This window comes from Poecile atricapillus, chromosome 36 (genome assembly GCF_030490865.1).
Source record: "Poecile atricapillus isolate bPoeAtr1 chromosome 36, bPoeAtr1.hap1, whole genome shotgun sequence".
Lineage (NCBI taxonomy): Eukaryota > Metazoa > Chordata > Aves > Passeriformes > Paridae > Poecile > Poecile atricapillus.
Genome location: NC_081284.1, coordinates 639,373 through 780,009, shown reverse-complemented (window position 1 = coordinate 780,009; position 140,637 = coordinate 639,373). Strand labels below are relative to the sequence as shown.

Sequence of the window (140,637 nt, the reverse complement as noted above, 5' to 3'; positions counted from 1 at the left end):
TGTCGCTTCTTTTGTATCTGCCAGCTCTTATCCTGTCCCGGGCTGCGGTTCCTCTCATCCTCTGCTCCCCCTCCACTTCTCTTATCTTCTATCTGAATTACTATGTTCAGTTTCTGTGAGTTACTCTCTGCCTCCCTTTCGCATGTCTCATTATCATTCTTCTCGCTGTATCTCAATTTAGGGACGTCGCCTCCCGGTGAATTGCTTTTATCCCCAGTCCTTGGTGTACTGGTTTCCATTCTACAGACGCCTCCATTTCTGGAGGTGTTGCTATCTCCATATGGACTGAGCTTGGGTATGCTATGTGTCTCCCTTCGGCTCTCTGCTTCTGACCCACTGCCTTCCTCCCCCTCAACTTCCAATCTGGGTGGGCTGTCAGCATCCATGTAGCTCCCTGACCCCTGTGGACTATCTAGTCCCTGAGGGCTGTTTTTCCTCTCGTCAATCTCTGATTTTAATGGGCTGCCCTCCTTCCAACTGTTGTCTAGCCTCTGGGGGCTGTGCCCAAACTTAGATTTCCACCATCGTTCTAGTTCCTTTAATGGGGTAGGATCCCCTTGTTCCTCTTTTGGCCTGGGGAGGGGCCCTTCTCGTCCTGGGGCAAATGGATGGTATTCTCACAGGCTTATTTCGCTCTCCTTTCCACTGTCCCTTCTGGTTAACTTAAGACATTGTTGCCCAATGCTACATGCATCGCAGCAACGTTCTTTGGGCTTTGAACCTTTCTTATCTTTTTCCAGGGCTAGTACTAGAGGATCCTGAGGGGCTACATTAATTCCGCACTCTTTTTGCCACTCAGGTTTATTCCTCAAGGTGAAAAACATGTCTGCGTACATCACCTCATCCCACTTATTGAGCCGGCGGAGGAAGAGCATTAGTTGTAAAATGGTATTATAATTAATTGTTCTCTCGGGCGGCCATTTCTCATTATCATCTAACTTATACAATGGCCACCACTGCGTACAATATTTGAGAAGTGTCTTTTTACTTATGTTTCCCCCCGGAATCCCTCCCAGGTCTTTCCAATGCTTTAGGATGCACCCTAAGGGGGTTTTCATATTTACGTCCTTACTCTGTTGACCTCCCATGACTATCCCCTGTATCTGCGTTTTCTGTTAACCGAAACAGTCCCTCTCTCGCAACCACGATATGCTGATATATTTTAACACTTCATGCACACAATCTCAATCGCTTCGTCCGTTTCCGACCTGGCTTCTCGCGAAGAACAGGAAATGCGGAGCAGGACTCCCTCTCGCTTCACAGCTACGCTGCGTCTCACTCACCCTCACATACAACACACACTTATAAAATAAAATTGTTTTACCAGGTTTGGTCACAAAAAAAGTCGCCCACAAACTGTGAGGTACCGGCTTCCCAAATTCAAGGCACGTAGACAGCACAATGCGCGTTTCAATCTATTACATAAAGAGTGACAAGATGTCTCCTATAAAACTTTGCAACAAACACATAAAACGAACACACAAAACACATACAAACACTAATGGTACCAAAACCTATGATGTCCGAGATATCGAACACAAATGGCACCAATTAGGGACAAACACCAATGGTACCAAAACCTATGATGTCCGAGATATCGAACACAAATGGTACCAATTAGGGATTTTTACCAGGGCATCCCCTGGTTTACCCTTCGGTGGTCACGTCTGACCCCCGTGTCCCAATAAAGCGCTTTAAACCAAAACCAATAAACAATTAAAAATACCTCTTAATTGGAGCAGGAGATGCAGGGAATCCTTCCTCTGCCGAAGAGCGCTGGTCCGGGAGGGGAGTCTCTTCTGACAAAAATCCGTCAGGGGCCCCAGAGGGTCCCGGCCCCGGACCGGCTCTTCGGAGGGAACCCCTCAAAGTCTGGGTCTCCTGTTTGGTCCCATCTGGGTCGCCAGAACTGATGCCGAATTTTGCCCCAAAAGGCGATAAAATAACTGTCTAAGAGACTCAGTTTAAGTCAGATAGACAGGAGGTATTTTATTAGCAACGTGCACGTTGGGGAAATCTCTAAAAGGGATTTTTCCAAAGTCTTACAGCAAAAGCATGCCTTTTATACAGTTTTAGGTTTGGGATTACATCATATCCATGCATATTCATATGGGGCGTGCCGTAGGCGGAGCGTGGGCGGAAACTTCTGTTTTGAGGATCTTTTCGGGGGTCGTTCCGGTCGGCCTTCATCGTGGGCGAGGGTCTCTGAGGAGTCTTCCTCTTTAAACTTTTGAACTTCTCTCCAAATTTGGTCCATTCCCGGTGTAGTTGGCTGAGTTCCTAAGCTTTGGCCAGGCTCCTAGGGTCAACTTGACATATTGGCATTAGACATGCTTTAGCTTTGGCTCGAAGTATGCTTTGTCCGGTGGTTTTCATCCTTATCTTCCTCTCCTGTCATTGTGTTCCTAGTCCTAGCCAATTTATTGCTCCGGGTGTTTCCTATATGCTTCACATTCTATGTTTTAACCCATTATTTCTCGAAGGCTATCTTATGGCTTCAGAATCATTAAAGCAGATAATTTGGGCCATGATTGCACAAACTTCTCAGAGATTCAGTGTGGGAAGGAAAAAGGAAAGTGCCTTAAGAACCTGAAGTACCTTGAAGCATTAATGAGCCCCACTGAGTGTTGTTACTGACAAAGCCTCTCAAGGGACTAATTACAGCACATAATTGCCGATCATGATTGCACAAACCTCTCAGAGACTCCAAGGCAAAAGCAAAAGCCAAAGTCCTTTGAAAACACTGCAGTCCCTGGGAGCATGAAGGAGTCCCCAGGGCCATTCCTGAGCAAGGCTCCCCAGGGACTCCTTCCAGCAGATCCCTGAGGCCACTGGCATGTGGGCTAGGGGGGATGCTGAGGGCAGGCCAAGGGGGTGACAGTGGCCAGCCTTGCTGGGGCTGTGCCAGGAGGCCCCAGGGCCTCAGGACAAGGTGTCTCCTCACAGCCCTTGCTGGCACAGAGGCTGCTGTGGCCCAGGGCACCAAGACTTGGCTTCTCTTTGTCCCCACCTGTCATCAGTGCCTCCTGTTCTCTGCCCTGCCTGGAGCCTGGGGACACTTTCTCAGTGCTGTCCCTCATTTGGACCCATTAAAAGTAAAAGAAACTTTGGAGTTGGATTCCGACTTGGAGTTCTTGAGCAGTTTCTTCCCCTCCCTCTCAGGGACTGATGTTCAGGGCCTCAGCACAAAGCCCCAAGAGGGTCATTAAAGTCCTGCTGCTGTGTCTGTGCTGCAGAGCTGGACCAGACTCCTGGCACAGAGGATGATCCTGAAATCTAGGAAAAGCTTCAAAAGCACATTTCTTTTGCTCAGCAGCTCCTCTCCCAGCCCAGCAGAACTGGGGCACTGCCTGCAGCCACCCCGGGCACAGCCCAGAGGCACAGAGAGCTTCAATCAGTCAGGGCTGGGAAGGTGCTGAGAAGTGCCTGGGGCACAATCCCTCCCAGCCCTTGACACAGGAAGCCTCTGGCTGCAGAACAATGCAGCTGCAGCTCCTGGAGCCATCTCCTAAAGCTGGAACATGCCAGTGCCTACAGACCCTGTGAGTACAACTCTGAGTATTTGTGGTGTAGGGAAGGTGAAGGCTCATGAAGCTCTGACATGCTGAGGGCTTCTGATCAGTCATAGAATACTTCCAAGACAAGGATTTTGATAAAAATGAGGACATTTCCTAAGACTTTGTATTTAGTTTCCTACCATCGGAGAAAGGCAGGGAGGTGGGGGACAAATAATAAAGGTATTATGAATTTTGACAAGTGCCTGAGACATCCAAACTGTTACTTTTAGTGATCAATAGGCTCATGGGAGATTCACAATATGCATTGAGCCACTCTGCCCATGGACAGCACCAGCATCACCTTTGCTGGACCCATCAGCCTTAGTCTGAGCTGTCCTTTCTCCAAGCTGCAAACAGAACCTGCCCCCAGCCAGAGCCCTGCAAACAGGCAGGGTTCTGTCAGGCCAAGGAGAGTGCACAGAGATTTGGGATCTGTGGGTGCTGGCAGGGAGAGATCAGCCACAGGGAAACACCTGCAGGAGGAAAATCTCCAGGAAGCAGAGAGAAGATCAGGGAAGGAGAGTAAATAAAAGCCCAGCAATCCTGTGGCAGAGAGAGTTTAGAGATGTCCATAGGAGCCCCTGCAGTGCAGCCCCTCCCTCTGAACAAGGCTCCTCCCTTCTGTCCCCCCAGAACAGCTTCTGCCCTCAGGGCCGGGCTCCCAGGTCTGAAGCCCCTCCTGTGCAGGCAGAGCTGCAGCCCCTCCATGTCCTTCATAAATTGGGGGCTCAAAAATGGACACAGCACTCGAGATGGAGCTCAACCAGTGCCATGCACAGGGGAAGAATCCCTGGCCTGGTCCTGCTGGCCACACTGTTCCTGATCCAGGCCAGGTGCCATTGGCCTCCTTGGCCAGCTGGGCTCACTGATGGCTCATGCCCAGCCTGCTGTCCATCAGTGCCCCAGGTCCCTTTCTGCCTGCCTGCTGTCCAGCCACTCTGTCCCCAGCCTGGAGCACTGCAGGGGTTGTTGTGGCCAAAGTGCAGGACCCAGCACTTGAACTTGTTAAACCTCACCTTGTTGGGTTTGGCCCCTGGATCCAGCCTGTCCAGGTCCCTGTGCAGAGCCCTCCTACCCTGCAGCACATCAACACTCCCAGCCAACTTGGTGTCACCACGGTTCCATGGGGCCCTAGAGTGTCACAATGGTCTCCATGATTCCATGAGGCCTCCCAGGGTCACAACGTTCCTTTGGTTTCATGGGACCCCTTGGTGTCACAAAGTCCTTTGGTTCCATGGAGCCCTAGAGTGTCTCCATGATTCCATCAGGCTTCCCATCCATCCATCTTTGGATTATACTGGGAGTGACAGGACTCATACTGGGAGTATCTGAGAGTGACTGGCAACATACCCTGCACATCATCCCATACTGGGGGTAACTGGGAGCAACTGGGAGCACGCTAGGGGCAAATGGCATCATACTGGGACTGACTGGGTTGATCTAGCCAGAGGAAACTGGGACCATCCTGGGAGTGCTGGCATGTGACAAGGATCATCCTGGAGCTTACTGGGCTCATATTGGTGTTGAAAGGGAACAACTGGGATCTCTGAACACCACAGGTTCCTTTCCCACTCACTGAAGAAGGAGCTTTGCAGTATCCATGTGTGAGGTGACCTTCACCTGAACCAGACGCTGTTAGGAGAAAAAGCTGCCTGTGCTGGAAACTCCCACACAACAAGTCAATGCCAAGAGAGCATTTTGCTTTCACAACTTCCCTCCTGGAGCCACAGTCCTTTTGGATCACACAGCAGGCAAGAGAACAGCACAAAATACTTGGCTGTGTCCAGTTTTTGGCTGGACCAGCAAATGGAGGGAGTGCCAGTGTCCACTGCCACAGACTCTCCTCTTGGGGAACAGAACCCCCCCAGGCTCCATTCCAAATGCTGTGCACACCCTGCTGGCTACAAACAACCCCTTTATTAAGAAGCTGTTGGCAGGAACTCTCCCAAAGAAATGGCATCTTAATGGCAATTTTCTTTCAAAATCACCTCCATTCCAAAGGAAGAATGGAAAGCCCACAGCAATCCCAAAGGCACATATGGTGCACCTGGGGAAATCCTCAACTTAGGGGCTGAGTGGGTTAAAAAATACCCATAAGAAGCCCCAGTGTCCAGAGTGCAAACTGCAGCAACCACTTGCTGGATCATTTTGGCTGTGCTGCACATGTCTGCAGACTGTCTGTCCCCCTGCCAGGACAGAAGGACACCTGTCAGGGGCTGGGCTGGCTGCTGAGAATGCCTCAGGCAGGAGGATCCTCAGGCAATGAGCAGGCACCCAGAGCCGCTCTGACACTGAGGCCTCTGTGCCCCACAGCAACGGGAACACCACAAGGACACGGCAACGTTCCTGTGACATCACAGCAGCAGCTCCCCCAAAAACCTCCTGGAAGGTTCTCCTGGGTCACCAAGGAGCAGAAAGGATCCTCAGAGGGCACAACCTATTGCCCTCCAAAGGATCCAAGAGGAACTCAGAAAATGCAGCAAATCAGGACACCCCACAACCCAGCCTGAACACTCAGAAGGAACAAAGATGCAACCAAAGAAAAGGAAACACAATTTTGTTCACTGATGCTTCTGATTAAAACCAGCAAGGCTTGTTCCCTCGGGGATCTTTGTTCTAGTTCTAAAAACAAACAAGGTTCTCTGCTGTAAATGTACAGAAAGCAGGAACTTGAGGGAAAGAAGGCTGAGAGTGCCAAAGCCTTGTGTGACTTCTTGGACATCCTGTGGCTGAGGGTGTCCAAGGCAATGGACTCGCAAGCGGGGTCCCTGCCCTCCCAACTGACAGCTGCCATCTCTCCTTCAGCCCCACACGTGTCTCAAACAACCTCCTGTCAAGGGCCTCCATCCACACATTCCATCACCAGCCAGAGATGCTCATCAACGAGGTCACCCAGCATCCCTGAGGCCACAGCAGGGAGTGCTCCTGGCATCTGGTAGAGCACTGTGGCTTTCCTGGGATCCTTCTGGTGTCTGTGGCTGAGAGGAGTGGGGTGGATGGAACCAGGATGGGTCACAGATCAGCAGCCCCACTGCAAGCAGTGCTTCCTCCTGCTGTGTGGGGACCATGTGGTGACTGATATTGGGACTGCTCTGGCTTTGGCTCCTGCAGAGCACACAGTGGGTCAGACACTGGGCTGAGGGAAGGGGTGCCATGGAAACCCAGCACAGGCATTTCTCTTTGGAGAGGGGGTTCTGCAGGGAGAAAGGAGAAGAAGAGACTTTCCTGTCTCCTGAGATTCCCTCTCCTCCTTCAGCAGCCATACTGCAATCCATCAGTACAAGAATTGACAGGATCACTTCCATGCCATAGAACACAAGGCACTCAAAACTGAACCCTGACAGAGCCCAGCCCTGCCTGCCCATTTGGAGGGTGTCGGGGAATGGAATCCAGCTGGAGTTGACCCTCAATGATACTTTGCCACTTGTGGGTTTCTCACAGCCTTAGAAGGGGTTTGAGATCTCTGTCCCCAACACCTGCTCACCCTTCAAGTGCACTCACCTGCCTGGGGGCAATTCAGGTTCCCTGGAGTGGTGGCTGCTTCCCTTTGAAACAGGAGCTGTTTCCTTTTCTGGTATGCTTAACTCCCTTCTAACTATTAGAAAGTGGGTGAGTAAAGGAAATGTCCCTGAAGGAAAGGGACCAGAACCTTGGGAAAAAAATGAAAGAAGTCAGAATTATAAATGAAATCTCTTTCATTTATTTGTATATTGCTAATCTGTTACTACAGACAAGAGCATATTACTGAGCAGGGTGCTGGGATTTGGGGCTTTATTTCTTGTTATTGTATTTCTTAATATTTAATAGTATACCTATTCATTTTTAGACTTTTAAATCTTCGACATTAATAAGAATGGCAGGATGTCACTCACTGGGAAAATTCCTTTGCTCTTCCCACCAGGATTAAACTGTACACTTGACTCCCAGTTGCCAGTGGATTCTCAAGATGGAAAATCCTGTTAATGCTGGGTTTGGTGTGGTTTGGAGCTGGGGAAGGGTCTCATCCCCTCCCAGAGGTTCCCCAAGCCCGCTCTGCTGCCACGTCTGCACTCACAGCCCCTCACGGCTGCCCTGCCCTGGGGACATGGTGGGACCCCCTCCTGCCAGGGCTGAGGCTCCTCATGGCCCCTCACAGCCCCTCACAGCTCCATGGAACTTCTCATGGCCCTGTAGAACCTCTCATAGCCCCTCACAGCCCTTCATTTCCCCTCACAGCCCTTCATTTCCCCTCACAGCCCCTCACAGCCCCAGGCGCGGGGCTCCTCCCAAAGGAGAAGGGGTCGGGCCCTGCTTGTTCTCCTTTTATTTCCGTCCCTTCACAGCGCCGAGTAAAGAAAGGCTGAATGGAGCCTTTCCCCAGCGTTTCCCTCGGGGTTCACTGCGGGCTGAAGCTCTGTGCTGGCGCTGGCCCGAGCACCACCATCCCTGCAGCCCCCAAGGCCTTTGCTGTCCCCCCGTGTCCATTCCCTGTCCCCGAGTCCCGCCCGGCTCTGGCAGCAGCAGCAGCCGCAGCGCAGCGGGCGCCGGCCCGGCCCGGCCGGGGCTCCCGGCCAGGAGCAGCAGCAGCGCCGGCCCTTCCCACCTGCTCCTGCCTCGGCTTCCCAGGGCTTTTTCCAGGGCAATTCTGGACTACAGCAACAATCCCCCACAAACAGCCCTCAGGCTTCCTCAGGGCCCGCCTCTGCTGCCCTGAGCCAGCCCTCAGAGGAAGAAAGGATCGGGTTCCAGCGCTGTTTTCAGCTCTGTTTTACTCACCCTGAGGTGACAGCAGGAGGCTCTTGGTGCCTTGGCCTTGGACATTGTAGATCTCGGCTGCTCTTGCCCCTCTTCTGCTTGCCACCTGAATTTTAGCAGTACAACTGCAATTGCCTCTTTCAATCAGTGCTGCCCAGAGTCCTCTTGTGATGGGGAACTCAGGATTTTTGTTTCAGGCATCATGATCAGTAGAGATCAGAATGCTCCCAAGGCCCTGAGCACTAAGTCGAGGGGAATGAAAGCCACACAGCGGACATTTGCAGTGCTCAAACACAGCCCTGTTGCTGCTGCTGCTGAAATAGAATCAACTGACAGAGGCCATCACACAAATTGCCTCTGCAGTGGCAAATAAAATGAAAAAATACACCAGGAGAAAGGAAAACCAGAACTTGTCGCTTCATTGCTTCTTCTCCTGAGCAACAGCAGAAAGTGGAGATGCCCAGAGGTATTTCCAGCTGCTGCTGATCCCAGCTGGAGCCCAGCCTGCTGCCCAGTCCCAGTGGGAACCTGAGCCCAGCCCGGGCAGCTCCCGCAGTGTCGGGAGCTCAGCGCACGCGGGGCAGGCCCAGAGCCCCGGGCACGGCCGCCCATTGCGGGGCAGCGGCACAGACGGAATGTCCTGGGGCCCAAACCTCCTGCTCCTCACACACAGCTCCCATCTTCCTCCCCCTCCTCCTCTCCTGGCATGGCACAAATTCCAGCTCGGAGGAGGCTTCCCAAGAGAGGCCTCAGGCTCCTGTTTCAGCCTGAGTGTCCCTGCAGAGGAACAGGGCACCTTTCAGGCACTTCCACAAGCTCCAGGTTCTCATTTCCTGGGGATTCTGCCATGCAAATAGCCTTGCTAAAAAGGACAAAAGCAAAGGGAATGAATTGGGAATTATTAGGAAAAAATGACCCTTCTTAACAGACAAACTTCACCAAGTCATTCCCTGCATTTGTCCTTTTCACATTCTTTCTCTCATCTACTGAGAGGTCCAACTTACCATGTTCTGGTTCTTATCATCCACTGATTGTGCTCTTGATTTCTCCCAGTGCAAGAGATGTAGAATCATCTCAACTGAACACACAAACAAACTCCCTCTGTCATCCCATTTTCATGTTCCAGATCACTTTCAAGATGTCCATGGCGCTATTGGAATGATGAGCTCTCCACTGCTGGCTGCAGGCTCTGGAGATTCTTTCTCCACATTCAACCAGGCTTGTATTCCCTAACAATTCCTGGCAGCTCATCATGTTTCCTTAGGGTAGAAGAGTAACAATGAAAACCGTACCAATGGCACAACTCCCCAGTCCACAAAGAAAAGCAAGAACAAGTTGTCAAGTTCTTCAAATATTTGTCCTGCTTTGCTGCAAGAGTTGTGCTGCACACACAGTGTGGGAAGCCAAGTGTCGTGGTTTTAAACCAGTAATTAACAAAAAGGGGAAAAAAGGAATTATTTATTTTTTTGTTGTGAGATATGGATTAAAATAAGAGCAAACCAGGCATAAAACTTAAAAGGAATAAAGAAGAGTTTATTGACAAACTACAAGAATAAGAACACCAGAATAAACTTTTAGAAAAACCTTTTCATTTCTCACTGCTCACTATTCTTTTGTTTACATGACAACAGAGATAAAAACTGTATAATTTTGATGGTTTAAACAGTTCTAATTCTTTCCATAGTCTTTTCCTCAGTTTCTGTAGAGAAACAGAAGTTCCTTTCTGTTAATTTATGGAGTTTGTCACAAGAAAACTATTTTTGTTATAGTTTCTCGTTTCTCTGATATCAGCTGTTCAGAGCTACTGTTATTAAAGCCCACCCCTCTCATTCCACATCACTCTGAAAATGTGTTATGGGTCATGAGTTTGAAGATAGCATTTTTAAGGATAAGTTAGTCAAAGGCAAAAAAGTATTCTTCATCTGCTTCTGTGAGCTTCACTAAGAAACAGTTTTTCTCATTGCCTCTCAAGGCTTCAAATTTCTCAGCACTTCACTATACCACAATTACTTCACTTATTACTTAAATTTACACTTTGAACACTTTATTCCTCTCCATACTCTATTATGAATTAAAGGGGTTTTTCTCAAGACTTCATTGTCCATTTCCATAGTTTTAACAGAAAGATATTTCAGCTTAATTAAAGCATCTCCTTAATTCTCTACCTTTCTTGAAGTCTCTTTTCTTTCTTGCCACTAGTAGTTTATAAAGTCTCTTTTTATGTTGATCACTCTCTTTTTCTCTTTCTGGATGAAAAGATTAATCCGCAAGTCTCATCTGGATAAGAAAGAGTTAAAATCTTGCCCAAGCTTTTGTAGATGGTTCGGTGATCTCTGCTGAACAGGAGCTAGAGCCGTCTGCGCTGGAAAGTTCTTCATAGCTGCTTTTAGAGAGCGTGGTCTCTGTCTTTGCTTGCTGCAAGTTCAGAGTTCCTTTCCTCTTTCACTCAGCAGTTTTTTAGTGAATGTAGTTACAGCAAAACCTCCAGCTGAACCAGAGATCGGGCCGAGCCCGGCCCAGCCCGACCTAGCTCGGGGCAAGCCTCATCTCCCGGCCGGGAGACGAGAGACGCGGCGGGTCCGGCTCGGCCCCGGCCCGGCCCCTGCCCGGCCACATGGCTTGGGCAGGGAACCGGAGGCCAGCCGGAGCTCCGCCACGCTTCACAGTCAGGAAAAAACAAAGAGCACCACAGACTTCTGGGTGTACACTTTAAGGTGGGGTTCATGAGTTGATTCTACTTTTTAATGGCTAAAACTGCTGCCAATTCTCAACAATGACCGATAATTGGTCAAGAGAAAAGACTCTCAGGAGACCCCAGCAACTTTAACTTTCTTAAAGGTAAAGGAACTTTATGACATTCCACCCCTTCAACTTGTGAACTCTCACCTAAAAAATTATCAATTATATTTAATATACAACTTAACACAATAAATTGACAGAAAAGAAGAAACAGAACATTCACTATTTTCCACCCCTAGACTTTTATTATTACTGCTATATATAAACTTAAGACAATTATGTTTTGCTCTTAATTAACTTTTTATCTCACAGTAACACTATTAATGTAGTGGTCTAGATTTGCTAATTTTGATTGCCCGCATTCTCCACCAAGAAATGTCGTGGTTTTAAACCAGTAATTAACAAAAAGGGGAAAAAAGGAATTATTTATTTTTTTGTTGTGAGATATGGATTAAAATAAGAGCAAACCAGGCATAAAACTTAAAAGGAATAAAGAAGAGTTTATTGACAAACTACAAGAATAAGAACACCAGAATAAACTTTTAGAAAAACCTTTTCATTTCTCACTGCTCACTATTCTTTTGTTTACATGACAACAGAGATAAAAACTGTATAATTTTGATGGTTTAAACAGTTCTAATTCTTTCCATAGTCTTTTCCTCAGTTTCTGTAGAGAAACAGAAGTTCCTTTCTGTTAATTTATGGAGTTTGTCACAAGAAAACTATTTTTGTTATAGTTTCTCGTTTCTCTGATATCAGCTGTTCAGAGCTACTGTTATTAAAGCCCACCCCTCTCATTCCACATCACTCTGAAAATGTGTTATGGGTCATGAGTTTGAAGATAGCATTTTTAAGGATAAGTTAGTCAAAGGCAAAAAAGTATTCTTCATCTGCTTCTGTGAGCTTCACTAAGAAACAGTTTTTCTCATTGCCTCTCAAGGCTTCAAATTTCTCAGCACTTCACTATACCACAATTACTTCACTTATTACTTAAATTTACACTTTGAACACTTTATTCCTCTCCATACTCTATTATGAATTAAAGGGGTTTTTCTCAAGACTTCATTGTCCATTTCCATAGTTTTAACAGAAAGATATTTCAGCTTAATTAAAGCATCTCCTTAATTCTCTACCTTTCTTGAAGTCTCTTTTCTTTCTTGCCACTAGTAGTTTATAAAGTCTCTTTTTATGTTGATCACTCTCTTTTTCTCTTTCTGGATGAAAAGATTAATCCGCAAGTCTCATCTGGATAAGAAAGAGTTAAAATCTTGCCCAAGCTTTTGTAGATGGTTCGGTGATCTCTGCTGAACAGGAGCTAGAGCCGTCTGCGCTGGAAAGTTCTTCATAGCTGCTTTTAGAGAGCGTGGTCTCTGTCTTTGCTTGCTGCAAGTTCAGAGTTCCTTTCCTCTTTCACTCAGCAGTTTTTTAGTGAATGTAGTTACAGCAAAACCTCCAGCTGAACCAGAGATCGGGCCGAGCCCGGCCCAGCCCGACCTAGCTCGGGGCAAGCCTCATCTCCCGGCCGGGAGACGAGAGACGCGGCGGGTCCGGCTCGGCCCCGGCCCGGCCCCTGCCCGGCCACATGGCTTGGGCAGGGAACCGGAGGCCAGCCGGAGCTCCGCCACGCTTCACAGTCAGGAAAAAACAAAGAGCACCACAGACTTCTGGGTGTACACTTTAAGGTGGGGTTCATGAGTTGATTCTACTTTTTAATGGCTAAAACTGCTGCCAATTCTCAACAATGACCGATAATTGGTCAAGAGAAAAGACTCTCAGGAGACCCCAGCAACTTTAACTTTCTTAAAGGTAAAGGAACTTTATGACATTCCACCCCTTCAACTTGTGAACTCTCACCTAAAAAATTATCAATTATATTTAATATACAACTTAACACAATAAATTGACAGAAAAGAAGAAACAGAACATTCACTATTTTCCACCCCTAGACTTTTATTATTACTGCTATATATAAACTTAAGACAATTATGTTTTGCTCTTAATTAACTTTTTATCTCACAGTAACACTATTAATGTAGTGGTCTAGATTTGCTAATTTTGATTGCCCGCATTCTCCACCAAGAAATGTCGTGGTTTTAAACCAGTAATTAACAAAAAGGGGAAAAAAGGAATTATTTATTTTTTTGTTGTGAGATATGGATTAAAATAAGAGCAAACCAGGCATAAAACTTAAAAGGAATAAAGAAGAGTTTATTGACAAACTACAAGAATAAGAACACCAGAATAAACTTTTAGAAAAACCTTTTCATTTCTCACTGCTCACTATTCTTTTGTTTACATGACAACAGAGATAAAAACTGTATAATTTTGATGGTTTAAACAGTTCTAATTCTTTCCATAGTCTTTTCCTCAGTTTCTGTAGAGAAACAGAAGTTCCTTTCTGTTAATTTATGGAGTTTGTCACAAGAAAACTATTTTTGTTATAGTTTCTCGTTTCTCTGATATCAGCTGTTCAGAGCTACTGTTATTAAAGCCCACCCCTCTCATTCCACATCACTCTGAAAATGTGTTATGGGTCATGAGTTTGAAGATAGCATTTTTAAGGATAAGTTAGTCAAAGGCAAAAAAGTATTCTTCATCTGCTTCTGTGAGCTTCACTAAGAAACAGTTTTTCTCATTGCCTCTCAAGGCTTCAAATTTCTCAGCACTTCACTATACCACAATTACTTCACTTATTACTTAAATTTACACTTTGAACACTTTATTCCTCTCCATACTCTATTATGAATTAAAGGGGTTTTTCTCAAGACTTCATTGTCCATTTCCATAGTTTTAACAGAAAGATATTTCAGCTTAATTAAAGCATCTCCTTAATTCTCTACCTTTCTTGAAGTCTCTTTTCTTTCTTGCCACTAGTAGTTTATAAAGTCTCTTTTTATGTTGATCACTCTCTTTTTCTCTTTCTGGATGAAAAGATTAATCCGCAAGTCTCATCTGGATAAGAAAGAGTTAAAATCTTGCCCAAGCTTTTGTAGATGGTTCGGTGATCTCTGCTGAACAGGAGCTAGAGCCGTCTGCGCTGGAAAGTTCTTCATAGCTGCTTTTAGAGAGCGTGGTCTCTGTCTTTGCTTGCTGCAAGTTCAGAGTTCCTTTCCTCTTTCACTCAGCAGTTTTTTAGTGAATGTAGTTACAGCAAAACCTCCAGCTGAACCAGAGATCGGGCCGAGCCCGGCCCAGCCCGACCTAGCTCGGGGCAAGCCTCATCTCCCGGCCGGGAGACGAGAGACGCGGCGGGTCCGGCTCGGCCCCGGCCCGGCCCCTGCCCGGCCACATGGCTTGGGCAGGGAACCGGAGGCCAGCCGGAGCTCCGCCACGCTTCACAGTCAGGAAAAAACAAAGAGCACCACAGACTTCTGGGTGTACACTTTAAGGTGGGGTTCACGAGTTGATTCTACTTTTTAATGGCTAAAACTGCTGCCAATTCTCAGCAATGACCGATAATTGGTCAAGAGAAAAGACTCTCAGGAGACCCCAGCAACTTTAACTTTCTTAAAGGTAAAGGAACTTTATGACACCAAGAGAAGCTGCAGCTGGGGGCACATCTTGGGACAGGAGCTGCACGTCGTTCTCCAGGACAGGTTTTTGGAAAGAACAGACAGGACTGTGGAGAAGATTTTGGGAAAATTGAAACAGCTTTTTTAAGAAATGAAAATAAAACCAAAAGAAACGACCAGCATGTTTTTCTCTATTTATTTTTATGTTTCCCTTTTCCATCTTGCACTAGCTCTCCATCCCATTCATTCCAAATGGATCTCACCTCTAAGATCTGAGACTTGACAAGTTTTAGACACTGTAAAATGCCATGAGCTACACCCAGTTTGCCTTCCCCTGTTCTTCTTGGAAAGCAATGCTGGAGACACAAGTGCAGTGCTTGGGTCAGGTACAAATTCTGCATTCAGGGAATGTGCTCAGACAGTGTTTGATACTCAGCAGGGACAAGGCACAGCAGCAGCCAAGGGCATTGCTGTGCCCCTGTGCAGGAATCAAGACTCTGGCTCTTGGCTCAACACGGCAAAGTTCCCGTGTTTGGCCAGGCTCAAGGGCTGCCCGGGGAGCGCGGGGCTCGGGGCAGGGCCGAGCGGGCAACGGACAAACGGCCCCGGGGACAAACGGCCCCGGTGCTTCAGTTGCAGCGGCAGCAGAGGCAGCGGCAGCAGCGGCAGCAGCAGCAGCGGCAGCGGCAGCAGCGGCAGCAGTGGAAAAAGACAAAGCAGCGAAAGAAGTCACGTTTCCGACCCTCCCTATCTTCTCTTCTCCCTCTCCCGCTGTTCCACCCTCTCTTCCTCGGTCCCTCACCCACTCCCGATCTCCCTTTCTCTGTGTTCCCCTCTTCTCCCAGTTCCCCTCTCCCCTTGCCCGCCCGGGACATGCCCCCAGCCCGCCCCTGGCCCCGGCCCCGGCCCCGGCCGCGGCGCCGGCGCCGGCCCCGGGCGTCCCGCCTCTCTCTTGCCTTAGCCCGGCTCCGGCCGAGCTGGCGCTGGCGCTTCTGGGCGGGCCTCAGTGCCTGGGGCTGGGGCGGTATCACCGCCCTTTGGCTCCGCCTGCTCCGAGCCCTGCCCCGGCCCTGGTCCCAGCCCTTGCCCCGGCTCCTCCCGGGGCCCGCGGAGGACACAGGCGGTGCAGCCGTTGCCGCCGCCTCCGCTGCGGCTTCCCCGGCCCGAGCTCCGCCGCTCGGCAGCGCGGCCGCTGGCCCCGAGCCGCCGCTGTCGCGTTGCAAGGAGCGGACGCCTGCGGATGCTCGGCCCGGGGAGGTCGGGGAGCGCTCGGGGGCCGTTCCTGGCCCCGGGCCGAGCGCTGACGGCCGAGTCTCGCCCCCAGGGAATGCGCACAAGGGCCCCAAGGAGCGGTACCGAGTGGGTTCGTTGCTGGGGCGCGGCGGATTCGGCAGCGTCTTTGCAGCCACGAGGCTCTCGGACGGTGCCCCGGTGAGCAGCGGGGCCGGCGGCGGGCGGAGAAGGAGGAGTTGGATGGGGCGGAGGAGAAGGCGGGGCCGCTGCGGGCGGGCATCGAGCTCAACCTTCTGCTGCCCCTTGCTCGCAGGTGGCCATCAAAAAGGTGCCGCGGGAGCGCATCCGGCGCTGGGGCGAGCTGGTGAGTGAGCGGGGCCAGCGGCAGAAGCCGGGGCGTGCCGGGCGGGGATGAGCCGGGGCCCGGCAGGGTGGGAGCCGCCGGGAGCCCTGCGGGGAGAGCGGGCGTGGGGCCAGCGGGGCGTGCAGAGCATCCCGGGCTGGCTGAGGGGTCACAGAGCCTTGGCCCGGGCTCAGCCCCACTGACGGCACCGTGCTTCTCCCCCAGCCCGACGGTACACGTGCGCCCCTGGAGATTGTGCTGATGGACAGGGTGTCCTCTGGGTGTGCTGCAGTGATTCAGCTCCTGGAGTGGCTTGAGCTGCCGGACAGCTTCTTGTTGGTGCTGGAGCGTCCGCAGCGGTGCCAGGACCTCTCGCATTTGCTGGCAGAGCGGAGGTTCCTGCCGGAGGAGGAGGCGCGGGGGCTGTTTTGCCAGGTGCTGGAGGCCGTGCAGCACTGCACCAGCTGCGGGGTCCTGCACAGGGACATCAAGCCCGAAAACATCCTGCTGGACCTGGCCACAGGGCAAGTGAAAGTGATTGACTTTGGCTGTGGCACCTTCCTCCAAGACACAGCCTACACCCGATTTGCAGGTGAGCCCTCGCAGGGGATGCTCCTGGGCATCTCTTGGCCCAGCGTGGGTGTGGCACCGGGGCTTCCCCCTGTTGCTGCAGGGATGGGATTAATACTTGAGCCAAGTTGATTTGGGTAGGGGTTGTGAGAGGGGCCAGCTCCCAGCCCTGCTGACAGCCTTCAGCACCCACTGTGCCCTGGGCTGGGGCTGGGGCAGGCAGCCTGACAAAAACCCCCATGGGGGTAGCAGAGATGGGAGTGTCTGACCCCGTTTGGCGTGCCAGCGAGGAAGGGCTTGAACTCCTCTGCTCCCCAAATTTGCCCTGGCTTATTAACAATTTTTTGGAGGCCATGCAGGCAGGGAGGAGAGTGGGTTTTCTCTACCACTGGGTGGATTTTCCATTTGTGGGTCATGGTTGGGCCTCCCCAGTGCTTCTGCTGCCCTCTTCCAGCAGCAGTGGCTTCATTTGCAAGCCCAGGTTTGTACACAAGTGCCAGGTGCTGGTGAGAGGGCAGCAGGTCACCCCATGTGCCTCTGGGGCAGCCCCCACATGCCCAGGGATGCTGGGGTGAGTCTCTGGGAGCAGCAGCATCCCCCTGATGAGCTCTGTCTGTGTTCCACAGGAACCCTCTCCTACAGCCCACCAGAGTGGTTCTACCAGCGGTGCTACCACGGCCAGGCAGCAACCATCTGGTCCATGGGGCTCCTGCTGTACCAGCTGGTGACAGGGAAGCACCCATTCAGGAAGGGCCAGCAGATCGTCTGGGGGCAGATCATCTTCCCGCGATGGCTCTCCCAAGGTGGATCCTCATCTCTGGGCACGGGGGGAACACCAGTGTTGGGAGACAGCAGTGGGCTCATGAGCATCCCCCTCTGGCAACTGCTGAGGAGGTGGCACATGTCCTGCTCTCCTGCAAACAGGGAATCCATGGGGAAGTTTAGGCCCAGCTCTGGGCACACCCAGCATGGCCTGGGCACAGGAACGGGGGTCAACTTCTCCAAGTGACCGGTGATTCGTGGTTTCTCTCTTTAGAGTGCCAAGATGTAATTAAGAGATGTTTGTCCATGCAACCCTTGGACAGGCCATCCTTAGAAGATCTCTGCCAAGATCCTTGGATTCAGGGTGTTCATCTGCCCTAGAAGATGTGAGAGATCCATGTGCACAGTTGGATCCAGGGGCCTGGCAGGTAACAACTCCACCCATCTCTTGGCAATCAGTGGCAGAGCAAAGCAGACTGTTTTTGTCCTGCCTGTAGCTCTGAGCAGGGGTCATTAGAAGGGAACACGCAGCTCTTAGGCTGGAGCTGAGCTGGAGACCTGGTGTGGCAAGCACTGGTGGCCACCATCCTCCCTGGTTTTGCTTGTCTTGTTTACTGATGGCTGGGGCCCTGGGCAGAGCACTGACAGCCTGGTCTGGCCCCTAGGGAAGGAGAAGGAGCCCCTGGAGAAGCTGTACCAGGTGGGGCTGCTGCGGGAGACACCAAAGACAACCGCAAGGATGACAATGTCTTCATCCACGTGGCCAGCTGAAGATGATCAACTTTGATTCTGGCACCTTCTTCAAAGACACACTCCATGCCCAATTTGCAGGTGAGTCCACAGCCAGGGGATGCTCCCAGATCTGGGCATGGCACAGCTTGGCCAGCTCCCCCCTTTGCTGAGGTTGATGCAACCAATTCTTCAGTCGGCTGCCAGTCTGCTTTGTGTCTCTGGGCAGCTGCTGAGGGGCTGGATCTGCCGTGGCTGGCTGCAGGCTGGGCACATGTCCTGCCCTCCTGCTCTGCTCCCAAAGGCAGCAGTGATGGGCAGCTTTGGGCCCAGCTCTGAGCACAGCCAGCATGGCCTGGGCACCGTGGGTGGCTGGGACAAGGGGACAGGAGCCTTAGCTGACGGGCGGTTTCTGATTTCTCTCCTTGCAGCCGGGCTCTGCGGATGCTGAGGCTGCTCTGGGCTCTGCCAGGGCTCTGCTGGGCTCAGCCCCAGGCACAGCTGGGCTCGCTCTGCCCTCACATTGCTCTGACAGCTTTGCATCAGCCGAGCCCGTTCCCAGCACACCGCCTGAGCTTTCTGCTTTTGCAGGTGAGTGAGACTCTCGTGCAGGCCAAGAGATTGCAGTTAGGGACACACATCCAATTGGCAAGAAGCCAAACTCTCCCCAGTCCCAGCTGAATGCCTGGATCTGCACAGGATGTTTTCTGTGTCCCACTCTTCCTTTCTTTTTGGCTGGAATTGTGCAATTGCACTTTCTTCCTCCTTTAGAATGCCACCGCTGTGTTCCTGAGGCAGTGCAGTCTGGAGCTGATGGATGAAGAATTGCCCTTCTGCAGTTCAAACCAGGGCAAAAAGCTGTAAGTGGGACTTTGCATCTTTAAGAAACCTTGAAGGTTTGAAAGGGAATGTGCAGTTCATTCACAGGGTGAGAAGGAAGGGCATCTTGTAGAGAATTTGGGGTTTGACAGAGTTTAGATTCCCAGTGCTGCTTGGAGCTGGCAAGGCGCAAAACATTTTCGTATTCCTTCACACCAATTTCACCACAATTTAAAATAACAATAATGGAATCAAACCCCAAAAGCTTTTTAAGAATGGTTACTGAGGCCAGTAAGATGCATCATGCCAACAGCACATTTACAAAGTAAATAACTGAGTTTTATGTTTCAAAAGACCAATTACCACTTAATTCAAAGTTATAGAAGATTTTTCACTGCACACTTGGGTTCTGTTTTTATCTTTCATATTTTACAGTAGTTTTTTTTTTCTATTTCCTCTCTTTTCTTCTTTAAAACAGAAAACATGCTGTAAAAAAGGCATGCCCTTTGCTCTGGGTTCCCGTGTGGAGCAGCTCCCTTCCCGCTGGCTGAGCTGCTCAGGCAGAGCCCGGCAGCTCCCCGCCCTGCAGGGCTGAGGCTTTTCCCCGTTGCTGGGCACAGACTGATGGAGCAGCAGTGCTGAACACGGGCACACGCAGAGGGACCAGAGCAGCTGCCTTTATCCACCTGAAGCTCCAAGGCCAAAGTCTGAGCAGGCAGGGCTGGAAGAGACTCGCAGGCTCCCTGTTGGCTCTGCTGCCCCACTTGTGCCCGGCCCAGCTCTGTGTGAGGCAGAGGGAGAACAAGGGGCAGCTCCCTCCCAGCCCCAGCCCCGAGACCCCTCCAGCCCCGGGCCTTGGGGCACTGTCAGCACCTGCTGCTCCAGCCACGGCTTCTGCTGGCACAGCCAGCAACAACCAAACTGGAGCTGGTCCCGAGGGAGCAGCAGCAGTGCCTGGATCTGATCCCTCAGTCTGGGGCAGGGCTGGACAAATGATTGCAGCATCAGCACCAGGACCAGCAGCAACAGCACCAGCAGCACCGGAGCACCAGCACCAGCAGCAGAACCAGCAGAACCAGCAGTACCAGCACCACCACCAGCAGCAGCAGCAGCAGCAGAACAGCAGCACCAGCAGCAGAACCACCAGTACCAGCACCACCACCAGCAGCGGCAGCACCAGCTGCACCAGCAGTACCAGCAGCAGCAGCAGCAGCAGCGCCACGAGCAGCACCAGAAGTATCAGCAGCAGCAGCACCAGCAGCAGCAGCACCACCAGCATCACCACCAGCAGAACCAGCAATACCAGCACCAGCACCACCACCGCCAGCAGCAGCAGCAGTAGCAGCAGAAGCTGCACCAGCACCAGCAGCAGAACCAGCAGTACCAGCAGCAGAACCAGCAGTACCAGCACCAGCACCGCCACCACCAGCAGCAGCAGCAGAGCACCAGCACCAGCAGCAGAACCAGCAGTACCAGCACCAGCACCAGCACCAGCACCACCACCGCCAGCAGCAGCAGCAGCAGCAGAACAGCAGCACCAGCAGCAGAATCACCAGTACCAGCACCGCCACCAGCAGCGGCAGCACCAGCTGCACCAGCAGCACCAGCAGCAGCAGCAGCATCGCCACCAGCAGAACCAGCAATACCAGCACCACCACCGCCAGCAAGAGCAGCAGCAGCAGCAGCAGCAGAAGCTGCACCAGCACCAGCAGCAGAACCAGCAGTAGCAGCAGCAGCACCACCACCAGCAGCACCAGCAGCACCAGCACCAGCAGCAGCAGAGCACCAGCACCACCAGCAGTACCAGCAGTACCAGCAGCAGCTGCATCACCAGCAGAGGCACCACCAGCACCAGCAACACCACCAGCACCAGCAGCACCAACAGCAGCACATGGAACTGACTTTCAGCACAGCCCCTGCCACTCTTCCCTCCCTGTGCAGTGGTGTCACAGCAGCCTGAGGCACCTGAGAGGCCTCTATGCCAGCAGGGACTTGAGATGGCAGCCCTGGACTCCTGCAAGTTGTGGCAAGAACAGAACTGGGGACTCCTTCTCCATGTGGAGCTTCCAGATGGAAGAGGCTGCTGTGACCAGGCAGCTCCAAGGGCACAGAAAGGAGGGGCTCGACCCCTTGATCTGTGCCAGTCCCACAGTCCTGGGCAGCAGCCACCGAGCCCTGGGGGAACAGAGAGCACAGCAAGAGGGACAAAACCAGGCAAGGTCAGAGACTGGGAAGAGGCAGAGCTGGGAGCAGGAGCAGCTGCTTCATTGCACTCTTGGAGAAAGCTCTTGTGTGGTTCAAAGTGCTGAAAGATGTGGAGGGCAGAGAGGAGGCCACACCAAACAATGCTCCTGTTTTTACACCTCCCCTCTCCTTGTTCCAGAAGGAATTGGATGAAATGTATTCTTCACTCTGAGTGGTCTCGTTCAGCATGAGCAGCTGAGCACCAGGAGCTGAAGGATCTGACGCCTCAAGCCACAAGAGCTGAGCAAGAGGGGACTTTTGGACCAAAGTAATGCTTCTAACGTGGACCTAGGTGAATGCAGCATATGGAATCCTGGAATTCCAGAATCCATTCTGCTGGAAAAGACCTCTGAGCTCATCCAGTCCAGCCAGTCACCCAGCAGTGTCAAGCCCAGCACTAAACCTCGTCCCTGAAGTGCAAAGGTCTGAACAACAGGCCCTGAGTGAGGCCTGAACAACAGGCCCTGAGCCAAAGGTGACCTCTGGATGAACCTTCCAGCCAAAGGTTATCTGTGTATTTGCTCATTACTGAACTATGCATGGTCATTAGCAGTGGGATAGATGTATCCACTCATTAGTGAAGCATGGATTGAGGTTTCTATGTTTAGAAGTCAGACAAGGCCATGAAGTCCACCATCTGGCCTTGTTTGGGGCTGTATGGTCAGAGTCAACTCCCTTGGTTCCTCCTTGAGGCCTGGTCAGGCTTTGACGGGGACCCAAGAGGAGGATGAAACCAGATGTTCCCACACCAGAAGTGCTGTCAGTTTATTTATTCAGCACTATCAGGGCTGGGCCCTCTCACAGCAGGGTTGGAGGCTCAGCTGTGGCTGGAGGCTCCTGCAGGAATTCCCAGTGTCCAGGAGTGGCTCTCCAGCCCTTGGCTGTGACAGCTTCTCCAGCTGATGTGTGGATGTGGTGATGGCAGAGTCTGAGGGGAACTGGTGCTGGATCTTTGTTAATCACTGCAGGCAATCTTTGGCAGTGATGATTGGGTGCATTGCCGAGCTGCTCCTTTTGTGATCCTTTGCTGCTTGGGGCTGCAGTAAATGACACTAATTCCTTCAGGTGGTGTTTGTGTTTTTGGGGCTGACCCTGCCACTGGTCGAAGTCTGACCAGAGCACAACAAAATGTCACTTTTTAAATGTGAATGTAAGGAATCAGTCCTGTCTGTAATTCTCAGATGGGAAGCCCTTCCCTAGAGTTTGCTGGCTCTGGAGTGGGCTGAGGTCAGAGCACCGTGCGAGCAGTGGGGCAGTGGGTTAAAAGAGGCTGAATTGCCGGATGTCTTAAAATGCATCCAAAAATTGCATATGGAAAAGGGCTTGTGGGTTTGGGAAGACGAGGATGGATTTTGTTAATGGCACATTGGAAACAGCACCAACAGAAGGAACAATTGTTTTTGGAATGCTCCCACATGAAGGTCCAGAAGAAGGTTTTAGTCTTGAGCTCAGGTTTGTTAGTTTAAGCGAAAAAATACTAATAATAGTAATAGTAATAATAAAATACAACATTATAATGTTATAATATAACACAATAATATGTATTTAAAAATATAACTGAAAATCAATAATGTGAAATAATACTGACAATACCAATTTGTTAGCTTTGGCTGCCCACTGTAACATTAAATACCCTACAAAAAAGAACTGGCCAAGACCCAAATGTCAGTGGTAAACTTTGTGAATTGTATACAAGGAATAAAGGAAGAAGGGATGAAATTGGCTGTTTTTATAGGGTTTGGTGATACTAGGATGTGGAATGCTTTGTCTGTTCCTGTGAAAAACACAGTGATTAAGATTGCTGGGTTTTTCATGTACCAGACTATCCACGAGCTGCAGGATTGGTTGAACAGGTGAATGGGCTGTGAAGAAAGAAGTTAAAAAAATGAGGAGATGGGAACCTGTCCTGGTGAGAACCCATCTCCCAGATGTGCTCCATGCCCTTAACAATGGGCCCACTGGGAAATGGAAACCCCTGGGTGTGCATGGCTGCACCCAATTTGCAAACACAGCCATGGACAGTGAGACTTGGAGTGCCTGGGAAATTGTTCTGGGTGTGATGGCCCCTGCCAGGGCCACCCCAGAGGCTGCAGGGCTGGACCTTCATGCACTGGAATTCATTAGGGTAAATCAGAAGCAAATGAGAGTTAACAATACTGAAACAGGAATTCAGATTCCTCCTGGACACTTTGGTTTGGTAACTGCTCACTGGAGCTTGGCCTTGCAAAGTGTTCATGTCATAGGAGGAGGAGTTGATGCAGATTATCAAGGAGAAATTGAAGTAATTCTGTTAAAAATTTACAAACAAGATTGGATTATTCAATCCCATGACAGGGTAGCACAAATATTGGTATTGCAGTTTAAAAACGATTGAGAAGAAAAGAGATCCACTTCCAATCAGCACTGTTAGTGGAGATAAAAGGTTTGGATGCACCAGTCCTAATAATTGGGCCAGAGTGTGAGTCCAGAGGTCAAATGGCCCTCCTGAGCCAGCCTCCTGAACAGCTCAGGGCAAAGACAACACCATTTGAATCCTGAAACCTGGGCAGGAACAATGGGGATATGTCCCTGCAGCCAAGTGTTCTCTGCCAGAACAAGTTGATGGTATGGGATATTGTTTTACGGATGCTGCCAGACCAAATCTCCCTGTTTGCCCCAACGGCCCCTTTGGAAAATGCTCTGATCCACGGGGCTCCATGTGAAGGCTGATGTGACACTGAGGGATTTCCACACCAATTCCAGCCAGGAGCCTGGGTGCCCCTCAGGGACTGGGACCTGGCTCCTCTTCAGCCAAAGGGAAAAGGACCCCAGCAAGCCTTGTTAGCCACAGACAGCGCTGTAAAGCTGAACAGCAAAGGACCTTGGGGGCATTATTCTGGAATTCAAAAGGCGCCAGCTCCATGGACAACAGAATTATTGTTCCTAACCTGAATGAGGTTGAGGAAAAGGAATGAGTAAGCTTGTGAGGGTAAAACACAGAAATGCTTTCACATTGTGGCCTCCAACTAGAACAGGGTTTGGTTTCTCCTGAAGGGAGATCTCAGTGAATCCTGTAAAAGTGATAATTGCATTCCTGTGTTCCACAGCACAGTTCTCTCTAAGTGTCCCTGCACTGGCTCCGTTCTGAGTCAGAGCCCATTGACAGAGTTCTGGTCACCCCACAGGGTGGGCCCTCCAAGGGAGCCCCATTCCTCCCAACATTGGTTGAGCACATACCCAGCAATTTGTTACATTGAGTAGTTTGGCTACTTTGATCTTTAAATTTTCAAAATAGTTTTGATGACTAATGCCTTGATAAATCTCTAGAGGTGTTTCTGGTGAACAAAGATTCTGGCTGTCTCTCAAGATACAACTTACAGACATCAGTAGTGCTTTAGTGACAAGGTTACTTATTCTTGATAATCTGCATCAATTCCTCCTCCCATGACATGAACACTTTGCAAGGCCAAGCTCCAGTGAGCAGTTACCAAACCAAAGTGTCCAGGAGGAATCTGAATTCCTGTTTCAGTATTGTTAACTCTCATTTGCTTCTGATTTACACTAATGAATTCCAGTGCATGAAGGTCCAGCCCTGCAGCCTCTGGGGTGGCCCTGGCAGGGGCCATCACACCCAGAACAATTTCCCAGACAGTCCAAATCTCACTGTCCATGGCTGTGTTTGCAAATTGGGTGCAGCCATGCACACCCAGGGGTTTCCATTTCCCAGTGGGCCCATTGTTAAGGGCATGGAGCACATCTGGGAGATGGGTTTTCCACTGGGACAGCTTCCCAACTCTCCTCATTTTTTCAACTTCTTTCTTCACAGCCCCTTCACCCATTCAACCAATCCTGCAGCTCCTGGATAGTCTGGTACATGAAAAACCCATCAGTCTTAATCACTGTGTTTTTCACAGAAACAGACAAAGCATTCCGCATCATAGTGTCACCAAACCCTATAAAAACAGCCAATTTCATCCCTTCCTCCTTTATTTCTTGTATACAATTCACAAAGTTTACCACTGACATTTGGGTCTTGGCCAGTTCTTTTTTGTAGGGTATTTAGTGTTACAGTGAGCAGACGAAGCTAACAACTTGGTATTGTCAGCATTATTTCACATTATCAATTTTTAATTATGGATCTAAATATATATTATTGTGTTATATATTCATTGTTATTGTTGTTGTTCTTGTTTCCCTTCCACAAATAAACCTGAGCTCAAGACTAAAACCTTCTTCTGTACCTTCATGTGGGAGCATTCCAAAAACAACTGTTCCTTCTGTTGGTGCTGTTTCCAGTGGGCTGTTAACAAAATCCATCCTCATCTTCTCAAACCCACAAGTTCTTTTCCTTTCTCCACATGCAATTTTTGGATGCATTTTAAGATTGAGTTTCTAACATATGGATATGATCTAGTATCAATATCCAACAGAGACAGACAAAGACTCTTTATCTGCTTTAGGCTTAAAAAGTGTATGTTTATTAGCAGCGCTGGGCTGATGTGTCGGGTCACCACTTAATACACATGACCCCAACTAGAGGTGAATACAGGCTTTTTATTTACAGAAGTATTGAATACAAATACATATTCATAACCCAGTTACCACCCACTTTTCACTTCCTATGCTACTTAGGAACAAAGCAATTAAGCATGCATAGGTTGATTCTTGAAATGGGTCACTGGTCTTTTTATGAGAAGGGGTCACAGAGGGGAGGAAGGGATATGGCTCTTCCTCGTTCTGACCTTTCTACCTTTTCAATGTAAAGTGACAAATGGACCCTTGGCTGGGCTCCTAGTTTCATATCTTCAATGAGTTTCTGATGTGCAACTGTGTTCTGCTCTTGAAGTTCTTTACCAGATACTTTGTTTCTCATTGTAAACCCAGGTGAACAAGCATAAAGTTGTCAGAGAATTAGTTATTAGCAAATGATTAAGCTCTAATTTAAGCAAAGACTCTATATCTACGTTTAATTTTAGCAAGGCCCATCTATTTATTTTAATTAGATTTAGCAAGGCTTCTTTTTAATTAAGGCCTCAGCTTCTCTAAAATCTTAAATTCTTCAAAGTTTGTGTCTGACCACACCCCTCTGCTTTTTGTGTGTTTTGTTGTAAAAAGCCAGAATTTGCTGATTTCAGTCCTGAAGCCAATTCTGCAGCTCCTACCTTGTGGGGAACCCCCCACCAGTCTGTGGTCTCTTGTGGAGAGCTGGAATTGGCAGGTTCTAATCCTGAGGCCAATTCTGGAGCTGCTGCTGCCTTGTGGGGCTGGTGTTGTCCCTATGCAGGCCTAGGTATTTCTCATGCAGCTTTCTCTTTGGAGGCTATAGGAAAACTTTAGGGGAAAGTATTTTTTTATCTTTCCTTGGTTAATTTGTTAGTCACTTCCCTACACCTAAGATGGACTTGATGTGAAAAATAGGGACAGGGAGTAATTGGTTACTAGAAAAAAAATGTGATTGGCTTTAGGCAGTGGCATTGCTTGCCACTGAACTGGATCATGTTTGAAAGGAAAATGACTGGAACAAAAGGAGGGAAAATGGTACAACAACAATTGACATGGACAGTCCTCCTGCAGGGATATACAGAGTCCCTGGTTTTGTTTGGGCAAGCTTTGCAGAAAATATTAAGGGTGTTTACTCCAGCCTCAGGAGTTAGGTTGTTGCAGGATGTGGATGATTTGCTTTTGTCAGGGGAACAGGAGAAGGTGGTTGAAGAGGCTACTGCAAAGCTGCTTAATTTTTTTGCTAAAAGACGACTTAGAGCATCTGAATAGGCCAGTTGGTTGAAAACAAAGAAAAAAGTCAAATCTTGAGCACACATTCTAACTGGAGAGTTATGGTATATTGATTCAGAAGGAATGCAGGGGATTTTACAAGTACCATTACCCCAGACAAAAAAAGAGTTACAGCAATTTTAGGATTGGTAAGGTACTGCAGAGTATGGATTGAAGATTTTTCTGTGGTGGCCAGACCTTTATATGACATTTTAAGTGAAGAGAATCCTAATGTCTATACTATATGTGGATGTTAAACAGGGTCATGCTAAAGGAGTTTTGGTGCAAGAGCATGGGGGAACACGGAGGCCTGTTGCCAGTTTTTCTAAAATGTTAGAGCCGGTGGCCAGAGGCTGGCCCCATTGTCTGCAGAACTGTGCAGCCACAGCTCTGATGGTGGCTGAGGCCTGAAAGCTGACAAGGGGAAGGAATCTGATTGTTGAAGTTTCACATCAGATTAAAGCTTTGTTGACTGAGAGAGCCTCTAAGTGGATGACCAGTGCTAGGTTATTCCAGTATGAATTTTGTTTAATGGAGCAAGAGGATGTAGAATTTAAAAGTGCGGGAAAATGGTTTACAAGAGATGGTAAACAGTGGATACCAAAAGCTCTGTCCTTACTGTTGCTAAAACAACTTCATGAAAGAAGTCATTGGGGCTCCCAGGGACTGGGAAGAAACTTCCTCAAAATGTGTGCTGCAGTGGGTCTTTTTTTATTCTGGCATAGCGAGCTATTGAGGGTTGTTTGATTTGTGCTAAAACCAATAACAGAGTTACAAAGAAACTTGTCAGGGGAGGGAGGCCTTGGGCTGTATGTCCCTTCCAGAGATGCCAGGTAGATTTTAGTGAAATGCCTCAAGTGGCAAGATTTAAAATTTTCTGCTGATAGTGATAGTAAAAGATTTTAAAATCATAGAAATTCAGGGATTTAGAAAGCAAGTTAGGCTTGGCAAGCCTTGAGAAAAGTAGGCCCTGGGAAATGTTAGGCCTTGTGCTTGCTAAGACCAGGTGAAACTGCACCTGTGTAATCAGTATGTGATAAATGATATAATTGTTAGATGTTATTAGATATAATTATTATTTAAAGAACATGAGGAACAATGTTTGGGGGTTGAGAGGGGATCACGAAAAATCCATGTTTGAGTGAAAACAATACATACAATAGAACAATGTAAGTTTAATAATTAATATGTAAGTTATATAACGATAGAGTATAAAAACATGTTCAGCTCAAAACCAAGTCGGGTCAGATTTGGGTATGTGTACCCCTGACCCCCAGAGCTCTTAATAAAGCACCTTCATAGAATCATTCTGTGATAATGTGTTCCTGAACGCTAACAATAGTATATCAGTTAACAGGGTGGCCAGAAGCATTTCCATCCCTTTCAGCAACTACAGAGTCAGTTATTAAAGTATTTTTGGAACTAATAATTCCAAGATATGAGATTGTGGAAGCAATAGACTCAGACAGGGGAACTCATTTTACAGAAAAGATTTTCAAAGGAGTCATGACTGTTTTAAGGGTCCAATGGAACCTTTATACCCCCTGGCACCCCCAGAGTTCAGGCCGGATTGAAAGGATAAATGGAGAAATAAAGAAACACCTTCTGAAGCTAGTAATAAAAACTAAGATGCTGTCAGTATGGCTCTTGCCACTGGCTTTAGCAAAAATAAGGGCCAGACCCAGGGAGGATACTCAATTATCTCCCTTTGAATTGATGTTTAGAATTCCTTATCCTTGTAATTCTCAGCCTTGTGGGCAGGTAGAGATAAGTGATATATATTGGAAACTGTTTGTAGCCTGGATACTATCTCTTGTGAAATCTCTTTGAGAAGAAGCTCAGCGAGCACAGACCCTGCCTTTAGACTTTGCTGTTCACAACATCCAGCCAGGAGATTGAATCCTAGTGAAGGAGTAGAAAGAAGCACCACCAGCAGCAAAGTAGCGCAGACCTGTGCAAGTGTTGCTGAGCACAGAAACAGCCGTCAAGAGAGCTGAACACGGGCAGACCCATCACACTCGAGTCAAGGTCTCTAAGGCCCCAGAAATTCAGACATCTCAGCTAGAGGAGAAGCTCAGCAGGCTGCCACTGATGCTCCACAAGAGGGGACTGGAGCAGTAGCCAGGACGTCAACATTGGGGGAAGCCCCGTGTGCCTCCCACCAACTGGCTGCTGAAATAGTTTGTGTGGGCATCACTTCTCCCAAATCTCCAGTCATTAGAGGCCAATCCTTGCTGTCATTGTTTTCTTCATGTTAGGATCTTTCTGTGCCTTCACTCACCACAGGTAGTGCAGAAGACAACGTGAAAGTAAAAATTAAGTTAGGAAATTAAATGTCACCATTAAAATGTTTGCCTTAATAATCTTAGCTTTATATTGTCAGCCAGTTGAAGTTGAAGCCAAAAGTGAAAAAGTAATTTTTAACCTTAAGAGAAGAAGTAGGAAAACCTTTAACCTTATAAATTGTGAAGTCTGTGGAAGGCCAGGAAGATCTGAAAACCGGCTGTGGGTGGCCAGCCCAGTCAAAGCTAAACAGTGAGTTAGGTCCATAATAAACAAGATTTTGAGATGAAGAAGGAAATCCATGGTGGCTTCATTCTTCTGAAAAAAGCATTTCTTGTCTAAATAGAACAAGAAGCATATACGTGGGAAAAAATGTTTGTGACTAGACTGTAGGTTTAGATTGTTAGACCCCCAAGTGCCCTCCTTATAATTGTTTCAGATATCACGGCAAATAGAATCAAACACATGTTAAGCTCACTAATAGTAGCTAAGCAAGGTGTTCCTTCCATAATTACCAAAAAGATTTTGAGGGCTGTGAAGCAGTGGGGAAAGAGAAGGCATTTTGGACCCCTTATTTCTAAGCTGCCCTCAAAACAATTCCACAAAGAGGACACACATTTTCCATGACTATCAGTGGAAGTAGTAACACCGAAACGAAACTCGAACTCTTTGTAATAGGCTCTGGTCCAGATCTAACAAAACAGATCTAAAATGTAACTGCAGGTAGAAATGTCATGTGACAGCTAAGAAATGCAAATGCTATCAGCAGAAGAAGGGAGAGTGTGTGGCAAATTAAATGATAGATAAAAGGTGGTGAAACAAATTAAAAAGCAATAAGTAAGTTAATTCATGTGCCAGTCCAAACATGGAAAGAACGAGAATAAGATGTGTTTTGGTAGTTACCTAATAAACTATGGGTTTAACAAATGCTTTTTCTTGTGCTGTAGCAACTCTAATCTTTTTAGCATGCATGATCCCTTGCTTAGTACAACTTATTCAACATGTGATGAAAAGGATGCCGGTAGTAGCCATCCCTACTAATGCAGGAATAGCTACAAAAGGGCAGAAATTGATGTCACTGCAAATAATTGCAAAACTAAAAAAAAACCCCAGGAACAGGAAATTAACTCAATGAGTTAATGACAACTAATGTTTGTAAAGACAATTATTAAAGAAATTAAAAAACATTGAGAGGAACGAGAGATTTGTCTTTACAGACAAGCTGTGGGTCTGCTGATAGATAAAACTAGCACTGAGATATAAAAGAAACAATGGGAAAGATTCCAGTAATTGATGAATGGAAAAAAGATATTTGCCTATACATACAAACTGTAGGTTTGCTGATAAATGAAACTGGATACTGAAATACAAAAGAAACAATGGGGAAACAGCATAAGTTTCTGAGAATTAAAAATTAAGAGGGAGGGTTATACATTAGAGTTGAATGTTAGGTATCAGGCACTCCGGGAAGTCTGTACCTCTGAAGTACTTCAGCCAGTGGGGAAAGAGAGAGGGACATGTGGCCGGGAAATTAGGATAAAAAGGAGGCTGCGTCCTCCAAAAATTTGAGAGACCCCAGGGGAATGCCCCATGGCCTCTCCCTTTATTCTAATAAAGTGAAAGGACTCTTCTGTCTCTTTTTAGACATCAACCTCTGGTGTTTGTGGATTAATTTTCCTGAGACCTTCATGTCCCCGGCGAGCAGGGGATGGCTCTGGGCAGGGTCCCTGGCCAGGAGCGGGCCCCAGAGCGCCTCTGCCTTTCAAGGGCAATCTCGTCTCTGCTCTTTCTCCTGCCCACCTTGCTTTGCCTCTGCCCGCTGCTCCTGGGGCTGCTCTTGGCCAGGCAGCCTCAGTGGGAGCCAGCACTGGCTGCAGCCCCAGCGGGCTCCCCAGGACAAGGCCCAGCAATTCAGAGGCCAGTGAAAGCCCTGAGCAGCAGCAGAACTCTCAGCAGAGTGATTTGGGCAACCAAGGACTAGCCACAAGTGCACAGCAGCCTCACTGGGAATGTTTCCTGACTGTGAGCAGCTTTTCAAGAAGCTGTTTGAGGCCAAGATCAGCAAAACACTCACCCTTTTCTCTTCCAGCAATACCAGATTCCAGCATAGCACATCATCAGGAAAAGTGCTCCACCAGCCACAATGGCCATTAACTTAATCAAACACTGTGTTCCCCAGCAGAAAACTCTTCTCATGCTTCTCCAGATATTGTTAGCTTGTCTGGTGGTGCTGGCTGCATCTGTGGGTACTATGGGCAGTGTGAGCCCGTGCTGTGCTCCACTGCTGAGCTGGCAGCACGCTGGATACGGCCAGGATGGTCTCTGTTTCCCCAGAGCTGGGGCCTGCAGGCACCTTGCCACCCCTTGGCACAGGCTGTGCCACCCAACAGAGCCCAGAAGGCTGAGAGCAGAGCCCAGGGTCAGCGCAGCTGCTTGGGCAGTGGCTCCTTCCAGGGACCTGGGCCAAACCCATCCCTGAGCAGCCACTGCCACCCCCGACCCGACCTGCCCTGTGACAGCTCCCACAGCACAAGGAGAAAAAAAAAACTGTCAAAAAGTTCCTTTGTTTATTCCCACTGCCTGGAGTGTCTTGTATATAGTAATGGTCTTGAGAATCTGATTATTTTCAAATTTTTTTTTGTTTTGTTTTCTTTGTTTTTCTCTGAGACATGAGACAGTGTTACCGGTTTTAGATTTGGTAGGTTTGTTTTTTCTCTTAGTATTTTTGTTTTCTTATAAATCCACATGTAAACTTATTTGAAGTTAGGTATTTTTGTTTCCCAAGCAGTTATTTTGACAATCTGTTGTTCACTTCTTAGTTAATCTTCCATTTATAAACAATTTTGACTCTGTTTTCATAGGAATAAAAAGATCTCAGATAGCTGTATTTTTAATTTTGTTGACATTCTCTCTCCCTGCTCCCAGCTTTTACTATGATACTTTTGGAAACATCCCTGAGGAGAGGTAGAGTTATTTGGGAATTGCTTGGCTTAACCTGGGAAATGGATTATTATTTTTGCTGCTCTAAACCTACATTGCTTCAAGCTTCTCAGCCACAGTCCTGATATGTTGCTCACTTCATGGATGCCTGTGTGAATTGAAATAATGTTTGTGAGGCAGCTGAAGAGTTCAGACTCCAGGGATTAAAATTCCTGGGAGGAAGAGGAGGAAGAAAGCAGAATCCTGTTTCAAAGCTTGTTTTTTTGTTTCTAGTATGCCAGAAGTATGGTAGGCTACAGCTGTCTTCAAATGTCATTGAATTAGAATAAAACTCTCTCCAGGGAAATTATGCAACACTTTGCCTCACAATCCATCAGCCTTAATTACACAGAGAGGTAGATGTTAATTACAATCAGATTAGAGCAAATCAACATTGTGTGAATGGCAAGGAGAATTTGCTTGTCAACAGATGAATATGTCCCACTGAAGAATGAACAAAATCTGCCTTTACTTGGAAGAAAGTAGACATGGAGCAATGCAGTATTTGGGTTTTATCCAATGATAAATGGGGCAAGAGGCTGTAACAACTCACCTGTTTTACAGAACACAAGTACTGATAGAGCCAAGAGTGCACCCACCTTGAAGAGATTTGCAGGACATTCCTTTATTTCTTAACAAGGAATGGGCAGCAAAATGCTGGCATTTATGTGAACTGGAAACCATGTTCCTCTCCTGTTTCTCCATGAGTACCTTGTTCTTTGAAGACTTCACTGTGCAGCCCATCAATCCTCTCTTGGCCAACAGCTAAATGGCATCACTACCAAAACACAGGTGCCAGCATCATCACCCCAGCATTATTCCAGCACTGCTCTGCTGGTGCACAGCAGCACAGAATGGCTTGGCTTGGAAGGGACATTTAAAGGCCATCGAGTCCAATGCCCTGCAGAGAGCAGGGACACCTTTGGATCAGGTTGCTCAGAGCATGAGCTTGAATGTCAGCAGGGATGGATGCCCACCTCTCTGGGCAACCTGTGCCAGGGTTTCAAAACCCACAGTGTAAAAAATGTCTTTCTTCTGTCTATTCTGAATCTCCCATCTTTTAGATTGCAAACATTCCCCCTCAGTCTTGTCACAACAGGCCCTACTAAAAATTCTGTCCCATCTTTTTTACAAGCCCCCTTAAAGTACTGAAAGGTAGCAATCAGGTCTGCATGGAGCCTTCTCCCTTCCCGGCTGAACACCCCCAGCTATCCCAGCCTGTCTCCAAAGCAGAGGGGCTCCAGCCCTCAGAGCATTCTGTCCCTCCTCTGGACTAGCTCCAACAGGACCATGTCCTTCCTGGGTTGGGCACCCAGAGGTGGATGCAATACTCCAAGTGGGCTCACACCAGAGTAGAGGAGTGGTGGAATCACCTCCTTCAAGCTGCTGGGCACCCTCCTTTGGAGGCACATGGCTGGCTCATGTCCAGCCTCTCACCTTGCAGCAGCCACAAGTCCTTCTCAGCAGGGCTGCTCTCCATCCCTTCATCCCCCAGCCTGTGGGATCAGCTGGGCTGGGACCGTGTCACAGCCCTTGGACAGAGCTGCAGGGCAGGATGAACTCCCTAGTGAACAAGGCAGATCCCACTCCCCACACAATTCCACGCTGGCCATGAGGTCACAGCAGGCTCTGAGGTCACAGAGGTCCCAGATCCCCATGGTTGCACAGCACCACAAGGACAGATCTGTCAGTCCTTGACCACGACTGTTGCAGCAGCGGTGGCGGCAGCAGCGGTGCTGACATTGGGACAGCGGTGTCAGGACAGTGGTGACAGCAAGAGATGTGGGACTGGCAGAGGGCAAGGCACCATGGCCTTTGCTCTGCACCTCCTCCTCCTGCTCCTCCTGGCAGTGGCCCTGCCTGACAGGGCTGCCCAGGCTGCTCCGTGGCGAGCATGGCGAGCAGGTTAGCCGGTGGCCTGGCTCCCCTTCCTTGGGACAGTGCTCCCTTCTCCCTGGGAAGTGCTGGGGATGGTTTTCCCCAGGGCTTTAGAGAGGGTTTCCTCTGTGGGAGGGAGAGAGGCCCCAGGGACCGTGGGCTGGTCCTGCCACCCCTCCAGGGATGTTGCACAGGGTCTGCAAAGAGGATGGAGAATGACCAGAGCCAGCCCAGAGCTCTCCAGGCCCCTCTGCAGCTTTGGCCATGTCCATTGACATCTGGCTCCCATGGCCTTCCCCCAACCCCCTTGCAGTGCCCAGTCCCCTAAGGCAGAAGGGGATCCCAGCACACCATGGAATGGTTCTGATCTGTGCTCCTTTCCTGATGAAGGTGGTAGGAAGGCTTCTCCAGCAGCTTGGCTTCATGAAGATTTTCAGGTACTGGAGCCCCATGCAGGTGTGTTTTCACTGTCCGAACAAGGAATAATCATTGACAACCTGGCAGGAACCAGGTGACAGAAGCTGCTGTGGCTGTTGACTTACAGGTGTGTCTGCAGCGAGGACTTTCCCAGCTCCTTTGCTGGTTGCTGCACACAAGCCCAGCTCCCATCACAGGGGTGAGTGGTGTGTCCCTGTTGATCCCACAGGCTGAGCCCTGGTTTTGTGGGATCCATTCATCTGAAATGGAAATACTTTGTGTTAAAGTCCTTCTAGAGGGAGGAACAAACCTACAGGAGACAAGAGGATGAGTGGTCTGGAGAGATGCCGTGGTGGGTCCATGTCTCTCAGCCTTCTCCTGAGACTCAGCAGCTGGGGGCTTTCTCTGCACATCTGGACACGCCATGCCCAGCACAGAGGGAAGGGATCCATGGCAGCCTCTCTGCCCCACTGCAGCTTTCAGGCCTTGCAGGGCTGTTTCCCAGCCTGGCCTGGCTGCAGCTTCTCCCCAGCCTCTGCAGGAAGGCATTTGGCATCAGCTGACAGGGATCCCAAACTGCAGCACAGGCCATGAACCCCCTGAGATCCCCTGCAATTTCCCAGTCTTGGCGTAGATCTGGAATGGCAGCTCTTTGGAGGAGGGAAGGCCCTGTCCTGGCTCCAAATCTTGGATGACTTCCTGAACCTCATCCATGACTTTGACAAGTATTGCCTCCTGAAGATGCCACCTTCCTGTTGGGGAACAGCCCCACCTGATCCATGTGTCCCTCTTCCTTTCTCCAGAGATGGAAGGAGAGGCTGTGCTGAAGGTGGCATTTCCCAGAGGAAACAGTGGCTCATGGGCAGCCTCTGCTGCAGGAAGGGAGGCCATGCCTGGCACAGTCCCAGGAAGTAAGTTTGCAGAGGGAAATCAAGGCAAAGCCATGGTTTGTTAGGACTTGCTCGATCCTAATGAGCCCCATGGTGCATTTGGGGCAGAGCCCTTGAACCTCAGTGCCTGAGGGGAGATTGCACAAACCTTTCCAGGAGTCCAAGTCCGAAAAAAACCCAAAGTATCTCATTTCATTAATGGGTCCCACTGAGGTCCATCCCCAACACAGGCTCCTCATAGACTTCTTGGAGGAGAAAATTAGAGGCCAAGATTGCATAAAAACCTCTCAGAGAGACTCAGTGTGGAAAGGAAAATCCAAAGTAGCCGAAGAAACCCTGAGTGTCTCAAAGTCTTGATGAGCCCCACTGAGTGTCAATGCAAAGCTCCCAAGGGACTCATTAAAGCAAATAATTTGGGCCATGATTGCACAAACTTCTCAGAGATTCAGTGTGGGAAGGAAAAAGGAAAGTGCCTTAAGAACCTGAAGTACCTTGAAGCATTAATGAGCCCCACTGAGTGTTGTTACTGACAAAGCCTCTCAATGGACTAATTACAGCAGATAATTGGAGATCATGATTGCACAAACCTCTCAGAGACTCCAAGGCAAAAGCAAAAGCCAAAGTGCTTTGAAAAAGCTGCAGTCCCTGGGAGCATGAAGGAGCCCCCAGGGCCATTCCTGAGCAAGGCTCCCCAGGGACTCCTTCCAGCAGATCCCTGAGGCCACTGGCATGTGGGCTAGGGGGGATGCTGAGGGCAGGCCAAGGGGGTGACAGTGGCCAGCCTTGCTGGGGCTGTGCCAGGAGGCCCCAGGGCCTCAGGACAAGGTGTCTCCTCACAGCCCTTGGTGGCACAGAGGCTGCTGTGGCCCAGGGCACCAAGACTTGGCTTCTTGTCCCCACCTGTCATCAGTGCCTCCTGTTCTCTGCCCTGCCTGGGGACTGGGGACACTTTCTCAGTCACATCCCTCAGTGGGACCCATTAAAAGGAAAAGAAACTTTGGAGTTGGATTCTAACTCAGAGTTCTTGAGAGGTTTCTTCCCCTCCCTCTCAGGGACTGATGTTCAGGGCCTCAGCACAAAGCCCCAAGAGGGTCATTAAAGTCCTGCTGCTGTGTCTGTGCTGCAGAGCTGGACCAGACTCCTGGCACAGAGGGTGATCCTGAAAACTAGGAAAAGCTTCAAAAGCACATTTCTCTTGCTCAGCAGCTCCTCTCCCAGCCCAGCAGAACTGGGGCACTGCCTGCAGCCACCCCGGGCACAGCCCAGAGGCACAGAGAGCTTCAATCAGTCAGGGCTGGGAAGGTGCTGAGAAGTGCCTGGGGCACAATCCCTCCCAGCCCTTGACACAGGAAGCCTCTGGCTGCAGAACAATGCAGCTGCAGCTCCTGGAGCCATCTCCTAAAGCTGGAACATGCCAGTGCCTACAGACCCTGTGAGTACAACTCTGAGTATTTGTGGTGTAGGGGAGGTGAATGCTCCTGAAGCTCTGACATGCTGAGGGCTTCTGATCAGTCATAGAATATTTCCAAGACAAGGATTTTGATAAAAATGAGGACATTTCCTAAGACTTTGTATTCAGTTTCCTACCATCGGAGAAAGGCAGGGAGGTGGGGGACAAATAATAAAGGTATTATGAATCTTGACAAGTGCCTGAGACATCCAAACTGTTACTTTTAGTGATCAATAGGCTCATGGGAGATTCCTAATGTGCATTGAGCCACTCTGCCCATGGACAGCACCAGCATCACCTTTGCTGGATCCATCAGGCTTAATCTGAGCTGTCCTTTCTCCAAGCTGCAAACAGAACCTGCCCCCAGCCAGAGCCCTGCAAACAGGGTTCTGTCAGGGCAAGGAGAGTGCACAGAGATTTGGGATCTGTGGGTGCTGGCAGGGAGAGATCAGCCACAGGGAAACACCTGCAGGAGGAAAATTTCCAGGAAGCAGAGAGAAGATCAGGGAAGGAGAGTAAACAAAAGCCCAGCAATCCTGTGGCAGAGAGAGTTTAGAGATGTCCATAGGAGCCCCTGCAGTGCAGTCCCTCCCTCTGAACAAGCCCCCTCTTTCCTGTCCCCCCAGCACAGCTTCTGCCCTCAGGGCCGGGCTCCCAGGTCTGAAGCCCCTCCTGTGCAGGCAGAGCTGCAGCCCCTCCATGTCCTTCCTATATTGGGGGCTCAAAAATGGACACAGCACTCGAGATGAAGCTCAACCAGTGCCATGCACATGGGAAGAATCCCTGCTCTAGTCCTGCTGGCATACTGTTATACTGTTCCTTATCCAGAACAGGAGCCATTGGCCTCCTTGGCCACCTGGGCTCACTGATGGCTCATGCCCAGCCTGCTGTCCATCAGTGCCCCAGGTCCCTTTCTGCCTGCCTGCTGTCCAGCCACTCTGTCCCCAGCCTGGAGCACTGCAGGGGTTGTTGTGGCCAAAGTGCAGAACCCAGCACTTGAACTTGTTAAACCTCATCTTGTTGGGTTTGGGCCCTGGATCCAGCCTGTCCAGGTCCCTGTGCAGAGCCCTCCTACCCTGCAGCACATCAACACTCCCAGCCAACTTGGTGTCACCACGGTTCCATGGGGCCCTAGAGTGTCACAATGGTCTCCATGATTCCATGAGGCCTCCCATCCATCCATCTTTGGATTATACTGGGAGTGACTGGACTCGTACTGCGAGTATCTGAGTGACTGGCAACATACCTTGCACATCATCCCCCATACTGGGGGTAACTGGGAGCAACTGGGAACACGCTAGGGGCAAATGGCATCATACTGGGACTGACTGGGTTCATCTAGCCAGAGGCAACTGGGACCATCCTGGGAGTGCTGGCATGTGACAAGGATCATCCTGGAGCTTACTGGGCTCATACTGGTGTTGAAAGGGAGCAACTGGGATCTCTGAACACCACAGGTTCCTTTCCCACTCACTGAAGAAGGAGCTTCACAGTATCCATGTGTGAGGTGACCTTCACCTGAACCAGACGCTGTTAGGAGAAAAAGCTGCCTGTGCTGGAAACTCCCACACAACAAGTCAATGCCAAGAGAGCATTTTCCTTTCACAACTTCCCTCCTGGAGCCACAGTCCTTTTGGATCACACAGCAGGCAGGAGAACAACACAAAATATTAGGCTGTGTCCAGTTTTTGGCTGGACCAGCAAATGGAGGGAGTGCCAGGGTCCGCTGCCACAGACTCTTCTCCTGGGGAACAGAACCCCCCCAGGCTCCATTCCAAATGCTGTGCACACCCTGCTGGCTAGAGACAAACCGTTCTTTAGGAAGCTGTTGAAAGGAGCTCTCCCAAATGAATGGAATCTAAATGGCAATTTTCATTCAAAATCACCTCCATTCCAAAGGAAGAACAGAAAGCCCACAGCAATCCCAAAGGCACATATGGTGCACCTGGGGAAATCCTCGACTTAGGGGCCGAGTGGGTTACAAAATACCCATAAGAAGCTCCAGTGTCCAGAGTGCAAACTGCAGCAACCACTTGCTGGATCATTTTGGCTGTGCTGCACATGTCTGCAGACTGTCTGTCCCCCTGCCAGGACAGAAGGACACCCGTCAGGGGCTGGGCTGGGCTGGCTGCTGAGAATGCCTCAGGCAGGAGGATCCTCAGGCAATGAGCAGGCATCCAGAGCCGCTCTGACACTGAGGCCTCTGTGCCCCACAGCAACGGGAACACCACAAGGACACGGCAACGTTCCTGTGACATCACAGCAGCAGCTCCCCCAAAAACCACCTGGAAGGTTCTCCTGGGTCACCAAGGAGCACAAAGGATCCTCAGAGGGCACAACCTATTGCCCTCCAAAGGATCCAAGAGGAACTCAGAAAATGCAGCAAATGAGGACACCCCACAATGAAATGCAAGTTTTGGTCACTGATGCTTCTGATTAAAACCAGCAAGGCTTGTTCCCTCTGGGATCTTTGTTCTAGTTCTAAAAACAATAAAGATTCTCTACTGCAAATGTACAGAAAGCAGGAACTTGGGGAAAAGAAGGCCAAGAGTGCCAAAGCCTTGTGTGACTTCTTGGATGTCCTGGGGCTGAGGGTGTCCAAGGCAATGGACTCACAAGTGGGGTCCCTGCCCTCCCAACTGACAGCTGCCATCTCTCCTTCAGCCCCACACGTGTCTCAAACAACCTCCTGTCAAGGGCCTCCATCCACACATTCCATCACCAGCCAGAGATGCTCATCAACGAGGTCACCCAGCATCCCTGAGGCCACAGCAGGGAGTGCCCCTGGCATCTGGTAGAGCACTGTGGCTTTCCTGGGATCCTTCTGGTGTCTGTGGCTGAGAGGAGTGGGGTGGATGGAACCAGGATGGGTCACAGATCAGCAGCCCCACTGCAAGCAGTGCTTTCTCCTGCTGTGTGGGGACCGTGTGGTGACTGATATTGGGACTGCTCTGGCTTTGGCTCCTGCAGAGCACACAGTGGGTCAGACACTGGGCTGAGGGAAGGGGTGCCATGGAAACCCAGCACAGGCATTTCTCTTTGGAGAGGGGGTTCTGCAGGGAGAAAGGAGAAGAAGAGACTTTCCTGTCTCCTGAGATTCCCCCTCCTCCTTCAGCAGCCATACTGCAATCCATCAGTACAAGAGTTGATAGGATCACTTCCATGCCATGGAACACAAGGCACTCAAAACTGAACCCTGCCAGAGCCCAGCCCTGCCTGCCCATTTGGAGGGTGTCGGGGAATGGAATCCAGCTGGAGTTGACCCTCAATGATACTTTGCCAGTTGTGGGTTTCTCACAGCCTTAGAAGGGGTTTGAGATCTCTGTCCCCAACACCTGCTCACCCTTCAAGTGCACTCACGTGCCTGGGGGCAATTCAGGTTTCCTGGAGTGGTGGCTGCTTCCCTTTGAAACAGGAGCTGTTGCCTTTTCTGGTATGCTTAACTCCCTTCTAACTATGAGAAAGTGGGTGAGTAAAGGAAATGTCCCTGGAGGAAAGGGACCAGAACCTTGGGAAAAAAATGAAAGAACACTGAATTATAAATGAAATCTGTTTCATTTATTTATATATTACTAATCTGTTTCTACAGACAAGAGCATATTACTGAGCAGGGTGCTGGGATTTGGGGCTTTATTTCTTGTTATTGTATTTCTTAATATTTAATAGTATACCTATTCATTTTTAGACTTTTAAATCTTCAACATTAATAAGAATGGCAGGATGTCACTCACTGGGAAAATTCCTTTGCTCTTCCCACCAGGATTAAACTGTACACTTGACTCCCAGTTGCCAGTGGATTCTCAAGATGGAAAATCCTGTTAATGCTGGGTTTGGTGTGGTTTGGAGATGGGAAAGGGTCTCATCCCCTCCCAGAGCTGCCCCAAGCCCGCTCTGCTGCCACGTCTGCACTCACAGCCCCTCACGGCTGCCCTGCCCTGGGGACATGGTGGGACCCCCTCCTGCCAGGGCTGAGGCTCCTCATGGCCCCTCACAGCCCCTCACGGCTCCATGGAACTTCTCATGGCCCTGTAGAACCTCTCATAGCCCCTCACAGCCCTTCATTTCCCCTCACAGCCCCTCACAGCCCCAGGCGCGGGGCTCCTCCCAAAGGAGAAGGGGTCGGGCCCTGCTTGTTCTCCTTTTATTTCCGTCCCTTCACAGCGCCGAGTAAAGAAAGGCTGAATGGAGCCTTTCGCCAGCGTTTCCCTCGGGGTTCATTGCGGGCTGAAGCTCTGTGCTGGCGCTGGCCCGAGCACCACCATCCCTGCAGCCCCCAAGGCCTTTGCTGTCCCCCCGTGTCCATTCCCTGTCCCCGAGTCCCGCCCGGCTCTGGCAGCAGCAGCAGCCGCAGCGCAGCGGGCGCCGGCCCGGCCCGGCCGGGGCTCCCGGCCAGGAGCAGCAGCAGCGCCGGCCCTTCCCACCTGCTCCTGCCTCGGCTTCCCAGGGCTTTTTCCAGGGCAATTCTGGACTACAGCAACAATCCCCCACAAACAGCCCTCAGGCTTCCTCAGGGCCCGCCTCTGCTGCCCTGAGCCAGCCCTCAGAGGAAGAAAGGATCGGGTTCCAGCGCTGTTTTCAGCTCTGTTTTACTCACCCTGAGGTGACAGCAGGAGGCTCTTGGTGCCTTGGCCTTGGACATTGTAGATCCCGGCTGCTCTTGCCCCTCTTCTGCTTGCCACCTGAATTTTAGCAGTACAACTGCAATTGCCTCTTTCAATCAGTGCTGCCCAGAGTCCTCTTGTGATGGGGATCTCAGGATTTTTGTTTCAGGCATCATTATTTGTAGGATAAAAATGCTCCCAAGGCCCTGAGCACTAAGTCGAGGGGAATGAAAGCCACACAGCTGACATTTGCAGTGCTCAAACACAGCCCTGTTGCTGCTGCTGCTGAAATAGAATCAAGGGACAGAGGCCATCACAGAAATTGCCTCTGCAGTGACAAATAAAATGGAAAAATACACCAGGAAAAAGGAAAACCAGAACTTGTCACTTCATTGTTTCTTCTCCTGAGCAGCAGCAGAGAGTGGAGATGCCCAGAGGTATTTCCAGCTGCTGCTGATCCCAGCTGGAGCCCAGCCTGCTGCCCAGTCCCAGTGGGAACCTGAGCCCAGCCCGGGCAGCTCCCGCAGTGTCGGGAGCTCAGCGCACGCGGGGCAGGCCCAGAGCCCCGGGCACGGCCGCCCATTGCGGGGCAGCGGCACAGACGGAATGTCCTGGGGCCCAAACCTCCTGCTCCTCACACACAGCTCCCATCTTCCTCCCCCTCCTCCTCTCCTGGCATGGCACAAATTCCAGCTCCGAGGAGGCTTCCCAAGAGAGGCCTCAGGCTCCTGTTTCAGCCTGAGTGTCCCTGCAGAGGAACAGGGCACCTTTCAGGCACTTCCACAAGCTCCAGGTTCCCATTTCCTGGGGATTCTGCCATGCAAATAGCCTTGCTAAAAAGGACAAAAGCAAAGGGAATGAATTGGGAATTATTAGGAAAAAATGAGTCTTCTAAACAGACAAACTTCACCAAGTCATTCCCTGCATTTGTCCTTTTCACATTCTTTCTCTCATCTACTGAGAGGTCCAGCTTATTATGATCGGGTGCTTATCATCCACTGATTGTGCTCTTGATTTCTCCCAGTGCAAGAGATGTAGAATCCTCTCAACTGAACACACAAAGAAATTCCCTCTGTCAGCCCATTTTCATGTTCCAGATCACTTTCAAGATGTCCATGGGGCTATTGGAATGATGAGCTCTCCACTGCCGGCTGCAGGCTCTGGAGATTCTTTCTCCACATTCAACCAGGCTTGTATTCCTTAACAATTCCTGGCAGCTCATCATGTTTCCTTAGGGTAGAAGAGTAACAATGAAAACCGTACCAATGGCACAACTCCCCAGTCCACAAAGAAAAGCAAGAACAAGTTGTCAAGTTCTTCAAATATTTGTCCTGCTTTGTTGCAAGAGTTGTGCTGCACATACAGTGTGGAAAGCCAAGAGAAGCTGCAGCTGGGGGCACATCTTGTGACAGGAGCTGCATGTCGTTCTCCAGGACAGGTTTTTGGAAAGAACAGACAGGACTGTGGAGAAGATTCTGGGAAAATTGAAACAGCTTTTTTAAGAAATGAAAATAAAACCAAAAGAAATGACCAGTATGTTTTTCTCAATTTTTCTCTACTTAGTTTTACGTTTCCCTTTTCCATCGTGCACTGTTTCTCCATCCCATTCATTCCAAATGGATCTCACCTCTAAGATCTGAGACTTGACAAGTTTTAGACACTGTAAAATATCATGAGCTACACCCAGTTTGCCTTCCCCTGTTCTTCTTGGAAAGCAATGCTGGAGACACAAGTGCAGTGCTTGGGTCAGGTACAAATTGTGCATTCAGGGAATGTGCTCAGACAGTGTTTGATGCTCAGCAGGGACAAGGCACAGCAGCAGCCAAGGGCATTGCTGTGCCCCTGTGCAGGAATCAAGACTCTGGCTCTTGGCTCAACACGGCAAAGTTCCCGTGTTTGGCCAGGCTCAGGGGCTGCCCGGGGAGCGCGGGGCTCGGGGCAGGGCCGAGCGGGCAACGGACAAACGGCCCCGGGGACAAACGGCCCCGGTGCTTCAGTTGCAGCAGCGGCAGCAGCAGCGGCAGCAGCAGCAGCGCAAAGAGAAAAAGCAGCGAAAGAAGCGACATTATTGCCCCTCTGTATCTTCCCCTCTCCCTCTCCCGCTGTTCCACCCTCTCCCCCGCAGTCCCTCACCCACTCCCGATCTCTCTGTCTTTGTGTTCTCCTCCTCTACCAGTTCCCCTCTCTCCTTGCCCGCCCAGGACGTGCCCCCGGCCCGCTCCTGGCCACGGCCCCGGCGCCGGCCCCGGCCCCAGCCCCGGGCGTCCTGTCCCGCTCTCGCCACCGCCCGGCTCCGGCCGAGCTGGCGCTGGCGCTTCTGGGCGGGCCTCAGTGCCTGGGGCTGGGGCGGTATCACCGCCCTTTGGCTCCGCCTGCTCCGAGCCCTGCCCCGGCCCTGGCCCCGGCCCTTGCCCCGGCTCCTCCCGGGGCCCGCGGAGGACACAGGCGGTGCAGCCGTTGCCGCCGCCTCCGCTGCGGCTTCCCCGGCCCGAGCTCCGCCGCTCGGCAGCGCGGCCGCTGGCCCCGAGCCGCCGCTGTCGCGTTGCAAGGAGCGGACGCCTGCGGATGCTCGGCCCGGGGAGGTCGGGGAGCGCTCGGGGGCCGTTCCTGGCCCCGGGCCGAGCGCTGACCGCCGCGTCTCTTCCCCAGGGAAGGCGCAGGAGGCCCTGCAGCAGCGCTACAGGATCGGCTCGCTGCTGGGGCGCGGCGGATTCGGCAGGGTTTTCTCGGCCACTCGGCTCTCGGATGGCACCCTGGTGAGCAGAGGGGCCAGCGGCGGGTGGAGGAGGAAGAGGGGGCGGAGAAGGAGAAGTGGGCGGAGGAGTAGGATGGGGCTGGACATGGTAGGCAGCGAGCTGAATCCGCTGCTCCCTTTGGCTTGCAGGTGGCCATCAAAAAGGTGCCACGGAACCGCATCCGGGACTGGGGCGAGCTGGTGAGTGAGCGGGGCCAGCGGCAGAAGCCGGGGCGTGCCGGGCGGGGATGAGCCGGGGTCCGGCAGGGTGGGAGCCGCCGGGAGCCCTGCGGGGAGAGCGGGCGTGGGGCCAGCGGGGCGTGCAGAGCATCCCGGGCTGGCTGAGGGCTCCCCGAGCCCTGGCACGGGCTCAGCCCCACTGACGGCACCGTGCTCCTCCCGCAGCCCGACGGCACCAGCGCACCATTGGAGATAGTGCTGCTGGACAAGGTGTCCACAGGCTTCTCCGGTGTGGTGCAAATGCTGGAATGGTTTGAGCTCCCCAAGCACATCGTGATGGTGCTGGAGCGCCCAGAACGATGTGAGGACCTGCGGCGCTACATTCGGGCACGGATATTCCTGTCCGAGGAAGAGGCACGGGAGCTTTTCCGGCAGGTTCTGGAGGCCGTGCAGCACTGCACCAGCTGCGGGGTCCTTCACAGAGACATCAAACCAGAGAACATCCTGGTAGATCTGGACACCGGCGTGGCAAAATTGATTGACTTTGGCTGTGGCACCTACCTGCAGGCCACAGCCTACACACAATTTGCAGGTGAGCCCACCCAGGGGTAGGCTCCCAGTCCCGGCATCTCCTGGCCCAACATCTGATGGCCCACCCAGGGTGTGGCAGCAGGGATTCTCCCAGGACTGGGGCTGGGGCTGGGGCTGGGGCAGCCTGACAAAATCCCCTGTGGGTGGGGGTAGCAGAGAGGGGGAGCCAGGACCTGTGCACCAGCTGGTTTGGTGTGCAGGTGAGAATGGGCTTGGCCTGCTGTTCTTCCCTGGTTTGCCTTGGTTCATAATATTTTTTGGGCAATGCCAGCAGGGAGGATGTGGGTATGGTTTTTCCCCAGCACTGTGAGTGGGTTTTTCCTTTGTGTGTCATGGTCAGGCCTTGCCAGGGTTTCTGCTGCCGTCTTCCAGCACCAGTGCCTTTTTTTCCAACCCTGGGTTTGTACACAAGTCCCAGGTGCTGGCGAGAGTGCAGCAGGTCACCCCATGTGCCACTGGGGTAGCCCCACATGCCCAGGGATGCTGGGGTCAGGCTCTGGGAGCAGCAGCATCCCCCTGATGAGCCCCATCCATATTCCACAGGAACACGATCATACAGACCCCCGGAATGGACCAACTTCGGATGGTACCATGGCGAGGCAGCAACCGTCTGGACCCTGGGCATCCTGCTGCATGAGATGGTCTGCGGGAAGCACCCTTTCAGGAGGGGCTGGAACATCAGCTGGGGCCATCTCCTGCTGCCACAACAGCTCTCCCAAGGTGGATCCTCATCTCTGGGCACGGGGGGAACACCAGTGTTGGGAGACAGCAGCGGGCTCGTGAGCATCCCGCTCTGGCAGCTGCTGAGGAGGTGGCACATGTCCTGCTCTCCTGCTCTCCTCCAAAACAAAGAATTGATGGGAAAGTTTAGGCCCAGCTCTGGGCACATCCAGCATGGCCTGGGCAGGGGTATAGTGGGGCAAAGCAGACAGGAGCCTTCTCCAACTGACCAGTGGTTTGTGGTTTCTCTCCCCAGATTGCCAAGATCTGATCAGGCGGTGTTTATCCCTGCACTACTTGGACAGGCCCTCATTAGAAGACCTGTTCTGTGATCCCTGGATGCAGGATATTCATCAGCCCTAGAAGAAGGGAGAGAGCCACAGGCACAGTGATGCAGGGACCTGGTAAGTTACAGCTCCACACATACCCTGGCAATCAGAAGCAAAGAAACCCAGACTTCTTTGTCCTGCCAGTGTCACTGCACAGGGCTCATCGAGTGGGAACACGCAGCCCTTGTGCTGGAGCTCAGCTGCTCTGCCCAGCACTGCTGGCCGCCATCTGAGCTGGTTTTGCTTGTCCTGGTACATTGACAGATAGGCCCTGGGCAGAATCCTGACAGCCTGGTGTCACCCCAGGGAAGAAGGAGCCCCTGGAGAAGCTGCACCAGGTGGGGCTGCTGCTGCTGCTGGGGACATGGAGGACAACAGCAAGGATGACAACCACTTCCTCCACCTGGCCAGCGGCAGCTGGCGATGATGGACTTTGATTCTGGCACCTTCTTCAAAGCCAGGCTCCACAGAGAATTTTCAGGTAAGTCCAGACCCAGGGGATGCTCTCAGGTTTGTGCATTGGCCGGGAACCAAAGGTTTCCCCTTTGCTGGGGTGGATGCAACTGATTCTTCAGTGGCTGCCCAGCTGGTTTTTGGCAGGGCTGGGGGTGTGGGCTGGGGTGGTTACGAAATGGGAGTGGGCTCCTGGTCCTGCCAACAGCCCCCAGCACCCACCGTGCCCCAGGCTGGGGCTGGGGCAGCCAGCCCAACACAAACAAACCCCCATGGCAGGAGCACAGGTGGGACTCCAGAACCTGAGCACGGCTGCTTTGCTGTGCAGGCAAGGAAGGGCTTGGGCTGCTCCACTCCCCTGCTTTGCATTGGGATCACCGTGATTTTGGGGGACAGTGCAGGGGGGAAGGGAGAAAGCATGGGCTTCCCTCACCCGTGGGTGGGTTTTTCCCTAGAATGTAGGGGTTGGGCCTTCCTCAAACTCCTGACAGACGTAAGATTTCTTACCATTTTCTTCTTTCCCCTTTTGTCTGTAACCTATTTTTATTAATTTGTTGTTTGTTTTTCTAAAGGAAGCGTTCTTGGTGGGGTCCAGTCTGGATCGGGAAGTGCTTGCGACCAGCTGTGGTGTGGATGGGCCGTGCCCTTGGAGAAGGCTGAGGACATCGTTTGGGACCAGCTTTTCTTCTGGCAGCAGATGGCATGAGGTGGGTCCTCATCTCCTTGGCATGGGTGGGACAAGAGCTTTTGGGAGATGGCAGCGGGCACAGGAGCATCCCGCTCTGGGCAGCTGCTGAGGGGCTGGATCTGCCGTGGCTGGCTGCAGGCTGGGCACATGTCCTGCCCTCCTGCTCTGCTCCCAAAGGCAGCAGTGATGGGCAGCTTTGGGCCCAGCTCTGAGCACGGCCAGCATGGCCTGGGCACCGTGGGTGGCTGGGACAAGGGGACAGGAGCCTTGAGCTGACGGGCGGTTTCTGGTTTCTCTCCTTGCAGCCGGGCTCTGCGGATGCTGAGGCTGCTCTGGGCTCTGCCAGGGCTCTGCTGGGCTCAGCACCGGGCCGGGATCAGCCAAAGAAGAAATGGTGTGACCTGCAGCAGAGACTTGAGCATTTTGGCAATGCAGCTCAAGTCTGCAGAGTGTCCACCTCCAAAGGAAAACGTGACACCCCGCAAAAATTAAACTTGTTCCATAACTTCTGAAATGAAATCAATCTGGGATGACCCCAAATGTCATTTTTCAGCTTTCTCAAGCTGTAGCTCAGCCCTTCTCTGAACAGTTCTCTCCCCCACCTGTCTTTTACTTCACAACTGTTCCCTCCTTTCCCCTAGTGAGTTCCCAGCCCATCACAGTGTCCATCACACTGCAGCCTTCCTTGATGCCCCTCTCCACGAGGAAGGCCAAGCCCCAGGCTCAGGGACTCATCCTGCTGAAGAGCAGCAATGTCTGTCTGTGCCAGGGGCTCTTGGATGTCTCTGTATCCATGGACAGAAGGGTCTGTCTGTGCCAGGGGCTCTTGGATGTCTCTGTATCCATGGACAGAAGGTCTCTCGACTCGATCTTCTCGAGTGGCCCGGCTGGCTCAGTGATGAGGTTTCTCTTCACTCGAGTTTCGAGCCAGCAAATGTTTGTGGGGTTCACTGATTTTCTTCAAGAATCCAAGTCTATAGAGCGAGTAAAGAAATCAGGGGGGGACTCTCTCTTTGGTTTGCATTCCACAGTTTATTTCTGTGAAGGGGAATCCAAAGGACAAGAGACAAAGGATTTGGGGTCTGGGGGGTTTCTTTTAACAGGGTTTCTCGGAGGGTGGGAACATCAGAGAAAGAACCAATTATTTTTCTCAGTTAGCACATCTTACAAACTTTCTACAAATCAAGGTTACACACACCAAGATAAGAAATAACAGACACCAACTTTTTCAAATGCCCACAGAGGTGTAGGAGTATTCTCCACAGAGGGACAGAGGGGGAGAGAGGGGGGGGCTTGGTTTCCTGGCAACACAGGGGGGAAAGAAAGGGAAGGTAAGCATGCACTCTCAGCTCAGAGGCATTCTGGGACAAGAAAAACAAAGTTACAAACTTCCCTGTTGGAAAGAAGGGTCTCTCTTCTCCCAACCCCGTGCTTTCCTGGGCTAAAGAAACTTCAAGCAGCTGGAAATGCCAGCAGGGTCCTCTCTTTACTCTATCCGGTCTCTCGCCGTGGGGCTGAGGAGAGAAACTTCAGTAACCGTGGTAACTTGACGCCAGGTAAACAATTAGGAGAAAGAGAAGCTGGGGGGGGGGGGGGGGGGGGAGAAATCACAACTAAAAGATGAGAAAAAATACATTTCAAGCTATCAACTACAACATGTCCTTGCAAAGGTTTCCATAATACCTTTGTACCCATGGTATGGAATGAACACAGAGGGTGAAAGTGTCAGTCACGTTGTTTGCACACTCCTTCCTTTCCATACAAGACACATCCATGCACACCCCCACGTATAGATATATTAAAAGGATGGGGATGGATAGAGATTTCCCACAGAGCTCTAACTTTGGCATAACTCACCTTGTAAGCCATGGCCAGGGGATTTTTTTCCCAGCTCTGTGTGAGTAGGTGTCCAAGAGCTGGAAGGAACAGCATTTAGAAGCAGTTTCAGGATTTCTAGGCAGGAAAGGGAGCTGACAACCATCCACATAACTCACCATATTCGTCAGGATGGGCTGCTGGCTCTTTAGGAATATGGCATAATGGAGACATGAGACTTGGGATAATCCCAGCTCTCTGTGGATCTGTGCAAAGATGGAGCAGCAGAAACACCTTGTGTCTTTTTTGGGGACACAAGGTCCAAGGAGCTGGGGTGGTGGCAGAGCGTGACCTGGGCTGGTGGCAGGTGAAGTCCCATTTCATGACATCCCAAAGTGGCACAGGACAAAGCTCCAAGCAGCCACAGCCCCACTGAGGGAGCCCTTGGAGTGCTGCACATCCCATAGGAAAAGCTGCATTCACTCAGTCCATTGGGATTTATCACTTCCATTTGCAACGCTTTAGGTCCAAGTTTCAAAGTGCAAAATTTTTACACTCAAGACACAGTCATGAAGAACACGTATTTCAATTTCCTATTCCTTTAACTGCAGTGGAAAATATCTTAATATTGGAAAACATCCATCAAATCTGTAAAGGAAGGCAGCTAATGGATCCTTTCCACTAGCACGTGTACAAACTAAGTAACTAAAATCAAAGCTGAGTCCTCTTTTTCAAAGGATCAGTTACCTCTTTCTTACTCCAGAGTTACAGAAGATTTTTCACTACACATTTGCGAGTAATTTTTATATTTCATATTTTTTTTGTGTGGTTTTTTTTTTGTTGTTGTTTTGTTTTTTTGTTATGTTTTGGGTTTGGTTTTTTTTTTTTTTTTTACAGAAAGCATCTCCTAGAAAAGGCATGTCCTTTGCTCCTGGTTCCCCTGTGGAGCAGCTCCCTTCCCGCTGGCTGAGCTGCTCAGGCAGAGCCCGGCAGCTCCCCGCCCTGCAGGGCTGAGGCTTTTCCCCATTGCTGGGCACAGACTGATGGAGCAGCAGTGCTGAACACGGGCACACACAGAGGGACCAGAGCAGCTGCCTTTGTCCACCTGAAGCTCCAAGGCCAAAGTCTGAGCAGGCATGGCTGGAAGAGACTCGCAGGCTCCCTGTTGGCTCTGCTGCCCCACTTGTGCCCGGCCCAGCTCTGCGTGAGTCAGAGGGAGAACAAGGGGCAGCTCCCTCCCAGCCCCAGCCCAGGGACCCCTCCAGCCCCGGGCCTTGGGGCACTGTCAGCACCTGCTGCTCCAGCCACGGCTTCTGCTGGCACTGCCAGCAAGAACCAAACTGGGGCTGGTCCCGAGGGAGCAGCAGCAGTGCCTGGATCTGATCCCTCAGTCTGGGGCAGGGCCCCTGGGGGAACAGAGGGCACAGCAAGAGGGACAAAACCAGGCAGGGTCAGAGACTGGCAAGAGCCAGAGCTGGGAGCAGGAGTAGCTGCTTCATTGCACTCTTGGAGAAAGCTCTTGGCTGGGTCAAAGCGCTGAAAGGTGTGAAAGGCAGAGAGGAGGCCACACCAAACAATGCTCCTGTTTTCACACCCTGCTGTAATAAATGGAAATGATTTGTGCTAACTAAATTGTAACTATTTGGAAAGTTATTATTAGGAGCAATGAAGGGAATTGGTGTTACAAGGCAGATGTACCCCACGCTACAGATGTTACATGTTAAAATTGAGGTGGAGCATGTAGTTTTCAGATAAGAAATGTCCTAAGACAAAATCGACCTTGAGATGGATAAAGTTGGAATGACTTTAGGCATAAGGCCTGAAAATTATAAAATTTAAGACTAATTAGTGGAGCACAATGCTTACTTACATAACACTATGTCGCCCTGAAAACTCAGCTTCTGAGCTTGCTGACATGGTTTTCTAAAGACTTTCCCAGGACAGTAACTGTAAACATAGATATGTGTACATTCTTTCTGTTACACGTCTTGTGATGGACAACTCTCATGGCCAGTGCTGTGAGAAAGTGTTATCCTGACCACCCAATCCCTGGCTGTGGTCAGGAGCCTATAAATCCTGGAGGGAAAAATAAACCTCTCTCTTCTCTTCTCCTCTCTTCACCACATCTTGACCTGTGTCCGTGCGATCTATTCATCTTCAGCGGTAACAACACTATGCTTAGTACGCCCGTGCAACCTGTGAGGTTATCCAGAGGACAATAAGGATGAGTGTAAGCCTTCAACCAAAAGACCACCAAAAGAAGACTGAAGACCCCCTAGCAACAAGTGAAGCATGCACCATGAAGAATAGCGATTTAAATTTAAAAATTGGAAGTAGGAGGAAACTTCTGGGAAACATGAATGAATATGTAGAAGCATCCAGTATATAAGTTTAGTTTGAATTGCTCTTTTTGTATGTGAGGTAGGGTGAGAAGCCCTCCTCATACTCCGGTCAGTTTTGCTTATGCTTTAATCATACTTAATTACTGACAAACTGTATATTATTATATATATATACATATATATATATATATATATATATATACCTGAATATATTTACTAAATTGTACTCATTTACTAAATTGTATTTCTTTTATACCAAAATTGTATTCAATGCACTAAATTCTATCCATTTTTTCTTGATTATTCAATTACTATTAACTCAATAGACCTAGTTGTCAAAATTCTAATTTCATTTAGAACACTAACAGAAATGAGCTACCAACAGAGCTTGTTTTGATCTACATCATCTTTGATCCATGTCCCTCTTCCTGACAGTGACTCCTCTGCAGCTGCTCTGGGACATCTCCTGGGCCCAGCCCAGTAAGAGCAGATTTCACTGGAGCTGAGGTGCTCAAGGGGGCCCATTTCAATGCTCTGCTGAAGCCCAAGGACATTGTGTTTCCCCAAGGAGCAATGTTCCTTTCTGGCACTCGCTGGCCCATGAGGGACCTGATTCACTTGCTGCCCCTGGGTGAGTTACAGCCACAGCGAGAGGGAGGAGCCCACCCATGGCTGCTGCTGGGTCCAGACATGGGGTGAGATAAAACTGTTCTAAATGAAATTAGAAATTGGACAACTTGGTCTCTTGAGTTAATGACAGTTTAATAAAAAATGAATACAATTTAGTAAATTGAATAATAATTTGGTACAAAAGAATGCAATTTAGTAAAAGAATGCAATTTAATAAAAGAATACAATTTAATAAAAAATGCAATTTATAGATGTAATTTGCAAGTAATTCCATATGATTAAAGCATAAGCAAAACCGACTGGGGTACAGGGAGGGTTTCTCATCCCACCTGACGTACAAAACTGACCGGGGTACAGAGGGGGCTTCCCACCCTGCCTCACACAGAAAACAAAGCACTTTAAGCTGAACTTATACACTGTATGCTTCTACATATTCGTTAATGTTTCCCGTAAGTCTCCTCCTATTTCCAATTTTTCTGACTTTACGTCAATTTTTGTTAGGGGGTCTTCAGTCTTCTTTTGGGGGTCTTTTGGTGAAGGCTTCTCCTTGTCTTCGTTGTCCTTTGGATAACCTTGCAGGTTTCCGTGTGCGTACTAAGCATTGTGTTATGTAAGTCTACTAATTAGTCTGATATTTACTGATTTTCAGGCCCTATGCCTACAGTCATTCTAATTTTGTCCATCTCAAGGCCGTTTTCAACTTGGGACATCACTTATCTTCTAAACTACAGCCTGTACCTCAATTTAAACATGTAACCTCTGCAAAGGTGCGTTGTAGCACTGATCCTTTTGATTGCTTCTAAATAACTTTCCAAATAGTTCCAATTTAGTTAGCACGACTCAATTCCATTTATTACAATGCTGAGCCAGAGATTCAGCTTCTCTCCCAAAATCCCAGAATCACAGAATGCCTTGGCTTGGAAGAGACCTTCATGTTCCTCTCATTCCACCCCCTGCCATGGCAGGGACATCTTCCACTATCCCAGGCTGCTCCAAGCCCCTTCCAACCTGGCCTTGGACACTTCCAGGGCTCCAGGGCCAGCCACAGCTTCTCTGGGCAAGCTCTGATCTCTGCCCAGGTGAGCAGGGACAGGAGCCAAGGGAACAGCTGGAGCTGGGCCAGGGCAGGGCTGGGCTGCAGATCAGCAAAAGCTTCTTCCCCCACAGGGGGCTGGGGCACTGCCCAGGCTCCCCAGGGAATGGGCACGGCCCCGAGGCTGCCACAGCTCCAGGAGCCTTTGGCCAGCGCTGCCAGGGATGCACAGGCTGCGATTGTTGGGGTGTCTGTGCAGGGCCGGGGGCTGGACTCGATGATCCCAATGGGTCCCAGATCCCAGCTCAGCCCCTTGTGCAACTCTCACCCTTTGGCTCAGCCTTTGTGTCCCCTGGAGGCGCTGGCAGAGCTGATGGGGTGGGGCAGGAGCGGGGCAGCCCCAGCGTTCCCCTGGCAGTGACACCACAGCCGGGGCAGCCCCAGCGTTCCCCTGGCAGTGACACCACAGCCGGGGCAGCCCCAGCGTTCCCCTGGCAGTGACACCACAGCCGGGGCAGCCCCAGCGTTCCCTCCCTGGAGACGCTCCAAGGGAAGCGGCCAGAGCCGTGTCCAGTCAGCGGAACTGAGCGGCCACTGAGCACCCCCGGCCTGGGCTGCTGTGGATTCCTCTGCACACAGCTCGGGGAAGGTCCCCTTGGCCACCCCGACAGTGCCACAGACAAGTGTCACACCCAGTTACAGAGCTCTGCCCAGAGCTGACAGGGGCAGTTAATTGAAAAAAACAATCAAGTACATTCCGGGAAGGTCTTTGTGCATCGAGCCTTTGCTGCAGCCAAGGAAAGCTCCTGGCTCAGGGTCACCTTTCCTGCTCAGCCAGAGCCCCGGGTGCCCCAGCAGCAGCAGCAGCAGCAGCAGCAGCAGCAGCAGCAGCAGCAGCAGCAGCAGCAGCAGCAGCAGCAGCAGCAGCAGCAGCAGCAGCAGCAGCAGCAGCAGCAGCAGCAGCAGCAGCAGCAGCAGCAGCAGCAGCAGCAGCAGCAGCAGCAGCAGCAGCAGCAGCAGCAGCAGCAGCAGCAGCAGCAGCAGCAGCAGCAGCAGCAGCAGCAGCAGCAGCAGCAGCAGCAGCAGCAGCAGCAGCAGCAGCAGCAGCAGCAGCAGCAGCAGCAGCAGCAGCAGCAGCAGCAGCAGCAGCAGCAGCAGCAGCAGCAGCAGCAGCAGCAGCAGCAGCAGCAGCAGCAGCAGCAGCAGCAGCAGCAGCAGCAGCAGCAGCAGCAGCAGCAGCAGCAGCAGCAGCAGCAGCAGCAGCAGCAGCAGCAGCAGCAGCAGCAGCAGCAGCAGCAGCAGCAGCAGCAGCAGCAGCAGCAGCAGCAGCAGCAGCAGCAGCAGCAGCAGCAGCAGCAGCAGCAGCAGCAGCAGCAGCAGCAGCAGCAGCAGCAGCAGCAGCAGCAGCAGCAGCAGCAGCAGCAGCAGCAGCAGCAGCAGCAGCAGCAGCAGCAGCAGCAGCAGCAGCAGCAGCAGCAGCAGCAGCAGCAGCAGCAGCAGCAGCAGCAGCAGCAGCAGCAGCAGCAGCAGCAGCAGCAGCAGCAGCAGCAGCAGCAGCAGCAGCAGCAGCAGCAGCAGCAGCAGCAGCAGCAGCAGCAGCAGCAGCAGCAGCAGCAGCAGCAGCAGCAGCAGCAGCAGCAGCAGCAGCAGCAGCAGCAGCAGCAGCAGCAGCAGCAGCAGCAGCAGCAGCAGCAGCAGCAGCAGCAGCAGCAGCAGCAGCAGCAGCAGCAGCAGCAGCAGCAGCAGCAGCAGCAGCAGCAGCAGCAGCAGCAGCAGCAGCAGCAGCAGCAGCAGCAGCAGCAGCAGCAGCAGCAGCAGCAGCAGCAGCAGCAGCAGCAGCAGCAGCAGCAGCAGCAGCAGCAGCAGCAGCAGCAGCAGCAGCAGCAGCAGCAGCAGCAGCAGCAGCAGCAGCAGCAGCAGCAGCAGCAGCAGCAGCAGCAGCAGCAGCAGCAGCAGCAGCAGCAGCAGCAGCAGCAGCAGCAGCAGCAGCAGCAGCAGCAGCAGCAGCAGCAGCAGCAGCAGCAGCAGCAGCAGGCTGCTGCTGCTGCTGCTGCAGCTGCAGCTGCAGCTGCAGCAGCAGCTGCTGCTGCTGCAGCAGCTGCTGCTGCTGCAGCAGCAGCTGCAGCACAGCTGCTGCTGCAGCAGCAGCAGCTGCTGCAGCTGCAGCAGCAGCAGCAGCTGCTGCTGCAGCTGCAGCAGCAGCTGCAGCAGCTGCTGCAGCTGCAGCAGCTGCTGCAGCAGCAGCAGCTGCTGCTGCTGCAGCTGCAGCTGCTGCAGCTGCTGCTGCTGCTGCTGCTGCTGCTGCAGCAGCTGCAGCTGCAGCTGCTGCTGCAGCAGCAGCTGCTGCTGCAGCAGCAGCAGCAGCTGCAGCTGCAGCAGCAGCAGCAGCTGCAGCTGCTGCTGCTGCTGCTGCAGCAGCAGCAGCAGCAGCAGCTGCTGCTGCAGCTGCAGCTGCTGCTGCTGCAGCAGCAGCAGCAGCAGCAGCAGCAGCAGCAGCAGCAGCAGCAGCAGCAGCAGCAGCAGCAGCAGCAGCAGCAGCAGCAGCAGCAGCAGCAGCAGCAGCAGCAGCAGCAGCAGCAGCAGCAGCAGCAGCAGCAGCAGCAGCAGCAGCAGCAGCAGCAGCAGCAGCAGAGAATGGCAGCATTGCCACGGGCTGGCTGAGGAGGGGGAGATTTCCCCCTCGAGAGAGGCTCCTCTGCCAGGTTTTGCATTCAGGCAGCTGCAGATCCCTCAGCTTTGGTTGCACAGCAGCTGGAAATGCAAGTGCAGGAGCTCTGTCCATGGCCAGCCACAGCGGGTGACAGCAAGGCCAGGGCCCTGGCAGTGGGACATTTGCAGGGAGCGCCTGCTGCAAGCGCTGGGGGCTGGAAGTGTGTGCAGAAAACAGCCCGAGGGTCTCTGGCCCGAGGGAAAAGGAACAAAGCTTCAGTTCTGGCCTCCGCAGGGAGCACCAAAATGGTTCCTTTGCACGGCCAAGTTCCACTGGCCGGTGTTGTAGGGCCCCCTGAGGAGAGCTCAGGGTGTTCAAAGTGCCTCGGCCGGAGCAGCTTTTTGTCCCGCTGCGGGGCCATTGCCGCGGGCTCGGGGTCCCTGGGAAGGGGAAGGAGGAGAGGGTGGAAGCGGTGGGTTTGTGGTTTTAGGGTTTGGATGTTTTTTTTGTGGGGGGTGATGGCCGGTTGTGATTTTGGTGTTCCTGTGGGGCTGGGGGAATGTTTTTTTGTGAGCTGTGCCCAGCGGTTTGCAGCCCCGCGGGTGCGGGGAGCGCTGGCGCAGCCCCGGCCCGGGGGGGGCGGCCCCGGGCGGGCCGTGGGAGTCGGGAGCGGCCGGGCTGTGATGAACGGGCCAGGAGACCAGCTCCTTTTAAAAAGACCTTTATTAAACAGGACAGCTCTGGGGTGGGGGCCCGAGAGGTCGACGCACACCGCCACTGATCCCACTTGGACACCGCAGAAGAGGAGGATCCGGTCAGTTTTGTCATTAGGGCAGAGCCGGGCCTCCTTTCCTCAGGAGAATCCCCGGAAAGACTCATTCTCTTGGCGTCGTAGCCTAGGGTGTCATCCCAGTCGAGTCCCCTCGTGGTTATGTCAGCCTCTGGAGGGACGTCAAGCGACTCCTCTGGGTCTTCCTTGTTCGATGGTACTGTTTTTATTCCTTCCCTTTTGTGTGGCTCGTTGTCTCGGGGATTTTTCCTGTCTGGGTACGTCCCATGAGTCTCTGGTCTCTTTCATTTACATAGAAGTTCTTATGTCATCCTCCTCCTCCTCAGGGCCCAACTGCACAATGTACAGCAACTTGGGGCAGGGGTACAGTGTTGCCATGTGGGAGTCTAGGAGCAGTGGGGGCAGGGCCTGGCTGAACATGGAACAAGAAATACGGGGTACAGCAACTTGGGACAGGGGTACAAGGTAAGTAAGGGGTTTACAAACAGTAACATGGGAACAGTCTTCTAATTATTCTTAACAGGGCGGGCTCGGAGCCGCCGCCTCGGGCCGGGAGCCCCCCGGGCAGAGCTCTGTGCTCGGGGCCGAGGCCCGGGCAGCGCTGGGCGGCCCGTGGGCCCTCAGCACAGGCGGGTCCGTGTGGCCGGGCCGGCGCCGTGTCCGCAGAGGGCTCCGAGGGGAGCGGCCCGGGCCGGCCGTGGGCGTGCAGGGCCTGGCGGGGCTCGGGGGGCCGGGCCGGGCCGGGCAGAGGCTGAGGGAGAGCGGGACAAGCGCTGGCACAGAGGCCCCGGGCTCGCCGTGCCCCCCTGGCCACGCAGCCGGGCTCGGGGGCCGCCTGGCTCAGAGGCAGCCCCGGCTGCGGGGGTCCCCGGGGCTCTCTGGGGAGGGGGCGGCAATGGGGGCTGCCGGAGCTCTGTGCCCGGGGCTGGGCGCGGCTGCCGAGGGAGCGGAGCATGCAGGCTCCCCCCGTGCTGGGGCTTGCTCTGCCCGCCTCAGGGGCTGCATTGTCAGCCCGGAGCCGCGTGGGGATGGCCCGGGACCAGCAGGGCTGGCAGGGAAAGCGGCAATGGGGGCAGCAGAAACGGGCAATGCCAGTGCTGGGGGTGCTCCCGAAGCCTGCAGATGTTGGGAGCAGGAACAAGGGGGCCCAGGGATAGCCCAGGAGCCTGAAACAGGGAGCCCAGACAGTGCTGCCCATCCAGGACTCCTGGGATGCCAAAGTGGTGAGGCCAGAGAAGGGGAGCCTCCTGGCTTGCCAGGAGCCCCAGCAGCCCAGAGAGGGGGAACACCAATACAAACTTGACCCACAGCAATCCAGACATCGGGAGCCTCCAGGACCCCAGAGTGGAGAGACCAGAGAGGGTAAACGCATGGATGGGTGTTTTTGGTGAATCTTGGCCATTTGTGTATTTTAGGGGACTGAATCTTAGTGTTTGGGTGGTTTATATGGGCACCAGATGCCCGGTGACTTGTAGAGATGGACTTAGAGAGTAGGAAACCCCTAACCCAAAGTGCTCATCCATTGCATTTTCAGAAACCAGGATTTCTCATTCCTAAACTTTGAGTGGATGGAGAAGGAGGCTGTGAAGAAGAGGAAGATGCCCCAGGACAGCCAGGCAGGTGAGGAGGAAGTCAGTGCCCCTTTCCCTCTCTCTCCTGCTCCATCTCCCAACCCAGCCTGGCCCCCGGCTGCAGGACAACCCCGCTGCCGACACCGTCCTGCCGGGGACGCACTGGGGGGATCTCCTTCCCCTTCCCTCTGGCACAGAGGCAAATCCCATCCTCTCCTTGTCCTTCCTCCCCCAGACAAGGAGCTGAGGATGGAGACCAGGGAGGACAAAACCCCAAGACAGAACCTCGTGGAAGAGGCAGTTTTGAGCAGCTGCAGTGTGCAGCAATCCAATGAGGAGCAAAATCCTCCTGCAGGAGGAGGGGCTCCAAACCCAGCCCATGGTGCTCTGAGGAGGAAAGACCCACCCTGTGCCGGGAAGGCGGCCGGAGATCCAGCCAGGGCTCTGAGCTGGTGGTCCATGAGCAGCTTCAGGATGGGGAGAAGCCCTACAAGTGCTTGGAGTGTGGGAAGAGCTTCAGGCGGAGCAACAGCCTGATCTGCCACCAGATGATCCACACTGGGGAATGGCCCTACAAATGTGGGAAGTGTGGGAAGGGCTTCAGCTTCAGCTCCAAACTCATCATCCACCAGATGATCCACACTGGGGAGAGGCCCTAGGAGTGTCCTGAGTGTGGGAAGAGGTTTCACACCAGCTCCCATCTCCTCGTGCACCAGCGGATTCACACGGATGAGAGGCCCTTCCGCTGCCCTGACTGCGGGAAGGGCTTCAAGCAAAACTCCCACCTCATCATCCACCAGCACATCCACACTGGGGAGAGGCCCTACGAGTGTCCCCAGTGTTGGAAGAGCTTCAGCCAGAGCTCTCACTTGACCAAACACCAACGGAGGCACCGGTAAGAGAAGCCCTGTAAATGCCCTGAATGTAGGAAGAGCTTTGTCCCCTGCTCCAGCATCATCCCCGATTGGAGGACTTTGACTGTGAAGAGACCTGGTGATCCATGTTCTTGAGGGCCGAGGTTTTCAGGAAGGTGGTAGCACCCCTGACATCCACACCGCTGTGGCGCATGTTCCCTGTGATCCATGCAGGGAAGACACCTGTACCTTTTCCTGCCCATGGCAATGGTATGATTTGGGATTGAAGAACATGAGGGTCTGGCCATGGTCCTGTCATTATATTCAGTCCCATCTCAGGTCGTTGCCAGGGGCAGGAAAAGGAGTCCCTCTCTCTCACCAGTGGAGAAGGATGTCCTTTCCAGGCAGGAGGAAATACGTGGCCAGAACAAGCCAGGTGGTGTGTATTTCCCTGTAAATAGTTTGTCTTACCCCTTTTGTTAGCAAAATTGTTTCTGTTCCTGTTTGTTCCTTATCTCATTGCTGTTCCCAGTAAATTGTTCTTATCCCAGCCCAGGATCTTTGCCTTTTCTGCTTTCCATGGGAGGTGGGAGGGAAGCGAGCGGTGACGCGGTTTTGGCAGGAGCAGGAAATTGGGGAATGCCATTCCTGAAGCCCAGCCCGTGGAAACCGAGCATCCCAGCTGGTGCCAGGCCTGGTTGCCATGGCAGCAGCCTTGGGAGCGGGTCCCTGGCTGGGGGCTGTGGAACCTCTTCCCTCTGGTGCCCAGGGCCAGGAGTGGAGGGAGCGGCTGGAGCTGAGGCGGGCAGGTTTAGGCTGGATGTGAGGAAAAGGTTTTTGCCCCGAGGCTGCTGGGGCACTGAACAGGCTCCCCAGGGAGGGCTCCCAGCTCCAGGGCTGTCTGAGCTTCAGCAGCGTTTGGCCAGTGCTGCCAGGCCCAGGCTGGGATTGTTGGGGTGTCCTGTGCAGGGCCAGCAGTTGGACTGGAGGATCCCCATGGGTGCCTCCCAACTCAGCCAATTCTGTGGCTCTGTGATCCCATGAGCCTGGGGATGGGACTGCAAATGGTTGCCATGGCAACGGATTCTGGCTCCAGGCCTGAGCTGGTGTCCATGGCAACCACCCCTGGCATGGGGTCTCCATGGAGCTGCCAAGGGACTGATCATAGCAACAGGGGCTGTGATGGTTGTCATGGAAACAGATTATAGCAACAGGGGGCTGTGATGGTTGCCATAGGAACAGACCATAGCAACAGGGGGCTGGTGATGGTTGCCTACCAGGGATCAGATTTGTTACAGGCTCTCAGAGGGGCTCCATGGGGACATTCCAAGAGTCTCCAGGCTGTTCAAGAGCTGGAATGTCACAGGCACAGACAGGGGCTCCACAGAGACCTCCCAGGGGTTTCTGGGGATGCTGAAGAGCCGTGTGGTCAGACGCAGTCACAGCAATTCCATGGTGACATCCCAGGGGACCTTGGGCTGCAAAGGCACCGCTGTGTCACAGACACTCCCGGGGGCTCCACGGTGACATCCCAGGAGTCCCCAGGCTGCCAAAGAGCCGGGATGTCACAGACACTCCCAGGGCTTCCTGTCATGGGCAGAGTGGTAGCTTCAGGCAAAAGCTTTATTTCTTCGTTGGAGAAACTCCTGCTGAGTCATGAGGTGGAGAAATGACACCCAACAGCCACCAGGGATCCTCAAACCCCTCCAGGATGCCTCAACTTTTAAATTCCTTCTTAAAAGGGGAGACTGGGAGCAGCTGGATCCATCCCAGCCCCGGACTATGTCAAAGGTTTATGTGTAAGGACTGAACAGGTAGAATTGAACCCTAATGCAATTTGTCCCACAGGATTAACACTGGAATACCATCTGTCTTTTTTGATGTCCATGGCCTAAATTGGTACTCTCCCTGAAACGTTTCCTGTATGCAAGGGTATCAGCCAGAAGAAAACTGCTAGTTCTGGCTGGCCTTCGCCTCTGGGGGTCACCTTGCATCAGCCTGGGAAAGAGTTGGGCTCTGTTCCTTCCATTCTAAGGAAAATAACCAGCCATCTCGTCCAGGGACCATGGCCAAAATTAGAATTTGGCCACCAAAATTCCGTCTATCCTGTGATTGTTCCCAGACAAAAGAAGCCACAATAGAGAAGATGGGCTGGCCCTGTACTCTTGTGATTTTCTTAGACTATGAGTAGAATGTTTTAATTTGAAAACACCTTGGAGAAGGCCCAGAGATCTCCCAAGGTGGGGTCTGGAGGCCTCAGGCACATGACCACTCTCTAGGGACAAAGGAGCTGTGTGCTCTGTGGGGTGGAGACTGAGGACAGTGGAGGAGAGCCATGGGACAGTTTAGAGAGCGGTTTCAGAGATGGTGGATCCTTTTGACATAGTGGAAAACAGCCAGAGAAAGAAAGAATTGATGCCAAGTGCAGCTGTGGAGGCCCAGAGTGGAGACCAGGAGAAAGGAATATCTGTCCTAGGACAGGGCTGTGGTGCAACACATCCCCCAAAAGGAGTCTGGAGCAGCCCAAGGCTTTGTGTGGCCAGGCAGAGGCAGGCAGGACGCAGAGCTGTCAGCAAAGGAAGGGGCCAGCGAGGTGGGGCAGCTGGGAGATGATGACAGCCTGCAGGGACAGAGGCGCAGGGCATGGACACTGTAGGGCAGCCTGGGCTGGAGAGGGCACAGGGATGGGCAGCAGTGGCAAGGCCCTGCCAGAGGCAACTTGTGCAGCCCTTTGGCCATGGCTGCTGGCCCTGGGCCTGAGGCCAGCAGGGGACAAGTGACCCTGGCAGCCCTGGGGCCTCATTGCCTCCTTGTCCCTGCTCAGCAGCCTGGCAGGGGCCGCCCCATGGTGCTGCCCTTGACATTGCACATCCCCACATGCCAGTGGCCCGGGAAGAGCCCTGAGCAATGAGGGAGGGACAGCATCTGCCTTGCCAGGGGCTGGGGCTCAGCCCTTGGCATTCCTGAAACACATCCAGCTTTGCTCAGCACCAGAGACACCTTTCCCTTGCTTCCCAGCTGTCATCAGGGCCTCCAGTCTTCTGCTCTACCTGGAACCTGGGGACGCTTTCTCACTCATGTCTCTCATTTCAACTACAAGAAACTTCAGTGTTTCCATCTGATTTTGAGTTCTCGACAAGTTTTGTAGAGCACACTCTGAGGGACTGAGTGTGATGCAAAGAGCCCCAAAGGCTCAAGAGGGTGATGAAAGTGCTGGTGCTGTGTCTGTGCTGCTGAGCTGGGCCGGGCTCCTGGCCCAGAGGCAGCTCCTGGCAAGGGCAGCGCTGCAGAGAGACAGCTCTGGCCAGGAGCAGCTCCTGAGCACAGCCCAGCAGGGCTGGGGCCCTGCCAGGGCAGCTCAGGGACACGAGCAGGCCCAGACAGAGCTCCCAGGGGCTCAGCACTGGCAGGGGCTGTGGGATGTGCCAGAGGGGGCTGTGTCACAGCGGCACCTCTGTGGCTGTGTCCTGGAGCCCCAGAGCAGCTGGGATGTCAGAAAGGGGCTGTGTGACAGCTCCGAGTGGGTTGTGTGAGGTCACAGATGGGGCTGTGACATCACAGAGTTTGTTGTGCGAGGTCACTGAGCAGCTACAGCATCACAGAGGGGATTCTGTGCAATCAGAAATCAGGGTGTGACACCAGAGTGTGGCTGTATGACATCACAGTGTGGGCTGGGTGATATCACTTAGTAGGTTGTGACATCACAGACATTACTATGACACCAGAGGTTGAATGTATGTCATCATAGAGAGGGTTGTGACATCACAGAGCAGGTTGTGACATCACAGAGATGCTGGATGACATCACAAAGCCACGACAGGTTGGGCTGTGAAATCACAGGTTGGTTGTGAGACATCACAGAACAGGCTGTGAGGCCACATGGCAGTGATGTGACATCATACAGCGGACTGTGACATCACAGAGTGGCTGTGTGACATCACAGTGTTCCCTGTGACATCACAGAGAAGAGTGTGTGATGTCAGAGAGAAGGCTGTGACATCAGAGTGGGTTCTGCCACCTCAGAGGGGCTGTGGCATCACAGAATGGCTGTGGGACATTGCAAGGGCAGTGGGGTCTGGCACAGGGGGACAGGGACCTCCCCGGCAGTGTCCCCGTGTCCCCCAGGGCCAGAGCCTGGGCCAGGGCTCCTTCACCCTGTCACCAACAAGGGCTTGAGAGCACTTAAAAAATCCCCAGCAAGGGAGCAGCAAAAACCAGATTTAATATTAAGCACCAGCAGCACAAAGTTCCTTGGCAAGAGTCACTCTGCTCCTGACTGGACACTTCAGGCACAGCAAGGAAACAAAGCAACAACAAAACCAAACAAAATCCAGGCAACTAAACCAGAAATGAACCCAGAACTGTCCGCGTGTGTGTGTGTGTGTGTGTGTGTGTGTGTGTGTGTGTGTGTGTGTGACAAGAGGACAGTGAGGGCAAAGATAAAAGGAATACAGCCTGAATGCTTTACAGAGCTCAAACTTAACAGGACTTCACTTATACCTCAACCTTTACTGATAGCACAAATGTCACAATTTAGCAAAAGAGCTGTATTTACTATATTTAACCTAACTTAGAACCTATGACTTTTTGATTTAACAGAGGGATAACCCTTAACAATATTCAACTTAGCTTATAACTTATATTAAACTTAACTTAGCAAAGAGCAAGACTAGGCAGCATTGAACTTAGTTTATACCTGGTGACTTACCCTCACTCACAGGCCTGACTGACTCAGATCTCCAAGGCACCCCAGCCCCTCCGAGAGCAGCATTTCTGCCACATTTGCCAGGGCACAGCGCTGGTGTGTGCACACAGACACAAAGAGGCAGTGCAAGGCAGCTGTGAGAAATTGCCCTGCAGGGCAGGGAAATGCTCCCTGCGGATGCTTTGGCATCTCCCCAGCGGGCGAAGGGCTGAGCCTGGAGGAGTGCGGGGATGGGCCCAGGCTCCGTCGTTGTTCGGGGATGCCCCGAGTGCAGCAAACGGGAGAGTTCCCGGCTCACAGAGGCCCCACTCCGAGGGAGGTGGCTGGCCCAGGAGAGCTGCAAGGGGCTCCTTTTGGAGCGCTGTTTGTAGGGCCCCAAGAGAGGGGCTTCAGGCACAGCAATGTTTCATCCTGGCCGCACTTGGCATCAACAGCTTTCTTTGCAAGGCTGAGAACAGGGATGTTGTGCCACGGAGGGAACAGAAACAGTTCCCAGGACTGCTCCTGAAGCAAGCAGGAGCTGGTTGGCAGCAGCAGTGCCTGGGAGCAGACAGTGTTTCTGATGAGCTGCACAGGAGCTGAGCCCAGGGGCTGTTGGCCAAGGCCCAGGCCCAAGGAGCATTTCTCAGCTGGCAGGGCGGCCTGAGAAGGGGAGGGGGGAATGCACCAGCACAGGGCCCCATGGAACCAAGGGACATCTGTGACATTGTGGGGCACCATGAAATAAAGCATTGTGACACTGTGGGGCCTCATGGAACAGTGAGACCATTGTGGTCCCCACAGAACCAAGAGGACCATTGGGATACTGTGGGGCCTCGTGAAACCAAGAGGCCTTTGTGACACTGCAGGGCTACACGGAACCAAAGGTCCATTGTGATATTGAGTGGCCTCCTGTAATCAGTGGTCCATGGTGACACTATGGAGCCAAAGGAGACCTTTGTGACACTGCAAATCGCCAAGGTCCATTGTGACATTTCAGGCCTCATGGAACAGAGGAGTCACAAGACATTGAGGGGTCTGTGGGACCACAGAGACCATTGTGACACTGCAAGGCCACATGGAATCGCTGGGACCATTGTGACACTGCAGGGCCTGATGGATCCTGAGGCCATTGGGACAACTCCATGGAATCAAGAGTCCACTGTGACACTGCAGGTCTTCTTATAATCAGTGCTCCACTATGACACTGCTGGATCCCATGGAATCACAGCACCATTATGACACTGCAGGGCCCCATTGAAGGAAGGGTCCATTGTGACTCTATGGGGCCCCATAAAATCAAGGGAACACAGAACAGGTCTGGCTGCTTTGGCCTCCCAGGGGCCACCTGACTGGTCCAACTGACCTTGACATGTTGAGGGTCTCTTCTCATCTGCTACTGAAACACTGGGGAAGGCACTGTGAGTTCCTTCCTGTGGGAAAGAACTGTCCTGCTTCTCCAGGCATCCATGGCCAAAATTTGGATTCCACCTCCAACATTCCCTTGATCCAAAGACTGCTCCCAGACAAATTCTGCCATTACTGAAAAGTCGGGCTGGCCTTGGCCTCCCGATGTCCAGCTCTCACCTGCTTTCCAAACCCTGGGCCTCTGTGCTTTCCTTCCTATGGAAAAGAATTGTCCATCTCAGCCAGGTGCCCATGACAAAAACTGGAATTCCACCTCCAACGTTGCCTGTTGTGAGAGACTGGAGGAGATTGTTGGCTGGAAACATTTTGTGTTTCAAAGGGGAGGAAGGGCCAGGTCCAGCCTTGTCCAGCCCTGTAACCCCAGCACTGCACTGCCCTGGAATCCCAATCCCACCAGAGCCTCTATCCCAGCCCAGCACTGTCTGCCAGTCCCTGGCACACCAAAGGCAATGCTCCACACCCACCTCTGGAACCCTCAGCCCAGCTCCTGAGTGACCAAATGATCGGAAATCCCACGTGGGGAATGGGCCCAGGAAGACCAAGGGGTATTTAAGGCTGACCACAAGGCAAGCACACATCTTGACACTACCTCCTCTTGGGATTTCTCTCTGAACACTGCTGGAATCCAGGAGTTGGTAGATGTGTGTGTGCTTCTCTGTATCTTCTTTGTCTTTCTCTCTTTTTGTGTCTTCTTTTTCTATTTCTGTCCTCTTGCAAATTTGGATTAACTTAAAATTGAATGGGTTTATAGTTTGTGAGGTTGAATGGGCCAAATTAATGCTTTGAGAAATGTTTTTTTGTTGATTGAATGTCATATTAAACCGTTTGTCAAACCTTCTCTGATTTACCAATAAGGACTGTTTTCTGGTTTTGACCTCTTGAAGATCTCTTATCAGTATTTCTCCAGTGCATCCAACTCAAAGGACACAAACAAATGTAATTCCTTTTAAATCTCCTTGAGAGAGTTGTTTGGGGGATTGGGGTCAGGGCTTGTCTGTCCTGCTTGGCAGAGCCCAGGCAGGGCTTTCACAGCCCCATTCCACACTCCATTTCCCACCTGGAGCCGCTGGTGCCTCTGAGTTCTGCTTCCCCAGCCCCAGGGACGCTCTCCTTGTCTGCCCATTCCCCCAGGGTCTCTGGGCTGGGATGGCCTCAGTGGGGGCTGCTGACATCCTCAGCAACTTGGAGGCTGCTACTGCTGCTGCCTTTTACTTCTCCAGAGGTTTGTTCAGCCTTCAGCTCTTCAGGTCAGGAATTCAGTGCCCCAAGGCTCACTAATATTCAGAACACCTTAACAAGCCAAACCTCTGGAAATAACTTGATTCAAGTTTCCAAATCGGATGGGGATTGCCATGGCACCCAAACCCAGCAGTGGGGTCAGTGCAGTGTCCATGGCAACAGCCCCTTGCAATGGCCCAGGGCAGGTTGGGATGATAATCCACCCTCACAGCTGGCCCAGGGCAGCTCTGCAGTGCCCTTCCCCACAGCCTGTCTGCACAGAAACACTTCCAGGGCTCTCTGCATTTCCCTTCCCTCACTCTTGGCTCACTCACACACCTCCCAACAACCCACTTGGTGCTTTCAGCTGCAAGGAGTTCAAAGCTTGTCTGTCCTTCAGCAGCTGCTCTAATTCTGCCTTCAACCAACTCTGGGTTTGTGTTTCTTGTAGAACTTCCTGTGTGTCTGAAACATTCCTTGCATGGTTCTGCCTTGGGGAAGGGGAAGCTCCTTGGTGGCACCTTGGACTTGGCACACGCTTGAGGAGGGTGTCTGTTTTCCATGGGGAAACTCAGGAGTTTTAGATTGCTAAAATCAAAGAAGGAAAACCCCTCTTTGCCTGAGTGCAGCCATTTGTGTGAGCAAAGCAGGTCCCTGGGGAGTGAGGAGAGACAGGATGGGACTGGGGAATGTGGAGCAAGGTTGTCCACACTGGGTCAGACCTCAAGACACAGCTTCTCTGACCTGGCCAGACCTTCTTAGGAGAGACCCTGGATCAATATCCATCACTGAATGCTGCAATCCCCTCTGCTCCAAAGAGAACAGTAAAAAAAAGGACACCTTTTAAAATAGGAACACGTATTTCTTAGAAGCTCATTGAACTATTTCTCCATAACTATTGTAGGAAACTTTCCTAAGAACTGCACCAGACCAGCGGGAAATCAAGGCACAGCCATGGTTTGTTAGGACTTGCTTCATCCTAATGATCCCTGTGGTGCATTTGGAGCTGAGACCTTGAACCTCAGGGCCTGAGAGGAGATTGCACAAACCTATCCAGGAGTCCAAGTCAGAAGAAAAACCCAAAGTTTCTCAAGTCATTAATGGGTGCCACTGAAGTCCATCCCAAACAGAGGCTCCTCATGGACTCCTTGGAGGACAGAACTGGAGGCCAGGATTGCACAAAAACCTCTCAGGAGAGACTCAGTGTGGAAAGGAAAATCCAAAGTCCCTGAAAAACCCCTGAGTATCTCAAAGTATTGATGAGCCCCACTGAGTGTCAATGCAAAACTCCCAAGGGTCTCATTAAAGCAGATAATTGAGGCCATGATTGCACAAACTTCTCACAAGAAGTTTTCTCAGAAGTGGGAATGAAAAAGGAAAGTACCTTAAGAACCTGAAGTACCTTGAAGCATTAATGAGCCCCACTGAGTGTTGTTAATGACAAAGCCTCTCAAGAGACTAATTACAGCAGATAATTGGAGATCATGATTGCACAAACCTCTCAGAGACTCCAAGGCAAAAACAAAAGCCAAAGTGCTTTGAAAAAGCTGCAGTCCCTGGGAGCATGAAGGAGCCCCCAGGGCCATTCCTGAGCAAGGCTCCCCAGGGACTCCTTCCAGCAGATCCCTGAGGCCACTGGCATGTGGGCTAGGGGGGATGCTGAGAGCAGGCCAAGGGGGTGACAGTGGCCAGCCTTGCTGGGGCTGTGCCAGGAGGCCCCAGGGCCTCAGGACAAGGTGTCTCCTCACAGCCCTTGGTGGCACAGAGGCTGCTGTGGCCCAGGGCACCAAGACTTGGCTTCTCTTTGTCCCCACCTGTCATCAGTGTGTCCAGTTCTCTGCTCTGCCTGGAGCCTGGGGACACTTTCTCATTTATGTCCCTCATTGGGACCCATTAAAAGGAAAAGTAACTTTGGAGCTGGATTCTGGCTTGGACTTCTTGAGCAGTTTCTTTCCCTCCCTCTCAGGGACTGATGTTCAGGGCCTCAGCACAAAGCCCCAAGAGGGTCATTAAAGTCCTGCTGCTGTGTCTGTGCTGCTGAGCTGGGCCAGGCTCCTGGCACAGAGGATGATCCTGAAAACTAGGAAAAGCTTCAAAAGCACATTTCTCTTGCTCAGCAGCTCTTCTCCCAGCCCAGCAGAACTGGGGCACTGCCTGCAGCCACCCCGGGGCACAGCCCAGAGGCACAGAGAGCTTCAATCAGCCAGGGCTGGGAAGGTGCTGAGAAGTGCCTGGGGCACAATCCCTCCCAGCCCTTGACACAGGAAGCCTCTGGCTGCAGAACAATGCAGCTGCAGCTCCTGGAGCCATCTCCTAAAGCTGGAACATGCCAGTGCCTACAGACCCTGTGAGTACAATTCTGAGTATTTGTGGTGTAGGGGAGGTGAATGCTCATGAAGCTCTGACATGCTGAGGGCTTCTGATCAGTCACAGAGTATTTCCAAGACAAGGATTTTGATAAAAATGAGGACATTTCCTAAGACTTTGTATTCAGTTTCCTACCATTGGAGAAAGGCAGGGAGGAGGGGACAAATAATAAAGGTATTATGAATTTTGACAAGTGCCTGAGACATCCAAACTGTTACTTTTAGTGATCAATAGGCTCATGGGAGATTCCTAATGTGCATTGAGCCACTCTGCCCATGGACAGCACCAGCATCACCTTTGCTGGAACCATCAGCCTTAGTCTGAGCTGTCCTTTCTCCAAGCTGCAAACAGAACCTGCCCCCAGCCAGAGCCCTGCAAACAGGCAGGGTTCTGTCAGGCCAAGGAGAGTGCACAGAGATTTGGGATCTGTGGGTGCTGGCAGGGAGAGATCAGCCACAGGGAAACACCTGCAGGAGGAAAATTTCCAGGAAGCAGAGAGAAGATCAGGGAAGGAGAGTAAACAAAAGCTCAGAAATCCTGTGGCAGAGAGAGTTTAGAGATGTCCATAGGAGCCCCTGCAGTGCAGCCCCTCCCTCTGAACAAGGCTCCTCCCTTCTGTCCCCCCAGCCCACCTTCTGGCCTCAGGGCCGGGCTCCCATGTGTGAAGCCCCTCCTGTGCAGGCAGAGCTCCAGCCCCTCCATGTCCTTCATAAACTGGGGGCCCAGAACTGAACATAGCACTCGAGATAAAGCTCAACCAGTACCAAGCATAGTGGGGGAATCCCTGGCCTGGTCCTGCTGGCCACACTGCTCCTGATCCAGGCCAGGTGCCATTGGCTTCTTTGGCCACCTGAGCTCACTGCTGGCTCATGCCCAGCCTGCTGTCCATCAGTGCCCCAGGTCCCTTTCTGCCTGCCTGCTGTCCAGCCACTCTCTCCCCAGCCTGGAGCACTGCAGGGGTTGTTGTGGCCAAAGTGCAGGACCCAGCACTTGAACTTGTTAAACCTCACCTTGTTGGGTTTGGCCCCTGGATCCAGCCTGTGCAGGTCCCTGTGCAGAGCCCTCCTACCCTGCAGCACATCAACACTCCCAGCCAACTTGGTGTCACCACGGTTCCATGGGGCCCTAGAGTGTCACAATGGTCTCCATGATTCCCTGAGGCCTCCCAGGGTCACAACGTTCCTTTGGTTCCATGGGACCCCTTGGTGTCACAAAGTCCTTTGGTTCCATGGAGCCCTAGAGTGTCTCCATGATTCCATCAGGCTTCCCATCCATCCATCTTTGGATTATACTGGGAGTGACTGGACTCATACTGGGAGTATCTGAGAGTGACTGACAACATACCTTGCACATCATCCCTCATTCTGGGGGTGACTGGGAGCAACTGGGAGCACACTGGGGGAAAATGGCACCATACTGGGACTGACTGGGTTGATCTAGCCAGAGGCAACTGGGACCATCCTGGGAGTGCTGGCATGTGACAAGGATCATCCTGGAGCTTACTGGGCTCATACTGGTGTTGAAAGGGAGCAACTGGGATCTCTGAACACCACAGGTTCCTTTCCCACTCACTGAAGAAGGAGCTTCGCAGTATCCATGTGTGAGGTGACCTTCACCTGAACCAGACGCTGTTAGGAGAAAAAGCTGCCTGTGCTGGAAACTCCCACACAACAAGTCAATGCCAAGAGAGCATTTTCCTTTCACAACTTCCCTCCTGGAGCCACAGTCCTTTTGGATCACACAGCAGGCAGGAGAACAGCACAAAATATTAGGCTGTGTCCAGTTTTTGACTGGACCAGCAAATGGAGGGAGTGCCAGGGTCCACTGCCACAGACTCTCCTCTTGGGGAACAGAACCCCCCGAGGCTCCATTCCAAATGCTGTGCACACCCTGCTGGCTAGAAACAAACCCTTTTTTTAAGAAGCTGATGGCAGGAACTCTCCCAAACAAATGGCATCTTAATGGCAATTTTCTTTCAAAATCACATCCATTCCAAAGGAAGAACGAAAAGCCCACAGCAATCCCAAAGGCACATATGGTGCACCTGGGGAAATCCTCAACTTAGGGGCCGTATGGGTGAAAAAATAGCCATAAGAAGCCCCAGTGTCCAGAGTGCAAACTGCAGCAACCACTTGCTGGATCATTTTGACTGTGCTGCACATGTCTGCAGACTGTCTGTCCCCCTGCCAGGACAGAAGGACACCCGTCAGGGGCTGGACTGGCTGCTGAGAATGCCTCAGGCAGGAGGATCCTCAGGCAATGAGCAGGCACCCAGAGCTGCTCTGACACTGAGGCCTCTGTGCCCCACAGCAACGGGAACACCACAAGGACACGGCAACGTTCCTGTGACATCACAGCAGCAGCTCACCCAAAAACCACCTGGAAGGTTCTCCTGGGTCACCAAGGAGCACAAAGGATCCTCAGAGGGCACAACCTATTGCCCTCCAAAGGATCCAAGAGGAACTCAGAAAATGCAGCAAATGAGGACACCCCACAACCCAGCCTGAACACTCAGAAGGAACAAAGATGTGACCAAAGAAAAGGAAACACAACTTTTGTTCACTGATGCTTCTGACTAAAACCAGCAAGGCTTGTTCCCTCTGGGATCTTTGTTCTAGTTCTAAAAACAAACAAGGTTCTCTGCTGTAAATGTACAGAAAGCAGGAACTTGGGGAAAAGAAGGCTGAGAGTGCCAAAGGCTTGTGTGACTTCTTGGACATCCTGTGGCTGAGGGTGTCCAAGGCAATGGACTCACAAGTGGGGTCCCTGCCCTCCCGACTGACAGCTGCCATCTCTCCTTCAGCCCCACACGTGTCTCAAACAACCTCCTGTCAAGGGCCTCCATCCACACATTCCATCACCAGCCAGAGATGCTCATCAACGAGGTCACCCAGCATCCCTGAGGCCACAGCAGGGAGTGCTCCTGGCATCTGGTAGAGCACTGTGGCTTTCCTGGGATCCTTCTGGTGTCTGTGGCTGAGAGGAGTGGGGTGGATGGAACCAGGATGGGTCACAGATCAGCAGCCCCACTGCAAGCAGTGCTTTCTCCTGCTGTGTGGGGACCATGTGGTGACTGATATTGGGACTGCTCTGGCTTTGGCTCCTGCAGAGCACACAGTGGGTCAGACACTGGGCTGAGGGAAGGGGTGCCATGGAAACCCAGCACAGGCATTTCTCTTTGGAGAGGGGGTTCTGCAGGGAGAAAGGAGAAGAAGAGACTCTCCTGTCTCCTGAGATTCCCTCCCTTCCTTCAGCAGCCATATCACAATCCATCAGTACAAGAATTGACAGGATCACTTCCATGCCAGGCAACACAAGGCACTCAAAACTGAACCCTGCCAGAGCCCAGCCCTGCTTGCCCATTTGGAGGGTGTCCGGGAATGGAATCCAGCTGGAGTTGACCCTCAATGATACTTTGCCACTTGTGGGTTTCTCACAGCCTTAGAAGGGGTTTGAGATCTCTGTCCCCAACACCTGCTCACCCTTCAAGTGCACACACGTGCCTGGGGGCAATTCAGCTTCCCTGGAGTGGTGGCTGCTTCCCTTTGAAACAGGAGCTGTTGCCTTTTCTGGTATGCTTAACTCCCTTCTAACTATTAGAAAGTGGGTGAGTAAAGGAAATGACCCTGGAGGAAGGGGACCACAACCTTGCAAAAGGGTGAAACATATCTGAATTAAAAATGAAATCTCTTTCATTTATTTCTTTAGTACTAATCTATTACTACAAACAAAAACACGTTTCTGAGTTGAAGCTGCTCCCACACTGGGAAGATTTTTCGGTTGCTTTATTATGCCGAGGATGTCCACAAGCTGTGGAGCAGCCCGGCTCTCTGCCCCTCTGCCCACAGGAGTGCAGCACTCCGAGCTCCCCCAGGAGCCACAAGAGGACTGGGAGAAGGGCAGGCAACCTCAACACAAAAAGCTCTCCTCAGATGCTGCATCTCCTCTGCACTCACGAGTTCTCCCTCCTCCGTGACAGCTCTTGCTCTCCAGTTGCTCCTCGGCGGCCACAAGGAGCTGTACAAGACCCTGTGCAGGCCCCATGGACAGGCTTTAAATATGAACTTCAATTTATCTTCAACTAGTTCATTTGGTAGTAGAATTAACCTTTCCTCAAAAAATAACCCCTGCTTGCCCATTTTTAAAACAGTCACATAGTGTGAATTTGCCATATCTTGTACATATTATGTTTACCTGAAAAACGTTTTGAAGAGAAAAACACATTTACTATTTATTATGTCTTTCAGTTTTCATAAGGAAATCTGTCTGGCTTTGATTTGTTCTGTTACTGCAGGCTTCAGCCCCATTCTTGCAGTCTAATTGAAGATGTGTTTCATGGCATAAAACAGAACAGAGACTGAAGGGTAACAGTTTCAAATTAATCCTCTTTGGATTATTCCTTGTGGTCCTTATAAAAACCCTTTCCAAGGGCTGCGTTTGAAGCTGGAGGATGAAGTACAGTGAGTTTCTCTGGATAATGCTGTAGCCCCATCTCACCAGATGCAGAAACGGGCCAGAATCCGGCATGCTGAGTGTCAATTTGGGGTCCTGGCCTTGCCCCAAAGGAGACACAGGATGTTCCCTGCAATGTCTACATGGGGCAGACAGAACAGATGAGCAAGTGTTTGCAGGGCTCCAGGAGAGAATACTGGGGTTCCTGTCAGCAGGATCCTTGTGTAGCTTCAGGCTGGGCTGGGCAGCACTTCCATCTGCAGCTTCCATGTGCTGCTCCAGCAGCTGCTGCTGGGGACCCTGAGGGAAGAGGCCACGGGAGGGATGGAAATGCTGCATGGACAGCAGCAGCTAGGGCCAGCAATGAGCTTTGCTTTCCCAGCTGGTGAAATGAGGCTGCTTTAGTGCAAGAGGAGGCAAAGATAAGGTCAAGTTCAACAGTTCAAGGAAAAATGGAGAAAACTGGAAGCCTCTCAAAATGCCACACACACTCATCTGTTAGCTCCTCAGGATTAGTCCTTGTAAAAAGCCTTTCCAGTTTTCCCTTGGATTCCAGGGCCCACAGCTGGGCTTCAGAGTTCAACCAATTTTTATTTTCCAGGTTTTTAAACAGAGCTCTGAATTGGGCATCTCTTGTACTTTTTTTCTGCTCTCCTCACCTTGAAAAAGGTTCTGTGCTCCTGTGAGCCGCATCTTGAGGGGTGGTTGGCAACCATGGAATCCTCTGCAAAAGCACTTGATTGACTTCAGGGCCCAGCTGGAAAGCTCAGCCTGAGGACAAAACTGTTCCAGATGCATCTGTCCCTGTCCAGCTCCTCACAGCTGAGTCCCTGAACACACAGGGTGGTTTCTAGGGATTTCTTTTCCCCTCCTGTTCACTTGGAGGTGATTTTGGGATCCTTTAGAGAAACATCTGACCAGCCTCTGCCCCCATTTCATTTCTTTCTCTCCAGTTTGGAGTTGGCCTGCTGGGTTTGACATGGAAATTGGGAGTGCCTCCCCGTTCTTCCCTCCAGCTCTTAGTTATAAGTTGTATTAAACACTACAAATGGCCTCATTTATCTGGTGGGGAAGATGTGAGGTGGAGAGAGTTAATGGGATTTGTTTTCATGAACATTCTGATAGTGAAGAAAAATGGGGTTTGTCATTTTGGTGTGGCGTTCAGTGTGGGGATGTGGCGCCTTATTTCTTATTATTATGCCTCAGTATTATTTTCATTGTTAAGACTTTTAAACCTTAAACATTAATAACAATGGCGGGATGTCACTCACTGGGGAAATTGCCTTGCTTTTCCCACCAGGATTAAACTGTACGCTTGACTCCCAGTTGCCAGTGGAATCTAAAGATGGAAAATCCTGTTAATGCTGGGTTTGGTGTGGTTTGGAGCTGGGGAAGGGTCTCATCCCCTCCCAGAGGTGCCCCAAGCCCGCTCTGCTGCCACGTCTGCACTCACAGCCCCTCACGGCTGCCCTGCCCTGGGGACATGGTGGGACCCCCTCCTGCCAGGGCTGAGGCTCCTCATGGCCCCTCACAGCTCCTCATGGGCCCTCACAGCCCCTCACAGCTCCATGGGACTTCTCATGGCCCTGTAGAACCTCTCATAGCCCCTCACAGCCCTTCATTTCCCCTCACAGCCCCTCACAGCCCCAGGCGCGGGGCTCCTCCCAAAGGAGAAGGGGTCGGGCCCTGCTTGTTCTCCTTTTATTTCGGTCCCTTCACAGCGACGAGTAAAGAAAGGCTGAATGGAGCCTTTCGCCAGCGTTTCCCTCGGGGTTCATTGCGGGCTGAAGCTCTGTGCTGGCGCTGGCCCGAGCACCACCATCCCTGCAGCCCCCAAGGCCTTTGCTGTCCCCCCGTGTCCATTCCCTGTCCCCGAGTCCCGCCCGGCTCTGGCAGCAGCAGCAGCCGCAGCGCAGCGGGCGCCGGCCCGGCCCGGCCGGGGCTCCCGGCCAGGAGCAGCAGCAGCGCCGGCCCTTCCCACCTGCTCCTGCCTCGGCTTCCCAGGGCTTTTTCCAGGGCAATTCTGGACTACAGCAACAATCCCCCACAAACAGCCCTCAGGCTTCCTCAGGGCCCGCCTCTGCTGCCCTGAGCCAGCCCTCAGAGGAAGAAAGGATCGGGTTCCAGCGCTGTTTTCAGCTCTGTTTTACTCACCCTGAGGTGACAGCAGGAGGCTGTTGGTGCCTTGGCCTTTGCAATTGTAGATCCCGGCTGCTCTTGCCCCTCTTCTGCTTGCCACCTGAATTTTAGCAGTACAATTGCAATTACCTCTTTCAATCAGTGCTGCCCAGAGTCCTTTTGTGATGGGGAACACAGGATTTTTGTTTCAGGCATCATGATCAGTAGAGTTCAAAAGGCTCCCAAGGCCCTGAGCACTAAGTGGAGGGGAATGAAAGCCACACAGCGGACATTTGCAGTGCTCAAACACAGCCCTGTTGCTGCTGCTGAAATAGAATCAACTGACAGAGGCCATCACACAAATTGCCTCTGCAGTGGCAAATAAAATGAAAAAATCCACCAGGAGAAAGGAAAACCAGAACTTGTCGCTTCATTGCTTCTTCCGAGCAGCAGCAGAAAATGGAGATGCCCAGAGGTATTTCCAGCTGCTGCTGATCCCAGCTGGAGCCCAGCCTGCTGCCCAGTCCCAGTGGGAACCTGAGCCCAGCCCGGGCAGCTCCCGCAGTGTCGGGAGCTCAGCGCACGCGGGGCAGGCCCAGAGCCCCGGGCACGGCCACCCATTGCGGGGCAGCGGCACAGACGGAATGTCCTGGGGCCCAAACCTCCTGCTCCTCACACACAGCTCCCATCGTCCTCCCCCTCCTCCTCTCCTGGCATGGCACAAATTCCAGCTCCGAGGAGGCTTCCCAAGAGAGGCCTCAGGCTCCTGTTTCAGCCTGAGTGTCCCTGCAGAGGAACAGGGCACCTTTCAGGCACTTCCACAAGCTCCAGGTTCTCATTTCCTGGGGATTCTGCCATGCAAATAGCCTTGCTAAAAAGGACAAAAGCAAAGGGAATGAATTGGGAATAATTAGGAAAAAATGACCCTTCTTAACAGACAAACTTCACCAAGTCATTCCCTGCATTTGTCCTTTTCACATTCTTTCTCTCATCTACTGAGAGGTCCAACTTACCATGTTCTGGTTCTTATCATCCACTGATTGTGCTCTTGATTTCTCCCAGTGCAAGAGATGTAGAATCATCTCAACTGAACACAGAAACAAACTCCCTCTGTCATCCCATTTTCATGTTCCAGATCACTTTCAAGATGTCCATGGCGCTATTGGAATGATGAGCTCTCCACTGCTGGCTGCAGGCTCTGGAGATTCTTTCTCCACATTCAACCAGGCTTGTATTCCCTAACAATTCCTGGCAGCTCATCATGTTTTCTTTGGGTAGAAGAGTAACAATGAAAACCGTACCAATGGCACAACTCCCCAGTCCACAAGGAAAAGCAAGAACAAGTTGTCAAGTTCTTCAAATATTTGTCCTGCTTTGCTGCAAGAGTTGTGCTGCACACACAGTGTGGGAAGCCAAGAGAAGCTGCAGCTGGGGGCACATCTTGGGACAGGAGCTGCATGTCGTTCTCCAGGACAGGTTTTTGGAAAGAACAGACAAGACTGTGGAGAAGATTTTGGGAAAATTGAAACAGCTTTTTTAAGAAATGAAAATAAAACCAAAAGAAACGACCAGCATGTTTTTCTCTATTTTTATGTTTCCCTTTTCCATCTTGCACTAGCTCTCCATCCCATTCATTCCAAATGGATCTCACCTCTAAGATCTGAGACTTGACAAGTTTTAGACACTGTAAAATACCATGAGCTACACCCAGTTTGCCTTCCCCTGTTCTTCTTGGAAAGCAATGCTGGAGACACAAGTGCAGTGCTTGGGTCAGGTACAAATTCTGCATTCAGGGAATGTGCTCAGACAGTGTTTGATGCTCAGCAGGGACAAGGCACAGCAGCAGCCAAGGGCATTGCTGTGCCCCTGTGCAGGAATCAAGACTCTGGCTCTTGGCTCAACACGGCAAAGTTCCCGTGTTTGGCCAGGCTCAGGGGCTGCCCGGGGAGCGCGGGGCTCGGGGCAGGGCCGAGCGGGCAACGGACAAACGGCCCCGGGGACAAACGGCCCCGGTGCTTCAGTTGCAGCGGCGGCAGCAGCAGCGGCAGCGGCAGCAGCAGCGGCAGCAGCGGAAAAAGAGAAAGCAGCGAAAGAAGTCACGTTTTTGACCCTCCCTATTTTCTCCCTCTCCCGCTGTTCCACCCTCTCTCCCTTGGTCCCTCACCCACTCCCGATCTCCCTTTCTCTGTGTTCCCCTCTTCTCCCAGTTCCCCTCTCCCCTTGCCCGCCCGGGACATGCCCCCAGCCCGCCCCTGGCCCCGGCCCCGGCCCCGGCCCTGGCCGCGGCGCCGGCGCCGGCCCCGGGCGTCCCGCCTCTCTCTCGCCTTAGCCCGGCTCCGGCCGAGCTGGCGCTGGCGCTTCTGGGCGGGCCTCAGTGCCTGGGGCTGGGGCGGTATCACCGCCCTTTGGCTCCGCCTGCTCCGAGCCCTGCCCCGGCCCTGGTCCCGGCCCTTGTCCCGGCTCCTCCCGGGGCCCGCGGAGGACACAGGCGGTGCAGCCGTTGCCGCCGCCTCCACTGCGGCTTCCCCGGCCCGAGCTCCGCCGCTCGGCAGCGCGGCCGCTGGCCCCGAGCCACCGCTGTCGCGTTGCAAGGAGCGGACGCCTGCGGATGCTCGGCCCGGGGAGGTCGGGGAGCGCTCGGGGGCCGTTCCTGGCCCCGGGCCGAGCGCTGACGGCCGAGTCTCGCCCCCAGGGAATGCGCACAAGGGCCCGAAGGAGCGGTACCGAGTGGGTTCGTTGCTGGGGCGCGGCGGATTCGGCAGCGTCTTCGCAGCCACGAGGCTCTCGGATGGTGCCCCGATGAGCAGCGGGGCCGGCGGCGGGCGGAGGAGGAGGAGGAGGAGGGGGCGGAGGAGAAGGCGGGGCCACTGCGGGCGGGCATCGAGCTCAACCTTCTGCTGCCCCTTGCTCGCAGGTGGCCATCAAAAAGGTGCCGCGGGATCGCATCCGGCGCTGGGGCGAGCTGGTGAGTGAGCGGGGCCAGCGGCAGAAGCCGGGGCGTGCCGGGCGGGGATGAGCCGGGGCCCGGCAGGGTGGGAGCCGCCGGGAGCCCTGCGGGGAGAGCGGGCGTGGGGCCAGCGGGGCGTGCAGAGCATCCCGGGCTGGCTGAGGGCTTCCCGAGCCCTGGCACGGGCTCAGCCCCACTGACGGCACCGTGCTTCTCCCCCAGCCTGACGGTACACGTGCGCCCCTGGAGATTGTGCTGATGGACAGGGTGTCCTCTGGCTGTGCTGCAGTGATTCAGCTCCTGGAGTGGCTTGAGCTGCCCGACAGCTTCTTGTTGGTGCTGGAGCGTCCGCAGCGGTGCCAGGACCTCTCGCATTTGCTGGCAGAGTGGAGGTTCCTGCAGGAGGAGGAGGCGCGGGGGCTGTTTTGCCAGGTTCTGGAGGCCGTGCAGCACTGCACCAGCTGCGGGGTCATGCACAGGGACATCAAGCCCGAAAACATCCTGCTGGACCTGGCCACGGGGCAAGTGAAACTCATTGACTTTGGCTGTGGCACCTTCCTCCAAGACACAGCCTACACCCGATTTGCAGGTGAGCCCTTGCAGGGGATGTTCCTGGGCATCTCTTGGTCCAGCGTGGGTGTGGCACCGGGGCTTCCCCCTGTTGCTGCAGGGATGGGATTAATACTTGAGCCAAGTTGATTTGGGTAGGGGTGTGAGAGGGGCCAGCTCCCAGCCCTGCTGACAGCCTTCAGCACCCACTATGCCCTGGGCTGGGGCTGGGGCAGGCAGCCTGATAAAAACCCCCATGGGGGTAGCAGAGATGGGAGTGTCTGACCCCGTTTGGTGTGCCAGCAAGGAAGGGCTTGAACTCCTCTGCTCCCCAAATTTGCCCTGGCTTATTAACAATTTTTTGGAGGCCATGCAGGCAGGGAGGAGAGTGGGTTTTCTCTACCACTGGGTGGATTTTCCATTTGTGGGTCTTGGTTGGGCCTCCCCAGTGCTTCTGCTGCCCTCTTCCAGCAGCAGTGGCTTCATTTGCAAGCCCAGGTTTGTACACAAGTGCCAGGTGCTGGTGAGAGGGCAGCAGGTCACCCCATGTGCCTCTGGGGCAGCCCCCACATGCCCAGGGATGCTGGGGTGAGTCTCTGGGAGCAGCAGCATCGCCCTGATGAGCTCTGTCTGTGTTCCACAGGAACCCTCTCCTACAGCCCACCAGAGTGGTTCTACCAGCGATGCTACCACGGCCAGGCAGCAACCATCTGGTCCCTGGGGCTCCTGCTGTACCAGCTGGTGACAGGGAAGCACCCATTCAGGAAGGGCCAGCAGATCGTCTGGGGGCAGATCTTCTTCCCGCGACGGCTCTCCCAAGGTGGATCCTCATCTCTGGGCACGGGGGGAACACCAGTGTTGGGAGACAGCATTGGGCTCATGGGCATCCCTCTGTGGCAACTGCTGAGGAGGTGGCACATGTCCTGCTCTCCTGCAAACAGGGAATCCATGGGGAAGTTTAGGCCCAGCTCTGGGCACACCCAGCATGGCCTGGGCACAGGAACGGGGGTCAACTTCTCCAAGTGACCGGTGATTCCTGGTTTCTCTCTTCAGAGTGCCAAGATGTAATTAAGAGATGTTTGTCCATGCAACCCTTGGACAGGCCATCCTTAGAAGATCTCTACCAAGATCCTTGGATTCAGGGTGTTCATCTGCCCTAGAAGATGGGAGAGATCCATGTGCACAGTTGGATCCAGGGGCCTGGCAGGTAACAACTCCACCCATCTCTTGGCAATCAGTGGCAGAGCAAAGCAGACTGTTTTTGTCCTGCCTGTAGCTCTGAACAGGGGTCATTAGAAGGGAACACGCAGCTCTTGGGCTGGAGCTGAGCTGGAGACCTGGTGTGGCAAGCACTGGTGGCCACCATCCCCCCTGGTTTTGCTTGTCTGGTTCACTGATGGCTGGGTCCCTGGGCAGAGCACTGACAGCCTGGTCTGGCCCCTAGGGAAGGAGAAGGAGCCCCTGGAGAAGCTGTACCAGGTGGGGCTGCTGCGGGAGACACCAAAGACAACCGCAAGGATGACAATGTCTTCATCCACGTGGCCAGCTGAAGATGATCAACTTTGATTCTGGCACCTTCTTCAAAGACACACTCCACGCCCAATTTGCAGGTGAGTCCACAGCCAGGGGATGCTCCCAGATCTGGGTATGGCACAGCTTGGCCAGCTCCCCCCTTTGCTGAGGTTGATGCAACCAATTCTTCAGTCAGCTGCCAGTCTGCTTTGTGTCTCTGGGCAGCTGCTGAGGGGCTGGATCTGCCGTGGCTGGCTGCAGGCTGGGCACATGTCCTGCCCTCCTGCTCTGCTCCCAAAGGCAGCAGTGATGGGCAGCTTTGGGCCCAGCTCTGAGCACAGCCAGCATGGCCTGGGCACCGTGGGTGGCTGGGACAAGGGGACAGGAGCCTTGAGCTGACGGGTGGTTTCTGGTTTCTCTCCTTGCAGCCGGGCTCTGTGGATGCTGAGGCTGCTCTGGGCTCTGCCAGGGCTCTGCTGGGCTCAGCCCCAGGCACAGCTGGGCTCGCTCTGCCCTCACATTGCTCTGACAGCTTTGCATCAGAGGAGCCTGTTCCCAGCACACCGCCTGAGCTTTCTGCTTTTGCAGGTGAGTGAGACTCTCGTGCAGGCCAAGAGATTGCAGTTAGGGACACACATCCAATTGGCAAGAAGCCAAACTCTCCCCAGTCCCAGCTGAATGCCTGGATCTGCACAGGATGTTTTCTGTGTCCCACTCTTCCTTTCTTTTTGGCTGGAATTGTGCAATTGCACTTTCTTCCTCCTTTAGAATGCCACTGCTGTGTTCCTGAGGCAGTGCAGTCTGGAGCTGATGGATGAAGAATTGCCCTTCTGCAGTTCCAAACCAGAGCAAAAAGCTGTGAGTGGGACTTTGCATCTTTAAGAAACCTTGAAGGTTTGAAAGGGAATGTGCAGTTCATTCACAGGGTGAGAAGGAAGGGCATCTTGTAGAGAATTTGGGGTTTGACAGAGTTTAGATTCCCAGTGCTGCTTGGAGCTGGCAAGGTGCAAAGCATTTTCGTATTCCTTCACACCAATTTCACCACAATTTAAAATAACAATAATGGAATCAAACCCCAAAAGCTTTTTAAGAATGGTTACTGAGGCCAGTAAGATGCATCATGCCAACAGCACATTTACAAAGTAAATAACTGAGTTTTATGTTTCAAAAGACAAATTACCACTTAATTCAAAGTTATAGAAGATTTTTCACTGCACACTTGGGTTACGTTTTTATCTTTCATATTTTACAGTAGTTTTTTTTTTTTCTATTTCCTCTCTTTTCTTCTTTAAAACAGAAAACATGCTGTAAAAAAGGCATGCCCTTTGCTCTGGGTTCCCGTGTGGAGCAGCTCCCTTCCCGCTGGCTGAGCTGCTCAGGCAGAGCCCGGCAGCTCCCCGCCCTGCAGGGCTGAGGCTTTTCCCCGTTGCTGGGCACAGACTGATGGAGCAGCAGTGCTGAACACGGGCACACACAGAGGGACCAGAGCAGCTGCCTTTGTCCACCTGAAGCTCCAAGGCCAAAGTCTGAGCAGGCAGGGCTGGAAGAGACTCGCAGGCTCCCTGTTGGCTCTGCTGCCCCACTTGTGCCTGGCCCAGCTCTGTGTGAGGCAGAGGGAGAACAAGGGGCAGCTCCCTCCCAGCCCCAGCCCAGGGACCCCTCCAGCCCCGGGCCTTGGGGCACTGTCAGCACCTGCTGCTCCAGCCACGGCTTCTGCTGGCACTGCCAGCAAGAACCAAACTGGGGCTGGTCCCGAGGGAGCAGCAGCAGTGCCTGGATCTGATCCCTCAGTCTGGGGCAGGGCTGGACAAATGATTGCAGCATCAGCACCAGGACCAGCAGCAACAGCACCAGCAGCACCGGAGCACCAGCACCAGCAGCAGAACCAGCAGAACCAGCAGTACCAGCACCACCACCACTGCCAGCAGCAGCAGCAGCAGCAGCAGAACAGCAGCACCAGCAGCAGAATCACCAGTACCAGCACCACCACCAGCAGCGGCAGCACCAGCTGCACCAGCAGTACCAGCAGCAGCAGCAGCAGCAGCGCCACGAGCAGCACCAGAAGTATCAGCAGCAGCAGCAGCAGCAGCACCACCAGCATCACCACCAGCAGAACCAGCAATACCAGCACCAGCACCACCACTGCCAGCAGCAGCAGCAGTAGCAGCAGAACCAGCACCAGCACCAGCACCAGCACCAGCACCAGCAGCAGAACCAGCAGTACCAGCACCAGCACCGCCACCGCCAGCAGCAGCAGCAGAGCACCAGCACCAGCAGCAGAACCAGCAGAACCAGCAGTACCAGCACCAGCACCACCACCACCGCCAGCAGCAGCAGCAGCAGCAGAGTACCAGCAGCAGCAGCAGAATCACCAGTACCAGCACCACCACCAGCAGCGGCAGCACCAGCTGCACCAGCAGTACCAGCAGCAGCAGCAGCAGCAGCATCGCCACCAGGAGAACCAGCAATACCAGCACCAGCACCACCACCGCCAGCAACAGCAGCAGCAGCAGTAGCAGCAGAAGCTGCACCAGCACCAGCACCAGCAGCAGAACCAGCAGTACCAGCACCAGCACCACCACCAGCAGCACCAGCACTACGACCAGCAGTGGCAGCACCAGCAGCACCAGCACCACCAGCAGTACCAGCAGCAGCAGCATCAGCAGCAACAGCACCAGCAGAGGCACCACCAGCACCAGGAACACCACCAGCACCAGCAGCACCAACAGCAGCACATGGAGCTGACTTTCAGCACAGCCCCTGCCACTCTTCCCTCCCTGTGCAGCGGTGTCACAGCAGCCTGAGGCACCTGGGAGCCCTCAATGCCAGCAGGGACTTGAGATGGCAGCCCTGGACTCCTGCAAGTTGTGCCAAGAACAGAGCTGGGGACTCCCTCTCCATGTGGAGCTTCCAGATGGAAAAGGCTGCTGCGAACAGGCAGCTCCAAGGGCACAGAAAGGAGGGGCTCGACCCCTTGATCTGTGCCAGTCCCACAGTCCTGGGCAGCAGCCACCGAGCCCTGGGGGAACAGAGAGCACAGCAAGAGGGACAAAACCAGGCAAGGTCAGAGACTGGGAAGAGGCAGAGCTGGGAGCAGGAGCAGCTGCTTCATTGCACTCCTGGAGAAAGCTCTTGTGTGGTTCAAAGCGCTGAAAGATGTGGAGGGCAGAGAGGAGGCCACACCAAACAATGCTCCTTTTTTGTTTTACACCTCCCCTCTCCTTGTTCCAGAAGTAATTGGATGAAATGTATTCTTCACTCTGAGTGGTCTCGTTCAGCATGAGCAGCTGAGCACCAGGAGCTGAAGGATCTGACGCCTCAAGCCACAAGAGCTGAGCAAGAGGGGACTTTTGGACCAAAGTAATGCTTCTAACGTGGACCTAGGTGAATGCAGCATATGGAATCCTGGAATTCCAGAATCCATTCTGCTGGAAAAGACCTCTGAGCTCATCCAGTCCAGCCAGTCACCCAGCAGTGTCAAGCCCAGCACTAAACCTCGTCCCTGAAGTGCAAAGGTCTGAACAACAGGCCCTGAGTGAGGCCTGAACAACAGGCCCTGAGCCAAAGGTGACCTCTGGATGAACCTTCCAGCCAAAGGTTATCTGTGTATTTGCTCATTACTGAACTGTGCATGGTCATTAGCAGTGGGATAGATGTATCCACTCACTGGTGAAGCATGGATTGAGGTTTCTATGTTTAGAAGTCAGACAAGGCCATGAAGTCCAACATCTGGCCGTGTTTGGGGCTGTATGGTCAGAGTCAACTACCTTGGTTCCTCCTTGAGGCCTGGTCAGGCTTTGACGGGGACCCAAGAGGAGGATGAAACCAGATGTTCCCACACTAGAAGTGCTGTCTGTTTATTCAGCACTATCAGGGCTGGGCCCTCTCACAGCAGGGTTGGAGGCTCAGCTGTGGCTGGAGGCTCCTGCAGGAATTCCCAGTGTCCAGGAGTGGCTCTCCAGCCCTTGGCTGTGACAGCTTCTCCAGCTGATGTGTGGATGTGGTGCTGGCAGAGTCTGAGGGGAACTGGTGGTGGATCTTTGTTAATCACTGCAGGCAATCTTTGGCAGTGATGATTGGGTGCATTGCTGAGCTGCTCCTTTTGTGATCCTTTGCTGCTTGGAGCTGCAGTAAATGACACTGATTCCTTCAGGTGGTGTTTGTGTTTTTGGGGCTGACCCTGCCACTGGTCGAAGTCTCACCAGAGCACAACAAAATGTCACTTTTTAAATGTGAATGTAAGGAATCAGTCCTGTCTGTAATTCTCAGATGGGAAGCCCTTCCCTAGAGTTTGCTGGCTCTGGAGTGGGCTGAGGTCAGAGCACCGTGCGAGCAGTGGGGCAGTGGGTAAAAAGAGGCTGAATTGCCGGATGTCTTAAAATGCATCCAAAAATTGCATATGGAAAAGGGCTTGTGGGTTTGGGAAGACGAGGATGGATTTTGTTAATGGCACATTGGAAACAGCACCAACAGAAGAAACAATTGTTTTTGGAATACTCCCACATGAAGGTCCAAAAGAAGGTTTTAGTCTTGAGCTCAGGTTTGTTAGTTTAAGCGAAAAAATACTAATAATAGTAATAGTAATAATAAAATACAACATTATAATGTTACAATATAACACAATAATATGTATTTAAAAATATAACTGAAAATCAATAATGTGAAATAATACTGAAAATACCAATTTGTTAGCTTTGGCTGCTCACTGTAACATTAAATACCCTACAAAAAAGAACTGGCCAAGACCCAAATGTCAGTGGTAAACTTTGTGAATTGTATACAAGGAATAAAGGAGGAAGGGATGAAATTGGCTGTTTTTATAGGGTTTGGTGATACTATGATGCAGAATGCTTTGTCTGTTCCTGTGAAAAACACAGTGATTAAGATTGCTGGGTTTTTCATGTACCAGACTATCCACAAGATGCAGGATAGGTTGAATGGGTGAAGGGGCTGTGAAGAAAGAAGTTAAAAAAATGAGGAGATGGGAACTTGTCCTGGTGGAGAACCCATCTCCCAGATGTGCTCCATGCCCTTAAACATGGGCCCACTGGGAAATGGAAACCCCTGGGTGTGCATGGCTGCACCCAATTTGCAAACACAGCCATGGACAGTGAGACTTGGACTGCCTGGGAAATTGTTCTGGGTGTGATGGCCCCTGCCAGGGCCACCCCAGAGGCTGCAGGGCTGGACCTTCATGCACTGGAATTCATTAGGACAAATCAGAAGCAAATGAGAGTTAACAATACTGAAACAGGAATTCAGATTCCTCCAGGACACTTTGGTTTGGTAACTGCTCACTGGAGCTTGGCCTTGCAAAGTGTTCATGTCATGGGAGGAGGAATTGATGCAGATTATCAAGGAGAAATTGAAGTAATTCTCTTAAAAAGTTACAAACAAGATCGGATTATTCAATCCCATGTCAGGGTGGGACAAATATTGGTATTGCAGTTTAAAAACAATTGAGAAGAAAAGAGATCCACCTCCAATCAGCACTGTTAGTGGAGATAAAAGGTTTGGATGCACCAGTCCTAATAATTGGGCCAGAGTGTGAGTCCAGAGGTCAAATGGCCCTCCTGAGCCAGCTGAAGGAACAGCTCAGGGCAAAGACAACACCTTTTGAATCCTGAAACCTGGGCAGGAACAATGGGGATATGTCCCTGCAGCCAAGTGTTCTCTGCCAGAACAAGTCGATGGGATGGGATATTGTTTTACGGGTGCTGCCAGACCAAATCTCCCTGTTTGCCCCAACGGCCCCTTTGGAAACTGCTCTGATCCACGGGGCTCCATGTGAAGGCTGATGTGACACTGAGGGACTTCCACACCAATTCCAGCCAGGAGCCTGGGTGCCCCTCAGGGACTGGGACCTGGCTCCTCTTCAGCCAAAGGGGAAAGGACCCCAGCAAGCCTTGTTAGCCACAGACAGCGCTGAAAAGCTGAACAGCAAAGGACCTTGGGGGCATTATTCTGGAATTCAAAAGGTGCCAGCTCCATGGACAACAGAATTATTGTTCCTAACATGAATGAGGTTGAGGAAAAGGAATGAGTAAGCTTGTGAGGGTAAAGCACAGAAATCCTTTCACATTGTGGCCTCCAACTAGAACAGGGTTTGGTTTCTCCTGAAGGGAGATCTCAGTGAATCCTGTAAAAGTGGTAATTGCATTCCTGTGTTCCACAGCACAGTTCTCTCTAAGTGTCCCTGCACTGGCTCTGTTCTGAGTCAGAGCCCATTGACAGAGTTCTGGCCACCCCACAGGGTGGGCCCTCCAAGGGAACCCCATTCCTCCCAACATTGGTTGAGCACATACCCAGGAATTTGCTACATTGAGTAGTTTGGCTACTTTGATGTTTAAATTTTCAAAATAATTTTGATGGCTAATGCCTTGATAAATCTCTAGAGGTGTTTCTGGTGAACAAAGATTCTGGCTGTCTCTCAAGATACAATTTACAGACATCAGTGGTGCTTTAGTGACAAGGTTACTTATTCTTGATAATCTGCATCAATTCCTCCTCCCATGACATGAACACTTTGTAAGGCTAAGCTCCAGTGAGCAGTTACCAAACCAAAGTGTCCAGGAGGAATCTGAATTCTTGTTTCAGTATTGTTAACTCTCATTTGCTTCTGATTTGTCCTAATGAATTCCACTGCATGAAGGTCCAGCCCTGCAGCCTCTGGGGTGGCCCTGGCAGGGGCCATCACACCCAGAACAATTTCCCAGGCAGTCCAAGTCTCACTGTCCATGGCTGTGTTTGCAAATTGGATGCAGCCATGCACACCCAGGGGTTTCCATTTCCCAGTGGGCCCATTGTTAAGGGCATGGAGCACATCTGGGAGATGGGTTCTCCACCAGGACAAGTTCCCATCTCCTCATTTTTAAACTGCTCTTTTAACAGCCCCTTCACCCATTCAACCAATCCTGCAGCTCATGGATAGTCTGGTACATGAAAAACCCAGCAGTCTTAATCACTGTGTTTTTCACAGGAACAGACAAAGCATTCCACATCATAGTATCACCAAACCCTATAAAAACAGCCAATTTCATCCCTTCCTCATTTATTCCTTGTATACAATTCACAAAGTTTACCACTGACATTTGGGTCTTGGCCAGTTCTTTTTTGTAGGGTATTTAGTGTTACAGTGAGCAGACGAAGCTAACAACTTGGTATTGTCAGCATTATTTCACATTATAAATTTTTAATTATGGATCTAAATATGTATTATTGAGTTATATATTCATTATTATTATTGTTGTTGTTGTTGTTCTTGTTTCCCTTGCACAAATAAACCTGAGCTCAAGACTAAAACCTTCTTCTGTACCTTCATGTGGGAGCATTCCAAAAACAATTGTTCCTTCTGTTGGTCCTGTTTCCAGTGGGCTGTTAACAAAATCCTTCCTCATCTTCTCAAACCCACAAATTCTTTTCCTTTCTCCACATGCAATTTTTGGATGCATTTTAAGATTGAGTTTCTAACATATGGATATGATCTAGTATCAATATCCAACAGAGACAGACAAAGACTCTTTAACTGGTTTAGGGTTAAAAAGTGTATGTTTATTAGCAGCGCTGGGCTGATGTGTCGGGTCACCACTTAATACACATGACCCCAACTAGAGGTGAATACAGGCTTTTTATTTACAGAAGTATTGAATAGAAATACAAATTCACCCACTTTTCACTTCCTATGCTACTTAGGAACAAAGCAATTAAGCATGCATAGGTTGATTCTTGAAATGGGTCACTGCTCTTTTTATGAGAAGGGGTCACAGAGGGGAGGAAGGGATATGGCTCTTCCTCGTTCTGACCTTTCTACCTTTTCCATGCAAAGTGACAAATGGACCCTTGGCTGGGCTCCTAGTTTCATATCTTCAATGAGTTTCTGATGTGAAACTGTCTTCTGCTCTTGAAGTTCTTTACCAGATACTCTGTTTCTCATTAGAAGCCCAGGTGAACAAGCATAAAGTTGTCAGAGAATTAGTTATTAGCAAATGATTAAGCTCTAATTTAAGCAAAGTCTCTCTATCTACCTTTAATTTTAGCAAAGCCCATCTATCTATTTTAATTAGATTTAGCAAGGCTTCTTTTTAATTAAGGCCTCAGCTTCTCTAAAATCTTAAATTCTTCAAAGTTTGTGTCTGACCACACCCCTCTGCTTTTTGTGTGTTTTGTTATAAAAAGCCAGAATTTGCTGATTTCAGTCCTGAAGCCAATTCTGCAGCTCCTACCTTGTGGGGAACCCCCCACCAGTCTGTGGTCTCTTGTGGAGAGCTGGAATTGGCAGGTTCTAATCCTGAGGCCAATTCTGGAGCTGCTGCTGCCTTGTGGGGCTGGTGTTGTCCCTATGCAGGCCTAGGTATTTCTCATGCAGCTTTCTCTTTGGAGGCTATAGGAAAACTTTAGGGGAAAGTATTTTTTTATCTTTCCTTGGTTAATTTGTTAGTCACTTCCCTACACCTAAGATGGACTTGATGCAAAAAATAGGGACAGGGAGTAATTGGTTACTAGAAAAAAAAATGTGATTGGCTTTAGGCAGTGGCCACTGAACTGGATCATGTTTGAAGGGAAAATGACTGGAACAAAAGGAGGGAAAATTGTACAACAGCAATTGACATGGACAGTCCTCCTGCAGGGATATACAGAGTCCCTGGTTTTGTTTGGGCAAGCTTTGCAGAAAATATTAAGGGTGTTTACTCCAGCCTCAGGATTTAGGTTGTTGCAGTATGTGGATGATTTGCTTTTGTCAGGGGAACAGGAGAATGTGGTTGAAGAGGGTACTGTAAAGCTGTTTAATTTTCTTGCTAAAAAAAGACTTAAGAGTGTCTGAAAAGAAGGCCAGTTGGTAGGATAAAAAAAAAAAAAAAAAAAATAGGTCATATATTTGGCACACATTCTAACTGGAGAGTTATGGTGTATTGATTCAGAAAGAATACAGGGGATTTTACAAGTACCATTACCCCAGACAAACAAAGAGTTACGGCAATTTTAGGATTGGTAAGGTACTGCAGAGTATGGATTGAAGATTTTTCTGTTGTGGCCAGACCTTTATATGACGTTTTAAGCCAAGACAAGCCTAATGTCATGGTATAGACACCAGAAGGAAAGCAAAGGTTTAAAAAATTAGAAGAGAAATTGGTTAATGCCCTAGTCTTAGCTCTTTCAGTCTCAGAAAAGGAATTTAAACTCTCTGTGGATATTAAACAGGGTCATGCTAAAGGAGTTTTGGTACAAGAGCATGGGGGAACACGGAGGCCTGTTGCCAGTTTTTCTAAAATGTTAGAGCCGGTGGCCAGAGGCTGGCCCCATTGTCTGCAGAACTGTGCAGCCACAGCTCTGATGGTGGCTGAGGCCCGAAAGCTGACAAGAGGAAGGAATCTGATTGTTGAAGTTTCACATCAGATTAAAGCTTTGTTGACTGGGAGAGCCTCTAAGTGGATGACCAGTGCTAGGTTATTCCAGTATGAATTTTGTTTAATGGAGCAAGAGGATGCAGAATTTAAAAGTGGGGGAAAATGGTTTACAAGAGATGGTAAACAGTGGATACCAAAAGCTCTGTCCTTACAGTTGCTAAAACAACTTCATGAAAGAAGTCATTGGAGCTCCCAGGGACTGCCAAGAGCCTTCCTGAAAATATATGCTGCAGTGGGTCTTTTTTTACTCTGGCAAAGCGAGCTATTGAGGATTGTTTGATTTGTGCTAAAACCAATAACAGAGTTACAAAGAAACTTGTCAGGGGAGGGAGGCCTTGGGCTGTATGTCCCTTCCAGAGATGCCAGGTAGATTTTAGTGAAATGCCTCAAGTGGCAAGGTTTAAAATTTTCTGCTGATAGTGATAGTAAAAGATTTTAAAATCATAGAAATTTAGGGATTTAGAAAGCAAGTTAGGCTTGGCAAGCCTTGAGAAAAGTAGGCCCTGGGAAATGTTAGGCCTTGTGCTTGCTAAGACCAGGTGAAACTGCACCTGTGTAATCAGTATGTGATAAATGATACAATTGTTAGATGTGATTAGATATAATTATTATTTAAAGAACCTGAGGAACAATGTTTGGGGGTTTAGAGGGGATCACGAAAAATCCATGTTTGAGTAAAAACAATACATACAATAGAACAATGTAAGTTTAATAATTAATATGTAAGTTATATAACAACAGACTAAAAAACATGTTCAGCTCAAAACCAAGTTGGGTCAGATTTGTGTGTGTGTACTCCTGACACCCAGAGCTCTTAATAAAGCACCTTCATATAATCATTCTGTGATAATGTGTTCCTGAACGCTAACAATAGTATATCAGTTAACAGGGTGGCCAGAAGCATTTCCATCCCTTTCAGCAACTACAGAGTCAGATATTAAAGTATTTTTGGAACTAATAATTCCAAGATATGAGATTATGGAAGCAATAGACTCAGACAGGGGAACTCACTTTACAGAAAACATTCTCAAAGGAGTTATGACAGCTTTAAGGGTTCAATGGAACCTCCATACCCCCTGGCACCCCCAGAGTTCAGGCCGGATTGAAAGGATAAATGGAGAAATAAAGAAACACCTTCTGAAGCTAGTAATAAAAACTAAGATGCTGTCAGTACGGCTCTTGCCACTGGCTTTAGCAATAAGAAGGGCCAGACCCAGGGAGGATACTCAATTATCTCCCTTTGAATTGATGTTTAGAATTCCTTATCCTTGTAATTCTCAGCCTTGTGGGCAGGTGGAGATAAGTGATATATATTGGAAACTGTTTGTAGCCTGGATACTATCTCTTGTGAAATCTCTTTGAGAAGAAGCTCAGCGAGCACAGACCTTGCCTTTAGACTTTGCTGTTCACAAAATCCAGCCAGGAGATTGAATCCGAGTGAAGGAGTAGAAAGAAGCACCACCAGCAGCAAAGTAGCGCAGACCTGTGCAAGTGTTGCTGAGCACAGAAACAGCTGTCAAGAGAGCTGAACACGGGCAGACCCATCACACTCGAGTCAAGGTCTCTAAGGCCCCAGAAATTCAGACATCTCAGCTAGAGGAGAAGCTCAGCAGGCTGCCACTGATGCTCCACAAGAGGGGACTGGAGCAGTAGCCAGGACGTCAACATTGGGGGAAGCCCCGAGTGCCTCCCACCAACTGGCTGCTGAAATAGTTTGTGTGGGCATCACTTCTCCCAAATCTCCAGTCATTAGAGGCCAATCCTTGCTGTCATTGTTTTCTTCATGTTAGGATCTTTCTGTGCCTTCACTCACCACAGGTAGTGCAGAAGACAACGTGAAAGTAAAAATTAAGTTAGGAAATTAAATGTCACCATTAAAATGTTTGCCTTAATAATCTTACCTTTATATTGTCAGCCAGTTGAAATTGAAGCCAAAAGTGAAAAAGTAATTTTTAACCTTAAGAGAAGAAGTAGCAAAAGCTTTAACCTTAAAAACTGTGAAGTCTGTGGAAGGCCAGGGAGATCTGAAAACTGGCCATGGGTGGCCAGCCCAGTCAAAGCTAAACAGTGAGTTAGGTCCATAATAAACAAGATTTTGAGATGAAGAAGGAAATCCATGGTGGCTTCATTCTTCTGAAAAAAGCATTTATTGTCTAAATAGAACAAGAAGCAAATACGTGGGAAAAAATGTTTGTGACTAGACTGTAGGTTTAGATTGTTAGACCCCCAAGTGCCCTCCTTATAATTGTTTCAGATATCACGGCAAATAGAATCAAACACATGTTAAGCTCACTAATAGTAGCTAAGCAAGGTGTTCCTTCCATAATTACCAAAAAGATTTTGAAGGCTGTGAAGCAGTGGGGAAAGAGAAGGCATTTTGGACACCTTATTTTTAAGCTGCCCCCAAAACAATTCCACAAACAGGACACACATTTTCCCTGACTATCAGTAGAAGTAGCAACACCAACACGAAACTCGAACCCTTTGTAAAAGTTTCTGATCCAGATCTAAGAGAACAGATCTAAAATGTAACTGCAGGTAGAAATGTCATGTGACAGCTAAGAAATGCAAATACTATCAGCAGAAGAAGGGAGAGTGTGTGGCAAATTAAATGATAGATAAAAGGTGATGAAACAAATTAAAAAGCACTAAGTAAGTTAATTCATGTGCCAGTCCAAACATGGAAAGAATGAGAATAAGATGTGTTTTCATGGTTACCTAGTAAACTATGGGTTTAACAAATGCTTTTTCTTGTGCTGTAGCAACTGTAATCTTTTTAGCACACATGATCCCTTGCTTAGTACAACTTATTCAACATGTGATGAAAAGGATGCCGGTAGTAGCCATCCCTACTAATGCAGGAATAGCTACAAAAGGGCAGAAATTGATGTCACTGCAAATAATTGCAAAAATAAAAAAAAACCCCAGGAACAGGAAATTAACTCAATGAGTCAATGACAACTAATGTTGGTAAAGACAATTATTAAAGAAAAAAAAAAGATTGAGAGGAACGAGAGATTTGTCTTTACAGACAAGCTGTGGGTCTGCTGATAGATAAAACTAGCACTGAGATATAAAAGAAACAATGGGAAAGATTCCAGTAATTGATGAATGGAAAAAAGATATTGGCCTATACATACAAACTGTAGGTTTGGTGATAAATGAAACTGGATATTGAAATACAAAAGAAACAATGGGGAAACACCATAAGTTTCTGAGAATTAAAAATTAAGAAGGAGGCTTTTACATTAGAGTTGCATGTTAGGTACCAGGCACTCTGGGAAGTCTGTACCTCTCAAGTACTTCAGCCAGTGGGGAAAGAGAGAGGGACATGTGGCCGGGAAATTAGGATAAAAAGGAGGCTGCGTCCTCCAAAAATTTGAGAGACCCCAGGGGAATGCCCCATGGCCTCTCCCTTTATTCGAATAAAGTGAAAGGACTCTTCTGTCTCTTTTTAGACATCAACCTCTGGTGTTTGTGGATTAATTTTCCTGAGACCTTCATGTCCCCGGTGAGCAGGGGATGGCTCTGGGCAGGGTCCGTGGGCAGGAGCGGGCCCCAGAACGCCTCTGCCTTTCAAGGGCAATCTCGTCTCTGCTGTCTCTGCTCTTTCTCCTGTCCACCCTGCTTTGCCTCTGCCCGCTGCTCCTGGGGCTGCTCTTGGCCAGGCAGCCTCAGTGGGAGCCAGCACTGGCTGCAGCCCCAGCGGGCTCCCCAGGACAAGGCCCAGCAATTAAGAGTCCAATGAAAGGCCTGGGCAGCAGCAGAACTCTCAGCAGAGTGATTTGGGCAACCAAGGACTAGCCACAAGTCCACAGCAGCCTCACTGGGAATGTTTCCTGACTATGAGCAGCCTTTCAAGAAGCTGTTTGAGGCCAAGATCAGCAAAACACTCACCCTTTTCTCTTCTAGCAATACCAGATTCCAGCATAGCACATCCTCAGGAAAAGTGCTCCACCAGCCACAATGGCCATTAACTTAATCAAACACTGTGCTCCCCAGCAGAAAACTCTTCTCATGCTTCTCCAGATATTGTTAGCTTGTCTGGTGGTGCTGGCTGCATCTGTGGGAGCAATGGGCAGCGTGAGCCCGTGCTGTGCTCCACTGCTGAGCTGGCAGCACACTGGATACGGCCAGGATGTTCTCTGTTTCCCCAGAGCTGGGGCCTGCAGGCACCTTGCCACCCCTTGGCATAGGCTGTGCCACCCAACAGAGCCCAGAAGGCTGAGAGCAGAGCCCAGGGTCAGCGCAGCTGCTTGGGCAGTGGCTCCTTCCAGGGACATGGGCCAAACCCATCCCTGAGCAGCCACTGCCACCCCCGACCCGACCTGCCCTGTGACAGCTCCCACAGCCCAAGGAGAAAAAAAAACTGTCAAAAAGTTCCTTTGTTTATTCCCACTACCTGGAGTGTCTTGTATATAGTAATGGTCTTGAGAATCTGATTATTTTCAATTTTTATTTTTTTCTTTTTTTTTTTTTTTTCCTTGAAACAGATGAGACAGTGTTACTGGTTTTAGATTTCGTGGGTCTCTTTTTTCTCTTAGTATGTTTGTTTTCTTATAAATCCACATGTAAACTTATTTGTAGCTAGGTATTTTTGTTTCCCAAGCAGTTATTTTGGACAATCTGTTGTTCACTTCTTAGTTAATTTTCCATATATAAACAGTTTTGACTCTGTTTTCATAGAAATACAAAGTCCGCAGATAGCTGTATTTTTAATTTTGTTGACATTCTCTCCCTGCTCCCAGCTTTTACTATGATACTTTTGGAAACATCCCTGAGGATAGGTAGAGTTATTTGGGAATTGCTTGGCTTAACCTGGGAAATGGATTATTATTTTTGCTGCTCTAAACCTACATTGCTTCCAGCTTCACAGCCACAGTCCTGGTATGTTGCTCACTTCATGGATGCCTGTGTGAATTGAAACAACTTTTGTGAGGCAGCTGAAGAGTTCAGACTTCAGGGATTAAAATTCCTGGGAGGAAGAGGAGGAAGAAAGCAGAATCCTGTTTCAAAGGTTGTTTTTTTGTTTCTAGTATGCCAGAAGTGTGGTAAGCTACACCTGTCTTCAAATGTCATTGAATTAGAATAAAACTCTCTCCAGGGCAAATGATGCAACACTTTGCCTCACAATCCATCAGCCTTAATTACAGTGAGAAGTAGATGTTAATTACAATCCGATTAGAGCAAATCAACATTGTGTGAATGGCAAGGAGAATTTGCTTGTCAACAGATGAATATGTCCCACTGAAGAATGAACAAAATCTGCCTTTACTTGGAAGAAAGTAGACATGGAGCAATGCAGTATTTGGGTTTTATCCAGTGATAAATGGGGCAAGAGGCTGTAACAACTCACCTGTTTTACAGAACACAAGTACTGATAGAGCCAAGAGTGCACCCAGCTTGAAGGGATCTGCAGGACATTCCTTTATTTCTTAACAAGGAATGGGCAGCAAAATGCTGGCATTTATGTGAACTGGAAGTCATGTTCCTCTCCTGTTTCTCCTTGAGCACGCTGTTCTCTGCAGACTTCACTGTGCAGCCTCTCTTGGCCAACAGCTAAATGGCATCACTACCAAAACACAGGTGCCAGCATCATCACCCCAGCATTATTCCAGCACTGCTCTGCTGGTGCACAGCGGCACAGAATGGCTTGGCTTGGAAGGGACATTTAAAGGCCATCGAGTCCAATGCCCTGCAGAGAGCAGGGACACCTTTGGATCAGGTTGCTCAGAGCATGAGCTTGAATGTCAGCAGGGATGGATGCCCACCTCTCTGGGCAACCTGTGCCAGGGTTTCAAAACCCACAGTGTAAAAAATGTGTTTCTTCTGTCTAGTCTGAATCTCCCATCTTTTAGATTGTAAAACATTCCCCCTCAGTCTTGTCACAACAGGCCCTACTAAAAATTCTGTCCCATCTTTTTTACAAGCCCCCTTAAAGTACTGAAAGATAGCAATCAGGTCTGCATGGAGCCTTCTCCCTTCCCGGCTGAACACCCCCAGCTATCCCAGCCTGTCTCCAAAGCAGAGGGGCTCCAGCCCTCAGAGCATTCTGTCCCTTCTCTGGACCAGCTCCAACAGGACCATGTCCTTCCTGGGTTGGGCACCCAGAGGTGGATGCAATACTCCAGGTGGGCTCACACCAGAGCAGAGGGATGGTGGAATAATCTCCTTCAAGCTGCTGGGCACCCTCCTTTGGAGGCACATGGCTGGCTGATGTCCAGCATCTCACCTTGCAGCAGCCACAAGTCCTTCTTGGCAGGGCTGCTCTCCATCCCTTCATCCCCCAGCCTGTGGGATCAGCTGGGCTGGGACCGTGTCACAGCCCTTGGACAGAGCTGCTGGGCAGGATGAACTCCCTAGCAAACAAGGCAGATCCCACCCCACACACAATTCCACGCTGGCCATGAGGTCACAGCAGGCTCTGAGGTCACAGAGGTCCCAGAGCCCCGTGGTTGCACAGCACCACAAGGACAGATCTGTCAGTCCTTGACCACGACTGTTGCAGCAGCGGTGGCGGCAGCAGCGGTGCTGACATTGGGACAGCGGTGTCAGGACAGTGGTGACAGCAAGAGCTGTGGGACTGGCAGAGGGCAAGGCACCACGGCCCTTGCTCTGCTCCTCCTCCTCCTGCTCCTCCTGGCAGTGGCCCTGCCTGACAGGGCTGCCCAGGCTGCTCCGTGGCGAGCATGGTGAGCAGGTTAGCCGGTGGCCTGGCTCCCCTTCCTTGGGACAGTGCTCCCTTCTCCCTGGGAAGTGCTGGGGATGGTTTTCCCCAGGGCTTTAGGGAGGGTTTCCTCTGTGGGAGGGAGAGAGGCCCCAGGGACCCTGGGCTGGTCCTGCCACCCCTCCAGGGATGTTGCACAGGGTCTGCAAAGAGGATGGAGAATGACCAGAGCCAGCCCAGAGCTCTGCAGGCCCCTCTGCAGCTTTGGCCATGTCCATTGACATCTGGCTCCCATGGCCTTCCCCCAACCCCCTTGCAGTGCCCAGTCCCCTAAGGCAGAAGGGGATCCCAGCACACCATGGAATGGTTCTGATCTGTGCTCCCTTCCTGATGAAGGTGGTAGGAAGGCTTCTCCAGCAGCTTGGCTTCATGAAGATTTTCAGCCTCTGGACAACCTGGCAGGAACCAGGTGACAGAAGCTGCTGTGGCTGTTGACTTACAGGTGTGTCTGCAGCGAGGACTTTCCCAGCTCCTTTGCTGGTTGCTGCACACAAGCCCAGCTCCCATCACAGGGGTGAGTGGTGTGTCCCTGCTGATCCCACAGGCTGAGCCCTGGTTTTGTGGGATCCATTCATCTGAAATGGAAATACTTTGTGTTAAAGTCCTTCTAGAGGGAGGAACAAACCTACAGGAGACAAGAGGATGAGTGGTCTGGAGAGACGCCGCGGTGGGTCCATGTCCCTCAGCCTTCTCCTGAGACTCAGCAGCCGGGGGCTTTCTCTGCACATCTGGACACGCCATGCCCGGCACAGAGGGAAGGGATCCATGGCAGCCTCTCTGCCCCACTGCAGCTTTCAGGCCTGCAGGGCTGTTTCCCAGTCTGGCCTGGCTGCAGCTTCTCCCCAGCCTCTGCAGGAAGGCATTTGGCATCAGCTGACAGGGATCCCAAACTGCAGCACGGGCTATGTACACCCTGAGATCCCCTGCAATTTCCCAGTCTTGGCGTAGATCTGGAATGGCAGCTCTTTGGAGGAGGGAAGGCCCTGTCCTTGCTCCAAATCTTGGATGACTTCCTGAACCTCATCCATGACTTTGACAAGTATTGCCTCCTGAAGATGCCACCTTCCTGTTGGGGAACAGCCCCACCTGATCCATGTATCCCTCTTCCGTTCTCCAGAGATGGAAGGAGATGCTGTGCTGAAGGTGGCATTTCCCAGAGGAAACAGTGGCTCATGGGCAGCCTCTGCTGCAGGAAGGGAGGCCATGCCTGGCACAGTCCCAGGAAGTAAGTTTGCAGAGGGAAATCAAGGCAGAGCCATGGTTTGTTAGGACTTGCTCGATCCTAATGAGCCCCATGGTGCATTTGGAGCAGAGCCCTTGAACCTCAGTGCCTGAGAGGAGATTGCACAAACCTTTCCAGGAGTCCAAGTCCGAAAAAACCCAAAGTATCTCATTTCATTAATGGGTCCCACTGAGGTCCATCCCCAACACAGGCTCCTCATGGACTTCTTGGAGGAGAAAATTAGAGGCCAAGATTGCACAAAAACCTCTCAGACTCAGTGTGGAAAGGAAAATCCAAAGTAGGTGAAAAAAAGCTGAGTGTCTCAAAGTCTTGCTGAGCCCCACTGAGTGTCAATGCAAAGCTCCCAAGGGACTCATTAAAAGCAGATAATTTGGGCCATGATTGCACAAACTTCTCAGAGATTCAGTGTGGGAAGGAGAAAGGAAAGTGCCTTAAGAACCTGAAGTACCTTGAAGCATTAATGAGCCCCACTGAGTGTTGTTACTGACAAAGCCTCTCAAGGAACTAATTACAGCAGATAATTGGAGATCATGATTGCACAAACCTCTCAGACACTCCAAGGCAAAAGCAAAAGCCAAAGTGCTTTGAAAAAGCTGCAGTCCCTGGGAGCATGAAGGAGCCCCCCAGGGCCATTCCTGAGCAAGGCTCCCCAGGGACTCCTTCCAGCAGATCCCTGAGGCCACTGGCATGTGGGCTAGGGGGGATGCTGAGGGCAGGCCAAGGGGGTGACAGTGGCCAGCCTTGCTGGGGCTGTGCCAGGAGGCCCCAGGGCCTCAGGACAAGGTGTCTCCTCACAGCCCTTGGTGGCACAGAGGCTGCTGTGGCCCAGGGCACCAAGACTTGGCTTCTCTTTGTCCCCACCTGTCATCAGTGCCTCCTGTTCTCTGCCCTGCCTGGAGCCTGGGGACACTTTCTCAGTGCAGTCCCTCAGTGGGACCCATTAAAAGGAAAAGTAACTTTGGAGTTAGGCCAGGCTCCCAGCACAGAGGATTATCCTGAAATCTAGGAAAAGCTTCAAAAGCACATTTCTCTTGCTCAGCAGCTCTTCTCCCAGCCCAGCAGAACTGGGGCACTGCCTGCAGCCACCCTGGCACAGCCCAGAGGCACAGAGAGCTTCAATCAGTCAGGGCTGGGAAGGTGCTGAGAAGTGCCTGGGGCACAATCCCTCCCAGCCCTTGACACAGGAAGCCTCTGGCTGCAGAACAATGCAGCTGCAGCTCCTGGAGCCATCTCCTAAAGCTGGAACATGCCAGTGCCTACAGACCCTGTGAGTACAACTCTGAGTATTTGTGGTGTAGGGGAGGTGAATGTTCATGAAGCTCTGACATGCTGAGGGCTTCTGATCAGTCATAGAATATTTCCAAGACAAGGATTTTGATAAAAATGAAGACATTTCCTAAGACTTTGTATTCAGTTTCCTACCATCGGAGAAAGGCAGGGAGGAGGGGGACAAATAATAAAGGTATTATGAATCTTGACAAGTGCCTGAGACATCCAAACTGTTACTTTTAGTGATCAATAGGCTCATGGGAGGTTCCTAATGTGCATTGAGCCACTCTGCCCATGGACAGCACCAGCATCACCTTTGCTGGACCCATCAGGCTTAATCTGAGCTGTCCTTTCTCCAAGCTGCAAACAGAACCTGCCCCCAGCCAGAGCCCTGCAAACAGGCAGGGTTCTGTCAGGCCAAGGAGAGTGCACAGAGATTTGGGATCTGTGGGTGCTGGCAGGGAGAGATTAGACACAGGGAAACACCTGCAGGAGGAAAATCTCCAGGAAGCAGAGAGAAGATCAGGGAAGGAGAGTAAACAAAAGCCCAGCAATCCTGTGGCAGAGAGAATTTAGAGATGTCCATAGGAGCCCCTGCAGTGCAGTCCCTCCCTCTGAACAAGCCCCCTCTTTCCTGTCCCCCCAGCACAGCTTCTGCCCTCAGGGCCGGGCTCCCAGGTCTGAAGCCCCTCCTGTGCAGGCAGAGCTCCAGCCCCTCCATGTCCTTCCTAAATTGGGGGCTCAAAAATGGACACAGCAGTTGAGATGAAGCTCAACCAGTGCCATGCACAGGGGAAGAATCCCTGCCCTGGTCCTGCTGGCCACACTGTTCCTGATCCAGGCCAGGAGCCTTTGGCCTCCTTGGCCACCTGGGCTCACTGATGGCTCATGCCCAGCCTGCTGTCCATCAGTGCCCCAGGTCCCTTTCTGCCTGCCTGCTGTCCAGCCACTCTGTCCCCAGCCTGGAGCACTGCAGGGGTTGTTGTGGCCAAAGTGCAGGACCCAGCACTTGAACTTGTTAAACCTCACCTTGTTGGGTTTGGCCCCTGGATCCAGCCTGTCCAGGTCCCTGTGCAGAGCCCTCCTACCCTGCAGCACATCAACACTCCCAGCCAGCTTGGTGTCACCACAGTTCCATGGGGCCCTAGAGTGTCACAATGGTCTCCATGATTCCATGAGGCCTCCCATCCATCCATCTTTGGATTACACTGGACTCATACTGGGAGTATCTGAGAGTGACTGGCAACATACCTTGCACATCATCCCCCATACTGGGGGTGACTGGGAGCAACTGGGAGCACGCTGGGGGCAAATGGCATCATACTGGGACTGACTGGGTTCATCTAGCCAGAGGCAACTGGGACCATCCTGGGAGTGCTGGCATGTGACAAGGATCATCCTGGAGCTTACTAGGCTCATATTGGTGTTGAAAGGGAGTAACTGGGATCACTGAACACCACAGGTTCCTTTCCCACTCACTGAAGAAGGAGCTTCGCAGTATCCATGTGTGAGGTGACCTTCACCTGAACCAGACGCTGTTAGGAGAAAAAGCTGCCTGTGCTGGAAACTCCCACACAACAAGTCAATGCCAAGAGAGCATTTTTCTTTCACAACTTCCCTCTGTGAGCCACAGTCCTTTTGGATCACACAGCAGGCAAGAGATCAGCACAAAATATTAGGCTGTGTCCAGTTTTTGGCTGCACCAGCAAATGGAGGGAGTGCCAGGGTCCGCTGCCACAGACTCTCCTCTTGAGGAACAGAACCCCCCCAGGCTCCATTCCAAATGCTGTGCACACCCTGCTGGCTAGAAACAACCCCTTTTTTTAAGAAGCTGTTGACAGGAGCTCTCCCAAACAAATGGTATCTTAATGGCAATTTTCTTTCAAAATCACATCTGTTCCAAAGGAAGAACAGAAAGCCCACAGCAATCCCGAAGGCACATATGGTGCACCTGGGGAAATCCTCGACATAGGGGCTGAGTGGGTTAAAAAATACCCATAAGAAGCCCCAGTGTCCAGAGTGTAAAGTGCAGCAACCACTTGCTGGATCATTTTGGCCATGCTGCACACGTCTGCAGACTGTCTGTCCCCCTGCCAGGACAGAAGGACACCCGTCAGGGGCTGGGCTGGGCTGGCTGCTGAGAATGCCTCAGGCAGGAGGATCCTCAGGCAATGAGCAGGCACCCAGAGCCGCTCTGACACCGAGGCCTCTGTGCCCCACAGCAACGGGAACACCACAAGGACACGGCAACGTTCCTGTGACATCACAGCAGCAGCTCACCCAAAAACCTCCTGGAAGGTTCTCCTGGGTCACGAAGGAGCACAAAGGATCCTCAGAGGGCACAACCTATTGCTTAAAGGATCCAAGAGGAACTCAGAAAATGCAGCAAATCAGGACACCCCACAACCCAGCCTGAACACTGAGAAGCAACAAAGATGTGACCAAAGAAAATGAAACACAACTTTTGTTCACCGATGCTTCTGACTAAAACCAGCAAGGCTTGTTCCCTCTGGGATCTTTGTTCTAGTTCTAACAACAAAAAAGATTCTCTACTGCAAATGTACAGAAAGCAGGAACTGGGGGAAAAGAAGGCTGAGAGTGCCAAAGCCTTGTGTGACTTCTTGGACATCCTGTGGCTGAGGGTGTCCAAGGCAATGGACTCACAAGCGGGGTCCCTGCCCTCCCGACTGACAGCTGCCATCTCTCCTTCAGCCCCACACGTGTCTCAACCAACCTCCTGTCAAGGGCCTCCATCCACACATTCCATCACCAGCCAGAGATGCTCATCAACGAGGTCACCCAGCATCCCTGAGGCCACAGCAGGGAGTGCTCCTGGCATCTGGTAGAGCACTGTGGCTTTCCTGGGATCCTTCTGGTGTCTGTGGCTGAGAGGAGTGGGGTGGATGGAACCAGGATGGGTCACAGATCAGCAGCCCCACTGCAAGCAGTGCTTTCTCCTGCTGTGTGGGGACCATGTGTTGACTGATATTGGGGACTGCTCTGGCTTTGGCTCCTGCAGAGCACACAGTGGGTCAGACACTGGGCTGAGGGAAGGGGTGCCATGGAAACCCAACACAAGCATTTCTCTTTGGGGAGGGGGTTCTGCAGGGCGAAAGGAGAAGAAGAGTCTTTCCTGTCTCCTGAGATTCCCTCTCCTCCTTCAGCAGCTATACCGCAATCCATCAGTACCAGGGTTGATAGGATCACTTCCATGCCATGGAACACAAGGCACTCAAAACTGAACCCTGCCAGAGCCCAGCCCTGCCTGCCCATTTGGAGGGTGTCGGGGAATGGAATCCAGTTGGAGTTGACCCTCAATGATACTTTGCCACTTGTGGGTTTCTCACAGCCTTAGAAGGGGTTTGAGATCTCTGTCCTCAGCACCTGCTCACCCTTCAAGTGCACACACGTGCCTGGGGGCAATTCAGGTTCCCTGGACTGGTGGCTGCTTCCCTTTGAAACAGGAGCTGTTGCCTTTTCTGGTATGCTTAACTCCCTTCTAACTATTAGAAAGTGGGTGAGTAAAGGAAACGACCCTGGAAAAAGGGGACGAGAACTTTGGGAAAAATGAAACATATCTGAATTACAAATGAAATTTCTTTCATTTATTTATATATTACTAATCTGTTACTATAGATAAAAGCATATTACTGAGCAGGGTGCTGGGATTTGGGTCTTTATTTCTTGTTATTGTATTTCTTAATATTTAATAGTATACCTATTCATTTTTAGACTTTTAAATCTTCGACATTAATAAGAATGGCAGGATGTCACTCACTGGGAAAATTCCCTTGCTTTTCCCACCAGGATTAAACTGTACACTTGACTCCCAGTTGCCAGTGCATTCTAAAGATGGAAAATCCTGTTAATGCTGGGTTTGGTGTGGTGTGGAGCTGGGGAAGGGTCTCATCCCCTCCCAGAGGTGCCCCAAGCCCGCTCTGCTGCCACGTCTGCACTCACAGCCCCTCACGGCTGCCCTGCCCTGGGGACATGGTGGGACCCCCTCCTGCCAGGGCTGAGGCTCCTCATGGTCCCTCACAGCCCCTCACAGCTCCATGGAACTTCTCATGGCCCTGTAGAACCTCTCATAGCCCCTCACAGCCCTTCATTTCCCCTCACAGCCCCTCACAGCCCCAGGCGCGGGGCTCCTCCCAAAGGAGAAGGGGTCGGGCCCTGCTTGTTCTCCTTTTATTTCCGTCCCTTCACAGCGCCGAGTAAAGAAAGGCTGAATGGAGCCTTTCCCCAGCGTTTCCCTCGGGGTTCATTGCGGGCTGAAGCTCTGTGCTGGCGCTGGCCCGAGCACCACCATCCCTGCAGCCCCCAAGGCCTTTGCTGTCCCCCCGTGTCCATTCCCTGTCCCCGAGTCCCGCCCGGCTCTGGCAGCAGCAGCAGCCGCAGCGCAGCGGGCGCCGGCCCGGCCCGGCCGGGGCTCCCGGCCAGGAGCAGCAGCAGCGCCGGCCCTTCCCACCTGCTCCTGCCTCGGCTTCCCAGGGCTTTTTCCAGGGCAATTCTGGACTACAGCAACAATCCCCCACAAACAGCCCTCAGGCTTCCTCAGGGCCCGCCTCTGCTGCCCTGAGCCAGCCCTCAGAGGAAGAAAGGATCGGGTTCCAGCGCTGTTTTCAGCTCTGTTTTTCTCACCCTGAGGTGACAGCAGGAGGCTGTTGGTGCCATGGCCTTGGACATTGTAGATCTCGGCTGCTCTTGCCCCTCTTCTGCTTGCCACCTGAATTTTAGCAGTACAACTGCAATTGCCTCTTTCAGTCAGTGCTGCCCAGAGTCCTCTTGTGATGGGGAACTCAGGATTTTTGTTTCAGGCATCATGATCAGTAGAGATCAGAATGCTCCCAAGGCCCTGAGCACTAAGTCAAGGGGAATGAAAGCCACACAGCTGACATTTGCAGTGCTCAAGCACAGCCCTGTTGCTGCTGCTGCTGAAATAGAATCAACTGACAGAGGCCATCACACAAATTGCCTCTGCAGTGGCAAATATAATGAAAAAATACACCAGGAGAAAGAAAAAACAGTACTTGTCGCTTCATTGCTTCTTCTCCTGAGCAACAGCAGAAAGTGGAGATGCCCAGAGGTATTTCCAGCTGCTGCTGATCCCAGTTGGAGCCCAGCCTGCTGCCCAGTCCCAGTGGGAACCTGAGCCCAGCCCGGGCAGCTCCCGCAGTGTCGGGAGCTCAGCGCACGCGGGGCAGGCCCAGAGCCCCGGGCACGGCCGCCCATTGCGGGGCAGCGGCACAGACGGAATGTCCTGGGGCCCAAACCTCCTGCTCCTCACACACAGCTCCCATCGTCCTCCCCCTCCTCCTCTCCTGGCATGGCACAAATTCCAGCTCCGAGGAGGCTTCCCAAGAGAGGCCTCAGGCTCCTGTTTCAGCCTGAGTGTCCCTGCAGAGGAACAGGGCAGCTTTCAGGCACTTCCACAAGCTCCAGGTTCTCATTTCCTGGAAATTCTGCCATGCAAACAGGCTTGATAAAAAGGACAAAAGCAAAGGGAATGAATTGGGAATTATTAGGGAAAAAATGAGCCTTCTAAACAGACAAACTTCACCAAGTCATTCCCTGCATTTGTCCTTTTCACATTCTTTCTCTCATCTACTAAGAGGTCCAGCTTATCATGTTCCTGTGCTTGTCAGCAACTGATTGTGCTCTTGATTTCTACCAGTGCAGGAGATGTAGAATCCTCTCAACTGAACACACAAACTCCCTCTGTCAGCCCATTTTCATGTTCCAGATCACTTTCAAGGTGTCCATGGCGCTATTGGAATGATGAGCTCTCCACTGCTGGCTGCAGGCTCTGGAGATTCTTTCTCCACATTCAACCAGGCTTGTATTCCCTAACAATTCCTGGCAGCTCATCATGTTTCCTTAGGGTAGAAGAGTAACAATGAAAACCGTATCAATGGCACAACTCCCCAGTCCACAAAGAAAAGCAATAACAAGTTGTCAAGTTCTTCAAATATTTGTCCTGCTTTGCTGCAAGAGTTGTGCTGCACACACAGTGTGGGAAGCCAAGAGAAGCTGCAGCTGGGGGCACATCTTGTGACAGGAGCTGCACCTCGTTCTTCAGGACAGGTTTTTGGAAAGGACAGGACTGTGGAGAAGATTCTCGGAAAACTGAAACAGCTTTTTTAAGAAATGAAAATAAAACCAAAAGAAATGACCAGTATGTTTTTCTCAATTTTTCTCTATTTAGTTTTATGTTTCCCTTTTCCATCGTGCACTGTTTCTCCATCCCATTCATTCCAAATGGATCTCACCTCTAAGATCTGAGACTTGACAAGTTTTAGACACTGTAAAATACCATGAGCTACACCCAGTTTGCCTTCCCCTGTTCTTCTTGGAAAGCAATGCTGGAGACACAAGTGCAGTGCTTGGGTCAGGTACAAATTCTGCATTCAGGGAATGTGCTCAGACAGTGTTTGATGCTCAGCAGGGACAAGGCACAGCAGCAGCCAAGGGCATTGCTGTGCCCCTGTGCAGGAATCAAGACTCTGGCTCTTGGCTCAACACGGCAAAGTTCCCGTGTTTGGCCAGGCTCAGGGGCTGCCCGGGGAGCGCGGGGCTCGGGGCAGGGCCGAGCGGGCAACGGACAAACGGCCCCGGGGACAAACGGCCCCGGTGCTTCAGTTGCAGCGGCAGCAGCGGCAGCAGCAGCGGCGGCGGAGGCCGCAGCAGCGGAAAAACAAAGCAGCTTAAATAACTACTTCATCGCCCCTCTGTATCTTCTCCCTCTCCCGCTGTTCCACCCTCTCCCCCGCGGTCCCTCACCCACTCCCAATCTCCCTTTCTCTGTGTTCTCCTCCTCTACCAGTTTCCCTCTCCCCTTGCCCGCCCGGGACATGTCCCCGGCCCGCTCCTGGCCACGGCCCCGGCGCCGGCCCCGGCCCCGACCGCGGCCCCGGGCGTCCTGTCCCGCTCTCGCCACCGCCCGGCTCCAGCCGAGCTGGCGCTGGCGCTTCTGGGCGGGCCTCAGTGCCTGGGGCTGGGGCGGTATCATCGCCCTTTGGCTCCGCCTGCTTCGAGCCCTGCCCCGGCCCTGGTCCCGGCCCTTGCCCCGGCTCCTCCCGGGGCCCGCGGAGGACACAGGCGGTGCAGCCGTTGCCGCCGCCTCCGCTGCGGCTTCCCCGGCCCGAGCTCCGCCGCTCGGCAGCGCGGCCGCTGGCCCCGAGCCGCCGCTGTCGCGTTGCAAGGAGCGGACGCCTGCGGATGCTCGGCCCGGGGTGGTCGGGGAGCGCTCGGGGGCCGTTCCTGGCCCCGGGCCGAGCGCTGACCGCCGCGTCTCTTCCCCAGGGAAGGCGCAGGAGGCCCTGCAGCAGCGCTACAGGATCGGCACGCTGCTGGGGCGCGGCGGATTCGGCAGGGTTTTCTTGGCCACTCGGCTCTCGGATGGCGCCCCGGTGAGCAGAGGGGCCAGCGGCGGGCGGAGGAGGAGGAGGGGGCAGAGAAGGCGAAGGGGGCGGAGGAGTAGGATGGGGCTGGACACGGTAGGCGGCGAGCTGAATCCGCTGCTCCCTTTGGCTTGCAGGTGGCCATCAAAAAGGTGCCACGGAACCGCATCCGGCGCTGGGGCGAGCTGGTGAGTGAGCGGGGCCAGCGGCAGAAGCCGGGGCGTGCCGGGCGGGGATGAGCCGGGGCCCGGCAGGGTGGGAGCCGCCGGGAGCCCTGCGGGGAGAGCGGGCGTGGGGGGAGCGGGGCGTGCAGAGCATCCCGGGCTGGCTGAGGGCTCCCCGAGCCCTGGCACGGGCTCAGCCCCACTGACGGCACCGTGCTCCTCCCGCAGCCCGACGGCTCCAGCGCACCATTGGAGATAGTGCTGCTGGACAAGGTGTCCACAGGCTTCTCCGGTGTGGTGCAACTGCTGGAATGGTTTGAGCTCCCCAAGCACATCGTAATGGTGCTGGAGCGCCCAGAGCGATGTGAGGACCTGCGGCGCTACATTCGGGCACGGATATTCCTGTCCGAGGAAGAGGCGCGGGAGCTTTTCCGGCAGGTTCTGGAGGCCGTGCGGCACTGCACCAGCTGCAGGGTCCTTCACAGAGACATCAAACCAGAGAACATCCTGGTAGACCTGGACACCGGCGAGGCAAAATTGATTGACTTTGGCTGTGGCACCTACCTGCAGGACACAGCCTACACACAATTTGCAGGTGAGCCCACCCAGGGGTAGGCTCCCAGTCCCGGCATCTCCTGGCCCAACATCTCATGGCCCACCCAGGGTGTGGCAGCAGGGATTCTCCCAGGACTGGGGCTGGGGCTGGGGCAGCCAGCCTGACAAAATCCCCTGTGGGTGGGGATAGCAGAGAGGGGGAGCCAGGACCTGTGCACCAGCTGGTTTGGTGTGCAGGTGAGAATGGGCTTGGACTGCTCTTCTTCCCTGCTTTGCCTTGGTTCATAATATTTTTTGGGCAATGCCAGCAGGGAGGATGTGGGTATGGTTTTTCCCCAGCACTGTGAGTGGGTTTTTCCTTTGTGTGTCATGGTCAGGCCTTGCCAGGGTTTCTGCTGCCGTCTTCCAGCACCAGTGCCTTCTTTTCAAACCCTGGGTTTGTACACAAGTCCCAGGTGCTGGCGAGAGGGCAGCAGGTCACCCCATGTGCCACTGGGGTAGCCCCACATGCCCAGAGATGCTGGGGTCGGGCTCTGGGAGCAGCAGCATCCCCCTGATGAGCCCCATCCATATTCCACAGGAACACGATCATACAGACCCCCGGAATGGACCAACTTCGGATGGTACCATGGCGAGGCAGCAACCGTCTGGACCCTGGGCATCCTGCTGCATGAGATGGTCTGCGGGAAGCACCCTTTCAGGAGGGGCTGGAACATCAGCTGGGGCCATCTCCTGCTGCCACAACAGCTCTCCCAAGGTGGATCCTCATCTCTGGGCACGGGGGGAACACCAGTGTTGGGAGACAGCAGCGGGCTCGTGAGCATCCCGCTCTGGCAGCTGCTGAGGAGGTGGCACATGTCCTGCTCTCCTGCTCTCCTCCAAAACAAAGAATTGATGGGAAAGTTTAGGCCCAGCTCTGGGCACATCCAGCATGGCCTGGGCAGGGGTATAGTGGGGCAAAGCAGACAGGAGCCTTCTCCAACTGACCAGTGGTTTGTGGTTTCTCTCCCCAGATTGCCAAGATCTGATCAGGCGGTGTTTATCCCTGCACTACTTGGACAGGCCCTCATTAGAAGACCTGTTCTGTGATCCCTGGATGCAGGATATTCATCAGCCCTAGAAGAAGGGAGAGAGCCACAGGCACAGTGATGCAGGGACCTGGTAAGTTACAGCTCCACACATACCCTGGCAATCAGAAGCAAAGAAACCCAGACTTCTTTGTCCTGCCTGTGTCACTGCACAGGGCTCATCGAGTGGGAACACGCAGCCCTTGTGCTGGAGCTGAGCTGCTCTGCCCAGCACTGCTGGCCGCCATCTGAGCTGGTTTTGCTTGTCCTGGTTCAGTGACAGCCAGGCCCTGGGCAGAACCCTGACAGCCTGGTGTCACCCCAGGGAAGAAGAAGCCCCTGGAGAAGCTGCACCAGGTGGGGCTGCTGCTGCTGCTGGGGACATGGAGGACAACAGCAAGGATGACAACCACTTCCTCCACCTGGCAAGCGGCAGCTGGCGATGATGGACTTTGATTCTGGCACCTTCTTCAAAGCCAGGCTCCACAGAGAATTTTCAGGTAAGTCCAGACCCAGGGGGATGCTCCCAGATTTGTGCAATGGCTGGGAACCAAAGGTTTCCCTTTTGCTGGGGTGGATGCAACTGATTCTTCAGTGGCTGCCCAGCTGGTTTTTGGCAGGGCTGGGGGTGTGGGCTGGGGTGGTTACGAAATGGGAGTGGGCTCCTGGTCCTGCCAACAGCCCCCACCACCCACCGTGCCCCAGGCTGGGGCTGGGGCAGCCAGCCCAACACAAACAAACCCCCATGGCAGGAGCACAGGTGGGACTCCAGAACCTGAGCACGGCTGCTTTGCTGTGCATGCAGGGAAGGGCTTGGGCTGCTCCACTCCCCTGCTTTGCATTGGGATCACCGTGATTTTGGGGGACAGTGCAGGGGGGAAGGGAGAAAGCATGGGCTTCCCTCACCCGTGGGTGGGTTTTTCCCTAGAATGTAGGGGTGGGGCCTTCCTCAAACTCCTGACAGACATAAGATTTCTTACCATTTTCTTCTTTCCCCTTTTGTCTGTAACCTATTTTCATTAATTTGTTGTTTGTTTTTCTAAAGGAAGCGTTCTTGGTGGGGTCCAGTCTGGATCGGGAAGTTCTTGGGACCAGCTGTGGTGTGGATGAGCCGTGCCCTTGGAGAAGGCTGAGGACATCGTTTGGGACCAGCTTTTCTTCTGGCAGCAGATGGTGTGAGGTGGGTCCTCATCTCCTTGGCATGGGTGGGACAAGAGCTTTTGGGAGATGGCAGCGGGCACAGGAGCATCCCGCTCTGGGCAGCTGCTGAGGGGCTGGATCTGCTGTGGCTGGCTGCAGGCTGGGCACATGTCCTGCCCTCCTGCTCTGCTCCCAAAGGCAGCAGTGATGGGCAGCTTTGGGCCCAGCTCTGAGCACGGCCAGCATGGCCTGGGCACCGTGGGTGGCTGGGACAAGGGGACAGGAGCCTTGAGCTGACGGGCGGTTTCTGGTTTCTCTCCTTGCAGCCGGGCTCTGCGGATGCTGAGGCTGCTCTGGGCTCTGCCAGGGCTCTGCTGGGCTCAGCACCGGGCTGGGATCAGCCAAAGAAGAAATGGTGTGACCTGCAGCAGTGACTTGAGCATTTTGGCAATGCAGCTCAAGTCTGCAGAGTGTCCACCTCCAAAGGAAAACGTGACACCCCGCAAAAATTAAACTTGTTCCGTAACTTCTGAAATGAAATCAATCTGGGATGACCCCAATTGTCATTTTTCAGCTTTCTCAAGCTGTAGATCAGCCCTTCTCTGAACAGTTCTCTCCCCCACCTGCCTTTTACTTCACAACTGTTCCCTCCTTTCCCCCAGTGAGTTCCCAGCCCATCACAGTCTCCATCACACTGCAGCCTTCCTTGATGCCCCTCACCACGAGGAAGGCCAGGCCCCAGGCTCAGGGACTCATCCTGTCACTGGCTGAAGAGCAGCAATGTCTGTCTGTGCCAGGGGCTCTTGGATGTCTCTGTATCCATGGACAGAAGGGTCTGTCTGTGCCAGGGGCTCTTGGATGTCTTTGTATCCATGGACAGAAGGTCTGTCCTTGGAAAGGTTTCCATAATATCTTTGTACCCATGAGTATGGAATGAACACAGAGGGTGAAAGTGTCAGTCACGTTGTTTACACACTCCTTCCTTTCCATACATGACACATCCATGCACACCCCCACGTATAGATATATTAAAAGGATAGGGATGGATAGAGATTTCCCACAGAGCTCTAAATTTGGCATGACTCACCTTGTAAGCCATGGGCAGGGGATTTTTTCCCAGCTCTGTGTGAGTAGGTGTCCATGAACTGAAGGGAACAGCATTTAGAAGCAGTTTCAGGATTTCTAGGCAGGAAAGGGAGCTGATAACCATCCATATAACTCACCATATTTGTCGGGATGGGCTGCTGGCTCTTTAGGAATATGGCACAATGGAGACACGAGACTTGGGATAATCCCAGCTCTCTGTGGATCTGTGCAAAGGGTGGAGCAGCAGAAACACCTTGTGTCTTCTTTGGGGACACAAGGTCCAAGGAGCTGGGGTGGTGGCAGGGCATGACCTGGGCTGGTGGCAGGTGAAGTCCCATTTCATGACATCCCGGAGTGGCACAGGACAAAGCTCCAAGCACCCCCAGCCCCACTGAGGGAGTCCTTGGAGTGCTGCACATCCCATAGGAAAAGCTGCATTCACTCAGTCCATTGGGATTTATCACTTCCATTTGCAACGCTTTAGGTCCAAGTTTCAAACTGCAAAATTTTTACACTCAAAACACAGTCATGAAGAACATGTATTTCAATTTCCTATTCCTTTAACTGCAGTGTAAAATATCTTAAGATTGGAAAACATCCATAAAATCTGTAAAGGAAGGCAGCTAATGGATCCTTTCCACTAGCACGTGTACAAACTAAGTAACTAAAATCAAAGCTGAGTTCTCTTTTTCAAAGGATCAGTTACCTCTTTCTTACTCCAGAGTTATAGAAGATTTTTCGCTACACATTTGCGAGTAATTTTTATCTTTCATTTTTTTTTTTGTGTTTTTTTTGTTTTGTTTTGTGTTTTTGTTTTGTTTTGGGGTTTTTTTTTTTGTTTCTACAGAAAGCATCTCCTAGAAAAGGCATGTCCTTTGCTCCGGGTTCCCGTGTGGAGCAGCTCCCTTCCCGCTGGCTGAGCTGCTCAGGCAGAGCCCGGCAGCTCCCCGCCCTGCAGGGCTGAGGCTTTTCCCCGTTGCTGGGCACAGACTGATGGAGCAGCAGTGCTGAACACGGGCACACACAGAGGGACCAGAGCAGCTGCCTTTGTCCACCTGAAGCTCCAAGGCCAAAGTCTGAGCAGGCATGGCTGGAAGAGACTCGCAGGCTCCCTGTTGGCTCTGCTGCCCCACTTGTGCCCGGCCCAGCTCTGTGTGAGGCAGAGGGAGAACAAGGGGCAGCTCCCTCCCAGCCCCAGCCCAGGGACCCCTCCAGCCCCGGGCCTTGGGGCACTGTCAGCACCTGCTGCTCCAGCCACGGCTTCTGCTGGCACTGCCAGCAACAACCAAACTGGGGCTGGTCCCGAGGGAGCAGCAGCAGTGCCTGGATCTGATCCCTCAGTCTGGGGCAGCCCCCTGGGGGAACAGAGGACACAGCAAGAGGGACAAAACCAGGCAGGGTCAGAGACTGGCAAGAGCCAGAGCTGGGAGCAGGAGCAGCTGCTTCATTGCACTCTTGGAGAAAGCTCTTGGCTGGGTCAAAGCGCTGAAAGGTGTGAAAGGCGAGAGGAGGCCACACCAAACAATGCTCCTGTTTTCACACCCTGCTGTAATAAATAGAAATGATTTGTGCTAACTAAATTGTAACTATTTGGAAAGTTATTATTAGGAGGAATCAAGGGAATTGGTGTTACCAGGCAGATGTACCCCCCCTACAGATGTTACATGTTAGAATTGAGGTAGAGCATGTAGTTTTGAGATAAGAAATGTCCTAAGACAAAATCGACCTGGAGATGGATAAAGTTGGAATGACTTTAGGCATAAGGCCTGAAAATTATAAAAGATAAGACTAATTAGTGGAGCACAATGCTTGCTTACATAACACTAGGCTTAGTACACCCATGCAACCTGTGAGGTTACCCAGAGGACAATGAGGATGAGTGTAAGCCTTCAACCAAAAGACCACCAAAAGAAGACTGAAGACCCCCTAGCAACAAGTGAAGCATGCACCATGAAGGATAGTGATTTAAATTTAAAAATTGGAAGTAGGGGGAAACTTCTGGGAAACATGAATGAATATGCAGAAGCATCCAGTATATAAGTTTAGTTTGAATTGCTTTTTTTGTACGTGAGGTAGGGTGAGAAGCCCTCCTCATACTCCGGTCAGTTTTGCTTATGCTTTAATCATACTTAATTACTGACAAACTGTATATTATTATATATATATGCATATATATATGTATATATACACCTGAATATATTTACTAAATTGTACTCTTTTACTAAATTGTATTTCTTTTATACCAAAATTGTATTCAATGCACTAAATTCTATCCATTTTTTATTTATTATTAAATTACTATTACTTCAATAGACCTAGTTGTCAAAATTCTAATTTCATTTATAACACTAACAGAAATGAGCTACCAACAGAGCTTGTTTTGATCTACATCAAACTTTGATACAAGTCCCTCCTCCTGACAGCGACTCCTCTGCAGCTGCTCTGGGACATCTCCTGGGCCCAGCCCAGTAAGAGCAGATTTCACTGGAGCTGAGGTGCTCGAGGGGGCCCATTTCAATGCTCTGCTGAAGCCCAAGGACATTGTGTTTCCCCAAGGAGCAATGTTCCTTTCTGGCACTCGCTGGCCCATGAGGGACCTGATTCACTTGCTGCCCCTGGGTGAGTTACAGCCACAGCGAGAGGGAGGAGCCCACCCATGGCTGCTGCTGGGTCCAGACATGGGGTGAGATAAAACTGTTCTAAATGAAATTAGAATTTGGACAACTTGGTCTCTTGGGTTAATGACAGTTTAATTAAAAATGAATACAATTTAGTAAATTGAATAATAATTTGGTATAAAAGAATGCAATTTAGTAAAAGAATGCAATTTAATAAAAGAATACAATTTAATAAAAAAATGCAATTTATATATGTAATTTGCAAGTAATTCCATATGATTAAAGCATAAGGAAAACCGACTGGGGTACAGGGAGAGTTTCTCACCCCACCTGACGTACAAAACTGACCGGGGTACAGAGGGGGCTTCCCACCCTGCCTCACACAGAAAACAAAGCACTTTAAGCTGAACTTATACACTGTATGCTTCTACATATTCATTAATGTTTCTCATAAATCTCCTCCTATTTCCAATTTTTCTGACTTTACATCACTTTTCTTCACAGTGCATGCCTCACTTGTTAGGGGGTCTTCAGTCTTCTTTTGGGGGTCTTTTGGTGAAGGCTTCTCCTCTTCCTCATTGTCCTTTGGATAAACTTACAGGTTTGCATGTGCTTACTGAGCGTTGTGTTATGTAAGTCTACTAATTAGTCTGATATTCACTGATTTTCAGGCCCTATGCCTACAGTCATTCTAATTTTGTCCATCTCAAGGCCGTTTTCAACTTGGGACATCACTTATCTTCTAAACTACAGCCTGTACCTCAATTTTAACATGTAACATCTGCAAAGGTGCATTGTAGCACTGATCCTTTTGATTGCTTCTAAATAAGTTTCCAAATAGTTCCAATTTAGTTAGCACGACTCAATTCCATTTATTACAATGCTGAGCCAGAGCTTCAGCATCTCTCCCAAAATCCCAGAATCACAGAATGCCTTGGCTTGGAAGAGACCTTCATGTTCCTCTCATTCCACCCCCTGCCATGGCAGGGACATCTTCCACTATCCCAGGCTGCTCCAAGCCCCTTCCAACCTGGCCTTGGACACTTCCAGGGATCCAGGGCCAGCCACAGCTTCTCTGGGCAAGCTCTGATCTCTGCCCAGGTGAGCAGGGACAGGAGCCGAGGGAACGGCTGGAGCTGGGCCAGGGCTGGGCTGGGCTGGAGATCAGCAAAAGCTTCTTCCCCCACAGGGGGCTGGGGCACTGCCCAGGCTCCCCAGGGAATGGGCACGGCCCCGAGGCTGCCGCAGCTCCAGGAGCCTTTGGCCAGCGCTGCCAGGGATGCACAGGCTGCGATTGTTGGGGTGTCTGTGCAGGGCCGGGGGCTGGACTCGATGATCCCAATGGGTCCCAGATCCCAGCTCAGCCCCTTGTGCAACTCTCACCCTTTGGCTCAGCCTTTGTGTCCCCTGGAGGCGCTGGCAGAGCTGATGGGGTGGGGCAGGAGCGGGGCAGCCCCAGCGTTGCCCTGGCAGTGACACCACAGCCGGGGCAGCCCCAGCGTTGTCCTGGCAGTGACACCACAGCCGTGGCAGCCCCAGCATTGCCCTGGCAGTGACACAACAGCCGGGGCAGCCCCAGCGTTGCCCTGGCAGTGACACCACAGCAGTGACAGCCCCAGCGTTCCCCTGGCAGTGACACCACAGCTGGGGCAGCCCCAGCGTTGCCCTGGCAGTGACACCACAGCCGGGGCAGCCCCAGCGTTCCCCTGGCAGTGACACCACAGCCGGGGCAGCCCCAGCGTTCCCTCCCTGGAGACGCTCCAAGGGAAGCGGCCAGAGCCGTGTCCAGTCAGCGGAACTGAGCGGCCACTGAGCACCCCCGGCCTGGGCTGCTGTGGATTCCTCTGCACACAGCTCGGGGAAGGTCCCCTTGGCCACCCCGACAGTGCCACAGACAAGTGTCACACCCAGTTACAGAGCTCTGCCCAGAGCTGACAGGGGCAGTTAATTGAAAAAAACAATCAAGTACATTCCGGGAAGGTCTTTGTGCATCGAGCCTTTGCTGCAGCCAAGGAAAGCTCCTGGCTCAGGGTCACCTTTCCTGCTCAGCCAGAGCCCTGAGTGCCCCAGCAGCAGCAGCAGCAGCAGCAGCAGCAGCAGCAGCAGCAGCAGCAGCAGCAGAAGAAGAGAATGGCAGCATTGCCACGGGCTGGCTGAGGAGGGGGAGATTTCCCCCTCGAGAGAGGCTCCTCTGCCAGGTTTTGCATTCAGGCAGCTGCAGATCCCTCAGCTTTGGTTGCACAGCAGCTGGAAATGCAAGTGCAGGAGCTCTGTTCATGGCCAGCCCCAGCGGGTGACAGCAAGGCCAGGGCCCTGGCAGTGGGACATTTGCAGAGAGCGCCTGCTGCAAGCGCTGGGGGCTGGAAGTGTGTGCAGAAAACAGCCCGAGGGTCTCTGGCCCAAGGGAAAAGGAACAAAGCTTCAGTTCTGGCCTCCGCAGGGAGCACCAAAATGGTTCCTTTGCACGGCCAAGTTCCATTGGCCTGTGTTGTAGGGCCCCCTGAGGAGAGCTCAGGGTGTTCAAAGTGCCTCGGCCGGAGCAGCTTTTTGTCCCACTGCGGGGCCATTGCCGCGGGCTCGGGGTCCCTGGGAAGGGGAAGGAGGAGAGGGTGGAAGCGGTGGGTTTGTGGTTTTAGGGTTTGGATGGTTTTTTTGTGGGGGGTGATGGCCGGTTGTGATTTTGGTGTTCCTGTGGGGCTGGGGGAATGTTTTTTTGTGAGCTGTGCCCAGCGGTTTGCAGCCCCGCGGGTGCGGGGAGCGCTGGCGCAGCCCCGGCCCGGGCGGGGCGGCCCCGGGCGGGCCGTGGGAGTCGGGAGCGGCCGGGCTGTGATGAACGGGCCAGGAGACCAGCTCCTTTTAAAAAGACCTTTATTAAACAGGACAGCTCTGGGGTGGGGGCCCGAGAGGTAGACGCACACCGCCACTGATCCCACTTGGACACCGCAGAAGAGGAGGATCCGGTCAGTTTTGTCATTAGGGCAGAGCCGGACCTCCTTTCCTCAGGAGAATCCCGGGGAAGACTCATTCTCTTGGCCTCGTAGCCTAGGGTGTCATCCCAGTCGAGTCCCCTCGTGGTTATGTCGGCCTCTGGAGGGAAGTCAGGGGACTCCTCTGGGTCTTCCTTGTTCGGTGGTACTGTTTTTATTCCTTCCCTTTTGTGTGGCTCGTTGTCTCGGGGATTTTTCCTGTCTGGGTGCGTCCCATGAGTCTCTGGTCTCTTTCATTTACATAGAAGTTCTTATGTCATCCTCCTCCTCCTCAGGGCCCAACTGAACAAGGTACAGCAACTTGGGACAGGGGTACAGTGTTGCCATGTGGGAGTCTAGGAGCAGTGGGGGCAGGGCCTGGCTGAACACGGAACAAGAAACACAGGGTACAGCAACTTGGGAGAGGGGGCAGGGCCTGGCTGAACATGGAACAAGAAACACGAGGTACAGCAATTTGGGACAGGGGTACAAGGTAAGTAAGGGGTTTACAAACAGTAACATGGGAACAGTCTTCTAATTATTCTTAACAGGGCGGGCCCGGAGCCGCCGCCTCGGGCCGGGAGCCCCCCGGGCAGAGCTCTGTGCTCGGGGCCGAGGCCCGGGCAGCGCTGGGCGGCCCGTGGGCCCCCAGCACAGGCGGGTCCGTGTGGCCGGGCCGGCGCCGTGTCCGCAGAGGGCTCCGAGGGGAGCGGCCCGGGCCGGCCGTGGGCGTGCGGGGCCTGGCGGGGCTCGGGGGGCCGGGCCGGGCCGGGCAGAGGCTGAGGGAGAGCGGGACAAGCGCTGGCACAGAGGCCCCGGGCTCGCCGTGCCCCCCTGGCCACGCAGCCGGGCTCGGGGGCCGCCTGACTCAGAGGCAGCCCCGGCTGCGGGGGTCCCCGGGGCTCTCTGGGGAGGGGGCGGCAATGGGGGCTGCCGGAGCTCTGTGCCCGGGGCTGGGCGCGGCTGCCGAGGGAGCAGAGCATGCAGGCTCCCCCCGTGCTGGGGCTTGCTCTGCCCGCCTCAGGGGCTGCATTGTCAGCCCGGAGCCGCGTGGGGATGGCCCGGGACCAGCAGGGCTGGCAGGGAAAGCGGCAATGGGGGCAGCAGAAACGGGCAATGCCAGTGCTGGGGGTGCTCCCGAAGCCTGCAGATGTTGGGAGCAGGAACAAGGGGGCCCAGGGATAGCCCAGGAGCCTGAAACAGGGAGCCCAGACAGTGCTGCCCATCCAGGACTCCTGGGATGCCAAAGTGGTGAGGCCAGAGAAGGGGAGCCTCCTGGCTTGCCAGGAGCCCCAGCAGCCCAGAGAGGGGGAACACCAATACAAACTTGACCCACAGCAATCCAGACATCGGGAGCCTCCAGGACCCCAGAGTGGAGAGACCAGAGAGGGTAAACGCATGGATGGGTGTTTTTGGTGAATCTTGGCCATTTGTGTATTTTAGGGGACTGAATCTTAGTGTTTGGGTGGTTTATATGGGCACCAGATGCCCGGTGACTTGTAGAGATGGACTTAGAGAGTAGGAAACCCCTAACCCAAAGTGCTCATCCATTGCATTTTCAGAAACCAGGATTTCTCATTCCTAAACTTGGGGTGGATGGAGAAGGAGGCTGTGAAGAAGAGGAAGATGCCCCAGGACAGCCAGGCAGGTGAGGAGGAAGTCAGTGCCCCTTTCCCTCTCTCTCCTGCTCCATCTCCCAGCCCAGCCTGGCCCCCGGCTGCAGGACAACCCCGTTGCCGACACCGTCCTGCCGGGGACGCACTGGGGGGATCTCCTTCCCCTTCCCTCTGGCACAGAGGCAAATCCCATCCTCTCCTTGTCCTTCCTCCCCCAGACAAGGAGCTGAGGATGGAGACCAGGGAGGACAAAACCCCAGGACAGAACCTCGTGGAAGAGGCCGTTTTGAGCAGCTGCAGTGTGCAGCAATCCAATGAGGAGCAAAATCCTCCTGCAGGGGGAGGGGCTCCAAACCCAACCCAGGGTGCTCTGAGGAGGAAAGACCCACCCTGTGCCGGGAAAGCGGCCGGAGATCCAGCCGGGGCTCTGAGCTGGTGGTCCATGAGCAGCTTCAGGATGGGGAGAAGCCCTACAAGTGCTTGGAGTGTGGGAAGAGCTTCAGTCGGAGCAACAGCCTGATCTGCCACCAGATGATCCACACTGGGGAATGGCCCTACAAATGTGGGAAGTGTGGGAAGGGCTTCAGCTTCAGCTCCAAACTCATCATCCACCAGATGATCCACACTGGGGAGAGGCCCTAGGAGTGTCCTGAGTGTGGGAAGAGGTTTCACACCAGCTCCCATCTCCTCGTGCACCAGCGGATTCACACGGATGAGAGGCCCTTCCGCTGCCCTGACTGCGGGAAGGGCTTCAAGCAAAACTCCCACCTCATCATCCACACTGGGGAGAGGCCCTACGAGTGTCCCCAGTGTGGGAAGAGCTTCAGCCAGAGCTCTCACTTGACCAAACACCAACGGAGGCACCGGTAAGAGAAGCCCTGTAAATGCCCTGAATGTAGGAAGAGCTTTGTCCCCTGCTCCAGCATCATCCCCCATTGGAGGACTTTGACTGTGAAGAGACCTGGTGATCCATGTTCTTGAGGGCCGAGGTTTTCAGGAAGGTGGTAGCACCCCTGACATCCACACCGCTGTGGCGCATGTTCCCTGTGATCCATGCAGGGAAGACACCTGTACCTTTTCCTGCCCATGGCAATGGTATGATTTGGGATTGAAGAACATGAGGGTCTGGCCATGGTCCTGTCATTATATTCAATCCCATCTCAGGTTGTTGCCAGGGGCAGGAAAAGGAGTCCCTCTCTCTCACCAGTGGAGAAGGATGTCCTTTCCAGACAGGAGGAAATACGTGGCCAGAAGAAGCCAGGTGGTGTATATTTCCCTGTAAATAGTTTGTCTTACCCCTTTTGTTAGCAAAATTGTTTCTGTTCCTGTTTGTTCCTTATCTCATTGCTGTTCCCAGTAAATTCTTCTTATCCCAGCCCAGGATCTTTGCCTTTTCTGCTTTCCATGGGAGGCGGGAGGGAAGCGAGCGGTGACGCGGTTTTGGCAGGAGCAGGAAATTGGGGAATGCCATTCCTGAAGCCCAGCCCGTGGAAACCGAGCATCCCAGCTGGTGCCAGGCCTGGTTGCCATGGCAGCAGCCTTGGGAGCGGGTCCCTGGCTGGGGGCTGTGGAACCTCTTCCCTCTGGTGCCCAGGGCCAGGAGTGGAGGGAGCGGCTGGAGCTGAGGCGGGCAGGTTTAGGCTGGATGTGAGGAAAAGGTTTTTGCCCCGAGGCTGCTGGGGCACTGAACAGGCTCCCCAGGGAGGGCTCCCAGCTCCAGGGCTGTCTGAGCTCCAGCAGCGTTTGGCCAGCGCTGCCAGGCCCAGGCTGGGATTGTTGGGGTGTCCTGTGCAGGGCCAGCAGTTGGACTGGAGGATCCCCATGGGTGCCTCCCAACTCAGCCAATTCTGTGGCTCTGTGATCCCATGAGCCTGGGGATGGGACTGCAAATGGTTGCCATGGCAACGGATTCTGGCTCCAGGCCTGAGCTGGTGTCCATGGCAACCACCCCTGGCATGGGGTCTCCATGGAGCTGCCAAGGGACTGATCATAGCAACAGGGGCTGTGATGGTTGTCATGGAAACAGATTATAGCAACAGGGGGCTGTGATGGTTGCCATAGGAACAGACCATAGCAACAGGGGGCTGGTGATGGTTGCCTACCAAGGATCAGATTTGTTACAGGCTCTCAGAGGGGCTCCATGGGGACATTCCAAGAGTCTCCAGGCTGTTCAAGAGCTGGAATGTCACAGGCACAGACAGGGGCTCCACAGAGAACTCCCAGGGGTTTCTGGGGAAGCTGAAGAGCCGTGTGGTCAGACGCAGTCACAGCAGTTCCATGGTGACATCCCAGGGGACCTTGGGCTGCAAAGGCACCGCTGTGTCACAGACACTCCCGGGGGCTCCACGGTGACATCCCAGGAGTCCCCAGGCTGCCAAAGAGCCGGGATGTCACAGACACTCCCAGGGCTTCCTGTCATGGGCAGAGTGGGAGCTTCAGGCAAAAGCTTTATTTCTTCATTGGAGAAACTCCTGCTGAGTCATGAGGTGGAGAAATGACACCCAACAGCCACCAGGGATCCTCAAACCCCTCCAGGATGCCTCGACTTTTAAATTCCTTCTTATAAGGGGAGACTGGGAGCAGCTGGATCCAATCCCAGCCCCGGACTATGTCAAAGGTTTATGTGTAAGGACTGAACAGGTAGAATTGAACCCTAATGCAATTTGTCCCACAGGATTAACACTGCAATACCATCTGTCTTTTTTGATGTCCATGGCCTAAATTGGTACTCTCCCTGAAACGTTTCCTGTATGCAAGGGTATCAGCCAGAAGAAAACTGCTAGTTCTGGCTGGCCTTCGCCTCTGGGGGTCACCTTGCATCAGCCTGGGAAAGAGTTGGGCTCTGTTCCTTCCATTCTAAGGAAAATAACCAGCCATCTCGTCCAGGGACCATGGCCAAAATTAGAATTTGGCCACCAAAATTCCGTCTATCCTGTGATTGTTCCCAGACAAAAGAAGCCACAATAGAGAAGATGGGCTGGCCCTGTACTCTTGTGATTTTCTTAGACTATGAGTAGAATGTTTTAATTTGAAAACACCTTGGAGAAGGCCCAGAGATCTCCCAAGGTGGGGTCTGGAGGCCTCAGGCACGTGACCACTCTCTAGGGACAAAGGAGCTGTGTGCTCTGTGGGGTGGAGACTGAGGACAGTGGAGGAGAGCCATGGGACAGTTTAGAGAGCACTTTCAGAGATGGTGGATCCTTTTGACATAGTGGAAAACAGCCAGAGAAAGAAAGAATTGATGCCAAGTGCAGCTGTGGAGGCCCAGAGTGGAGACCAGGAGAAAGGAATATCTGTCCTAGGACAGGGCTGTGGTGCAACACATCCCCCAAAAGGAGTCTGGAGCAGCCCAAGGCTTTGTGTGGCCAGGCAGAGGCAGGCAGGACGCAGAGCTGTCAGCAAAGGAAGGGGCCAGCGAGGTGGGGCAGCCGGGAGATGACGACAGCCTGCAGGGACAGAGGCGCAGGGCATGGACACCGTAGGGCAGCCTGGGCTGGAGAGGGCACAGGGATGGGCAGCAGTGGCAAGGCCCTGCCAGAGGCAACTTGTGCAGCCCTTTGGCCATGGCTGCTGTCCCTGGGCCTGAGGCCAGCAGGGGACAAGTGACCCTGGCAGCCCTGGGGCCTCATTGCCTCCTTGTCCCTGCTCAGCAGCCTGGCAGGGGCCGCCCCATGGTGCTGCCCTTGGCATTGCACATCCCCACATGCCAGTGGCCCGGGAAGAGCCCTGAGCAATGAGGGAGGGACAGCATCTGCCTTGCCAGGGGCTGGGGCTCAGCCCTTGGCATTCCTGAAACACATCCAGCTTTGCTCAGCACCAGAGACACCTTTCCCTTGCTTGTCCCCAGCTGTCATCAGGGCCTCCAGTCTTCTTCTCTACCTGGAACCTGGGGACGCTTTCTCACTCATGTCTCTCATTTCAACTACAAGAAACTTCAGTGTTTCCATCTGATTTTGAGTTCTCGACAAGTTTTGTAGAGCACACTCTGAGGGACTGAGTGTGATGCAAAGAGCCCCAAAGGCTCAAGAGGGTGATGAAAGTGCTGGTGCTGTGTCTGTGCTGCTGAGCTGGGCCGGGCTCCTGGCCCAGAGGCAGCTCCTGGCAAGGGCAGCGCTGCAGAGAGACAGCTCTGGCCAGGAGCAGCTCCTGAGCACAGCCCAGCAGGGCTGGGGCCCTGCCAGGGCAGCTCAGGGACACGAGCAGGCCCAGACAGAGCTCCCAGGGGCTCAGCACTGGCAGGGGCTGTGGGATGTGCCAGAGGGGGCTGTGTCACAGCGGCACCTCTGTGGCTGTGTCCTGGAGCCCCAGAGCAGCTGGGATGTCAGAAAGGGGCTGTGTGACAGCTCCGAGTGGGTTGTGTGAGGTCACAGATGTGGCTGTGACATCACAGAGTTTGTTGTGTGAGGTCACTGAGCAGCTACAGCATCAGAGAGGGGATTCTGTGACATCAGAAATTGGGGTGTGACATCAGAGTGTGGCTGTATGACATCACAGTGTGGGCTGGGTGATATCACTTAGTAGGTTGTGACATCACAGACATTACTATGACACCAGAGGTTGAATGTATGTCATCATAGAGAGGGTTGTGACATCACAGAGCAGGTTGTGACATCACAGAGTTGCTGGATGACATCACAAAGCCACGACAGGTTGGGCTGTGAAATCACTGGTTGGTTGTGAGACATCACAGAACAGGCTGTGAGGTCACATGGCAGTGATGTGACATCATACAGCGGACTGTGACATCACAGAGTAGCTGTGTGACATCACAGTGTTCCCTGTGACATCACAGAGAAGAGTGTGTGATGTCAGAGAGAAGGCTGTGACATCAGAGTGGGTTCTGCCACCTCAGAGGGGCTGTGGCATCAGAGAATGGCTGTGGGACATTGCAAGGGCAGTGGGGTCTGGCACAGGGGGACAGGGACCTCCCCGGCAGCGTCCCCGTGTCCCCCAGGGCCAGAGCCTGGGCCAGGGCTCCTTCACCCTGTCACCAACAAGGGCTTGAGAGCACTTAAAAAATCCCCAGCAAGGGAGCAGCAAAAACCAGATTTAATATTAAGCACCAGCAGCACAAAGTTCCTTGGCAAGAGTCACTCTGCTCCTGACTGGACACTTCAGGCACAGCAAGGAAACAAAGCAACAACAAAACCAAACAAAATCCAGGCAACTAAACCAGAAATGAACCCAGAACTGTCCGTGTGCTTGTGCGTGTGTGTGTGTGTGTGTGTGTGTGTGTGTGTGTGTGTGTGTGTGTGACAAGAGGACAGTGAGGGCAAAGATAAAAGGAATACAGCCTAGACGCTTTACAGAGCTCAAACTTAACAGGACTTCACTTATACCTCAACCTTAACTGATAGCACAAATGTCACAATTTAGCAAAAGAGCTGTATTTACTATATTTAACCTAACTTAGAACCTATGACTTTTTGATTTAACAGAGGGATAACCCTTAACAATATTCAACTTAGCTTATAACTTATATTAAACTTAGCAAAGAGCAAGACTAGGCAGCATTGAACTTAGTTTATACCTGGTGACTTACCCTCACTCACAGGCCTGACTGACTCAGATCTCCAAGGCACCCCAGCCCCTCTGAGAGCAGCATTTCTGCCACATTTGCCAGGGCACAGCGCTGGTGTGTGCACACAGGCACAAAGAGGCAGTGCAAGGCAGCTGTGAGAAATTGCCCTGCAGGGCAGGGAAATGCTCCCTGCGGATGCTTTGGCATCTCCCCAGCGGGCGAAGGGCTGAGCCTGGAGGAGTGCGGGGATCGGCCCAGGCTCCGTCGTTGTTCGGGGATGCCCCGAGTGCAGCAAACGGGAGAGTTCCCGGCTCGCAGAGGCCCCACTCCGAGGGAGGTGGCTGGCCCAGGAGAGCTGCAAGGGGCTCCTTTTGGAGCGCTGTTTGTAGGGCCCCAAGAGAGGGGCTTCAGGCACAGCAATGTTTCATCCTGGCCGCACTTGGCATCAACAGCTTTCTTTGCAAGGCTGAGAACAGGGATGTTGTGCCACGGAGGGAACAGAAACAGTTCCCAGGGCTGCTCCTGAAGCAAGCAGGAGCTGGTTGGCAGCAGCAGTGCCTGGGAGCAGACAGTGTTTCTGATGAGCTGCACAGGAGCTGAGCCCAGGGGCTGTTGGCCAAGGCCCAGGCCCAAGGAGCATTTCTCAGCTGGCAGGGCGGCCTGAGAAGGGGAGGGGGGAATGCACCAGCACAGGGCCCCATGGAACCAAGGGACATCTGTGACACTGTGGGGCACCGTGAAATAAACAAAGCATTGTGACACTGTGGGGCCTCATGGAACAGTGAGACCATTGTGGTCCCCACAGAACCAAGAGGACCATTGGGATACTGTGGGGCCTCGTGAAACCAAGAGGCCTTTGTGACACTGCAGGGCTACACAGAACCAAAGGTCCATTGTGATATTGAGGGGCCTCCTGTAATCAGTGGTCCATGGTGACACTGTGGAGCCAAAGGAGACCTTTGTGACACTGCAAATCGCCAAGGTCCATTGTGACATTTCAGGCCTCATGGAACAGAGGAGTCACGAGACATTGAGGGGCCTGTGGGACCACAGACACCATTGTGACACTGCAAGGCCACATGGAATCGCTGGGACCATTGTGACACTGCAGGGCCTGATGGATCTTGAGGCCATTGGGACAACTCCATGGAATCAAGAGTCCACTGTGACACCGCAGGTCTTCTTATAATCAGTGCTCCACCATGACACTGCTGGATCCCATGGAATCACAGCACCATTATGACACTGCAGGGCCCCATTGAAGGAAGGGTCCATTGTGACTCTATGGGGCCCCATAAAATCAAGGGAACACAGAACGGGTCTGGCTGCTTTGGCCTCCCAGGGGCCACCTGACTGGTCCAACTGACCTTGACATGTTGAGGGTCTCTTCTCATCTGCTACTGAAACACTGGGGAAGGCACTGTGAGTTCCTTCCTGTGGGAAAGAACTGTCCTGCTTCTCCAGGCATCCATGGCCAAAATTTGGATTCCACCTCCAACATTCCCTTGATCCAAAGACTGCTCCCAGACAAATTCTGCCATTACTGACAAGTCGGGCTGGCCTTGGCCTCCTGATGTCCAGCTCTCACCTGCTTTCCAAACCCTGGGCCTCTGTGCTTTCCTTCCTATGGAAAAGAATTGTCCATCTCAGCTAGGTGCTCGTGACCAAAATTGGGATTCCACCTCCAACGTTGCCTGTTATGAGAGACTGGAGGAGATTGTTGGCTGGAAACATTTTGTGTTTCAAAGGGGAGGAAGGGGCAGATCCAGCCTTGTCCAGCCCTGTAACCCCAGCACTGCACTGCCCTGGAATCCCAATCCCACCAGAGCCTCTATCCCAGCCCAGCACTGTCTGCCAGTCCCTGGCACACCAAAGGCAATGCTCCACACTCACCTCTGGAACCCTCAGCCCAGCTCCTGAGTGACCAAATGATTGAAAATCCCATCTGGGGAATGGGCTCAGGAAGACCAAGGTGTATTTAAGGCTGACCACAAGGCAAGCACACATCTTGACCCTACCTCCTCTTGGGATTTCTCTCTGAACACTGCTGGAATCCAGGAGTTGGTAGATGTGTGTGTGCTTCTCTGTATCTTCTTTGTCTTTCTCTCTTTTTGTGTCTTCTTTTTCTATTTCTGTCCTCTTGCAAATTTGGATTAACTTAAAATTGAATGGGTTTATAGTTTGTGAGGTTGAATGGGCCAAATTAATGCTTTGAGAAATGTTTTTTTGTTGATTGAATGTCATATTAAACCATTTGTCAAACCTTCTCTGATTTACCAATAAGGACTGTTTTCTGGTTTTGACCTCTTGAAGATCTCTTATCAGTATTTCTCCAGTGCATCCAACTCAGAGGACACAAACAAATGTAATTCCTTTTAAATCTCCTTGAGAGAGTTGTTTGGGGGATGGGGCTCAGGCTTTGTCTGTCCTGCTTGGCAGAGCCCAGGCAGGGCTTTCACAGCCCCATTCCACACTCCATTTCCCACCTGGAGCCGCTGGTGCCTCTGAGTTCTGCTTCCCCAGCCCCAGGGACGCTCTCCTTGTCTGCCCATTCCCCCAGGGTCTCTGGGCTGGGATGGCCTCAGTGGGGGCTGCTGACATCCTCAGCAACTTGGAGGCTGCTACTGCTGCTGCCTTTTACTTCTCCAGAGGCTTGTTCAGCCTTCAGCTCTTCAGGTCAGGAATTCAGTGCCCCAAGGCTCACTAATATTCAGAACACCTTAACAAGCCAAACCTCTGGAAATAACTTGATTCAAGTTTCCAAATCGGATGGGGATTGCCATGGCACCCAAACCCAGCAGTGGGGTCAGTGCAGTGTCCATGGCAACAGCCCCTTGCAATGGCCCAGGGCAGGTTGGGATGATAATCCACCCTCACAGCTGGCCCAGGGCAGCTCTGCAGTGCCCTTCCCCACAGCCTGTCTGCACAGAAACACTTCCAGGGCTCTCTGCATTTCCCTTCCCTCACTCTTGGCTCACTCACACACCTCCCAACAACCCACTTGGTGCTTTCAGCTGCAAGGAGTTCAAAGCTTGTCTGTCCTTCAGCAGCTGCTCTAATTCTGCCTTCAACCAACTCTGGCTTTGTGTTTCTTGTAGAACTTCCCGTGTGTCTGAAACATTCCTTGCATGGTTCTGCCTTGGGGAAGGGGAAGTTCCTTGGTGGCACCTTGTGCTTGGCACACGCTTGAGGAGGGTGTCTGTTTTCCATGGGGAAACTCAGGAGTTTTAGATTGCTAAAATCAAAGAAGGAAAACCCCTCTTTGCCTGAGTGCAGCCATTTGTGTGAGCAAAGCAGGTCCCTGGGGAGTGAGGAGAGACAGGATGGGACTGGGGAATGTGGAGCAAGGTTGTCCACACTGGGTCAGACCTCAAGACACAGCTTCTCTGACCTGGCCAGACGTTCTTAGGAGAGACCCTGGATCAATATCCATCACTGAATGCTGCAATCCCCTCTGCTCCAAAGAGAACAGTAAAAAAAAGGACACCTTTTAAAATAGGAACACGTATTTCTTAGAAGCTCATTGAACTATTTCTCCATAACTATTGTAGGAAACTTTCCTAAGAACTGCACCAGACTAGAGGGAAATCAAGGCACAGCAATGGTTTGTTAGGACTTGCTTCATCCTAATGATCCCTGTGGTGCATTTGGAGCTGAGACCTTGAACCTCAGGGCCTGAGAGGAGATTGCACAAACCTATCCAGGAGTCGAAGTCAGAAGAAAAACCCAAAGTTTCTCAAGTCATTAATGGGTGCCACTGAAGTCCATCCCAAACAGAGGCTCCTCATGGACTCCTTGGAGGACAGAACTGGAGGCCAGGATTGCACAAAAACCTCTCAGGAGAGACTCAGTGTGGAAAGGAAAATCCAAAGTCCCTGAAAAACCCCTGAGTATCTCAAAGTATTGATGAGCCCCACTGAGTGTCAATGCAAAACTCCCAAGGGTCTCATTAAAGCAGATAATTGAGGCCATGATTGCACAAACTTCTCACAAGAAGTTTTCTCAGAAGTGGGAATGAAAAAGGAAAGTACCTTAAGAACCTGAAGTACCTTGAAGCATTAATGAGCCCCACTGAGTGTTGTTAATGACAAAGCCTCTCAAGAGACTAATTAGAGCAGATAATTGGAGATCATGATTGCACAAACCTCTCAGACACTCCAAGGCAAAAGCAAAAGCCAAAGTGCTTTGAAAAAGCTGCAGTCCCTGGGAGCATGAAGGAGTCCCCCAGGGCCATTCCTGAGCAAGGCTCCCCAGGGACTCCTTCCAGCAGATCCCTGAGGCCACTGGCATGTGGGCTAGGGGGGATGCTGAGGGCAGGCCAAGGGGGTGACAGTGGCCAGCCTTGCTGGGGCTGTGCCAGGAGGCCCCAGGGCCTCAGGACAAGGTGTCTCCTCACAGCCCTTGGTGGCACAGAGGCTGCTGTGGCCCAGGGCACCAAGACTTGGCTTCTCTTTGTCCCCACCTGTCATCAGTGTGTCCAGTTCTCTGCTCTGCCTGGAGCCTGGGGACACTTTCTCATTTATGTCCCTCAGTGGGACCCATTAAAAGGAAAAGTAACTTTGGAGTTGGATTCTGGCTTGGACTTCTTGAGCAGTTTCTTTCCCTCCCTCTCAGGGACTGATGTTCAGGGCCTCAGCACAAAGCCCCAAGAGGGTCATTAAAGTCCTGCTGCTGTGTCTGTGCTGCTGAGCTGGGCCAGGCTCCTGGCACAGAGGATGATCCTGAAAACTAGGAAAAGCTTCAAAAGCACATTTCTCTTGCTCAGCAGCTCTTCTCCCAGCCCAGCAGGACTGGGGCACTGCCTGCAGCCATCCCAGGCACAGCCCAGAGGCACAGAGAGCTTCAATCAGTCAGGGCTGGGAAGGTGCTGAGAAGTGCCTGGGGCACAATCCCTCCCAGCCCTTGACACAGGAAGCCTCTGGCTGCAGAACAATGCAGCTGCAGCTCCTGGAGTCATCTCCTAAAGCTGGAACATGCCAGTGCCTACAGACCCTGTGAGTACAACTCTGAGTATTTGTGGTGTAGGGGAGGTGAAGGCTCATGAAGCTCTGACATGCTGAGGGCTTCTGATCACTCATAGAATATTTCCAAGACAAGGATTTTGATAAAAATGAGGACATTTCTTAAGACTTTGTATTCAGTTTCCTACCATTGGAGAAAGGCAGCGAGGTGGGGGACAAATACTAAAGGTATTATGAATTTTGACAAGTGCCTGAGACATCCAAACTGTTACTTTTGGTGATCAATAGGCTCACGGGAGATTCACAATATGCATTGAGCCACTCTGCCCATTGACAGCACCAGCATCACCTTTGCTGGAACCATCAGCCTTAGTCTGAGCTGTCCTTTCTCCAAGCTGCAAACAGAACCTGCCCCCAGCCAGAGCCCTGCAAACAGGCAGGGTTCTGTCAGGGCAAGGAGAGTGCACAGAGATTTGGGATCTGTGGGTGCTGGCAGGTAGAGATCAGCCACAGGGAAACACCTGCAGGAGGAAAATCTCCAGGAAGCAGAGAGAAGATCAGGGAAGGAGAGTAAACAAAAGCCCAGCAATCCTGTGGCAGAGAGAGTTTAGAGATGTCCATAGGAGCCCCTGCAGTGCAGCCCCTCCCTCTGAACAAGCCCCCTCTTTCCTGTCCCCCCAGCACAGCTTCTGCCCTCAGGGCAGGGCTCCCAGGTGTGAAGCCCCTCCTGTGCAGGCAGAGCTCCAGCCCCTCCATGTCCTTCATAAATTGGGGGCCCAGAACTGGACACAGCACTCGAGATGGAGCTCAACCAGTGCCATGCACAGGGGAAGAATCCCTGCCCTAGTCCTGCTAGCCACACTGTTCCTGATCCAGGCCAGGAGCCATTGGCCTCCTTGGCCACCTGGGCACACTGATGGCTCACACCCAGCCTGCTGTCCATCAGTGCCCCAGGTCCCCTTCTGCCTGCCTGCTGTCCAGCCACTCTGTTTCCAGCCTGGAGCGCTGCAGGGGTTGTTGTGACCAAGGTGCAGGACCCGGCACTTGAACTTGTTAAACCCCACCTTGTTGGGTTTGGCCCCTGGATCCAGCCTGTCCAGGTCCCTGTGCAGAGCCCTCCTACCCTGCAGCACATCAACACTCCCAGCCAACTTGGTGTCACCACGGTTCCATGGGGCCCTAGAGTGTCACAATGGTCTCCATGATTCCATGAGGCCTCCCATCCATCCATCTTTGGATTATACTGGGAGTGACTGGACTCATACTGGGAGTATCTGAGAGTGACTGGCAACATACATTGCACATCATCCCCCATACTGGGGCTAACTGGGAGCAACTGAGAGTACGCTAGGGGCAAATGGCATCATACTGGGACTGACTGGGTTGATCTAGCCAGAGGCAACTGGGACCATCCTGGGAGTGCTGGCATGTGACAAGGATCATACTGGAGCTTACTGGGCTCATACTGGTGTTGAAAGGGAGCAACTGGGATCTCTGAACACCACAGGTTCCTTTCCCACTCACTGAAGAAGGAGCTTTGCAGTATCCATGTGTGAGGTGACCTTCACCTGAACCAGACGCTGTTAGGAGAAAAAGCTGCCTGTGCTGGAAACTCCCACACAACAAGTCAATGCCAAGAGAGCATTTTCCTTTCACAATTTCCCTCCTGGAGCCACAGTCCTTTTGGATCACACAGCACAAAATATTAGGCTGTGTCCAGTTTTTGGCTGGACCAGCAAATGGAGGGAGTGCCAGGGTCCGCTGCCACAGGCTCTCCTCTTAGGGAACAGAACACCCCCAGGCTCCATTCCAAATGCTGTGCACACCCTGCTGGCTAGAAACAAACCCTTTTTTAAGAAGCTGTTGGCAGGAACTCTCCCAATACAAATGGCATCTTAATGGCAATTTTCTTTCAAAATCACCTCCATTCCAAAGGAAGAACAGAAAGCCCACAGCAATCCCAAAGGCACATATGGTGCACCTGGGGAAATCCTTGACTTAGGGGCCGAGTGGGTTAAAAAATACACATAAGAAGCCCCAGTGTCCAGAGTGCAAACTGCAGCAACCACTTGCTGGATCATTTTGGCTGTGCTGCACATGTCTGCAGACTGTCTGTCCCCCTGCCAGGACAGAAGGACACCCGTCAGGGGCTGGACTGGACTGGCTGCTGAGAATGCCTCAGGCAGGGGGATCTTCAGGCAATGAGCAGGCACCCAGAGCCGCTCTGACACCGAGGCCTCTGTGCCTCACAGCAACGGGAACACCACAAGGACACGGCAACGTTCCTGTGACATCACAGCAGCAGCTCACCCAAAAACCACCTGGAAGGTTCTCCTGGGTCACCAAGGAGCACAAAGGATCCTCAGAGGGCACAACCTATTGCCCTCCAAAGGATCCAAGAGGAACTCAGAAAATGCAGCAAATGAGGACACCCCACAATGAATTACAAGTTTTGGTCACTGATGCTTCTGACTAAAACCAGCAAGGCTTGTTCCCTCTGGGATCTTTGTTCTAGTTCTAAAAACAAACAAGGTTCTCTGCTGTAAATGTACAGAAAGCAGGAACTTGGGGGAAAAGAAGGCTGAGAGTGCCAAAGCCTTGTGTGACTTCTTGGACATCCTGTGGCTGAGGGTGTCCAAGGCAATGGACTCACAAGTGGGGTCCCTGCCCTCCCGACTGACAGCTGCCATCTCTCCTTCAGCCCCACACGTGTCTCAAACAACCTCCTGTCAAGGGCCTCCATCCACACATTCCATCACCAGCCAGAGATGCTCATCAACGAGGTCACCCAGCATCCCTGAGGCCACAGCAGGGAGTGCTCCTGGCATCTGGTATAGCACTGTGGCTTTCCTGGGATCCTTCTGGTGTCTGTGGCTGAGAGGAGTGGGGTGGATGGAACCAGGATGGGTCACAGATCAGCAGCCCCACTGCAAGCAGTGCTTTCTCCTGCTGTGTGGGGACCATGTGGTGACTGATATTGGGACTGCTCTGGCTTTGGCTCCTGCAGAGCACACAGTGGGTCAGACACTGGGCTGAGGGAAGGGGTGCCATGGAAACCCAGCACAGGCATTTCTCTTTGGAGAGGGGGTTCTGCAGGGAGAAAGGAGAAGAAGAGACTTTCCTGTCTCCTGAGATTCCCTCTCCTCCTTCAGCAGCCATACCGCAATTCATCAGTACAAGAATTGACAGGATCACTTCCATGCCATAGAACACAAGGCACTCAAAACTGAACCCTGCCAGAGCCCAGCCCTGCCTGCCCATTTGGAGGGTGTCGGGGAATGGAATTTCAGCATGAGTTGACCCTCAATGATACTTTGCCACTTGTGGGTTTCTCACAGCCTTAGAAGGGGTTTGAGATCTCTGTCCCCAACACCTGCTCACCCTTCAATTGCACACACGTGCCTGGGGGCAATTCAGGTTTCCTGGAGTGGTGGCTGCTTCCCTTTGAAACAGGAGCTGTTGCCTTTTCTGGTATGCTTAACTCCCTTCTAACTATTAGAAAGTGGGTTAGTAAAGGAAATGACCCTGGAGGAAGGGGACCACAACCTTGCAAAAGGGTGAAACATATCTGAATTAAAAATGAAATCTCTTTCATTTATTTCTTTACTACTAATCTATTACTACAAACAAACACATGTTTCTGAGGTGAAGCTGCTCCCACACTGGGAAGATTTTTCGGTTGCTTTATTATGCCGAGGATGTCCACAGGCTGTGGAGCAGCCCGGCTCTCTGCCCCTCTGCCCACAGGGGTGCAGCACTCTGAGCTCCCCCAGGAGCCACAAGAGGACTGGGAGAAGGGCAGGCATCCTCAACACAAAAAGCTCTCCTCAGATGCTGCATCTCCTCTGCACTCACGTGTTCTCCCTCCTCCGTGACAGCTCTTGCTCCCCAGTTGCTCCTCGGAGTCCACAAGGAGCTGGACGAGACCCTGTGCAGGCCCCACGGACAGGCTTTAAATGCTAACTTCCATTTATCTTCAACTTCAACTAGTTCATTTGGTAGTAGAATTAACTTTTCCTCAAAAAATAACCCCTGCTTGCCCATTTTTAAAACAGTCACATAGTGTGAATTTGCCATATCTTGTACATATTATGTTTACCTGAAAAACATTTTGAAGAGAAAAACACATTTGCTATTTATTATGTCTTTCAGTTTTCATAAGGAAATCTGTCTAGCTTTGATTTGTTCTGTTACTGCAGGCTTCAGCCCCATTCTTGCAGTCTAATTGAAGATGTGTTTCATGGCACAAAATAGAACAGAGAATGAAGGGTAACAGTTTCAAATGAATCCTCTTTGGATTATTCCTTGTGGTCCTTATAAAAACCCTTTCCAAGGGCTGGGTTTGAAGTTGGAGGATGAAGTACAGTGAGTTTCTCTGGATAATGCTGTAGCCCCATCTCACCAGATGCAGAAACGGGCCAGAATCCGGCATGCTGAGTGTGAATTTGGGGTCCTGGCCTTGCCCCAAAGGAGAGACAGGATGTTCCCTGCAATGTCTGCATGGGGCAGACAGAACAGATGAGCAAGTGTTTGCAGGGCCCCAGGAGGGAATACTGGGGCTCCTCTCAGCAGGATCCTTGTGTAGCTTCAGGCTGGGCTGGGCAGCACTTCCATCTGCAGCTTCCATGTGCTGCTCCAGCAGCTGCTGCTGGGGACCCTGAGGGAAGAGGCCACGGGAGTGATGGAAATGCTGCATGGACAGCAGCAGCCAGGGCCAGCAATGAGCTTTGCTTTCCCAGCTGGTGAAATGAGGCTCCTTTAGTGCAAGAGGAGGCAAAGATAAGGTCAAGTTCAACAGTTCAAGGAAAAATGGAGAAAATTGGAAGCCTCTCAAAATGCCACACACACTCATCTGTTAGCTCTTCAGGATCAGTCCTTGTAAAAAGCCTTTCCAGTTTTCCCTTGGATTCCAGGGCCCACATCTGGGCTTCAGAGTTCAACCGATTTTTATTTTCCAGGTTTTTAAACAGAGCTCTGAATTGGGCATCTCTTATACTTTTTTTCTGCTCTCCTCACCTTGAAAAAGGTTCTGTGCTCCTGTGAGCCGCATCTTGAGGGGTGGTTGGCAACCATGGAATTCTCTGCAAAACCACTTGAATGACTTCAGGGCCCGGCTGGAAAGCTCAGCCTGAGGACAAAACTGTTCCAGATGCCTCTGTCCCTGTCCAGCTCCTCACAGCTGAGTCCCTGAACACACAGGGTGGTTTCTAGGGATTTCTTTTCCCCTCCTGTTCACTTGGAGGTGATTTTGGGATCCTTTAGAGAAACATCTGACCAGCCTCTGCCCCCATTTAATTTCTTTCTCTCCAGTTTGGAGTTGGCCTGCTGGGTTTGACATGGAAATTGGGAGTGTCTCCCCATTCTTCCCTCCAGCTCTTAATTATAAGTCGTATTAAACACTACAAATGGCCTCATTTATCTGGTGGGGAAGATGTGAGGTGGAGAGAGTTAATGGGATTTGTTTTCATGAACATCCTGATAGTGAAGAAAAATGGGGTTTGTCATTTTGGTGTGGCGTTCAGTGTGGGGATGTGGCGCCTTATTTCTTGTTATTATTATGCCTCAGTATTATTTTTCATTGTTAAGACTTTTAAATCTTAAACATTAATAACAATGGCGGGATGTCACTCACTGGGGAAATTGCCTTGCTTTTCCCACCAGGATTAAACTGTACGCTTGACTCCCAGTTGCCAGTGGATTCTAAAGACAGAAAATCCTGTCAATACTGGGTTTGGTGTGGTTTGGAGCTGGGGAAGGGTCTCATCCCCTCCCAGAGGTGTCCCAAGCCCGCTCTGCTGCCACGTCTGCACTCACAGCCCCTCACGGCTGCCCTGCCCTGGGGACATGGTGGGACCCCCTCCTGCCAGGGCTGAGGCTCCTCATGGCCCCTCACAGCCCCTCATGGCCCCTCACAGCCCCTCACAGCTCCATGGAACTTCTCATGGCCCTGTAGAACCTCTCATAGCCCCTCACAGCCCTTCATTTCCCCTCACAGCCCCTCACAGCCCCAGGCGCGGGGCTCCTCCCAAAGGAGAAGGGGTCGGGCCCTGCTTGTTCTCCTTTTATTTCCGTCCCTTCACAGCGCCGAGTAAAGAAAGGCTGAATGGAGCCTTTCGCCAGCGTTTCCCTCGGGGTTCATTGCGGGCTGAAGCTCTGTGCTGGCGCTGGCCCGAGCACCACCACCCCTGCAGCCCCCAAGGCCTTTGCTGTCCCCCCGTGTCCATTCCCTGTCCCCGAGTCCCGCCCGGCTCTGGCAGCAGCAGCAGCCGCAGCGCAGCGGGCGCCGGCCCGGCCCGGCCGGGGCTCCCGGCCAGGAGCAGCAGCAGCGCCGGCCCTTCCCACCTGCTCCTGCCTCGGCTTCCCAGGGCTTTTTCCAGGGCAATTCTGGACTACAGCAACAATCCCCCACAAACAGCCCTCAGGCTTCCTCAGGGCCCGCCTCTGCTGCCCTGAGCCAGCCCTCAGAGGAAGAAAGGATCGGGTTCCAGCGCTGTTTTCAGCTCTGTTTTACTCACCCTGAGGTGACAGCAGGAGGCTGTTGGTGCCTTGGCCTTTGCAATTGTAGAACCCGTCTGCTCTTGTCCCTCTTCTGCTTGGCACCTGAATTTGAGTTGCAGGCATCATGAGTAGCAGATCTTCAAATGCTCTCAAGTCCCTGAGCACTAAGTTGAGGGGAATGAAAGCCACACAGCTGACATTTGCAGTGCTCAAGCACAGCCCTGTTGTTGCTGCTGCTGAAATAGAATCAACTGACAGAGGCCATCACACAAATTGCCTCTGCAGTGGCAAATAAAATGAAAAAATCCACCAGGAGAAAGGAAAACCAGAACTTGTCACTTCATTGCTTCTTCTCCTGAACAGCAGCAGAAAATGGAGATGCCCAGAGGTATTTCCAGCTGCTGCTGATCCCAGCTGGAGCCCAGCCTGCTGCCCAGTCCCAGTGGGAACCTGAGCCCAGCCCGGGCAGCTCCCGCAGTGTCGGGAGCTCAGCGCACGCGGGGCAGGCCCAGAGCCCCGGGCACGGCCGCCCATTGCGGGGCAGCGGCACAGACGGAATGTCCTGGGGTCCAAACCTCCTGCTCCTCACACACAGCTCCCATCGTCCTCCCCCTCCTCCTCTCCTGGCATGGCACAAATTCCAGCTCCGAGGAGGCTTCCCAAGAGAGGCCTCAGGCTCCTGTTTCAGCCTGAGTGTCCCTGCAGAGGAACAGGGCAGCTTTCAGGCACTTCCACAAGCTCCAGGTTCTCATTTCCTGGGGAATCTGCCATGCAAACAGGCTTGCTAAAAAGGACAAAAGCAAAGGGAATGAATTGGGAATTATTAGGAAAAAATAACCTTTTTTACACACAAACTTCACCAAGTCATTCCCTGCATTTGTCCTTTTGTCCTTCTTTCATTTACTGAGAGGTCCAGCTTATCATGATCTGGTGCTTATCATCCACTGATTGTGCTCTTGATTTCTCCCAGTGCAAGAGATGTAGAATCATCTCAACTGAACACAGAAACAAACTCTCTCTGTCAGCCTATTTTCATGTTCCAGATCACTTTCAAGATGTCCATGGTGCTATTGGAATGATGAGGTCTCCACTGCTGGCTGCAGGCTCTGGAGATTCTTTCTCCACATTCAACCAGGCTTGTATTCCCTAACAATTCCTGGCAGCTCATCATGTTTTCTTTGGGTAGAAGAGTAACAATGAAAACCGTACCAATGGCACAACTCCCCAGTCCACAAAGAAAAGCCAGAACAAGTTGTCAAGTTCTTCAAATATTTGTCCTGCTTTGCTGCAAGAGTTGTGCTGCACACACAGTGTGGGAAGCCAAGAGAAGCTGCAGCTGGGGGCACATCTTGGGACAGGAGCTGCACGTCGTTCTCCAGGACAGGTTTTTGGAAAGAACAGACAGGACTGTGGAGAAGATTCTGGGAAAATTGAAACAGCTTTTTAAAGAAATGAAAATAAAACCAAAAGAAATGACCAGTATGTTTTTCTCAATTTTTCTCTATTTATTTTTATGTTTCCGTTTTCCATCGTGCACTGTTTCTCCATCCCATTCATTCCAAATGGATCTCACCTCTAAGATCTGAGACTTGGCAAGTTTTAGACACTGTAAAATACCATGAGCTACACCCAGTTTGCCTTCCCCTGTTCTTCTTGGAAAGCAATGCTGGAGACACAAGTGCAGTGCTTGGGTCAGGTACAAATTCTGCATCCAGGGAATGTGCTCAGACAGTGTTTGACGCTCAGCAGGGACAAGGCACAGCAGCAGCCAAGGGCATTGCTGTGCCCCTGTGCAGGAATCAAGACTCTGGCTCTTGGCTCAACAGGGAAAAGTTCCCGTGTTTGGCCAGGCTCAGGGGCTGCCCGGGGAGCGCGGGGCTCGGGGCAGGGCCGAGCGGGCAACGGACAAACGGCCCCGGTGCTTCAGTTGCAGCGGCAGCAGCAGCAGCAGCGGCAGCAGCAGCGGCAGCGGCAGCAGCAGCAGCGCAAAGAGAAAGCAGCGAAAGAAACTACTTTATCTCTCCTCTGTATCTTCTCCTCTCCCCATCCCTCTGTTCCACCCTCTCCCCCGCAGTCCCTCACCCACTCCCGATCTCCCTTTCTCTGTGTCCCCCTCCTCTCCCAGTATCCCTCTCCCCTTGCCCGCCCGGGACATGCCCCCGGCCCGCTCCTGGCCACGGCCCCGGCGCCGGCCCCGGCCCCGGCCGCGGCCCCGGGCGTCCTGTCCCGCTCTCGCCACCGCCCGGCTCCGGCCGAGCTGGCACTGGCGCTTCTGGGCGGGCCTCAGTGCCTGGGGCTGGGGCGGTATCACCGCCCTTTGGCTCCGCCTGCTCCGAGCCCTGCCCCGGCCCTGGCCCCGGCCCTTGCCCCGGCTCCTCCCGGGGCCCGCGGAGGACACAGGCGGTGCAGCCGTTGCCGCCGCCTCCGCTGCGGCTTCCCCGGCCCGAGCTCCGCCGCTCGGCAGCGCGGCCGCTGGCCCCGAGCCGCCGCTGTCGCGTTGCAAGGAGCGGACGCCTGCGGATGCTCGGCCCGGGGAGGTCGGGGAGCGCTCGGGGGCCGTTCCTGGCCCCGGGCCGAGCGCTGACCGCCGCGTCTCTTCCCCAGGGAAGGCGCAGGAGGCCCTGCAGCAGCGCTACAGGATCGGCTCGCTGCTGGGGCGCGGCGGATTCGGCAGGGTTTTCTCGGCCACTCGGCTCTCGGATGGCGCCCCGGTGAGCAGAGGAGCCAGCGGCGGGCGGAGGAGGAGGAGGGGGCGGAGAAGGCGAAGGGGGCGGAGGAGTGGGATGGGGCTGGACACGGTAGGTGGTGAGCTGAATCCGCTGCTCCCTTTGGCTTGCAGGTGGCCATCAAAAAGGTGCCACGGAACCGCATCCGGGACTGGGGCGAGCTGGTGAGTGAGCGGGGCCAGCGGCAGAAGCCGGGGCGTGCCGGGCGGGGATGAGCCGGGGCCCGGCAGGGTGGGAGCCGCCGGGAGCCCTGCGGGGAGAGCGGGCGTGGGGCCAGCGGGGCGTGCAGAGCATCCCGGGCTGGCTGAGGGCTCCCCGAGCCCTGGCACGGGCTCAGCCCCACTGACGGCACCGTGTTCCTCCCGCAGCCCGACGGCACCAGCGCACCACTGGAGATTGTGCTGCTGGACAAGGTGTCCACAGGCTTCTCCGGTGTGGTGCAACTGCTGGAATGGTTTGAGCTCCCCAAGCACATCGTAATGGTGCTGGAGCGCCCAGAGCGATGTGAGGACCTGCGGCGCTACATTCGGGCACGGATATTCCTGTCCGAGGAAGAGGCGCGGGAGCTTTTCCAGCAGGTTCTGGAGGCCGTGAAGCACTGCACCAGCTGCGGGGTCCTTCACAGAGACATCAAACCGGAGAATATCCTGGTTGATCTGGACACCGGCGAGGCAAAATTGATTGACTTTGGCTGTGGCACCTACCTGCAGGACACAGCTTACACACAATTTGCAGGTGAGCCCATCTAGAGGTAGGCTCCCGGTCCCAGCATCTCCTGGCCCAACATCTCATGGCCCACCCAGGGTGTGGCAGCAGGGATTCTCCCAGGACTGGGGCTGGGGCTGGGGCAGCCAGCCTGACAAAATCCCCTGTGGGTGGGGGTAGCAGAGAGGGGGAGCCAGGACCTGTGCACCAGCTGGTTTGGTGTGCAGGTGAGAATGGGCTTGGACTGCTCTTCTTCCCTGCTTTGCCTTGGTTCATAATATTTTTTGGGCAATGCCAGTAGGGAGGATGTGGGTATGGTTTTTCCCCAGCACTGTGAGTGGGTTTTTCCTTTGTGTGTCATGGTCAGGCCTTGCCAGGGTTTCTGCTGCCGTCTTCCAGCACCAGTGCCTTCTTTTCCAACCCTGGGTTTGTACACAAGTCCCAGGTGCTGGCGAGAGGGCAGCGGGTCACCCCGTGTGCCACTGGGGTAGCCCCACATGCCCAGGGATGCTGGGGTCAGGCTCTGGGAGCAGCAGCATCCCCCTGATGAGCCCCATCCATATTCCACAGGAACACGATCATACAGACCCCCGGAATGGACCAACTTCGGATGGTACCATGGCGAGGCAGCAACCGTCTGGACCCTGGGCATCCTGCTGCATGAGATGGTCTGCGGGAAGCACCCTTTCAGGAGGGGCTGGAACATCAGCTGGGGCCATCTCCTGCTGCCACAACAGCTCTCCCAAGGTGGATCCTCATCTCTGGGCACGGGGGGAACACCAGTGTTGGGAGACAGCAGCGGGCTGGTGAGCATCCCGCTCTGGCAGCTGCTGAGGAGGTGGCACATGTCCTGCTCTCCTGCTCTCCTCCAAAACAAAGAATTGATGGGAAAGTTTAGGCCCAGCTCTGGGCACATCCAGCATGGCCTGGGCACGGGTATAGTGGGGCAAAGCAGACAGGAGCCTTCTCCAACTGACCAGTGGTTTGTGGTTTCTCTCCCCAGATTGCCAAGATCTGATCAGGCGGTGTTTATCCCTGCACTACTTGGACAGGCCCTCATTAGAAGACCTGTTCTGTGATCCCTGGATGCAGGATATTCATCAGCCGTAGAAGAAGGGAGAGAGCCACAGGCACAGTGATGCAGGGACCTGGTAAGTTACAGCTCCACACATACCCTGGCAATCAGAAGCAAAGAAACCCAGACTTCTTTGTCCTGCCAGTGTCACTGCACAGGGCTCATCAAATGGGAACACGCAGCCCTTGTGCTGGAGCTCAGCTGCTCTGCCCAGCACTGCTGGCCGCCATCTGAGCTGGTTTCGCTTGTCCTGGTTCAGTGACAGCCGGGCCCTGGGCAGAACCCTGACAGCCTGGTGTCACCCCAGGGAAGAAGGAGCCCCTGGAGAAGCTGCACCAGGTGGGGCTGCTGCTGCTGCTGGGGACATGGAGGACAACAGCAAGGATGACAACCACTTCCTCCACCTGGCCAGCGGCAGCTGGCGATGATGGACTTTGATTCTGGCACCTTCTTCAAAGCCAGGCTCCACAGAGAATTTTCAGGTAAGTCCAGACCCAGGGGATGCTCCCAGATTTGTGCATTGGCCAGGAACCAAAGGTTTCCCCTTTGCTGGGGTGGATGCAACTGATTCTTCAGTGACTGCCCAGCTGGTTTTTGGCAGGGCTGGGGGTGTGGGCTGGGGTGGTTACGAAATGGGAGTGGGCTCCTGGTCCTGCCAACAGCCCCCAGCACCCACCGTGCCCCAGGCTGGGGCTGGGGCAGCCAGCCCAACACAAACAAACCCCCATGGCAGGAGCACAGGTGGGACTCCAGAACCTGAGCACGGCTGCTTTGCTGTGCAGGCAGGGAAGGGCTTGGGCTGCTCCACTCCCCTGCTTTGCATTGGGATCACCGTGATTTTGGGAGACAGGTTAGGGGGGAAGGGAGAAAGCATGGGCTTCCCTCACCCGTGGGTGGGTTTTTCCCTAGAATGTAGGGGTTGGGCCTTCCTCAAACTCCTGACAGACATAAGATTTCTTACCATTTTCTTCTTTCCCCTTTTGTCTGTAACCTATTTTCATTAATTTGTTGTTTGTTTTTCTAAAGGAAGCGTTCTTGGTCGGGTCTAGTCTGGATCAGGAAGTGCTTGGGACCAGCTGTGGTGTGGATGAGCCGTGCCCTTGGAGAAGGCTGAGGACATCGTTTGGGACCAGCTTTTCTTCTGGCAGCGGATGGTGTGAGGTGGGTCCTCATCTCCTTGGCATGGATGGGACAAGAGCTTTTGGGAGATGGCAGCGGGCACAGGAGCATCCCGCTCTGGGCAGCTGCTGAGGGGCTGGATCTGCCGTGGCTGGCTGCAGGCTGGGCACATGTCCTGCCCTCCTGCTCTGCTCCCAAAGGCAGCAGTGATGGGCAGCTTTGGGCCCAGCTCTGAGCACGGCCAGCATGGCCTGGGCACCGTGGGTGGCTGGGACAAGGGGACAGGAGCCTTGAGCTGACGGGCGGTTTCTGGTTTCTCTCCTTGCAGCCGGGCTCTGTGGATGCTGAGGCTGCTCTGGGCTCTGCCAGGGCTCTGCTGGGCTCAGCACCGGGCCGGGATCAGCCAAAGAAGAAATGGTGTGACCTGCAGCAGTGACTTGAGCATTTTGGCAATGCAGCTCAAGTCTGCAGAGTGTCCACCTCCAAGGGAAAACATGACACCCCCCAAAATTAAACTTGTTCCATAACTTCTGAAATGAAAACAATCTGGGATGACCCCAAATGTCATTTTTCGGCTTTCTCAAGGTGTAGCTCTGCCCTTCTCTGAACAGTTCTTTCCCCCATTTGCCTT

At 52.5% G+C, this 140,637-nt stretch overlaps 3 protein-coding genes across 3 annotated transcripts; all 3 read left to right on the top strand.

The window, feature by feature from the left end:
- The first annotated feature begins 77,373 nt into the window (after nt 1–77,373).
- On the top strand, nt 77,374–79,794 carry LOC131590982 (serine/threonine-protein kinase pim-1-like). The gene is made up of 6 exons (XM_058861400.1): nt 77,374–77,725; nt 77,831–77,949; nt 78,053–78,103; nt 78,308–78,674; nt 79,278–79,454; nt 79,688–79,794. Exons 1-6 carry the CDS (start codon nt 77,374–77,376, stop codon nt 79,792–79,794), a joined length of 1,173 nt encoding a protein of 390 aa, XP_058717383.1.
- Nucleotides 79,795–80,186: 392 nt separating this feature from the next.
- On the top strand, nt 80,187–108,281 carry LOC131590981 (serine/threonine-protein kinase pim-1-like). Its single transcript, XM_058861399.1, has 7 exons — nt 80,187–80,244; nt 105,613–105,840; nt 106,092–106,285; nt 106,327–106,377; nt 106,582–106,948; nt 107,489–107,665; nt 108,253–108,281. The coding sequence occupies exons 1-7, from the start codon at nt 80,187–80,189 to the stop codon at nt 108,279–108,281; spliced, it is 1,104 nt and encodes a 367-aa protein (XP_058717382.1).
- Nucleotides 108,282–108,420: 139 nt separating this feature from the next.
- Nucleotides 108,421–139,936, top strand: LOC131590980 (serine/threonine-protein kinase pim-1-like). The gene is made up of 9 exons (XM_058861398.1): nt 108,421–108,475; nt 115,560–115,656; nt 116,480–116,705; nt 136,507–136,685; nt 136,960–137,092; nt 137,221–137,271; nt 137,476–137,842; nt 138,383–138,559; nt 139,914–139,936. Exons 1-9 carry the CDS (start codon nt 108,421–108,423, stop codon nt 139,934–139,936), a joined length of 1,308 nt encoding a protein of 435 aa, XP_058717381.1.
- The last annotated feature ends 701 nt before the right edge of the window (nt 139,937–140,637 follow it).

Coding starts and splice junctions, on each gene's coding strand:
- LOC131590982 (XM_058861400.1), top strand. CDS start 77,374: ATGCCCCCAGCCCGCCCCTGGCCCCGGCCCCGGCCCCGGCCCTGGCCG. Junction 77,950..78,052: donor GTGCCCCGATGAGCAGCGGG/GCCGGCGGCGGG, acceptor CCTTGCTCGCAG/GTGGCCATCAAAAAGGTGCC. Junction 79,455..79,687: donor CCCGCGACGGCTCTCCCAAG/GTGGATCCTCAT, acceptor TTCTCTCTTCAG/AGTGCCAAGATGTAATTAAG.
- LOC131590981 (XM_058861399.1), top strand. CDS start 80,187: ATGATCAACTTTGATTCTGGCACCTTCTTCAAAGACACACTCCACGCC. Junction 105,841..106,091: donor CGAGCCCTGCCCCGGCCCTG/GTCCCGGCCCTT, acceptor TCTCTTCCCCAG/GGAAGGCGCAGGAGGCCCTG. Junction 106,378..106,581: donor TCCGGCGCTGGGGCGAGCTG/GTGAGTGAGCGG, acceptor CTCCTCCCGCAG/CCCGACGGCTCCAGCGCACC.
- LOC131590980 (XM_058861398.1), top strand. CDS start 108,421: ATGGACTTTGATTCTGGCACCTTCTTCAAAGCCAGGCTCCACAGAGAA. Junction 137,093..137,220: donor GGCTCTCGGATGGCGCCCCG/GTGAGCAGAGGA, acceptor TTTGGCTTGCAG/GTGGCCATCAAAAAGGTGCC. Junction 137,272..137,475: donor TCCGGGACTGGGGCGAGCTG/GTGAGTGAGCGG, acceptor TTCCTCCCGCAG/CCCGACGGCACCAGCGCACC.